The 144,179-nt window shown below is 44.6% G+C and overlaps 1 protein-coding gene across 1 annotated transcript; it reads left to right on the top strand.

The window, feature by feature from the left end:
* The first annotated feature begins 23,120 nt into the window (after positions 1-23,120).
* Positions 23,121-141,555, top strand: LOC124556361. The gene is made up of 6 exons (XM_047130327.1): positions 23,121-23,245; positions 76,687-76,952; positions 120,373-120,490; positions 120,602-120,767; positions 139,871-140,025; positions 140,143-141,555. Exons 1-6 carry the CDS (start codon positions 23,129-23,131, stop codon positions 140,515-140,517), a joined length of 1,197 nt encoding a protein of 398 aa, XP_046986283.1. The 5' UTR covers positions 23,121-23,128; the 3' UTR covers positions 140,518-141,555.
* The last annotated feature ends 2,624 nt before the right edge of the window (positions 141,556-144,179 follow it).

Genomic DNA, 144,179 nt, shown 5'->3' with positions numbered 1-144,179 from the left:
AATAATCATTATCGATGCGCTCGAATCATTTGGTATGATTTTCTTCTAAGATTTAATATAAATGCAATCCTTTTTTGAGTGATTCAGCGTACGTTTCGCAGCTTAGATCGCTTTCCACTTTTGTTGGAAGCAACTTCCACAGGGAGTTATTAGTCGCACTAACCGAAATAATTGATCTGAAGTCAATAAATTGTATGTGAACTGTTTTGTTGGTTAAATTTTACTGTTATACCTAGAATTAGTTGATAGATCCATAACTTTGAAACACGTTGTTTAGGAATTATTGCTTTAGCTTCGATTGATTAAACGAAAACTTCAGACGTTCAAATGCAAAGAGCGAAAAAGTTTCCAATAAAGTCAATAATCGGTCAGCGAAATCTTGACTCTGTTCACAATAGATTTTGTGTATTAGCTGTCAAAGGACTATAACGTCCCGTTGTATTCACTGTAGAATATTCCATTTTATGGTCCTAATATTCCCAATTCAACAGACATGGGTAAATGAAATTTCTTTTTGGGTTGAATTAAGAAGTTCACTGCGGGCTTAAGCATGAGTCATTAACCTACGATGCTGAAACTTCCGTGCGTGCGCTATGAGCCGAAATCATAGTTAAGAAAAATACATATGTAATACTGACTGCTAATTTAACACATACAAATAGCCATATTGTAGGTGGAACTATCTTTTCAACAATCTGGATGATTGACTGATCTCGCTTTGTAACGTTAGGCGCTATTGGTAGCACAGCAAGGCTGAAGGTAACAGGGAAAACTAGAGCTGCTATTCTCCACGATAACATACTGTGCTACCGCTTGTTTAGGGATGATGGCATCCTCTTGAGTAAAATATTTCGGAGTTAAAATAGTTCTCTCATTTGAATCTCTGGGCGGGTACTACACAGGGGAATTTCATTATGAAAAAGACTATTCTTCTACGGATCGGAGGGTGGAATGATATATTCCTCATTCGCACCAGTAGGTTAGTGAACTTTAAAAGAGGAATAGATAGGTCGATGTTTAATTTATTGAGTATTGGCGAAGTGTGGTGGCAGGAAGAACAGAATTTCTGGTCAGGTGAATACAGGTGTTACAAAGAAACAAATATGGGTTATGAAGGACTGAGTCTAATAATGAACAAGGAAATGGGAATCGAGTGAAATTCTACAAACAGCATAGTGAATGGATCGTCATTGCTAATACAGCCACAAAGCAACGGGGCACCACTGTAGTACCAGTATAAAAGCCGTAGATATTGTCACTCAAGGCCATTTAGCTCCCTATATTAGCGAAGTTATTCACCTTAGTTCCGAAGCAACGTACTCTAATGACCAGTGCATCCACTCAGACGGTGACAAGTATACTGGTGTCCAAAATTAAAGCAACAAAGCACTTTTTTATCGTCTTCTGTCTAATAAACGATACAATAATATAATACACTGTCAACAGATGTCCGTACGATCGTGTTCTGCACGGAAGGTAGCATTCCGGTCAACGGACAACCAAGCCAACGATGACGTCAGGGCACCTATCAAAGGGGGTAGTGTTTCCCATATAGTCCCCCCATCCGCAGTTGCTGTGTACACATTCACAGACGATGCAGTATGGCACAGAGAAGGCGCCTCCCGGACTCTCTGCGGTGGAGGGCCACAGGAACAACGTAAGCAATACAGTCGGAAACTGGTGTGGCCCGATGGCTTAATGTGAATCGTTCTGTTGCTTCTAGTATGTGGCGACAGTTTATACAGATCGAAACTGTATTCCGAAGACCAGGGCATGGACGACCATGCGTGGCATCCGAGAGAGAGAACCGTTATTTGGTTGTAAGGGCACGACGGTGCCGCCTCAGCACAGCACGGCAACTGGCATCTGACCTTGCTTCATCCACTGGACGTATTGTATCGAGACAAACAGTGTAAAATTGGAAATTGGAAATTTGTGGTAAGGTCTTATGGGACCAAACTGCTGAGGTCATCGGTCCCTAAGCCTACACACTACTTAATCCAACTCAAACTAACTTACGCTACGGACAACACACACACCCATGCCTGAGGGAGAACTCGTACCTACGACGGGGCGAGCCACACGGAACGTGACAAGGCGTCCTGAGACCGCGCGGCTCAAACGGTGTACAAAAGACTCCGGCCGAGTGCCTTTATTGTCGGAGACCTGCTGTATGTGTACCTCTGACTCTTCTTCAGAGAAGGGAACGTCTAGAACATGCTACCTGGACGGTCGAACAGTGGGCCAACGTTCTTTTCACAGACGAGTCCCGCTTTGGTCTGGTAAATGATTCTCGACGGATTCACGTCTGGAGGGAACGTGGAACAGGATTTCGGAACCCAAACATTCTGGAAAAACACCGGTATCGTGGAGGATCCCTAACGGTGTGGGCAGGGCCCTCTCGAATACCTCTTCATGAAATTGTATGAGTGAATCAGCGAGGTTCAGCTGCTGACAGGTATCTTGAAGAGATCTTGGGGTCACATGTGCGCTTGTTGAGAGGTGCATTTGGCCGAGACTTCGTAACGATGGACGATTAGCTCACCCTCATAGCACGGGTGGTTGATATTTTATTGGAAACGGAAGATATTGCAAGCATGTAGTGGCCTACTCGCTTTCCCAGTGTGAATCCCATAGAGTATGTCAGGGATGCACTAGAGAGACGTGTTGAATCACGTCAACATCTACCAACCACTCTCCATAATTTGCGCGCAGCTCTGAAGGAAGAATGGGAGTTATTGCCTCAACATGAGACTGGTGACATGCTTCACAGCATTCCCCGTCACTGTCAGGCCTGTATTGCTGCCACAGGTGGTCACACCCCATATTGAGCACATTACACAGTTGTCGTAATGTGCGTGCAAAACCCGTTACGTTGGAAAAAATGAACATTTTTGTTTAACGTTATGCATAGTTCAAAATGGCTCTGACCACTATGGGACTTAACTTCTAAGGTCATCAGTCCCCTAGAACTTAGAACTAATTTATCCTAACTAACCTAAGGACATCACACACATCCATACCCGAGGCAGGATTCGAACCTGCGACCGTAGCGGTCACGCGGTTCCACACTGTAGCGCCTAAAACCGCTCGGCCTCCCCGGTCGGCCGTTATGCATGTTGCAGTTGTTTACATCCTGTATCCTTTGCTACGTTACTATCACCTGTCTGTACTCTTTTGTGGCAAAATAAATGCAACCTTGCAAAATTTCCGTTTGTTGCTTTAATTCTGGATACCAGCGTAGTTACGACAAGAAAAAGATCTGCACATACTTTTTCTCATTAATGCAGGTGAATAAACGTATAAGGCTTCATATTGGAACGATCACGTGCATAGACTCTAACGTAGCTCATATTACTGCAGCTTCCCAACGGGAAGAGAGAAGGAAATAGTCACATAAAGCACGCCCGGGTAGCCGCACGATCTAACGCGCTGCTTCCCGTGCGGGAAGGCGTGCTGGTCCCTGGCACGAATCCGCCCGGCGGATTAATTTCGATGTCCGTGGTGCCGGCCAGCCTATGGATGGTTTTAAGGCGGTTTTCCATCTACCTCGGCGAATGCGGGCTGGTATCCCCTATTCCATCTTAGTTACACTGTGTCGCCGATTGCTGCACAAACACCATTTCCACGTACGCGTACACCATAATTATTCTACCACGTTAACATTTGGGGTTACACTCGTCTGGTATGAGACGTTACCGGGGGTCCATTGGGGCCCGAACCGCACAGTAACCCTGGGTTCGGTGTGGGGCGGCGGTAGGGTGGGTGGACTGCTGTGGCCTGTTGTAGGGTTGTGAACCACTGAGGGCTACGGCGGGGTGAAGCCTCTCTGTCGTTTCTAGGTCCCCGGTTTAATACATACATACGTACATAGTCACATAATGAATTGCCATAGTTATTAAAAGATATACACGGGATTGAAGCTGAACGGAGCATAAGAGACATGTCTGAAGCCGCCAGATCTTGTCCGTCTGATAAGCCTGATGGTCGTACTCAGGCTGTGGAACGCAAAGCCCGCCTTAGGGAACCAGAAAGCCCTCGCCTAAATCTTCCAGTGCCGCAGTCTTCCCATCTGCGCATAAAAACAAGGGGAAAAAAGACGAAAACCTCGATATGCTCGAGTAAAATGGTTCAAATGGTTTAGAAAATAGGTGGTGGAACCTTCCAGCACAAGGAAGAATATTGCGTTTATGTTCATTAAGACATTTTTAATCTTCGAACACCCCTACACTAAGGCTTTGTAGTCTCCAAAGAAAGCGCATCCTCGCAGGCGGATGGGCTTAAGTTGAAGTAGTTGTCTTCTATAAACAAATACCAATCATGACCCTTCACTCTTCCTTCAAACTTACAAGCAGTTGTTTTTACAGTGAGAGTGCTTTACAAGTTAAAAATTTCTCTGCACATCTGTGACAGCACGGTGTTCTGTAACGACGTCATTACGCTTCTCGTTGACAATTTCTGATTTGTGAATACTTTAGTATACTCCGTGTGCTGTTAGGCTCTGTTAGCAGCTGTGAAAATTTCGCACAGTTGGGAGCCTCATACTCCAGACTATGTATATCTTCTGAACAAAAAACAGAAAATGCAAATTAGTTCTGTTACTTGGTCGCTCACCGTCATCAAATTCTCATTATGCTCTCTCATGATAGTAGACACTACTCTGTGTTAAGTTGTTAATGTGTCTGCACTTAAACGACGACTTCCTGTCCCGGTTTCATTTGTCAGGTAGAGCAATGTTAGCGTGTAAACCACCAAGATAGCGAGAGTATCAAGTGAAACTGAGCGCTAAGCAGCCAACTGACTATTTACCAATATAACAGCAGTCAGGAATGAGAACACATTACGAACACGATCCACTGTACCTTATAGTATTAATCCCACAGTCTATAGCACGGAAGGCCGAATGTTCCGCGGCAAAGTGCGGGATAGCCGCGCGGTCTGGGCGCCTTGTCACAGTCCGTGCGGCTCCCCCCGTAGGAGGTTCGAGTCCTCCCTCGGGCATGGGTATGTGTGTTGTCCATAGCGTTAGTTAGTTTAAGTTAGATTACGTAGTGTGTAGGCTTAGGAACCGATGACCTCAGGAGTTTGGTCCCGTAAGACCTTACCATAAATTTCCAAAAAAGTGTGGTCAGGGACCTAGGAGGTTCAAACAGAAGACATTCACCGAGAACCTTGTAACCTTAAGCATAATGCAGATGATATTTCTATCAATTATTCAAGACAGCATGTAGGAATGCAGGAGTGGGTCTCTTCTGAATAGCAAAAACATCTCCATTAAATCTTTAGTTTTATTTGGACACTCAGGGGAATGACAGGTAGAAGATTCCCTACAACTGAAGTAACGAGGAGTGGCAGTCTTATGAACATTTCTGGAGACTTCCAGAGAATGACATAACAGTTGGCTAGAATCCTACTTTCTGGCACTTCAGAATTCAGCATTGTGTGTGCCACGTGATAAGATAAATGTAGGGCGTTAACGCCAAACGGAACACCAAGCTGACTGCCTTCCATCTCGTCGAGGCGAAGTGTTTCACAGCATCTACGATCTACTTCCTACCCAAGGTATCAGTAATATTAGCTCACTTCAGTATACACAAACTCAACTTAATGTTTACCACCTAACACACTACTGTCGATGGCTATATCCCTTTATCTTTTGTTTTATAACATTTTGAGTCAGCGACACAAATTTAACATTGTGCAAAAAGGAGGGAAGGATGATTGATGTTTAACGTCCCGTTGACAACGAGGTCATTAGTGACGGAACATAAGCTCAGATTAGGGAAGGATGGGAAAGGATTTCGGCCGTGCCCTTTCAAAGGAACCATCCTATCATTTGGTTTAAGTGATTTAGGAAAATCACGGAAAACCTGAATCTGGCTGGCCAGAAAGGTACTTGAACAGCTATCCTACAAAAAAATGGTTCAAATGGCTCTGAGCACTATGGGACTTAACATCTGTGGTCATCAGTCTCCTAGCACTTAGAACAACTTAAACCTAACTAACCTAAGGACATCACACAACACCCAGTCATCACAAGGCAGAGAAAATCCCTGACCCCGCTGGGAATCGAACCCGGGAACCCGGGCGTGGGAAGCGAGAACGCTACCGCACGACCACGAGCTGCGGACAGCTGTCCTACAGAATGAGAGTCCAGTGTGCTAACAATTGCGTCACCTCGCTAGGTAACATTCTAAACATTTATAGGATAGATCAAAATAGGTGGATTCCCCTGGGTTCATATCATCAAAATTCACCTCAGAAATGAAATATGCGAGGGACGCTCAATAAGTAATGTAACACTTTTTTTTCAGGAAGCAGGCTGGTTTTATCCAGGATTCCAACCGGCCGCTGTGGCCGAGCGGTTTTAGGCGCTTCAGTTCGGAACCGCGCAGCTGCTATGGTCGCAGGTTCGAATCCTGCCTCGGGCATGGATGTGTGTGATGTCCTTAGGTTACTTAGGTTTAAGTAGTTCTAAGTCCAAGGGACTGATGACCTCAGATGCTAAGTCTCATAGTGCTTAGAGTCATTTGAACCACTAAGATTCCAATACATCACGTTATTCCCCACTCTTTTGGGTACAAAACCCAATTTTTCAATGTAATCTTCCTTCAGTGTTCCGGCGTTGTACCATTTTACTGGAAGGGCCTGCATGTCCGCATGGTACCACTCCAGTGGTCGATATTGGAGCCAAAGTAGCCTCTCCATCACGCACGTACTATATTCCACAGTGCATCCTTCGTTGCTCTTTGTGGTCTTCTGTCAGGCAGCGAGGAACCTGGCGCACACCCACCTTTGAGTACCGCAAATGGAGGACGAGTGTGTCAGCACTGCCATCAGAGACGTCCAGCTGAGCAGCGAGATGTTTCCAGAATGAGATTTTCACTCTGCAGCGGAGTGTGCGCTGATATGAAACTTCCTGGCAGATTAAAACTGTGTGCCGTACCGAGACTCTAACTCGGGACCTTTGCCTTTCGCGGGTAAATGCTCTACCAACTGAGCTACCCAAGCACGACTCACGCCCCGTCCTCACTGCTTTACTTCTGCCAGTCGTGAGTCGTGCTTGGGCAGCTCAGTTGGTAGAGCACTTGCCTGCGAAAGGCAAAGGTCCCGAGTTCGAGTCTCGGTCCGGCACACAGTTTTAATCTGCCTGGAAGTTTCAGCGAGATGTTTGTTTGTGATCAATCGATGGCCTCGAATGGGCTGTGTGTGGCCGGCCGGCAAGCGGGAGATCGGACAGGTTTGCGCGACTTGTTGCGATGATTACAGACGCTTCACTCAACGACTCACCGTGCTTCTGTTCACTGGCAGGTCTCCCTAGACATTCTGCATGCGCCTGTGAATGTCTGCGATGCTCTGGTTTTCCGTCGAAAGAAACTAAGTGACAGCTCTCTCCTTGGAACGCTCCTCCGTTACAGACGCCATTTTGAAGGCTACGTATAGCGCTGCCACCTATCGGAACTTCATGAAACTATAGGGACTGAAACGGGAATGTTCCAGCATGTCCCACAACAAATTCCACATGTTTTCCACCTAAACTGGCCGAGAAAAAAAAGGATTGCGTTACATATTAAACGCCTCCCGTATATTATACTGCGATAAGAGGACAACTGTTGATTTAAATGAGTACTAGATTAGTGTGGTGCACTTTTAGAAGTTGTGTGTGGTGTCGTGATTATGATGTGTTGTAGAGTGGCTAGATAATCTATTTTTATATAGTGATTAGCCATCCAGATGAATAAATTGTTATGTTTTAGATGATTCTCTTTATCTTTCTCCTTTCTTTTATTGTATGGTTCATATGGCTCTGAGCGCTATTGGACTTAACGTCTGAGGTCATCAGTCCCCTAGAACTTAGATCTAGTTAAACCTAACTAACCTAAGGACATCACACACATCCATGCCCGAGGCAGGATTCGAACCTGCTACCGTAGCGGTCACGCGGTTCCAGACGGTAGCGTCTAGAACCGGTCGGCCACCCCGGCCGGCTTTATTGTATGTTAGAGAAGCATATTTATATAATGATTTAACTAATTTAGGTGAACTGTGTGGTGTAATTTAGTAGATTCCACTGAATTAAGTCATCGAAATATTTTTCCATTCACAACTTAGTTCGTCTCTGAGAATGTGTCGCGGGGCACTAAATATGCTTTCGTAGTGTGCCACCAAATATGTATCATCATAACCTTCAAATGAACTCTAGTGATGTTCAGTACGTTCTCCTTGGTGATTGGGCGTAAATCAGACAATCATTTAAGTCCTTCCCATTCAGGTCGCAACATATTATAGCTGGCTCCAGAGGTACATGTCTTATTCTAGCTGAGTGAATTCACGAGGACATTAGGGAACTGATATAACTCTATCTGGAGAACGTGACGTCCACGGAATAAAAGTAGAGTACGTCAAATTGGACTGCTAATATGTTCAGTAACTGGCCTCACTGACGTTGTACGTCGACATGAAAATACTTAAAAAAACGTATTACTTAAAAAAAGTCATTTACAGTTTCGAGATACTGTGGAATTGGCCAATAATGTAAAATGTGCAGGAACATTAACTGGTGATAATCCACTCAAACTAAATAACAGAAAAAGAAAACTGACTGCTACATCACTTACAAAATGAAGCACGGAAAACATGAACTTTGACATTCATGTATGTCTACCACAATGAAATAAGTATTTTTGGTGCTTCGATCTACAGGTTTAACATATCATACAAATTAAACTTTGGTTTCGCGCCCAGTACCGATGTTGCTTATATTCGTGTCGAGTCTGCAGCCGGATCAGTCATCTCGACGCAACATTTTAGCGGTCCATCTGGCCGCCACTTACAGGTGAGAATGCTGTTTGCTAAATATCACCTGAAAATCGCGACCAGATGAACTGCTGAAATATTGTGGCAAGATGGCTTATGATCCGGCTGCAGACCCTACAAGACTGTAATCAATTAATACGTGGGGAAAGTGTACGTAGTCACAACAGTGTCAACGCTTTTAACCACAGGAGAATATACCAAGCTGGACTGAGTCAATAAATCAAGCCGGGCTAAGTCGCAACGTACTAAACATGTCAAACCTAAAGATAGCCATTCAGCCCGAATTCATAGCAATAAATCAAATAACGAAAAGAATACTAAATGCAAGATTGAGCATGTACATCATTTATCCACTATTAACTGAAAAACAGCCAGTGCTTCTCTACCCTAAAGTCAAAGAGGGCTCTTATAATTCTGACCCACTGTAGACTCTGGACTTTTTCAGCCACACACCAAATGGCTTCTCTACCCTAAAGCCAAAGAGGGCTCTTGTAATTCTGACGCACTGTAGAATCTGGACCTTTTCAGCCACACACCAAATGACGTTGTAGAAAGGAAGGAAGGAAGATTAGGGTTTAACGTACCATCGACATCTAGATCATTAGTGACGGGGTAATAGGGCGAAGAGAGCCCCAATTGAGAACATTTAGGAATTTGCGTTACAACCAAAGGAAACCTCCCAAAAATCTTGACCAGGACCGGTGATGGGAACAACTTTCGATTTAATTATGGGACAAACTGTCCTAAATAAAAAATTGAAAGCCTTGTATACGTTTATGTGTGTACAGAGTAAAGTCAATAATCAATAAAAGACATCATATTCACGCCAGTGACTGTAACACTTTCTTTATTTCACTATTCCAATTTCGGCCTTAGGCCATTATCAAGTGAAGCTGAAAACTACAGCCAGGCACACGGGATGTTGCTGAACTAACAACGAACGAAACATTCTGTATTTTTCAGCTTCACTTGATAATGGCCTAAGGTCGAAATTGCAATCGTGAAATAAAGAAAGTGTTACAGTCACTGGCGTAAATATGACGTCTTTTATGAAGTTCTACATGACTGTGAATCCCAGGTATAAAGAGTTAATCAATAATTAATGTATACGAATAACAACACACCTCGCAACACTTAAAGAAGACGACCGGTTCGGCCTCAGAAACATTGTTCGTAAAAATGGAGACAACTCAGTTGAACACACACCATACCGAGAAAACCCGAGAGGTCACATTGTATTCTTCGTCCTGAGTACAGCAGAGTGCTCCAGTTTTCAGCCAGCCAGAGTATATGAATAACTGCATCAGTTCCGTTCCTAAGCATAACACGTTACAACGCTGCCCGTCATCGCAAGTCTCTGTCTCCCCACTTGGTAGGACATCACGTCTGGCGCGTACGTCGTCCAAGGAAATAAACCACACCTCAGTATTGTTTCTGATGGAGATAGCGCAGCGCCGAGCATTCGACGAGCATTCCAGAAATTAACGACTATGTTTCTGGGCAGTTCCTAAAGCTCTCGAGAATGACGCTGGGATCAGTCGAGTCACGGCAGATTCTCCCAAAACACTTTACAGAATTTGTGCAGAAATTTTTAACGACCTGTAATACAAAGGCGAGATGAACATGTATCGAGATTCCTCGCTGTTATTAACACGCTGCTACGCGTGCTCGATAAGCAGGCCGGAGGGTAAGTACACAAGGAAGTTTGTCCGTTATGGCCCTCCCGGGCTCTTAACGAGCACGGGCGCCGAGTGCGTGCGAATCTGCAGGAAGGCACGCCCGTGATCCTGTTTCAGCCGAGCAGGCCGGGGAGGCTATAAAAAGCTGGAATTGTGGCCCAGGCAGCGCGATTACGGTTATCCGAAAGAGCCATCTTGATTTAAGCCTTCCGTGCCTCCCATAAACCACTGACGGTGAATTCCGGGGTAGTTCCTTAATTAGGGCCCTGTCGTCCTCCGTTCCTGTTCCCGGAAAAAATTATCAAATAACTTGGTGGGCTAGATCAGATATAGTATGGAAAATAAAACGCTGTTAGCACTTACAGCGTCGCTTTTCTCCTCTGGGCAGCTTCGCTAGGTGTCTGGAAGCACGACGTCCATCATTGGGTGACATGCATAGCTTAAACAGTCTCTCTTCCCCACGCTATACGGCTCATAATTATTCTACTGACTTAATGAGACTGATTTTGTATCTGAATGTCAGATTATATCTGCGACGCTGTTTACGCAGTTGACAGAGACGGACATAACGTGAGGATTCTCCATTAACTTCCGCGTTAACAGCACCCGGTGACGAAATATCGCTTCACAAAAACACTGAAAACTGTATCTTTCACTTTGTACATAATGGAATTAATATTAGACGGAGGAAGAAAAAATAAATGACTAACATGTGCTACACCAAAATGTTGGATTTCGAACGACATTACTCATTGTCAAACACACAACTTAATGACACTCGTGATTCCGATATGCCGCAATCCATAAACTGGCAGACGCCTGTCTACAGGATGTAAACGATAACTGTTTCCAACGCACTACAGTGGTGCAGAAGAAGTCGAGACAAACAATTTTTTCGTATGGAACATTTGTGGTCTGTCAGATGGGGAACTACATCAAATTGGCCTACAAACAGCACCTAAGATACAGAGTATGCGCGTCTTGTAATACTATCAATATCCTCTCGCTTTCTTCAAATGGTTCAAATGGCTCTGAGCACTATGGGACTCAACATCTGTGGTCATCAGTCCCCTAGAACTTAGAGCTACTTAAACCTAACTAACCTAAGGACATCACACACATCCATGCCCGAGGCAGGATTCGAACCTGCGACCGTAGCGGTCACGCGGTTCCAGACTGACGCGCCTAGAACCGCACGGCCACACCGGCCGGCTCGCTTTCTTCGCGCAAGCTATTAGTTCTAGAGAAAAATGAACACGACCTTTCTACACGAAATTTAATCTAGTTCATTTTTGCGCTGAAATACGTTTTCACTAGAAGCGATAGTTTTCGAATTATTCGAGAGAAACCTACAAAAGCGGCCTTCAAACGCACCCCATCTCCACTCTCACTACATCAGTCAGATTTTCAGTATGTTGCTCATAGCACTCTCTACTACCACTGTACAAAAATTGGCGAGTACAAGAATTATTTCCAATATTCGACCTTTTTTCTTCATTTCGTTAACAAAAAAATGTTCAAATGTGTGTGAAATCTTATGGGACTTAACTGCTAAGGTCATCAGTCCCTAAGCTTAACCGAAATTATCCTAAGGACAAAAACACACACACACACACACACACACACACACACACACACACAACCATGCCCGAGGGAGGACTCGAACCTCCGCCGGGACCAGCCGCACAGTGCACGACTGCAGCGCCCAAGACCGCTCGGCCAATCCCGCGCGGCTTTCGTTAACATTATTAATTTAAGCTTTTCCGTTAGAGTAATGGAAGAAAACAGACTTTTGTAGACGTTATACAAAAACTAATTATTTTTACAATTCGACCTAAACTTTTAACCTTACAAGGACAGTAGAATCGTAATGATGATGGTCGTATGGGAGTGATGGCAGTGTGTCCCCACCTGGGAAAGTTCGGCTGCCGAGTTTCAAATCTTTACAGTTGACGCCACACTGGGCGACTTGCGTGTCGCTGATGATGAGCTGCTGATAAGGACAACACAACATCCAGTCCCCGAGCGGAGAGAATCTCCGACCCGGCCGGGAATCGAACCCTGGCCCGTTGCGTGGCACTCGGACAGGCTGATCAGTCAGCTAAGGGGGCGGAGATTTTCTTATTAAGATTTAATTGTTAAATTTATGCTTTGAAAATTCACAAAATGGTGAGGTAAACTTTACACAAAAGTCAGTTTTACAATTTGTAAATGCACGACTAAACCGGTGGCGTAATAGCCTCATCAATGAAGATAAAAAAAGGTCGAATACGGGAAATATTTCGTGTAGTCGCAAATATTTGTACAGTGGTAAGAACGACTGCTATGAGCAATATATCAACAATCCTGAACGGCGGGAGTAACTGGGGGATGGGAGTGCGTTTGAAATTCACTTTCCTACGTTTTCTCGAATAACTCGAAAGCCGCGATGTCCAGCAAAAACGTATTTGTGTATAAAACTAGACTACATTAAATTTCCTACAAAAAAGATTTTCATTTTTCTCTAGGATTAGTAGTAAGCGCGAGGAGAGGGACAGAATATTGAAAATCTCGCGTGACGCGCACGCGCCGTAGCTTAGGTGGATTCCGTAGGCCAATGTGAGGTAGTAACCCGATCTGATAAACCACAAGTGTCCCATACCAAATTTTTCGTCTCGACTTCCTCTGCAACACTGTTCTTTGTTGTACACAGTCACCTTATCACCTTCAATAGACGCCAATTATATGGCGAAAGCCTGTTTACAAAGTTTCAAGAAACAGTATTCACTGAGGAATACAGAAATATACTGCTGCTCGTTGCGTTCTGCTCCTTAGCGACCGCGAAGACATTGTTAGACTAATTACAATGCGCGCAGAGGCATTTAAGCAATAATTCTTCCGCGCTGTGTACGCGTATGGAACTTGAAGAAACCTTAATCCGTGATACAGTAATAAATACCCTGTGTCATGCACTTCACAGTAGTTTGGAAGATAATAGATGCAGATGCGGATTAAAAGCAGAATATAGATAAATCTATGTCTACCTGCGCTACCTAAAACACGTGAGCCGCGCGGGATTAGCCGAGCGGTCTCAGGCGCTGCAGTCATAGACTGTGCGGCTGGTCCCGGCGGAGGTTCGAGTCCTCCCTCGGGCATGGCTGTGTGTGTGTGTGTGTGTGTGTGTGTGTGTGTGTGTGTGTTTGTCCGTAGGATAATTTAGGTTAAGTAGTGTGTAAGCTTAGGGACTGATGACCTTAGCAGTTAAGTCCCCATAAGATTTCACACACATTTGAACATGTTTTCAAGACACGTGTTTTCTGGAGAACATAGCCAGTCACATGTCATTGCAAAATAGTCGCTGCGGCCTATGAGCTTAACATGCGCGCTGGTTTTCTGAAGGATATCGTCATCCAAGATATGATACCGCGTGACGAGTTTCACAGAGCACTGAAAGACCTGAGTCGAAACGTCCTTGCATCGCATATCAGACATGCTCTATGGATGACAAATCGGAGGACCCCCCCTGCGGGTCCGGGGTAAGAATAGGCCCGAGGTATTCCTGCCTGTCGCAAGAGGCGACTAAAAGGAGTTTCAACCGTTTCGGCCTTCCATGTGATAGTCCCCCTTGGGGTTTGACCTCCATTTTTCAAAATTCTGCAGAAGTACGAGCCTTTTGGGGAAGGACGCCTTACGTGGTGTACCACTGGTCCTCAGTGCACTAAGACCTTTGCACTCAGCATTGTACCGGCGTTGTTGCATACCCACTATTCCTCAAACTGGGCCTAAACGCCTGATGGGTTGTACGAGTTACGCCCATAGTGCGTCCCCATCTGCACCTACGATCATGATGGACTTCCCATGGCACCAGAAATCCAGCACGGTAGCCAGCCCGTTGTGGTGGGGTCGTCATGTACCCTCTAGGTTGTAGCCCCCTGACAACACAGGGATCGTACTGCCGATACCTGAGCTGCACCCTCCCCACGTCGGCCAAGGAGTAGATGCCCGTCTCCTTGGGGCATCAGGACTCCCGGCAACGGTCATCCTGCCAGGTGGCCCTTGCTGAGGCTGGGTGGCGCCCGTGGGGAGAGCCCCTGGTCGGAGTGGGTGGTATCGGGGCGGACGTTTCGCAGATGAAACGTCAACACGTATCAGGTCGCTCTGTGGCCGAGTCTTTCAAAAGGAAAGGTACTGTTTGTAGTTCTGGTTCTCCTGCCCTTTCCTCCTTGGCCACTCCCTGGGAGGAGGGACAGGCCCGCCGGCTTGGGGCGAAGTACTTCCCCTGCTATTTGGTCTGTTCTCGAACCGATGGGGGGACGTTCGCCACCTCCAAGCCCATGTTCTTTGTTCAGCACATTGAGGACATCTTTGGGGAAATCGAGGCTCTCAGTAAGATGCGTTCGGGGTCCGTTCTTATAAAGACCACCTCCGCCACACAGTCGGCGGCGCTCCAGGCGTGCGACCGCCTAGGGGCATCCCAGTGTCCATTGTACCGCATCTGGCACTAAATAGGACGCAGGGGGTTATTTTTCATCGTGACCTCCTGCTGCAATCTGATGAGGAGCTCAGGGCCAACCTGGAGCGCCGAGGCGTGCATTTCGTCCGGCGAGTCCAGCGTGGCCCCAAAGACCGTCGCATCGACGCCGGGGCCTTTATCCTCGCCTTCGAGGGGGACGTTCTCCCAGAGAAGGTAAAGGTGATGTGCTACTGGTGCGACGTGCGACCTTACGTCCCGCCTCCTATGCGCTGTTTTCGGTGTTTGCGCTTTGGGCACATGTCGTCACGGTGTGAGGCTGAGCCCCTTTGTGGCGATTGTGGACGTCCTCTTCGTGAGGAACATACATGCACCCCACCACCTCGGTGCGTTAATTGTCCTGGCATCCACTCGCCTAGATCCTCAGACTGCCCCGCATATCAGAAGGAGAAGAAGATACAAGAACTCAAAACTTTGGATCGGCTCTCTTATTCTGAGGCCAGGAAGAAGTATGACTGCCTCCATCCCGTGCCGTTGACCACTTCGTTTGCCTCAGTTGTGTCCACTCCTTCCGCGGTATCCTCACCCCTATCCTGTCCCCCCTTCGCCTCCTCTTCCCATCCGGGGTCTCTGCCTCCGCCTCCCAAATCCCTCCCTTCCAAATCCTCCTCCCCCGTGGCCCCCGCCCCCTCTGCCCCAGGGGCCACCCTTCCTCCTCCTCCTCCCCCCCCCCGCCGACTAAGAAGCGCTCCTCTTCTCAGGCGTCCATCGGGGAAACGTTCCGGACCCCAGCTTCCGAGGTCCAGCGTTCCAAAACGGACCCCGCGCGTGAGGACCTTCTTCGGGTCCAGCCCACCATCCCTGTGCCTCCTCAGACTTCCAAGAAGGCCTCCACGAAGAAGTCTCTATCCCCCTCTCCACCCCGGCGCGTTTCGTCTGACACTCCATCCGTGAGTCGCTGCTCCCGGCCGTCCTCAGTTTCGCCGGGACGCTCTGCTGCCAGGCGCTCAGCTGGCCTCTCGTCGGCAAATGATGCTGCCCCTCCTACACAACCAGGGACAGCGGCCGCAGCTGGCGACGACTCGATGGAACAGGATCCGCCTCCCGCCGGTTGTAGCGTTGTTCCCTCGAAACCTGGCCCTCCGCGGCCGTCGAGGTGACCAGCTCTTCCCCCGTCTCGTTCCCCCTCTTTTTTGACTAGCGATGGCCTTGTTACATTGGAACATAAGAGGTATTCGATCTAATCTGGAGGAATTACAACTGCTCCTCCGCCTGCACTGTCCGGTCGTCCTTGGTCTCCAGGAAACCAAGTTGCGCCCAACTGACCGTATTGCCTTTACCCACTATACCTCGGAGCGGTATGACCTCACCCCTGTGGACGGTATCCCAGCTCATGGTGGGGTCATGTTGCTCGTTCGGGCCGATGTCTATTACCATCCCATCCCATTGACCACCCCACTCCAAGCAATAGCTGTCCATATTACTCTTTCTGCTTTTACTTTTTCAGTTTGTACCATCTACTCTCCATCGTCATCTGCTGTTAGTCAGGCTGACATGATGCACCTGATCGTTCAGCTTCCCCCGCCGTTTTTATTGTTTGGCGACTTCAATGCCCATCATCCCCATGGGGCTCTCCTGCATCCTGTCAAAGAGGCTCACTCTTGGCGGATGTCTTCAACCATCTCAATCTTGTCTGCCTCAATACTGGCGCCCCGACTTTCCTCTCGGACTCTACTCATACCTACTCCCACTTGGACCTCTCGATCTGTTCTACCACTCTTGCCCGTCGGTTCGAGTGGTATGTCCTTTCTGACACCTATTCGAGCGACCACTTCCCCTGTGTCGTTCGTCTCCTGCACCACACCCCATCCCCACGTCCTTCGAACTGGAACATACCAAAAGCTGACTGGGTACTCCTCCCTGGCGACATTTCCAGACCACGATTTTCTCAGTTGTGACAGTCAGGTCGAATCCCTCACGGCTGTTATCATCAATGCTGCCGAACGTTCCATTCCTCGTACTACCTCTTCTTCACGTCGCGTTTCTGTCCCCTGGTGGAACGAGGCTTGTAGAGACGCTATCCGTGCTCGACGACGTGCTTTACGCACCTTTCGCCGCCATCCTACGTTGGCGAATTGTATTGGATACAAACGACTCCGAGCGCAATGCCGTAGAGTCATCAAAGACAGCAATAAAGCTTGTTGGGCCTCTTTCACCAGCTCCTTTAACAGTTTTACTTCCTCTTCTGTCGTATGGGGTGGCCTACGCCGGCTGTCGGGCATTAAGGCCCACTCCTCCGTACCTGGCCTGACCTCAGGTAATGAGGTCCTCGTTGATCCTGTGGCTGTCTCCAACGCCTTCGGCCGGTTTTTCGCGGAGGTTTCAAGCTCCGCCCATTACCACCCTGCCTTCCTTCCCAGGAAAGAGGCAGAAGAGGCTCGGCGACCTTCCTTCCACTCGCTGAATCTGGAAACTTATAATGCCCCCTTTACTATGCGGGAACTCGAACATGCGCTTGCACTGTCCCGGTCCTCTGCTCTGGGGCCAGATGCCATTCACGTTCAGATGCTGGCACACCTTTCTCTGGCGGGCAAAAGCTTCCTTCTTCGTACCTACAATCGCGTCTGGACCGAAGGTCAGGTCCCCATGCGTTGGCGTGACGCCGTCGTTGTTCCTATACCCAAACCCGGGAAGGATAGACACCTTCCTTCTAGTTACCGCCCCATTTCTCTTACAAGCTGTGTCTGTAAGGTGATGGAGTGCATGGTTCATGCTCGGTTAGTTTGGATTCTTGAATCTCGATGGCTGCTTACCAATGTCCAATGCGGCTTTCGTCGCCGCTGCTCCGCTGTTGACCACCTTGTGACCTTGTCGACAGTCATCATGAACAACTTTTTGCGAAGGCGCCAAACGGTAGCCGTGTTCTTCGATTTGGAGAAGGCATATGATACCTGTTGGAGAGGAGGTATCCTCCGCACTATGCACAGGTGGGGCCTACGCGGTCGCCTGTCCCTTTTTATTGATTCCTTTTTAACGGATCGAAAGTTTAGGGTACGTGTGGGTTCCGTATTGTCCGACGTCTTCCTCCAGGAGAACGGAGTGCCTCAGGGCTCCGTCTTGAGCGTAGCTCTTTTTGCCATTGCGATCAATCCAATTATGGATTGCATTCCACCTAATGTCTCAGGCTCTCTCTTTGTCGATGACTTCGCGATCTACTGCAGTGCCCAGAGAACATGCCTCCTGGAGCGCTGCCTTCAGCGTTGTCTAGACAGCCTATACACATGGAGCGTGGCAAATGGCTTCCGGTTCTCTGAAGAGAAGACTGTTTGTATCAACTTTTGGCGATATAAAGCGTTCCTTCCGCCATCCTTACATCTCGGTCCCGTTGTTCTCCCATTCGTGGAAACAACTAAGTTTCTAGGGCTCACGTTGGACAGGAAACTGTGTTGGTCTCCGCATGTCTCTTATTTGGCGGCCCGTTGTACACGTTCCCTTAATGTCCTCAGAGTTCTTAGTGGTTCATCTTGGGGAGCGGATCGCACTGTCCTGCTTCGCTTGTATCGGTCCATAGTCCGATCGAAGCTGGATTATGGGAGCTTCGTCTACTCGCCTGCTCGGCCATCCCTCTTACGCCGTCTCAACTCCATCCACCATCGGGGGTTACGTCTTGCGACCGGAGCCTTCTACACTAGTCCTGTCGAGAGTCTTTATGCTGAAGCTGCTGAATTACCATTGACCTACCGGCGCGACGTACTGCTGTGTCGGTATGCCTGCCGGCTGTTGTCTATGCCCGACCACCCCGCTTACCAGTCCTTCTTCGCCGATTCTCTCGACCGTCAGTACGGGTTGTATGTGTCTGCCCTGCTGCCCCCCGGAGTCCGCTTCCGCCGCCTGCTTCGACAATTGGATTTTGCCCTCCCTACCACCTTCAGAGAGGGTGAGAGCCCGACACCACCTTGGCTCCAGGCTCCGGTTCATATTTATCTCGACCTCAGCTCACTCCCGAAGGAGGGTACTCCGGCTGCAGTGTATTGCTCACGGTTTGTCGAACTTCGTGCTCGACTTGCCGGTCACACCTTTATTTACACCGATGGCTCCAAAACTGACGATGGTGTCGGCTGTGCCTTTGTCGTCGGGGCCGCCACCTTTAAATACCGGCTCCTCGACCAATGTTCGAGCTTTACGGCCGAGCTTTTTGCTCTCCATCAGGCCGTTCAGTATGCCCGCCGCCACCGCCATTCATCGTATGTACTCTGCTCTGACTCACTCAGTGCTCTTCAGAGCCTTGGAGCTCCCTATCCGGTCCATCCCTTGATTCAACGGATACAGCAGTCCCTCCATTCTTTCGCTGATAATGGTTCTCCTGTCAGCTTTCTGTGGGTTCCCGGGCATGTAGGAGTGCCTGGGAATGAGGCTGCGGATGCTGCAGCCAAGGCTGCAGTCCTCCTGCCTCGGCCAGCCTCCAATTGTGTCCCGTCAACTGACGTTCGTGGGGATGTTTGTAAGAGGCTTGTGTCGTTGTGGTGGGATGCTTGGTCATCCCTCCAAGGAAACAAGCTCCGGGCAGTAAAACCGCTCCCAACTGCTTGGACAACCTCCTCCTGACCATCTCGGCGAGAGGAGGTCCTTCTGACCAAGTTGCGGATTGGGCATTGCCGGTTTAGCCACCGCTACATGCTCTCCGGTGACCCAGCCCCGCAGTGCCCTTGTGGTCAGGCATTAACAGTGCGCCATGTTTTATTGTCGTGTCCCCGCTTTAGTCAATCTCGTGTTGTCCTGTCCCTGCCATCTACTTTACCGGATATTTTAGCTGATGACGCTCGAGCAGCTGCTCGTGTTCTGCGTTTTATAACTTTGACTGGCTTGTCCTAAGACATCTAACCTTTTTACTTATTTTATCTGCATCTTTGTCAGGTCTTTCTGGTGTCCCCCCCTCCCCTTGAGTTTAACTAGATTCCATGTGCTCTAACAACGGTGACTGGGCGCTAATGGCCTCAGTAGTTGAGCGCCCTTAAACCACACAAAAAAAAAAAAAAAAAAAAAATATCGGAGGACCGGGCAAGTCAGTCACGGATCTGTAGATTTCTCAAAGTGTTTATGGCATGAACTGCGGTGCAGGGTCATACCTTACCTTCCTGGAACATGCAGATTTGTACCTTGGTCGTGAAGGTTATGACATCAGCGTTTATTATTCTTACCACTTACTGGCGAGCATTCTGCCACATTCGACAATTACCAAATAAGTCCTGATATCTTATCCAATTGTTCCCCACACCATGGTTCCTTGACTTGGAGAGGTATGGGTCTCGACAGCCGCTGCTTCCTGTGACCTTTCACCGTGTCGTCTATGGACACATTGGCGTCGACCTGCCCGTCACAAACAGAGCTGTGACACATCGCTGAACAGTAGAGAATGCTACTCTAGATCTACAGCATCTCTCTTGTCTGTGGTATGATGTCACCGGTAAAGGACAAATGGAAACTAAAGATCTCAATCCAGCATCCACGAATCTGCTCCCGACGATTCGTGGTGCCAGTGCTTGTAATCTTCTGTCCGCATTATAGCTGTTGTCATCAGTCTAGTCTTCAGCGTCGGTCCACCAATCCTACCTTCTCGTGATATAGCCCTCCTGGAAGAATCGCTGTTGTGCTGAGTCCACCTTATTACAACTAGTTCTATAGTCATAACATTGCAGCTACTGTACGAGGCAATACGAGGTTATGATGCTCCTATGTCCCTCATGGCACTGATTCGACCTTCCTCAAAATAGGAAAGAGCCCGATGAGTTGCATGTGCGATTAATCTACATAACCCATAAGCATGGAAATACCGCATTGTCAGTTTCTTAGCGGTCGAGTAAGGTGTGCGTGATGTAACGCTTTTCACGTTTGTCTGTGTATTCAGACTGTCGAGGTGATAAGAGCGTTCTCTTTTCAAAAGACAATTGAGACCCTTTCGCTACAACGTGAAATTCGTACCTAAGACCAAATACTTGTGGCTCAGATGGTTCAACGGAGCCAGTGAAAACACGTAAATAAAATACATCTAATTTAGACACTCTTCTTCTTCTTCAACATATCTCAATCAATGGCTGCAAGTCGCTTCTGTATGTTTCCATTGTCTTCGATTTTGAGTAACGTGGAACCATCGTATTACAATCACCAGCTTCACGTCATCAAGCCATATCTTTTGGCGTCTTCCAGTGCCTCTCTTGTAGTCCCATGATCTGCTGTGAAAAATTCTACCGGTCCACCTGTTGTGATCTTGCAAAGATACGTCTTTGACCCATTGCCACTCCAGGGTGGCAAGTCTCTCTAGGACGTCTGTTACCTTTGTTCTGCTGCTAATGTCCTCTGACAGAATACTATCCCTGAGGCTCAATCCTAGCATATATTGCTCCATGGCTCGTTGTGAGTGCTGTAGTTTACGAACATTTGCCTTAGAGTCACAGTTTCCCCGCCGTAGGCCGGTAGGCTCCATGTATTATAACCCTAGCCTTGAGAATTTCTGTTCTTTGATTATTTTTCCCTAGATTAATTTTGTGGAGAAGGTAAATGTATTCACCAACAACTTCTGTAGTCTGGTTTCCGACTGTAAGTGGTTGGTTGTTCAGGGTTAGTAGTTTCGTTTTATTGATGCTCATTTCCAATCCAGTATTTGTAGAGGCATCATATTCTTTAGTTCTTCCAAGTCTTCACTGGTGACCACAACATCGTCAGCAAAACGCAGGTGGTTCAGATATGACGCATTGATTTTTTATTCCAGCCTGGTGATTTGAAAATATCTCCCAATGCAAGGGCGAATAGTTTCGTAGAGATGGTGTCACTTCGGAGAACTCCTTTGCCGATCTGGGTCAAAGTGGTGATAAGTTCTTCATCCACTCTGACAGGGTTGCTTGTTCATAAATGTATTTCAGGAGCTTTATAAACCTTGTGTGGTGTCACCGCCAGACACCACACTTGCTAGGTGGTAGCCTTTAAATCGGCCGCGGTCCGTTAGTATACGTCGGACCCGCGTGTCGCCACTATCAGTGATTGCAGACCGAGCGCCGCCACACGGCAGGTCTAGAGAGACTTCCTAGCACTCGCCCCAGTTGGACAGCCGACTTTGCTAGCGATGGTTCACTGACAAATTACGCTCTCATTTGCCGAGACGATAGTTAGCTTAGCCTTCAGCTACTTCATTTGCTTCGGCCTAGCAAGGCGCCATTACCAGTTACTATTGATGCTGTAAAACATGTACCGTCAAGAGCGATGTTCACCAATTATGGATTAAAGTTAAGTATTCCAGAAGCTACGTACGCTTTTTACTAGTCTCATTTCCGTGTCCTGTTCCAGACCTCACGCCAGCCTGCGTGAGTTTAAACGCGTGCCTTTCGGCTTCCTGTCATAGTGGATTGGCTGTCTTGCCAGTCCACAATACCTTGAGTTTATCCCGGCATTTCCAAGGACAGTTATGACTGCCAAAATCTCCACGGAGTCGAAAGATTGTCTGTACTCTATACAGGCGAGATGAAAGCTCATTATGTACTTGGTTGCTTTCTCAAGAAGAAGACGAATAGTCTGGATATGATCAATAGCCGAAAAACCTTTTGCAAAATATCGTTCGCCGGCCGGTGTGGCCGAGCGGTTCTAGGTGCTTCAGTCTGTGACCGCGCGACCGCTACGGTCGCAGGTTCGAATCCTGCCTCGGGCATGGATGTGTGTGATGTCCTTAGGTTAGTTAGGTTTAAGTAGCTCTCAGTTCTAGGGGACTGATGACCTCAGATATTAAGTCCCATAGTGCTCAGAGCCATTTGAACCATTTTTTGAAATATCGTTCTCTTAACGGGTTGATACAAATCCAGCTCTCTTGTGAAGCGGTTTGTTATAATTTTAGTCAGGAGTTTGTAAAAACGTGATAACAAATGAACTGTATGGTAGTTCTCCAAGTTTGCCTTACCACTCTGTTTGAAGCGTAATACTACGTAAACCATTTTTCCATTTTTCTGTTTAATGCCAGTTGCTGGTCAGTCATACATGTGGATGTGTTCTGTTGGCCTACAGGCGAGCCGTGATCGGTGGTAGTGCTTTGGAACTGGGCGCCATGTCGGGCCCTGCGGCGCCGGCGGCGTCTACGTCTGCGTCGACGTCGGCGTCGGCGACGGCGGCCATCGAGTTCAGCGTGGACGCGGACGCGGCGATGGTGCCGCAGGGTGCCAAGGACGACCTCACCATCGTCTACCACCCGTGCAAGCGCTACCGCCGCCCGCCCGCGCGCCGCCACAATCCGCTGCTCGACACCATCAGCTGCATACAGGTACGGCGCTTTTTCTCTCATTCTGCTTATACGTTCTTAACGTATCCCTATGTCACATAAGCACACCGAACAAAAAATTTGTCGCCCAGAAGACATCTCGTTAATACCGTGTAACACCCCTCTAGCGGCTGACGCATGGTCATCTGCTGCGTCGAGAGGACCCCCCTTATTGTCGCTGTGGTGCAAACATGACGGTGGCCCATATATTGTTGGAATGTCCTCTTTTAACCGCCCTCAGGCGAACTTTTAATCTCCTGGGTGATTTATCATCTCTTTTAGGTGACAATGTCTCTACGGCAGATCGTGTTTTAAGTTTTATTCGAGCAAGTGGCTTTTATAGGTCCCTCTAATTTTCTTGCGTCACCCTCTTTTGTGCTGTATATTTTACTTAGTTTTGTGTTGTACTTCGACTCCACCCTAATCTTTTAGGCTGGAGGTTTTTAACGTGTTGCAGGGTGGCTGGCTCATCCTATTATTTTCGTGATCAGCCAGCCACAGTCCTCTGCTGTACAGTTTTAATTCCTTCTGCCTTTCTTTTCTGTGTTGTTTTTGTTGCTGTGCTCCGTTTTCCGTGTTGCCTCACCATTGACCTTGAGGCTTTTTCTTCCCCCGGAATTTTTATTTTAGTGCTTCGCCTGACTAGCGGATAGTTTCAATGTACTCTGTGTTTTTATGAAACAAGGGACCGATGACCTTTGTAGTTTGGTCACTTTAATCCTTAACCCAACCAACCAACCCCTCTAGCAATAATGGTGTCCTCAGCTCGGAGCTTCTTTACGTGTGCCATGTCCAGCTAAAGCCACACACTGATGATTGCGTCCGGCAGAGCTACCAAATTGCGGCAAGTTCTCTCCTACTTTCCACCCGCTGGTCCAGATAGTCCCAGACTATCTAGACTATCTCATATGGAAATGGAAATGAGCATTTGGCGTTATAGGCCCAGAGGCCCCTTACGGGGCAGGTCCGGTCACCTTGCTGCAGGTCTTATTACATTCGACGCCACATTGGGTGACCTGCGCCCCGGATGGGGATGAAATGATGATGAAGACAACACAACACCCAGTCCCTGAGCGGAGAAAATCCCCGACCCAGCCGGGAATCGAACCCGGGCCTCTTAGGACGGCAGTCTGTCACACTGACCATTCAGCTATCGGGGCGGAGTTTTCTCAGATGAAAACTGGTGATTTAAATGGCCAGTCGAGGTGACAGAGACCTGGATGTTCGTTACACTAGCAACGTATTCTTGCAGTCCTATTAACACGACTGTTGTCGTCTTAGAAGACAAGAGTATCCGCAACATACTCGTTACGAAGATGTGGGAGAATGTTCGGTCACCAAGAATGTTAAAATAAACACCCTGGTTCATTTTCATTGTAACCTGAATGGTTAGGCCCAAAAAATGGTTCAAATGGCTCGAAGCACTATGGGAATTAACATCCGAGGTCATCAATCCCCTAGACCTAGAACTAACTAACCTAAGGACATCACACACATCCGTGCCCGAGGCAGGATTCGAGCCTGCGACCGTAGAAGCAGCGCGGTTCCGGACGGAAGCGCCTAGAACCACTCGGCCACAGCAGCCGGCTGGGTAGGCCCAAAACATGGTATATGAAATAGAGGAATGGGAAGGGAAGGGCAGGTGTAGATGGGAAACTAGTGACTTCCAGCCCCACAGGGCGTTGTGGAAATGCAATGGCGAAAGTTGAAAATTTGTGCTGGACTGAGACTCGAAGCCAGATTTACCGCCTCTCGTGAGCGGTTGCCTTAACCGCTTCGGCCGTCTGCAACGGTCTCTGGACGACCGAAATTTCATGTACCAAAATGTTGCAGAACCTCCTCTGTCTGGATTTCACCCTCCATGCATTGCTGATTATATGTCTCGTTGGGCCATCGGTCCACTACACGAAAAAGGACAGTATGAAGTTTGAATGATATTGTTCCTGTAACTGCATGAACGGCAAGTTATTATTTTATCCTCGACATGATTCGATGACTGTACTATCGTAATCATGTGGAAGGCCTCCATTCCTAACTGTTCTTAGAGAAAACAAATTATCGATATTCCGCAGATACGTATGATGTAGTCACAAGCTTATGATGTATCTGGTACTGGAACTAACAAATTACATTACACACGTCATTTACAGTTGTGACATAGTCAATAGTTGTACGGACATGAAAGGTACTTAGTTATTTGGTACTGAGCGAGGTGGTGCAGTGGTTAGCACACTGGACTCGCATTGGATGGACTACTCTTCAAACCCGTCTCCGGCCATCCTGATTTAGGTTTTCCGTAATTTCCCTAAATCGTTTCAGGCAAATGTCGGGATGGTTCCTGTGAAAGGGCACGGCCGATTTCCTTCCCCACCCTTCCCTAATCCGAGCTTGTGTTCCGTCTCTACTGACCTCGCTGTTCACGGGACGTTAAACACTACTATCCCCCTCCTCCTTATTTGGTAGTTAATGCTGGCTGGATTTTCTGGGTGAAATATTTATAAAATGCAACTGATAAAGCAATTATTAAAAATCATGAAATTTAGATAAGGATTTGGGATTGCACTGTAATATAAAAGACTGTGTTTCGGATTTATTGGCCAGCCGGGGTGGTTCTAGGCGCTACAGCCTGGAACCGCGCGACCGCTACGGTCGCAGGTTCGAATACTGCCTCGGACATGGATGTGTGTGATGTCCTTAGGCTAGTTAGGTTTAAGTAGTTCTAAGTTCTAGAGGATTGATGACCTTAGAAGTTAAGTCCCATAGTGCTCAGAGCCATTTGAACCATTTTCGGATTTATTAACGCAGCACTACAGATAAAGATAATCAACCTAATGGTCCCCACTTACGATATAAATGACGTAGAGGTTCAGTAACAGAGAGAAACTGATGCACATAAAACTGTCCACTCGTTTAGGACTGCTTTTAATATCCGATGGAATGTGAAAGGTTGGAAAATGCGTGCCTCAGTGCGTGCAGTGGATACACAAAAGATATCATTAACACATCTGTTGTTGCTCTCTGTACCACAGGAAAGATATCTATGTGACTAGTATAGGTTCAGCAGAAAGGGTGATCCTCAACCACGGACAGACATGAAATCAAATAAATATTTTTAATTGGCTCAAATGGCTCTGAGCACTATGCGACTTAACTTCTGGGGTCATCAGTCGCCTAGAACTTAGAACTAATTAAACCTAACTAACCTAAGGACAACACACACATCCATGCCCGAGGCAGGATTCGAACCTGCGACCGTAGCGGTCACGCGGTTCCAGACTGATGCGCCTTTAACCGCACGGCCACACCGGCCGGCCTATTTTTAATTTATTTTGAATGAAATGGGAGGAAATTGCCACTGCATGTAGGTATTCATTCGACTGGCAAAGCCGCGTACTGTGCATGTAGTATATTGCTTCATACGTTAGTTAATGATACAAGAACATGTGCGCTGTGTGAGAGACTAGTGGTTACACATGGTAGACATGTGGACAAAAGAAAACTCATCTTTTCAAAGAAAAGTACTCCTACAACTAATCCACATGTCTGGTAAACAAGCGCTGAAGGCGCAAACATTTAATATCAACTGGAAGAATAGAATGCTCAGTTACTAATACAGACAACGTGATGGGTTACCGAAACAAAAGCACTGGCACAAAACCTGCTGTAAATCAGCAAACCGATGAAACTGAATTAATGCTGTGAGCCAGAAATATTCGCCTTGAATAAAGTTGAAACATTTATGGTCAATTAAGTGTCCTAACAGTTCAGAAAGACTAAGTCGCTTTGTGCTACCACTCCACATGGCACCCAGAAGAAACTTCTTGAGTGCGAGGTCGCAAAAAGGCAATGATGTACGGCGTTCGGCATTCGACGCCCCACATATTGTCTACCATGCAGCCACAATATTGGCTGCTAATAACTAGTGTCGGGCCTGGAGGTATCCAATGGTGAGCACAGCATGTGGGTATGGATCGTAGTTGAACTGCTCAGTCGACTAGTAAAACACAGTAGTGGTACACTGCTAGTGGTGTTTATACAAAGCTAAGCAATGACAATGATAAACAAAGCAAATACTGCATTATATCTACAACAACAGTTTACGAAGTTCACAATTCGTCAAAAAGGACCCCAAGGAATTTTTCAGAGTGACAACGAAGTGGCAGATGAAATATTAGCGTTTCTGCAAGATGAGTCTGTGGAATGTGTGCTGTCGTATACGCTCGACTGTGCGGTCTATGTGCATGAGAAGTTCAATGATGACGTTACGTGTTTAACAAATAAAAGTGATACTGAAACAGATGTCGAGCCATGCAGTTCATCATCCTTGCTAGTAAAAGAGTCTCAAATCACGTCTGCACTGAAACGTAGTAAAGAACCATAGTTGTCCAAGATGTGGGCGCTAAACGTAATTGCGTACGTGAAAGATCTTCCCTAGTATTTCTATCGCTTGAGCCTTGTCCCGCAGTCACAGCCATCGTTACTCGGATTTGGCATGTTAATGTTTAAGGGGTGGCCGGATGCCCTTCCTGCCGCCATCCCGTACCCGCCGGGACGGAATTAGTGCACCCCAACTGTGTGCGTCGAGTGTAATCCATGGAATAGTGCGAAAGTGGTAACTGAGGCGGAACATGGGGACCAGCCCGGTAGTCACCTAGCGGGATGTGGAAAACCGCCTAAAACCACATCCAGGCTGGCCGGCACACCTGCCCCCGTCGTTAATCCGCCGGGCGGATTCGATCCGGGGCCGGCGCGCCTACCCGAGTCCAGGAAGCAGCGCGTTAGCGCTCCCGGCTACCCTGTCGGATCGAAGATCATCCCCAGTACAGTAAAAAAAAGTTATGTACATAAAATTACGCTTGACTAGACTACAGTGATTCCAACTGAAGCAATGGATGGTTGCATAACTTCAAACAGTGGTACAGGATTGGAAGACGTAACATAACGAAATTTCAAACAAAACTTCGACTTGACTATTCACAGCACACTGCAGAATCGACAAGAAAATTTGTAGATGAGATAAACAAACTGATCCCATCGTTCAGTAAGGAATTTGTTTTCAGCTCCAACCAATCGGCATTTCAAGAGGAAATGCGAATGAAAGAAAACCCGGAAATTAAAGATACCAACGCCACGCGGAGTGGCCGCGCGGTTAGAGGCGCCATGTCACTGATTGCGCGGCCCCTCCCGCCGGAGGTTCGAGTCCTCCCTCGGGCATGGGTGTGTGTGTGTGTGTGTGTGTGTGTGTGTGTGTGTGTTGTTCTTAGCATAAGTTAGTTTAAGTAGTGTGTAAGTCTAGCGACCGATGACCTCAGCAGTTTGGTCCCTTAGGAATTCACACACATTTGAACATTTTTAAAGATACCAAGAGAGTTGTATCAAGATCAACTAACATCAATGTCTTAACGCATTCTTGTACAATAATGACGACTGTTAATCTGGATGATAAATTGGTTGGAAAGTCATTTATTGTGCTGCGAGAAGCTGGCGGTGTCCTGCCCCCTGCTATTCCTTCTCGTATGCGTGATCTTGTGAGGCCAGTAAGAAATGTTTACGTCACAGCAAATAAGAGTGGGAAATGGGCATAACAGAACTTTAGCTATGGTATAAGCACTGCTTTTGACCAATAGCTGGTCAAAATAAATTGCTTTTGTTCGATTCCTGGTCTGTGTTCCTTTAGAGCAAAGTATCCCACCGGAGAAATGTGTGAAATTGCACTTCATACGACCTGGAACCACAGCCTCTAGATGTCTGTTTTATCCGTGCCTATAAAACATATTATCGCACTATCTACAGCTACGCCTTAATGGATAGCCAGTTGCACGATAAGCTCCAGGACAACCTGTTTCTCATTCGGTTGCATGCTATCACGTTACATCAGTTCTCACCACCCCGTTACACCAACATCTGTGTATATGCATTTTTTAAGAGTGGGTACCTAGCTGAACGACCTTCACGGTTTATAACTCGCAAGGAGTTGCCCTTCTATCTTGATGGTGCGAACGTTTGTGATCGCTGGACGGCCGGTGTGGCCATGCGGTTCTACGCGTTACAGACTGGAACCGCGCGGCCGCTACGGTCGCAGGTTCGAATCCTGCCTCTGGCATGGGTGTGTGTGATGTCCTTAGGTTAGTTAGGTTTAAGTAGTTCTAAGTTCTAGGGGACTGATGACCTAAGAAGTTGAGTCCCATAATGCTCAGAGCCATTTGAACCATTTTTTTGTGATCGCTGTGGGGGCGCCATTTCTCGTTCGGTGTTCATGGTGAAAGTCAGTGGTTTGTTTTGAACATTTCTCGAATGTCGACGATGTCCATTCTGTGAAGTGTAATACATAGAAGGTTCATCTCTGCATCTCCCGGACACTCGTTTTCTGTCGCCCTCCTGATGCACATGGTGAGTCATTAGCAGCTAATATTTTTCCTTTCATAATTGTTTGCACAGCACTTTGAAATGAGCCATACTAAAGATTGAGCTTGTGATCTTGCACTCAAGTGGTTCCTTGTCAAACATTAACACGCACGAAAAATCAGGTGGGAGTAGTTACAACAAATACCCCTAACATACAAAGGCTGAAATACACTACTGGCCATTAAAACTGCTACACCACGAAGATGACGTGCTAAAGAAGCGAAATTTAACCGACAGGAAGAAGATGCTGTGATGTGCAAATGATTAGCTTTTCGGAGCATTCACGCAAGGTTGGCGCCGGTGGCGACACCTACAACGTGCTGACATGAGGAAAGTTTCCAACCGATTTCTCATACACAAACAACAGTTGATTGGCTTTGCCTGGTGAAACGTTGTTGTGATGCCTCGTGTAAGGAGGAGAAATGCGTACCATCACGTTTCCGAGTTTGATAAAGATCGGATTGTAGCCTACCGCGATTGCGGTTTATCGTATCGCGACATTATTGCTCGCGTTGGTCGAGATCCAATGACTGTTAGCAGAATATGGAATCGGTGGGTTCAGGAGGGTAATACGGAACGCCGTGCTGGATCTCAACGGCCTCGTATCACTAGCAGTCGAGATGACAGGCATCTTATGCACATGGCTGTAACGGATCGTGCAGCCACGTCTCGATCCCTGAGTAAACAGATGGGGACGTTTGCGAGACGACAACCATCTGCACGAATAGTTCGACGACGTTTGCAGCAGCATGGACTATCAGCTCGGAGACCGTGGCTGTTGTTACCCTTGACGCTGCATCACAGACAGGAGCGCCTGCGATGGTGTGCTCGACGACGAACCTGGGTGCACGAATGGAAAAACGTCATTTTTACGGATGAATCCAGATTCTGTTTACAGCATCATGATGGTCGCATCCGTGTTTGGCAACATCGCGGTGAATTCGCATTGGAAGCGTGTATTCGTCATCGTCATACTGGCGTATCACCCGGCGTGATGGTATGGGGTGCCATTGGCTACACGTCTCGGTCACCTTTTGTTCGCATTGACGGCACTTTGAACAGTGGACGTTACATTTCAGATGTGGTGCGACCCTTGGCTCTACCCTTCATTCGATCCCCGCGAAATCCCACATCTCAGCGGGATAATGCACGACCGCATGTTGCAGGTCCTGTACGGGCCTTTGTGGATACAGAAAATGTTCGACTGCTGCCATGGCCAGCACATTCTCTAGATCTCTCACCAATTGAAAACGTCTGCTCAATGGTGGCCGAGCAACTGGCTCGTCGCAATACACCAGTCACTACTCTTGATGAACTGTGGTATCGTGTTGAAGCTGCATGGGCAGCTGTACTTGTACACGGCATCCAAGCTCTGTTTGACTCATTGCCCAGGCGTATCAAGGCCGTTATTACGGTCAGAGGTGGTTGTTCTGGGTACTGATTTCTCAGGATCTATGCACCCAAATTGCGTGAAAATGTACTCACATGTCAGTTCTAGTAGAATATATTTGTTGAATGAATACCAGTTTATTATCTGCATTTCTTCTTGGTGTAGCAATTTTAATGGCCAGTAGTGGAGAAATGTTAAACATGATTATTATTCACACATGAAATATTCAAATACCTGAATCCAGACAAGGAAAGAGCATCTGAAGGACGCGCCTGACCTTACCTACATCTTGGCTGAAAGACGAAACGTCTCTTACATGTCCGGCTGAGTCTGTCTTCCTGCTAATATTATCTCATGGTAGCATGGGACACCATTAATTTTTCTGAGAAACATGCAATTTCCTAGAGTGTTACTCGAAAGTGTATGCTCTTTCTTGTACTAATTACAGATTTCTTATCGAGCGAGATGCTGCGCTGGTTAAGGCAATCCATTCGTTGTTCATAGCAGCGGATGTGAATCGCCGTTTGAATAACCTAATTTGGAACTGTTGATGATTTCTCTAAATGACTTAGCAGAATGTACAATATAGCGCATACATCAGCGGAAAGACCCGGTACTAAACGCAGTGCGTGGCCTAGTTGTTGGCGTACCCCTCTAGAGCGCGGGGGCCTGTGAGGTGCAAGAATGGGTGCGGTTGTGGATTCGTCAGCGGCCGACCGCGCTCTGCAAAACAGGAATTGATCGTATCTTCTCCCGGTGGGATAAATTTGTTGACATGTATGGTGATTACTCTTGAATGGAACCATTCTATGTTCTGGTTGTCCCCTATAGATCGTCTGGGACTGCAGTATTTATATCTGTGGGTTATAGTAACTGTTGGAAGACGATGTGTATCAGGTAGTCCGTCATAACCAGGGCTAATTGCTCTTCTGGGTGAAGCCGCTAAACATTAACAGTTGGTCGTTATTTTTAGTTATTTGACACATTATCCGTCTTAATCCTATATCATTCCTGTTCCTTTTTACTTAAGAAACTATGGCAGATGTTTCTTCAGTTTGCTTCACTCCAGTCGCGATGTCACATCTCTCTGGAATTCTGTCTCTTTGATTACAGCCCAACAATGAATCCTTCTTTCGTGACAAGCCTCTGAAAAGCCTAAGAATGCCATGGAGAAGTGACTCTTACGAGTAGATCTACAAAACTATACTCTTATATCTCTAACGTCGGTCTGTTGTATAATTTAGGAATCTGTAATGTTCTCACATATTACGACATTTCTAGAGGCCGAAAATCTCTTCTGCAGGAGTCAGCATGGATTCCGAGAACAATGACAGTGTGATAGCCAGTTCGCTCTGTTCGCCGACGAGACGCAGAAAGCAGTAGATAGCGGCCCCAAAATTGATGCCGTATTCCTTGACTTCCTAGAGACGTTCGATACAATACACTGCCTCCTGATGAACTAAGTAAAGGCATACGAAATATCAGACCAGCTGGAGGGAATTCTTCAGACGTAGAAGTAACTCCGGGCATACCCCAAAGGAGTACTGTAGGAATACTACTTTTCCCAACATACCTGCTGGATACCTTCGGAAGATCTACGCGGTTGATACTGTTGTATACGGTGCAGTCACAACGTTAGAAAATTGTAGCGAATTGGAAGAAGAACTGTAAAATATTGTTTCTGAGACCCCCTGGGGATCTGCGGCACCTAGCCAGGGGGTCCGAGACGCAAACTGAAATGTGTTGTAATAAAATGGAACCCATAGATGTTATGCAAGAAGTATTTTTTCACTTACTAAAAAGAATGCAATTAGAAATTATACCAACGTTTGTAAATTTAAATGTTTTCTTACTTTACTAAATTTCTCTCCTGAAGCAGGTCAACCGTTATACAGGCGACGTCATGGGAGGAAAGCCTTCTTTGTTAGCGAACTTTTTGAAAAGCACTTGTACATTAACTGCCCAACGCGTCGGAATTTCATGAATTTTATCTTCAAGTGGCGAAAAACTCCCCACCACTACCACCAATGTCAGTTTAAGAAAGTAAAAGTCAGTCATTCCTCTGCTTATTAAGGTCAAGTCTCAACCCCTCCCCTACCCTCCCCAATTGTGGAATTTCTAAAAAAGTCACGAGGAACTCCTCCCAAAATATGTTCCTAGATCCGCCTCTGCAAGTAACTCTTGACTCAAAACCGGTGCGGTTAACGTAAAATTATCTTGAAAGATAGGTCGCAACAGAGAAATAAGAACATTGCTTTGATTCAATCAGTTTGTGAAAAGATTAAAAGTATCAAAACGACATACTGACACAACATATATATAGTTAAGATTCACCGGCCATTTGACCACCTTATTCTGTGCGGATGCACAAACAGTGCCCGAACTCTTCCGGAAGTCGGCAAAAAGCCGCGAGTAATGACTATAATGGGCAGGGGCACTATCAATATAGTGGGACAATAAATTGGGAATGTGAGTCTCACGGGAGGCGTGCCAGAGATACGTCCCTGCAGTCGCACTATCCTCTGTGTCCTCGGTGGCTCAGATGGATCGCCGGCACGGTAGCTCAGCGTGTTTGGTCAGAGGGTTAGCTACCCTCTGTAACAAAAAACTGAGTGAACAGATCAACGGAGAACCTAAATGGGTGTCATCGGACGTCCACTCTGAACAAATTCAACAATATAGAACAAAACTGAGATAAAAAAAAGACTGATAGAGCATCTGCCATGTAGGCAGGAGGTCCTGGGTTCGAGTCCCGGTCGGGGCACGGGGCACACATTTTCAACTGTCCCCATTGACTTATATCAAAGCCTGTATGGAGCTATGGGTATTCATGTCATTATAACAACATTGGTTTTTAACCGCTTCCTTTCCAGCAAAGGGAAGAACAAGTCTAAACAACAATATTGCCCTGCGGTCTTATTATTGTTGAAGCAAAAATTTTCTGCTTCTTCCATTTTCCATGAGTGATCAATTAAAAATAAAATTAAAAATATGTTGTTGTTGTGGTCTTCAGTCCTGAGACTGATTTGATGCAGCTCTCCATGCTACTCTATCCTGTGCAAGCTTCTTCATCTCCCAGTACCTACTGCAACCTACATCCTTCTGAATCTGCTTAGTGTATTCATCTCTTGGTCTCCCTCTACGATTTTTACCCTCCACGCTGCCCTCCAATACTAAATTGGTGATCCCCTGATGCCTCAGAACATGTCCTACCAACCGATCCCTTCTTCTGGTCAAGTTGTGCCACAAACTCGTCTTCTCCCCAATTCTATTCAATACCTCATTATTAGTTATGTGATCTACCCATCTAATCTTCAGCATTCTTCTGTAGCACCACATTTCGAAAGCTTCTATTCTCTTCTTGTCCAAACTATTTATCGTCCATGTTTCACTTCCATACATGGCTACACTCCATACAAATACTTTCAGAAAAGACTTCCTGACACTTAAATCTATACTCGATGTTAACAAATTTCTCTTCTTCAGAAACGCTTTCCTTGCCATTGCCAGTCTACATTTTATATCCTCTCTACTTCGACCATCATCAGTTATTTTACTCCCCAAATAGCAAAACTCCTTTACTACTTTAAGTGTCTCATTTCCTAATCTAATTCTCTCAGCATCACCCGACTTAATTCGACTACATTCCATTATCCTCGTTTTGCTTTTGTTGATGTTTATCTTATATACTCCTCAAAACACTGTCCATTCCATTCAACTGCTCTTCCAAGTCCTTTGCTGTCTCTGACAGAATTACAATGTCATCGGCGAACCTCAAAGTTTTTATTTCTTCTCCATGGATTTTAATACCTACTCCGAATTTTTCTTTTGTTTCCTTTACTGCTTGCTCAATATACAGATTGAATAACATCGGGGAGAGGTTACAACCCTGTCTTACTCCCTTCCCAACCACTGCTTCCCTTTCATGCCCCTCGACTCTTATAACTGCCATATGGTTTCTGTACAAATTGTAAATAGCCTTTCGCTCCCTGTATTTTACCCCTGCCACCTTTAGAATTTGAAAGAGGGTAAAAATATAAATACAATAAAACTTGGGACTTGCTATATTGTTAAGCAACAAAGAGAAACTGACTTGATGTCATTCTTACTGTATTATTGTACTGTTGCTGTAAGTTGCGGTATTTTCATTTGAAAATTCGTTCATCAGGCAACAACCATGTATCTTTAGAATAAATTATTTATTGCATTATTTTTCTTAATCTCCTTCTGGTCAGTGGTAATTCTAATTAGTACAGTATTTTTAATACCGTGTGAAATTTCAGATAGCATTGCAAGGGGTCCGCAGATCACTTTCCGAATAAACCGGGGATCAGCGTTATCGGCAACTTTGAGAACCACTGCTGTAGAGGATTGATTATTGGTGCTGGGATCGGCAGTTGGTCCTCAAAATGAATGAACGTAAAACGTATTGTACATAAATAGGCAGATAAACCCATTGCTGTGTGACCACACGACTGCAAAACAGTCACTGGAAGCCGTCATATCCATATCTAGGAGTATGCGCATGGAGCCATTTAAAGAGGACCGACCATACAAAACTACTCGCAGGTAAGACAAATGCCACACTAAGATTAATCGGAACAACCATCGGGAAGTGTTGTCCACCCGCAAAGGAAGCAGCTTACAAAATCCTCGTTCGACCAATATTTGAATATTGTTCATCAACCTGAGATCCGTAGCAGATAGGATTGATGGAGGAAATTTAGAAGAGCCAAAGGAAAGCAGCGCGTTTCGCCACAGGTTCATTTAGTAAGCGCGAAAGCTTCACGGAGATGCTCAGCCTACTCCATTGGTAGATGCTCAGAGAGGCATTCAGCATCAGTATGTAGTTTACTACTACAAAATACCGTGAGCATGAGTTCCTGCAACAGTCAATCAGTGTGTTACTTCCTCTTATGCATGCCTCGCAGAAGACCATGAGGGTAAAATGAGAGATTCCAGCTCATGCGGAGGTTTACCGACAGTCATTCTTCACCCGAACCATTCTAGACTATGGCAGAAAAAGGGGAAAGTGGCAGTGGTACACAAAGAACCCTCCACCACACGCCGTAAGGTGGCTTGCAGAGTACAGACGTAGATATAGAAGCTACAAAGGAGCAGATGCCCTGTCCTGCAGTATTCCACGGCACTCATTCCAATTATGTCCCGTAAGCACACCCCAACATTCGTAGGGCAAATATACACTTAGATCTAGCGGTGTTTAGGCCTGTACTTGTTGCTCAGTCTTGGCTGAGAGCTGCAGATCCTACTGATAAAACGATGTCTTCATCCGTGAGACCACTGTCTGCGCGTTGGCTGATATCAAGATGTAGTCGCACTTTGTGTTTTTAATTTATTCCTGAAATGCCGCAAAGATTGCACGGACGATATGACAGTCCACGTTCCACGGACTTAACCATTTCAAGCACAGTTGGATGATACTATTTCGTAATAACATACTGAACTGATCTCTACGACATGTGCTCTTTTGAATTATCACTCAGTTGTATGGTATTCCATACCTTGACTAGTTATGGGAAGCGAACTCCATTAGCATAATCGAGCGGCGTTTTGCGGCACCAATTTAATCATTTACAAATCACAACTCCTACTTTATGTGACTTTTCAATTACTCCACATTGAATATTAATGAGTGTCTGTCTGTACGTAAAATATCGCGTTGCAAATGCTGGAGAGTCGGATCTTCCAGGCAAATTTCCTTTCTTCAGAAGTGATGGATAACATCGTATGGGACCCAGAAAGTGCTGAATGGTCTCTGACAGAGCCAGTTGTAGCTGAAGTTGACATTTATTGGCGAGTATCTGCGGTTCTCGCTAGTCCCATATACATCTAACAGTGCTGGTTCGTCTGTTGTCGTACACACAGGTATTTCAATTCCACAAGGAATTCCCAAGAAGGGCTTACTCATGTTAAATCATGCAAGTTAACTCTTGTCATCTGATTTCTTTGGATCGACGAAATTCGCTTTTGTGAATAGAGTTTACATATATTTGCATCCTTCTAATTTTTTTTTCCATCACTTCCGATTATCAATGAACCTCCCCAACTATACGTTGCTTAAGCAACGCCCTTTTCGAGTTGTATTAATGATAAGATTCACACACATGCATGATCAAACGGACTGTCCCAAACATTTTTTTAACGCTGGAACAGACTGACTTGCAACATCCATTCACACTTGAGAATTTCAGGAATCAAGGCTGCAATAAACCTTTCGTAATGCTGCAGAAGTCCGAGTATCATTCTTCAGTCGAGCGTAAAAAATCATCGTATGTAATCCATGCGAGGGAAATCTGCCTCACTTGTATATTAAGTAGTCATTCCTGGCAAATTTTGACAGCTTGATGTGATGGTCACATATGCAGAAATCCCTATCATTACTGATTTCTAATAGACATCGGTCTTCAGCGTAGCGTAAAAATTATTCGACTGCTCCAAGAGTTTTCTTTTTTCCGTAGTACTTACGTCTCTGTGTGTCTCTGAAAAGGGAAGAAAAAGTTCGCAACCCGTTGTTCATTGTAAGTCAACTTAGATATTTTACAAAAGTACAATAAAAAAGGATGGTGATTAAATTTATCATTTGCTTTTATATTCGTAGTCAATTTGCTAGATGCTTAAGATCGAATGAACCAGTTGAGTCTCATATGTAAGACTTTCAGAAGCACCGTAGTAGCGTTCTTATCACAGAGATATGTAACGTAAACCTGGCTATAGAACATCATCATTCTGCATTTGAAGAATTCCTGCCGATTTTGACATACTAATTACAAAGTTAAAACCTACTGACTTCTGTCACGACTTGTCAAGCACATGCCACCAGCGCATATTGGAAAAAAAACGCATCAGCCACAATAGAGAAATATGACGTCGGCCATCCGTCAACGACCAGTGTTACGTCCATTATTACTTTCCTTATTTGTTAATGATTTATCTTCCATACTTTAAAATAGCAACTGCCATACGTGTGCAGACGCTTTTCAATTGAAGTGAATTGACAGTGCCTGAATCGCTTCTACATATTGCTCTAAATAATGAAGAAACCCTTTTCAGTTTCTCAGTTAGAGAAATAGGTGTAATACTGAATAAATGTGTGGACTGGAGTGAAAATAATATCTTTCTGTGCATGAAGGCGTAGGCGTCACGTCATACATTACAAAACCGAAGAAAGGTTTGAACATCTACTTCAAAATAGTTCGGGAGGAGAGGCGCTGTAGTTTTGTCCATCTATGATTACGGTGGCGTCCTACAACAACATCGAAAAAATGACAACTCGCAGCGCCTTGATCTCGCCTTGAATTCTCGTGAAAAATACATTACAGACACAGCACTCTGTGATCACATTGCTCCAATCTGACGAGGGTAAACAAGCGAGTAAATTAAATTAAATAAACACTCAGATCTTAACTAAAATAAACCTGTCGGGTGTCCAACCTAATTGGTTGGTCGAAATGACCTGACGTTCCAGCGAGTGTCATTAGATGCATATCTCCGACACATCAACGTCATCCACGAGAACGTAAAATTCACGATGAAGGTGGAGAAAAATGGCTGGCTCCCATTCGTGGACTTTTGAGTACGGAAGGAACAGGATGGTACGTTAGGTCACGCTATGTAAGGGAAAACGGCGCACGTTGATCTTAATTTGCATGCGTGTAGCTGCATCACCCGACCCAACACTGCGCTATTCTGATTACTCTTTTTCGTGGGTCTCTGGCCATATGCGATAAGAAAAGTCTGCCTGCTGAACTGAAATACCTGAGAGATATCTTCCAGAGGAATGGCTACAGCGATACACAAATTAAGAAGGCAATGCGTACAGCGTGCAGCTACGAAACAACAAACCAGGGGCAAAGCGATTGACTTTTCTGGCATGTATGGGGCCACCAACACTTATTTATTTCATTGCCAAGCGCATAGCCGTGCTTGTTAGCACGCCGCTTCCGGGACTGGGGCAGCGTGCCAGTCCCTGGCCGAATCCGCTTGGTGGTTTAACGAACAGGACCGGTGTTCCGACCAGCCTGTATGTGGTTTTCCGGCAGGTTCCCACTTATGGCTGGGTGAATACTGGGCTGGTACCCACGTGGCGCCTCAGGCTGCCTTGTTGCGTACACTGGAAATTAGTGAAGAGCGATATCAGTGTGATCAGGGTTTTTTAAATTAAATGATTCTGCCATCACTGCTTGGTAGAACTACCAGGTGGTTATAATTAAACTTTCCTTATTCATCACTTTATAACAAAGAAACTACACTACTGGCCATTAAAATTGCTACATCACGAAGATGACGTGCTACAGAAGCGAAATTTAACCGACAGGAAGAAGATGCTGTGTTCTGCAAATGATTAGCTTTTCAGAGCATTCACACGTTGGCGCCGGTGGTGACACCTACAACGTGCTGACACGAGAAAACTTTCCAACCAATTCCCAATACACAAACAGTAGTTGACCGGCGTTGCCTGGTGAAACGTTGTTGTGATGTCTTCTGTAAGGAGGAGAAATGCATACCATCACGTTTCCGACTTTGATAAAAGTCGGATTGTAGCCTATCGCGATTGCGGTTTATCGTATCGCGACATTGCTGCTCGCGTTGGTCGAGGTCCGATGACTGTTAGCAGAATATGGAATCGGTGGGTTCAGGAGAGTAATACGGAAGGGCGGTGCTGGATCCCAACGGCCTCGTATCACCAGCAGTCGAGATGACAGGCATCTTATCCGCACGGCTGTAACGTATCGTGCTGCCACGTCTCGATCTCTGAGTCAACAGATGGGGACGTTTGCAAGACACAAACCATCTGCACGAACAGTCGACGACGTTTGCAGCAGCATGGACTATAAGCTCGGAGACCATGGCTGCGGTTACCCTTGACGCTGCATCACAGACAGGAGCGCCAGCGATGGTGTACTCAACGACGAACGTGGGTGCACGAATGGAAAAACGTCATTTTTCGGATGAATCCAGGTTCTGTTTACAGCATCATGATGGTCGCATCCGTGTTTGGCGACATCGCGGTGAACGCACATTGGAAGCGTGTATTCGTCATCGCCATACCGGCGTATCACCGGGCGTGATGGTATGGGGGACCATTGGTTACACGTCTCGATCACCTCTTGTTCGCACTAACGGCACTCTGAACAGTGGACGTTACATTTCAGATGTGTTATGACCCGTGGCTCTACCTTTCATTCGATCCCTACGAAAACCTACACTTCAGCAGGATAATGCACGACCGCATGTTGCAGGTCTTGTACGGGCCTTTGTGGATACAGAAAATGTTCGACTGCTGCCCTGGCCAGCACATTCTCCAGATCTCTCACCAATTGAAAACGTCTGCTCAATGGTGGCCGAGCAACTGGCTCGTCACAATAGGCCAGTCACTACTCTTGATGAACTGTGGTATCGTGCTGAAGCTGCATGGACAGCTGTACCTGTACTCGCCATCCAAGCTCTGCTTGGCTCATTGCCCAGGCGTATCAAGGCCATTATTACGGTCAGAGGTGGTTTTCTGGGTACTAATTTCTCAGGATCTATGCACTCAAATTGCATGAAAATGTAATCACATGTCAGTTCTAGTATAATATATTAGTCCAATGAATACCCGTTTATCATCTGCATTTCTTCTTGGTGTAGCAATTTTAATGGGCAGTAGTGTAATTACCGTACGAATACCAAACTTGGCAGCATTAATTTCCAGAGTATGAGGTGCATGATTTCCATGCGTCACAGCGCCACTGTCCAGTTCCAACTATGGCCACCAGGTTCCGTGATCAGTCATCGTGACCCATAGCCTCACACACCTGACCAGTCGCAATGCACTTGTTGACGTGTCAACAGTAGCTTGGATAGAGGGAGCAGTGCATTATTGATGAAGCTCTATTATCAAAACAACAGTAATCCTGCAGCTGCACTTCGAAAATATCGCAGCCTGAAAGGATTACGGAAGGATCCTCTTTCTCCACCTGCCATGCGGAGCATGATGAAGAAGTTGGAATCAACTAGAGAACTGGGCGTCGCTCCGCGAAGAGGCTGACGACCGGTCGCACCACAAGCGGTTGATGAAATCGCTGTTGCTATGGCAAACAACGCTGCGCGCAATTCCCCATCGTCAGGCAGTGCGCGTGCTTTGTCACGAAGGTTGAGCATCCCGTGGTCTACTGTACGGAAGATGCTTCGAACCATTCTAAAATGGTATACGTACAAGATCCGTATTGCACATTAGCTTGCACCACAGGACGCACAACGAGTTGTTGACTCCGCTCTCCACTTTCTCGCAAGGACTGAAGTTGACGAGGGTTGGCACTGGCCCATACTTTGGACAGACGGAAATCATTTTTCTCTGACACGTGAGGTGAGCACACAATTGCCAAGTATGGGGATCTTCACCTCCAGTCACTGTGCATGAAGTTCCTCTGCATGGTGAACATGTCACCGTATGGTGTGGCTTGGCGGTTGCGTTCATCATTGACCCATTCTTTTTTGTACAGGTTGGCGCTCAAGAATCAAAGAAGTGCAACGTGAGTGACCACCGTTACTGTAATATGGTTTTCCAGCATGTCATACCTACTGTAAGGACAGTGACTTATTGAACTGAACTGGCCGGTGTGGGCGAGCGGTTCTAGGCGCTTCAGTCTGGAACCGCACGACCGTTACGGTCGCAGGTTCGAATTCTGCCCCGGGCACGGATGTGTGTAATGTCCTTAGGTTAGTTAGGTTTACGTAGTTCTAAGTTCTAGGGGACTGGTGACCTCAGATGTTTAGTCCCATAGTGCTCAGAGCCATTTGAACCACTTTTTCTTAATATTTTCATTTAGGTTTCCTTAACTTTTTTTTTCTGTTTACTTTAAATACACTCCTGGAAATGGAAAAAAGAACACATTGACACCGGTGTGTCAGACCCACCATACTTGCTCCGGACACTGCGAGAGGGCTGTACAAGCAATGATCACACGCACGGCACAGCGGACACACCAGGAACCGCGGTGTTGGCCGTCGAATGGCGCTAGCTGCGCAGCATTTGTGCACCGCCGCCGTCAGTGTCAGCCAGTTTGCCGTGGCATACGGAGCTCCATCGCAGTCTTTAACACTGGTAGCATGCCGCGACAGCGTGGACGTGAACCGTATGTGCAGTTGACGGACTTTGAGCGAGGGCGTATAGTGGGCATGCGGGAGGCCGGGTGGACGTACCGCCGAATTGCTCAACACGTGGGGCGTGAGGTCTCCACAGTACATCGATGTTGTCGCCAGTGGTCGGCGGAAGGTGCACGTGCCCGTCGACCTGGGACCGGACCGCAGCGACGCACGGATGCACGCCAAGACCGTAGGATCCTACGCAGTGCCGTAGGGGACCGCACCGCCACTTCCCAGCAAATTAGGGACACTGTTGCTCCTGGGGTATCGGCGAGGACCATTCGCAACCGTCTCCATGAAGCTGGGCTACGGTCCCGCACACCGTTAGGCCGTCTTCCGCTCACGCCCCAACATCGTGCAGCCCGCCTCCAGTGGTGTCGCGACAGGCGTGAATGGAGGGACGAATGGAGACGTGTCGTCTTCAGCGATGAGAGTCGCTTCTGCCTTGGTGCCAATGATGGTCGTATGCGTGTTTGGCGCCGTGCAGGTGAGCGCCACAATCAGGACTGCATACGACCGAGGCACACAGGGCCAACATCCGGCATCATGGTGTGGGGAGCGATCTCCTACACTGGCCATACACCACTGGTGATCGTCGAGGGGACACTGAATAGTGCACGGTACATCCAAACCGTCATCGAACCCATCGTTCTACCATTCCTAGACCGGCAAGGGAACTTGCTGTTCCAACAGGACAATGCACATCCACATGTATCCCGTGCCACCCAACGTGCTCTAGAAGGTGTAAGTCAACTACCCTGGCCAGCAAGATCTCCGGATCTGTCCCCCATTGAGCATGTTTGGGACTGGATGAAGCGTCTTCTCACGCGGTCTGCACGTCCAGCACGAACGCTGGTCCAACTGAGGCGCCAGGTGGAAATGGCATGGCAAGCCGTTCCACAGGACTACATCCAGCATCTCTACGATCGTCTCCATGGGAGAATAGCAGCCTGCATTGGTGCGAAAGGTGGATATACACTGTACTAGTGCCGACATTGTGCATGCTCTGTTGCCTGTGTCTATGTGCCTGTGGTTCTGTCAGTGTGATCATGTGATGTATCTGACCCCAGGAATGCGTCAATAAAGTTTCCCCTTCCTGGGACAATGAATTCACGGTGTTCTTATTTCAATTTTCAGGAGTGTATTTTCAATTATATTGAGATTCTACTGTCAAAAATGACATTTGCTCCGTTTTTGCATCTCATTCTCCATGTGTAATATATTTCTCAAAGTTGTTTACCAGAACTGAATCCTCTTTAATGACAATAATCATTTATTTTTAACGCTGACTCTGTAAACTGAAACCAAGTTAGTAAATATATTAGTACAAATTAGTACTGTAGAACAGTCACATTTTTGTGCTTCTCGGTTGCGAATAGGATTTCAATCCAAGTGAATGCTCTTAATCAAACATGCGTAACGCAGGAGTAGGACTAATAATCAGCAAGAAGATATGAATGCTGGTAATCTACTGTTAACAGCACTGTGAACGAATTGTTATAGCCCAGATAGATATAATACGCACCACGATCCATTACAGTGGTTCAAGTTTTATACGCGCACTTGCTCCTCAGATGATGAAGAGATCGTGAAACATGTTTCATGAGCTCAAAGAAATTATTCAGTACATTAAAGGAGTTAAAAATATGGCTTTGGTAAGGGACTGGAATTTGATAGTGGAAAAGGGGAGAGAAAGGTGAATAGTAGGAAAATAGAGACTGGGAGAGATCATTGGAAGGGGAAGCCATGTGACAAAATTTTGCGCAGAGCACAATTTAATCATTGGAAACACTTGCTTTAAGGATCATGAAAGAAGTTTAAATACGTGGAAGAGACACCAGGAAGTTTCTATTCCGGCATTTGCCAGAATTAATGCAGCCAAACCATGGAAAGTGTAAATTAGTTTGGAAAGCCTTTCCTCCCGGGTGGAAGGTCATTACTCACCGCTCCATTTCGCTCGATTGGAGTTATTCCGAGATATTAGCGGTACGTAATTGGTACAATGTAATCAGACACCGTGGAATTTCTATAAAGTATACGCACATAACGTCAGCTGATTATTATCATGGCAAGGTGGATGAAACATCCTCATCACAAGGACTTTGTTGTCGGTGACTGATCGTGTGAAGACGCAAAAGAAGACCTGAAGAAGAAGAAGAACGGAATTCTTCTTCCTGATAGTATACGAGCAATTTTTGTAAGTCCATCCAATTGCGGGAAGACTTATGGCCTCATGACGCTGCTAACACATGCGGATGGAGTCGGATATGAACATGTTTGTGTATTCTCAAAAACACTGTTTCAACCCAAGTATCAGCTGTTACAGGAGACACTGTGCGGTGTAGATGGTGTTACATGCACGACATTCAGTGAAAGTGGTGATATCCCTCCACCTGAAAAAGCAAAGCCAAACACTGTCTTCATGTTTGACGATGTCGCTGTGGAAAACCAAACTCGAAAATATTTCTGTTTCGGTCGTTATATGGGTGCAGAAGTATTTTATCTAAGCTAAATTCATTCCAGAATCCCGGAACAGTTGGTTAGTGATAACTCAAACCTCATTATAGCCTTCAAACAAGACAATCTTAATTTAAAACATATTTACGAGAAACGTGTAAGAATTGACATGTCGTTCAATGATTTTGTAAACATATGTGCTGATTGCTGGAATCATTCACAGTATGGGTTTCTCGTTATTGATAAAACGAGAAAACTGAGTGATGGTAGGTACAGGCGAAACTTTCAAGAGTTTCCCCTTTTATTCATCATTCAGTTACAAGTGAGTTGACGGGGAACAGACGGCAGATTTGTGAAGTACGAGAGAAAAAAAATTTTGAATTTTTCGTTGCAGCACAGAAGCATTTGGAGTGGCTTTTGTAAATCTGGTGACAACGAGTGGACTCGAGTTCTGAGTAGCATCGTGATGATGCCGAGAGCGCTGCATTAGCTCATCCGGCCGAAGGCTGTAAAATAGTATGAACTTCATTTATGTTGCCGCTTTACATTAGCAAAGGATTCTTTTATACTCTTCAGGACTGTAAAAACGTTTTTCTGTAGTGAATACTAATGCACCATCTCATTGCGTTCCAGTCTAGTGCTCTCATGTCGTAAAAGAATTATTACCGGCCATTAGACACTTAATCATTTTCTCGGTCAGGTGCACACAAGACCAGCACTTAGTATCACAGAGTCTTCAGAATAAATAATGGCAGCGTTGAAAATCTTCTTGCAACTCGAATAACAGGTTTATTAAGATGAGTGTCAGTCTTGTTGCTCGACTGGCTGGGGTAATTATTTTGCCGTAGTTCATTCAGACTTACTGTTTATGCGCGTTTATCGCACTCAGTATAGCGCAGACGAGCTGCAAAATATAAGTGAAATATTGAAGCATTTATAGACCATGTTGCTTGAGCACCTCATTACCAGATTTTTGCTGTTTCCAACGCAGCACTTTGTACCAGATATTTCGTAACTAATGTGCGGTTGAAAGCAAAAAATTCCTAGCGTTCGATTATCACTCTACATAAAGGAAAAGCAACTGGTACCGTAAGACCTAATGGTCTGAATATCATTGACACTCATGATATTGATCTCTCTAGGGAAACGTACACAATACCTTGATTGACGTTGACGGTGACAGAAGTCTCAAGGACGAAGTAGTAGATTACAAGAGTGGTGCGTGAGTCTACGGCTGGCGATGACTGGCGTTCTAAGGATAAAGCGCTTTAATATCGGCTTAAATCTATGCCAAATTGTCTTGTTGCTCTGTGTGAAACTGAATACCGACGGACAACAAAAGAATGATACGTACTGCAATGTAATACGTACTCTATTGCGAAAATCAGTTTACGTTCAGAGCGAGCAGACTAGGTTAGTCGAATAGCACAACAGTGTCAACATGATACCCTCTCTATTGACTGCTGTTGCTGGCTTTTCCCCGCAAGGCTCGTAACCACATAAAATGGAGACAAAGAACGCGGATATCCGTATCTGCCGTTACATTTCATGTGTGCAATAAATATTAGAAGAGAGGGTCGCGTTTCACCTTATTCGAATAACAAATAACTAGATGGTCATGACTGCCTTTCAGTGAGAAAAGTAAAGAGGAGAATTTTCCAGATATACGCCTGACGGTCTACGCTTGAGCGAAACCCTTATTATAGACCGAGCGAGGTGGCGCAGTGGCTAGCACGCTGGACAAGCATTCGGGAGGACGACGATTCAATCCCGCGTCCGGCCATCCTTATTTAGGTTTTCCGTGAGTTCCCTAAATCGCTCCAGGTAAATGCCGGGATGGGTCCTCTGAAAGGGCACGGCCGACTTCTTTCCCTCTCCTTCCATAATCCAATGGGACCGATGACCTCACTGTTTGATCTCTTCCCCCAAACAACCTAACCCCTTATTGTAGGATGCCCTAGCACGCTGTTTTCCCCACATGTACACTTCCGACAACGATCGGTTGCGTAACTACGATTTTCGATGATGATAGAATGACTAGTAGATATAAGTCTGCTACACAAGCTAATACCAGTAATGCCAGTTGTTCTCATAGTGTACGAGTAGATGGTAGCGAATGAGATCCCTGCTACCATCAGTCGTTTAATTTTTGTGTTTCTCTCTTGTCAGGTACCTGCCTCGAGATAATATGGTGTTTGTGTTGTCCTCAAACGCAGGAGAGCTTCTGTAAAGTTTGGAAGATAGGAGACGAGATACTGGCAGAAGTAAAGCTGTGAGGACGGGGCGTGAGTCGTGCTTCGGTAGCTCAGATGGTAGAGCACTTGCCCGCGAAAGGCAAAGGTCCCGAGTTCGAGTCTCGGTCGGGCACACAGTTTTAATCTGCCGGGAAGTTTCAGCTGTAGTTGGCTACATCTGACTGAAGAACTGTATCGCAAGAATTATTTCATGATCTAAGGGGGAAGATGTGGTAAAAATTGCCCTGGGACAGAGTACAGAATGTATAGAGATGAAACAAAGGGATGATGTGCTGATAATAGGTGCAGTAGCGCTAAAGATTCACGAGAATGAGGAATACAGTGGTGTGTTTGGAGTTAAGTCTACAGAAACTTGGCCAGGCGTACTAGGTGTTTGAGGAGGTGTGAGTATCTTCTCCTGCCTAAAGCCTTAATGGATGTCCTTGACCGCACCATGCGTCTATGAAGTAGCTGATCAGCCCTTGGTAATTCTGTCCACTGCTTTATGTTGTCTAACCTCTTCGCCCATTTCTGCTTTTCCCCTGGATCTTCTACTATCAACTCTAGGTGTATGTATTTGGTTTTCCGTAAAATACTCTATCAGATTAAAAGTATCGGGGCACCTATTAGCGGACATTAATATAGGGTGTGTTCACCGTCCGCCTTTACTACGGCCTGAATTCTGTAGGAGACGCTTTCAATGAGGTATCTGAATCTCTGTGGAGAAATGGCAGTCCACTCTTCCTCAAGAGCAGTAACCAGAGAAGGTTGGACGCTAGGTCTGGAGCGAAGTCGACGTTCTCGCTCACATCAAATGTGTTCCATAGGTTTCAGATCGGGACTCAGGACAGGCCAGTCCATTTCAGGAATGTTATTTTTCACAAACCATTGCCTCACAGATGCCGCTTTACAACTATATGTATTGTCATTCAGATACAGTCTTCACCTCCGAAATTTTTCTCTATTTTACGAAGTCACAATTGTGTAAAATGTGTTCATATTCTCCAGCATTTAGCTTTTCTTTAAGTACCAGGTGATCAAAAAATCAGCATAAATTTGAAAACTGAATACATCACACAAATTGACACACATGCTTGGAATGACATATGGTTTTATTAGAACCAAAAAAAAAAACAAAAGTTCAAAAAATGTCCGACAGATGGCGCTTCATCTGATCAGACTAGCAATAATTAGCATAACAATGCAAGACAAAGCTCGATATGTCCACCATCATTCCTCAACAATAGCTGCAGTCGAGGAATAATGTTGTGAACAGCACTGTAAAGCATGTCCGGAGTTATGGTGAGGCATTGGCGTCGGATGTTGTCTTTCAGCATTCCTAGAGATGTCGGTCGATCACGATACACTTGCAACTTCAGGTAACCCCAAAGCCAATAATCGCACGAACTGAGGTCTGGGGACCTGGGAGGCCAAACATGACGAAAGTGGCGGCTGAGCACACGATCATCACCAAACGAAGCGCACAAGAGATCTTTCACGCGTCTAGCAGTATGGGGTGGAGCGCCATCCTGCATAAACATCGTACGTTCCAGCAGATGTTTATCAGCCAGGCTGGGAATGATGCGATTCTGCAACATACCGGCGTACGTCTCACCCGTCACGGTAGCAGTTTTGCTGTCCAGCGCCATCTGTCGGACATTTTGTGGACTTTGGTTTTTTTTTTGTTCTAATAAAACCACGTGTCATTCCAAGCACGTGTGTCAATTTTTACCTCTCTGTCTACATTATTCCGTGGTTTATTAAGTTTTCAAATTTATACTGACTTTTTGATCGCCCGGTACAATAAGGGGACCGCACCCTAAGCACCCCTATACCGTTACACCACCTCCTCCGTACTTGACTGTTGGCATTACTCATGATGCTAGGAAACGTACTCCAGCATTCGCCAAACTCAAACCCTTCTATCGGATTGCCACAGGTGATTCATCACTCTAAATCACGCATTTCCAGTTACCCATTGTACAGTTGCGTCGCTCTTTACATTATCTCGAACGTCGCTTAGCATTAACTACAGATACGTCTGTCTTGTGAGAAACTGCTGTACCTTTGCACCCCATTCATTTTAACTCACTACGCACAGTCACAGTGCTGGCTGGTAGCACTTTGGAAATCACGAGTGATTCCTTCCGCTGATTTCACGTGATTTTATTAAACCACCCTCAGTTCTCCAATGCTCGAAGGTTCCACTCCGTCAGTACAGACTAATTTTGGTTTAGGTGTAGTAGTTCCTTCACGTTTCCACTTTACAATCACAACACCAGCAGTCGACTTGGGCAACTTTAGAAGGGTTTGAATGTCCCTGATGGACTTGTAACTCAGGTGACATCCGATATCTAGCGCACATTCGAAATCAGTGGGCCCCAGTAACCGAGCCATTGTGCTGTTGCTGCTTCTCTTCTGACAACACAATACTCTCCGCCGCGTTTTATTCTGATAGGTCCTCCTCTCGTGACATCTGCTTGTCATTTCCGCATTACATAGCGGAGTCCGGAGACTTTTGTTCAGATGGTGTATGTCCTAGGTATGCAGTTCTTCTTTTTTTATAACGTTAATAACTTTTATTGCCTTTGGTGTACGCGTCGCAGTAGTCCACAGTTAGTTACTCTTGCTATAAGCATTTTACGATAGATCGATAAATCAGAGGCATTCATCTTCTTTGATGCTGGCAGATTTAGCATCCATCCTTTAGAACCGTATAAAAATACTGACCAGACGCATCTTACAAATCTGACTCTAAGGTTTAGGTCTAGGCCTGTACTTCCTAGAAATTTGTTGCATTTTATAAAAGCGCTAAAGATTTTCTCTATGTGACATTTTATCTCCGTGTTGAATCTACAGTACTCATAGAGCTAGGTTCCAAGATACTTACACTTGTCTACTCTTTAAATTAAGGAGCCATTGAATGGAAGATCTGCATTTGTTAAGTAGTCGGGTTATCGTGTGACATGAAATACGTTTTTTTGATGTCGATATTCAGACCTACACTGAAGCGCCAAAGAAACTGGTATAGGCATGCGTATTCAAATACAGAGACATGTAAACAGGCAAAATACGACACTGCGGTCGGCAACCCTTGTATAAGACAAGTGTCTGGCGCAGTTGTTAGATCGATTACTGCTGCTACAGTGGCAGGTCATCAAGATTTAAGTCAGTTTCAGAGTGATGTCACAGTCGGCGCATGAGCGATGGGACGCAGCACTGAGCACTATGGGACTTAACTACTGAGGTCATCAGTCCCCTAGAACTTAGAACTACTTAAACCTAACTAACCTAAGGACATCACACACATCCATGCCCGAGGCAGGATCCGAACCTGCGACCGTAGCGGTCGCGCGGCTCCAGACTGTAGCGCCTACAACCGCTCGGCCACCCCGGCCGGCCTAACGAAACATCATCGATATGGGCTTTCGGAGCAGAAGGCCCACTCGTGTACTCCTGATGACTGCACGACACAAAGCTTTAAGACTCGCCTGGGCGCGTCAACATCGACATTGGACTGTTTATTACTGGAAACATGTTGCCTGGTCGGACGAGTCACATTTCAGATTGTATCGAGCGGGTGGACGTATACTGGTATGGAGACAACCTCATGAATCCATGGACCCTGCATATCAGCGGGGGACTGTCCAAGCTGGTGGAGGCTCCGTAATGCTGTCGGGCGTGTGCATTTGGAGTGATATGGGACCTCTGATACGTCTAGATACGACTATGACAGGTGACACGTACGTAAGCATCCTGCCTGATCACCTGTATCCATTCCCGTACGACCATTTCACGAGTGTACCGTGAATATCAGGAACCCGGTAAAACATCAAATCTCCGACATCGTCGCGGCCGGAAGAATATCCTGCAAAAACGGGACCAACGACGAACGACGACTGAAGAGCATCGTTCAACGTGACCGAAGTACAACCCTTCCGCAAATTGCTGAAGATTTCAATGCTGGGCCATCAACAAATGTCAGCTTGAGAACCATTTAACTAAACATCAATGGTTCAAATGGCTCTGAGCACTATGGGACTTAACTACTGAGGTCATCAGTCCCCTAGAATTTAGAACTACTTAAACGTAACTAACCTAAGGACATCACACACATCCATGCCCGAGGCAGGATTCGAACCTGCGACCGTAGCGGTCGCGCGGCTCCAGACTGTAGCGCCTATAACCGTTCGGCCACCCCGGCCGGCCTAACGAAACATCATCGATATGGGCTTTCGGAGCAGAAGGCCCACTCATGTACTCCTGATGACTGCACGACACAAAGCTTTAAGACTCGCCTGGGCGCGTCAACATCGACATTGGACTGTTGATTATTGGAAACATGTTGCCTGGTCGGACGAGTCTCGTTTCAGATTTTATCGAGCGGGTGGACGTATACTGGTGTGGAGACAACCTCATGAATCCATGGACCCTGCATATCAGCGGGGGACTGTCCAAGCTGGTGGAGGCTCCGTAATGCTGTCGGGCGTGTGCATTTGGAGTGATATGGGACCTCTGATACGTCTAGATACGACTATGACAGGTGACACGTACGTAAGCATCCTGCCTGATCACCTGTATCCATTCATGTCCACTGTGCCTTCCGACGGACTCGTGTAATTCCAGCAGGACAATGCGACACTCCACATATCCAGAACTGCGGCACTTCTGCGTGCCCGCGGGGCCCCTACACGATATTAGGCAGATGTACCAGTTTCTTTGGCTCTTCAGTGTAGATTACCGCTGTAATCTCCTACTATGTTGACAACTTTTTGAAGATCGTCTAAATTATCATCAATCAACACTGTATGATCAGCAAAGCGAATACTGTTGATGAAAACTCCATTGATCTTTAGGCTTTCTGTCTTACCAAGTGATTCCTGAAACATACTCTCTTGAGTACAAAATTGAATAACGGAGGTGACAGGACGTACGTTGTCGAACCCTTCTACAGATATCAACCAAGTCGATGACCTCATTACTAAGCTTAACCAGTGCTGTGTGATTTAAATATAAATTCTCTACACATCGAATGTGTCTCTGATCTACAAGGTGAACCAGAACTCCACCGACAAACTCTGAGAGGGGATACCTTCTGAGTATTTTGGTACAAAGGACCGACGGTCTCCTTCGGTTGATTACACAGTTATTGCATTGAGTTTCCTATGTTACCCCGGTTAGCTTTGTATTTGTACTGCACCGAAAAAAAGTGCACAGCAGTGCAACTGTTGACGGTATGTGCTGTGTGTTTCGTCTCTATTCGCTTACAGTAACTACTGTTGACATCAATAATGCCCTCCTTATCTCGTTGTCCTCAAGTTTTCATTCAGTAATTCTCGGTTTTGTCTAGGGTTTTGTTGTCCGGCAGTGTTAGTAGTGCATTGATAGTGATACACAGCACTATTATGAACAGGTTTACTGACGAAGAATTGGCCGATATGCACCTCGTGCATAGCTTCATTAAGTGCAATGGAAGAATTGCACAACGACTCTTACTGAGCTGTTCCCACGCCGACGGCGGTCGCATCACACAACTTTTGCGTATGAGGGTTCTTCAATTACTCTGCTTTGTGTGTTGAGCGTTTCTATTATTGCATATTGCAGGTTTCTTCACTGCTGTGAAGATATTTTCACATTTTCACAGAAACAAGGGTGATTGTCGTAACAAACCGAATAAATCGTAATTGCATTATTACTCCGTTACGAACCGCCATAGGGTCTCATACACCGAAATACTCAGAAGGTATTCCTGAACAACCTCTGAAAGATTGTCGGTGGAGTTTTGCTCACCTTGCAAATTTTTTTTTTTTTTTTGCGAATTTCGATGAGCTTATGATGCTGTATTCTGTAAAAGGCTTTTTCATAATCAGTAATGCAAAAGCTTACATTTCTATCCCGATCATAGCATTTTTGAACCAGAACTTGTAGTGCAACTATTGCTTTTCTGGTATCTAAAGCTTTCGTAAAACCAACCTGTGTCTCACCAATGAATTTCTCACATTTTTCATATAAACGTTGATGGACGACATTCAGAGATAATGTCAAGGAATGACTCGTAAGACTCCTGTATCTGTAATCTTCATACTTCCTCACATCGTTCTTTTTTTGGTAAGGAAAAGGAAGATGATAATAGCCATCGGACAGGGTAATGACCTGTGCCTTGAATCTTGTTAAAAAGTTTATGTAAGACTCTGATACACATTCTGATACCTTCCTCATATCTGAGTTCCACTGGAATTTCATAAGGTTCAGTTCCTTTATTAGTTTTGAGTTTCGTACAGCTTTCTCTGTTTCTTATTCCGTAACTGGACGTCGTGTCATATTATCATTCCTAGAAATCTCAACATTTGGTCTATCATCTCAAAAGAGGTTCCTAATGTTGTCTTCCATTATTTCGTTCATCTCTGTGACATCAAGGGTTATTTTATTATCTATTGTCAAGGAGATGTGTTTTCTTCAAAATCTCCCGTGGTTTCTTTCAACTTTTTATGTAAGTTAAAATAATCATGTGAAGTTCGCAAGCTTTCAGTTTTTTCACATTCGCGTTGTAACCATTCATTTGGTGCTGCTGTAATCTTTGACCTTGAAAGTTTCTGAATATTGTTGTAATTACTTACATCTGTCTGGGACCCATGATTTCGGCGTTTATCCACCAGTTAAAGAATTTCGTCAATCATCCATTTTTTTAATCTCTTGTTTTATATCCTAGATTATCTTGAGCAGAGATTGTCACAATGTTTTCCCATACTTTGGTACAGATTTCTCGATCAGTCAGAGGTGTCATTGTCAAAAAAAAAAAAAAAAAAAAATGGCTCTGAGCGCTATGGGACTCAACTGCTGTGGTCATAAGTCCCCTAGAACTTAGAACTACTTAAACCTAACTAACCTAAGGACAGCACACAACACCCAGCCATCACGAGGCAGAGAAAATCCCTGACCCCGCCGGGAATCGAACCCGGGAACCCGGGCGTGGGAAGCGAGAACGCTACCGCACGACCACGAGATGCGGTGTCATTGTCGTCAGTATTTTACTGTTGATATTCATACATTACTCAATTCAGGCTGTTTGAGTTTTTCCTAAGCCATCTTTTTTATAGAGATGGTTTTCTTTTGTGTTTTACGAGTTTTTGTTTTAGAAAAGCGACGAGCAGTGTACGGTTAGATGGTACATCTCCTCCTGGATACGTGGATGCTCTTCTGCCTGGAGTTTCAAAGCGCTTGTTGATTAAAATATAATTCATCTGTCAGTGTTTGGTCGGTGTGGCGTGCGGAAGTCCCCAGCGGCTATGTGCAGAGGATCGCTTCTTTGCTGCAGAATGTTGTTTTTGCTGGAATGTCTGATGAACTTTAAGTAACATGTCTTCCTCGAGGAAAGAAACCTTGAAATTTAGTTTTGAATGGCACACTGCAAAACTACCCCTCTCGCTTTTCGGAAATTGATGGTTAATGATGCATAGTTGCTTGAGTAGGAGGTGATAGACGTTCGCCGGCCGCTGTGACCGAGCGGTTCTAGGCGCTTCAGTCCAGAAACGCGCTGCTGCTACGGGGGAAGGTTCGAATCCTGCCTCGGGCATGGATGTGTCTGATGTCCTTAGGTTAGTTAGGTTTAAGTAGTTCTAAGTCTAGGGGACTGATGACCTCAGATGTTAAGTCCCATAGTGCTTCGAGCCATTTGAATCATTTTTTTTATATCGGTTCATACTGACATAATGTGAATAGTGTATATGCAAAATGTGTGACTAACTACGTTTGTAAGCGAATAGGCAGACACACCAATGGCAGAGTAAAATTTAAGCATAATGATGGTTCTGCCACACAGTATCAACGACATACGCATGTCTTGGTTTGTAATTTACCGTTCTAAGTGCCACTCGAAGAGATCAGAGAAGTGCTTAGTTCATACGGGACAATTTACAGTATCAGAGAACAAGTGTGGCTAGAAAATTTTTGACATGGCAATCTCAATGGCAATCGAATAGCTGAAGTAAAATTATCAGGTGTAGAAGTATGAAACCGGAATTTCCCTATAGATGTTGCTAGCCGTCAGTGTAGGGCCCGTGAGACCGCGTCTGCAGCGCCATCTGCTTCCTGTAAGGGCTGATGATGAATGTCAACACACAATAACCCAAGTTCCATACATCGGTATCTGTTTCAAACCCGTCAACATGTCGAGTTTTGTACCTACGAACTACGATTTGCGGACAGCATTGGTTTTCTATTATCATTTGAAGAAAACTGCTGTAGAATCCCATCGAATACTTATCGAAGCTTTCGTCGAACATACTCGTGGGAAAACAGTGTTTCAAGTGGTTTAAAAAAATTCAAAAGTGGTGATTATGACGTGAAGAACGACGAGCGCAGTAAACCACCGACAAAGTTCGGAGACAACGAATTGCGGGCCTTATTGTATGAAGATGAAACTCAGACTCAACAGGAAGTCACGGAACAATTGAATGTGACGCACAAAGCCGTTTCTCTGCGGTTGAACGATATGGGAAAGGTGCAGAAAAGTGGGAAAATGGGTTTCGCATGAACTGAATGAAAGACAGCAAGCAAATCGAAAGACCACTTGTGAAATGCTGCTCGCCAGATACAAAAGAAACTGGTTTTTCCATTGAATCGTGACAGGTGATGAAAAATGGATCCTAAGCGTCGTAAATTATGGTTGAATCCAGGCATACCATCGACATCCACGGCAAGAACAAATCGCTTTGGAAAGAAGACAATGCTCTGTGTTTGGTGGGATCAGAAGAGTGTCATCTGCTATGAGGTCCTAAAACCTGGTGGAAACAGTTAACACGGATCGCTATGTGATCGATTTATATCGAGGATTACGTGAGAAACGACAGGAATATGGAAAAATGCAACATAAAGTCATATTACTCCATGATAACGCCCCATCACATACAGCAAAACGGGTCAGGGAAACGATCGAGGCGTTCAGTTGGGAAATACTAGGGCATGCGGTTTATTCTCCAGACTCCGTCCGATTATCATCTGTTTGCATCACTCGGACACGCTGACGCTGAACAACGCTTCAATTCGTATGAAAATGTACGAAAATGGCTCGCTGACTGGTCCGCTTCTAAAGAAGAATTGTTTTTTTTTTTTTTTGGCGTGGCATTCACAGCCTGCCCGAGGGGTGGGAGAAATGTATAAATAGCAATGGAGATTATTTTGAATAAAGTATTGTTTATCAATTTCAAACAACAGACGTGTAATTATTGCAACCAAATTCCGGTTTCATACTTCTACAATTGGTTCAAAGCACATTCTTCTTATGTGACTGTATGTGGTCATGAGGCGTATGTTGTGTATGAAAACCAGCCCCGCAAGTGCTCCATATGAAATTCGACAGAACACCTGAGGATAAATTGTGGCCATAGAGGCCCTATACAATTGCGTATTGAGAAAAGTCCACCTGGAGCAATGAGAAATGCAACTGTTCCGTCGAGGCGGACTGACCCCACTATGGGTACGTCAAGACCTGACAGTAGGAGAAATGTGAATAAGGAAGTTACAGAATCCATCTCCGACCAGCAAGAGAACCGAACGGACAACAATAAAGCTGGTCATACGCGTAACTCAACCGAGAAGGGTGGCTTCAGCGTCACTGCTGACACACATGGTGAGAAACACGAAGACTCGCTTATTGAAGTGGAAGAGGCTGTGGCGTGGCAACAAACGTTAGTGAAACTACCGCTACAGAGTAAGGGAACCGAATGCATAGCGGAATAGTAAACAATCAAGCTAAATTAATAGGCGAAGCTGCTACCATCTTCACAGCCAACGTACAGGATCACGAACGTCAGTGTGCGCCGCTGGAAGTGGAAGAGGATGTCGAGACGGAAGCAAGCATTAGTGACTGTAAAGAACAACTCAAACACAGTGAAACTACATATTCAGAATACACAGAAAACAAATGTGACGACGAATCTATGACCGATTGAGGTATCATACTGGAAAAGTCCGTGGACGACCATGCATGCAATGCCAAACGCTCTTCTACATTGCGACAGTCATCAAAATATTCATTCTGCAGGTACAAACCAAGAACAGTATCTTGTTCAAAACATATACGGCAAACAGCGAAGAAGCAGAGAAGAGAAAAAATTGCTCTAAGCACTATGGGACTTAACATCTGAGGTCATCAGTCCCCTAGACTTAGTACTCCTTAAACCTAACTAACCTAAGGACATCACACACATCTATGCCCGAGGCAGGATTCGAACCTGCGACCGTAGCAGCAGCGCAGTTCCGGACTGAAGCGCCTAGAACCGCTCGGCCACAACGGCCGGCCAGAGAAGAGAAATCCAAACTCCAGTTTATTATATCACGAAACGTAAAAGGGAAAAGGAAGAACAATGAAATTGTGCCAATCTCTGTGTTGCATGCCAAGGAATTTCATCAGTTGCAAGAAAACTCTGGCGAGCAACATGACGTATCCTGGGTGACGAACCACCGGACCCACCGGATGAAACCTAACTGCCATTTTGCAATAGACAGTACTGATACTCTAACACAGAATGACGTGGATGATATTGAAATGACTTGGGTTGTGCAAAGGAAGAAATGAAACTAAATTGCATATGTGAAACACAGGCGCACTTGTTCTAATTAATGTGGCTACTTCAGTGGTGAACGTAAGTGTGGATAATGAATTGTTTCAAAAAATCATATTGAATTTAAAGAGCTTCTTGTGATTGAGCGGAAGTAAAATTTGTTTTATCGTTGTCTTTGACCGTTACACCTGAGCCCACCCCCTTTAAAAAAAAAGCAAGGAAATGACTGCTCTCCTGTCAATATTTTGCTTGTAGTAGTTTACAACTTAGGCGTCCCCAATTGTTTAAATGTTCTTACAAATAATGGCACGAACATTTAAAGAATAAGATACGCCATTAATAACTTCCATTCAAATGGTTCAAATGGCTCTGAGCACTATGGGACTCAACATCTTAGGTCATAAGTCCCCTAGAACTTAGAACTACTTAAACCTAACTAACCTAAGGACATCACACACACCCATGCCCGAGGCAGGATTCGAACCTGCGACCGTAGCAGTCCCGCGGTTCCGGACTGCAGCGCCAGAACCGCTAGACCACCGCGGCCGGCTAACTTCCATTAACAAAATATTTATTTGCTTAGTGGCCAAAGAATTACGTTGCGTGAGGTGCATATGTTTGACCATAGACCTACGAAAAAAATGGTTCAAATGGCTCTGAGCATTATGGGACTTAACATCTGAGGTCATCAGTCCCCTAGAACTTAAAACTACTTAAACCTAACTAACCTAAGGTCATCACACACATCCATGCCCGAGGCAGCGGTCGCGCGGTTCCAGACGGTAGCGCCTAGAAAAGCTCGGTCACAGCGGCCGGCCATAGACCTACGATATCTTTTTGTGGTTCTGATTCCACAAGAGGCCTAAACGTAAGCACGTGATCGTGGCTGCATGGTTTTCTTATGTCTGTAGACGTTACATGCTGTAGGAGCTGTATGTCTATCCTTAAATGTTAATAACTATTTTTTAACATTTTTAAAAACAAAAGAAAAGAAAAATTATATTGGATGATGTTGCATTGGGTTTGTGTTATGCACTGAGATGAACGGAACACGAGTGAATATATGAAATACAGGCACATCTTTTCTATTCAGTGTGACAAATTCAATAGTGAATGTAAATGTTGGGTGATGGAACGTTTCAAAAATATCATTTTCCAACTGGAGAGCCCTTTCGTGACTGAGATGGGACAAAACGTGTAATCCATCTTGGAAACGCATTCCGACACTATAACGCCCACTAACCTTCTATGATTTCAATCCTGAGTCCCAGAACAAAAGAATGTACCTCCAGCAGTAGAACATGCTCCACTATCAGGTCACCATTCTTCTGTTATACTTAGTATATCAAAACTGAATGTTCAATTGTATGTGAATTCCTAAGCGACCAAACTGCTGAGGTCATCCGTCCCTAGACTTACACACTACTTAAACTAACTTATGCTAAGAACAACACACACACCCATGCCCGAGGGAGGACTCGAACCTCCAGCGGGAGGGCCCGCGCAGTCACTGGCATGGCGCCTCTAACCGCGCGGCATCAAAACTGAGACGTGTCATTTCTTGGATCACATTTTCTGGTTTTCCTGCTTTATATATACTTCGAACATGCAGGGTGATTATCATTAAAGTTCCAGTTTCAAGACGCTGTAAAAAAAAATTAAAAAAAGCGCTGCTCAAAACGACGTCAGATTTGAACGTAATACTGTAGAAGACAGCAAAGGACTTAGAAGGTCAGTTGAACGGACTGGACAGTGTCTTGAAAGGAGGGTATAAGATGGACATCAACAAAAGGAAAACGAGGATAATGGAATGTAGTCGAGTTAACTCGGGTGATGCTGAGGGAATTAAATTAGGAAATGAGACACTTAAAGTAGTAATGAAGTTTTGCTATTTGGTGAGCAAAATAACTGATGATGGTCGAAGTAGAGAGGATATAATATGTAGACTGGCAATGGCAAGGAAAGCGTTTCTGAAAAAGAAAAATTTGTTAACGTCAAGTATAAAAAAATGGTTCAAATCGCTCTGAGCACTATGGGACTCAACTGCTGTGGTCATCAGTCCCCTAGAACTTAGAACTACGTAAACCTAACTAACCTAAGGACATCACACACATCCATGCCCGAGGCAGGATTCGAACCTGCGACCGTAGCAGTCGCACGGTTCCAGACTGCGCGCCGAGAACCGCGAGACCACCGCGGCCGGCCGTCAAGTATAGATTTAAATGTCAGGAAGTCGTTTCTGAAAGTATTTGTATGGAGTGTAGCCATGTATGGAAGTGAAACGTGGACGATAAATAGTTTAGGCAAAAAGAGAATAGAAGCTTTCGAAATGTGGTGCTACAGAAGAATGCTGAAGATTAGATGGGTAGATCACATAACTAATGAGGAGGTATTGATTAGAATTGGGGAGAAGAGGGGTTTGTGGCACAACTTGACTAGAAGAAGGGATCAGTTGGTAGGACATGTTCCGAGACATCGAGGGATCACCCATTTAGTATTGGAGGGCAGCGTGGAGGGTAAAAATCGTAGAGGGAGACCAAGAGATGAATACACTAAGCAGATTCAGAAGGATATAGGCTGCAGTAGGTACTGGGAGATGAGGAAGATTGCACAGGATAGAGTAGCATGGAGAGCTGCATCAAACCAGTCTCAGGACTGAAGACCACAACAACAACAACATTGTAGAAGAAGGGGAAAACGTCGTAACGTACATGTGTATAACTACAAATGACAGATGAATCCCAATACGACGGTAATAGTGAGATGCACATTAAACCAAACTTACTATTCTATGTTTAATACCGCACAAGTTCGGCATTTAACAGTTGGGGCGCTGTTAGTTAGGTAAGCACTTCCACCTAGGCAGGGCCGTATCACATCGGAAGGTAAAAATGTTATTAACTGTGCTGGGGCCAAAAACCGCATATAGAGCAGCAATGAAATCGGGTTTTATCGGCAGTGAGGCCAAAACCGCAAAAAAGCAACGATAAAATCGGTTTTTAACTGTCGTGAGACTGGCGCAAGACATGTTCAACATGATGTCCAGCGTTTCCTCCCACCAGCTGATTTCAGGAAACAGCATTTTCCACAATAGATCGGAGTGTCTCAGGGGTCACGTTCAGAAGGTATTGCTCAATGTTTGCCTTCCATTCAGCTAGTTCGTAATCGGAGCGCTCAACACAGCTTCTTTCAAACACACAACTATCGTCCACACGGATTATAAATAGGATCAGGTGATCTGGACGGCCAGGCTTTAGGGAAATGATGGCTGATAATTCTGGTATTTCCAAAAAGTCTCTGCAGAAGCGGCTTCATTAGTTGTGCAATGTATGGAGGAGCAACATCTTACTTAAAAATTATCCTACCTACACATCCCCTCTGTTGAAGGGTTGGAATGACGTTTCTACGCAGAAATTCTCTCACAGCATTTACCAGTGGTGGTGTACGGCCCATCTCCTCGAAAAAATGTGACCCTTTGGTAAACGCCGGCCGGAGTGGCCGAGCGGTTCTAGGCGCTGCAGTCTGGAACCGCGCGACCGCTACGGTCGCAGGTTCGAATCCTGCCTCGGGCATGGATGTGTGTGATGTCCTTAGGTTAGTTAGATTTAACTAGATCTAAGTTCTAGGGGGCTGATGACCTCAGAAGTTAAGTCCCATTGTGCTCAGAGCCATTTGAACCTTTGGTAAACGATGCCGTCAACCCGTACCACCCTGTTACCTTTGCAGAATGAAGCGCTACCGTTTCATGTGCGAGCAGATTTCCGTTACTCATATTCTGCACTTCTGTGTATCGACATATCCTTGGAGATGGAAAATGGGCTTCGTCTGTCCACAAAATGTTCCATGGCCATTCATTGTCCACTTCCATGCGAGCAAGAAATTCCAGAGCAATTCTTACTAGTACGTCAGCTCGAAGCAACTCCTGAACGTGGGTGATTTTGCACGGATAACAATGCAGGACGTTTCATAGAATTTTATGCACCATGTTCACAGGCACATCCAGAGTTCGTGCACTGCATGTTCGCACACTACCGCCCGGCCCCCACATGCAATGCTGCAACCACATCATCTACTGACGTCGGATCAATTATTTTCCTCCCTCTGCCACACTGCACTTCAAAAGAACTTGTTTTTCGAATTTCATAATTATTTTCTCCAGGCACTTGGCACTCATAGGGCCAACGCCCTTTTTCATGTCCTTGAGTGTCCGGAACTTCTGCGGAGTTGCTGGCGCACCAAAGTCACCTATCCTGTAAAAGAGCTTTACCAGCAGCGCGCGATCCTGCATTGAGTTAGCCACAGGCTCAGAGGTAATCTGAGGAACAACCGTGTACCCTGCGTCTTTTACTTTGCGTATTCTGCCACTTACACTGCCATATAGTGGTAATTTTTTTTTGTTGTTTGCGAAACATTTCCCCGTCCTTCGACAATGTTTCGTTCAAATTTAACGTCATTCTGAGCAGTGTCTTTTTTTTACAGCGTTTTGAAACCGGAACTTTAATTATAATCACCCTGTATAATAAGGAGCTTTATGAGCTCCTACAAAATACAGCTGAAAGGCCCACCCCCCGATGTTTTAAATTAGAAAATATATGAAGTTATGATTAAAACTTACTGGAAGTCACTAAGCGCTCTCGTTGTCAAATACTAGATGAGTATGGTGTGGGTAGTACGCGCGCCATTTTAAGCAAAAGCTAACTTTTCACGCATCTCAATGTTTTTGACATAATATCTGCTAAACTGTGTGTCGAACAACGATATAATATTGTTAGTACATTCAGTAGTATATGTGGATACTGTCTGCAGATGTGTTGCTAGTAGAGTTAGTAGTGAAGAAGTAATAAAACAAAATACCATGCCTCATGCTGTAGTTTCACTGCATGAAAAGCGAAAATGTAGTAAGCAATAAAAATTTTCCTTTCATTATTTTTCTAGAGTGTCAGAGGAAACAAGTTTCTTAAGGATTTGAAATCATGTGTAAAGTTTGTTGAGAGTCTTTAGGCGCACTCATTCTTGAATACTGGGTGTCTGGGTAATTTACGTGCCGTGAGTTAAGCTGCCTCAGGGCTTACTTGTATATACGGTTTCTAACTATGATCCTTGTTTCACTGCCGGCCGGGGTGGCCGAGCGGTTCTAGGCGCTACAGTCTGGAACCGCGCAACCGCTACGGTCGCAGGTTCGAATCCCGCCTCGGGCATGGATGTGTGTGATGTCCTTAGGTTAGTTAGGTTTAAGTAGTTCTAAGTTCTATGGGACTGATGACCTTAGAAGTTAAGTCCCATGGTGCTCACTGTGTCAAAATGTTCAAATGCGTGTGAATTCCTAAGGGACCAAACTGCTGAGGCCATCAGTCCCTAGACTTACACACTACTTGAACTAACTTATGCTAAGAACAACACACACACCTATGCTCGAGGGAGGACTCGAACCTCCGGCGGGAGGAGCCGCGCAATCCGAGACATGGCGCCTCAAACCGCGCGGCCACTCCGCGCGGCTTCACTGTGTCAAACCTTTAAAATATTATTCCTCTTTATGAGTAATTACGACATCATTTCACATTTTTAAATACCGTTAATAATTATACGAAACATTGAAAATAAGATTTTTGTTGCCCCAATATGAAATGGTACTCGCATTCGAGAGGATGACGGATCAAATCCGCTTCCGAACATCCAGATTTAAGTTTTCAGTGATTCCCGTAAATCACTCCAGACAAATTCCGGGATTTTTCCTTGGAAAAGACACGGCCTATTTGCTTCCCCATCCTTAAAAACAAACACTCCGAGCTTGTGTTCCGTCCATAATGATCTCGTTGTCGACGGACGTTAACCTTAATCTTCTTCCTTTTTTTCCCTATAAGTTGTTAGATAATTAATCTGCAACTGGGACTGTGCACCCAGAACCGGGAGAGCCGTTTGCTAATACAGATATGCATGAGAGTCACATGTTGGTGGTCTGCACAAACATGTCAGCAATGTAATTAATAGCTGCTAGGGCTCCTATTTCAACTATTACAGCATCTAATCTTTGAGAAAGAATTTCCTTGATTTCTGAAATACTAAAGATGCAATTTCTTTACTATTGTTCGTCTCAACCATGTTAATATCCACATTCAGCAGACCTACAGTACGTCCAACGTTCCAGACACTAACAGTTCGTATCCAGTGTAGGACCTTCAACATTTAGTATATGTATAGTGCTTCATCTTCACCTTTCAGTCTCTTCTTTTACCTGTATTTTTTGTATTTAATTGAAAACAAAGAAAGTTAAGTTTAATTTGCTTTTAATACCACGAATGAATTTCCTCTGTAAATGTTTTACCTTTTTCACTATACTGTTTCGACATTATGTGTTTTTAAACCCATTATCTGAAAAGTGTGGGTTTTTTGTGCCACTGGTAATCTATCCCCGCCCATTTGGGGTGAGGGGGATAAAACAATAACAGAGAAAAATAGAACTCAATCATACTGGATACCTTTTGCTAAATTTCTGGGCGAACTGACCTGACACGCAACCGTTCATGCTAAAGAAGTATCAAGGAATTCCTTTGTGTATTTTGAGCAAGACAGTGCAGTTAGTCCGTCAAACTGCCTTCGAAACATTATGCTATAGCCCTTGGCTTCTGAAATAAATTGTATCACGCTGATAAAAGAAACATCCCTTTTCAAACTGTTGTCAAACTTTGAGAGGGTTGCTCCTGTGTAAAATATTTCCATGACCACCATCGTTGATTTTGCCATCATTACAACACACTGACATAAGTTCAGTTAGCTAGGCATCTCCCAGCGCCACATACATCCACCTGAGTTTCATATCATGCAGCGTGACTTACCACATCTTGAAATCATCTTCCACTATTTCACGTACATGTGAAGATACTGTTGCGTAATTCCAAGCAACGTCGTGAATTCGTTCTTCTAATCGGTGGCTTCAGAGCTACAGCATACGATAATAACCTAGTTTTATCGTCTCACGATTAATCGTTTCGTCACAAACCCCTGTACTCGAGTATCAACGGTAGTCCTCTGCTGAAGATGAAATCTGTCTGACAACCGCTCCACACAGCACGTGCTAAAACCAGTGAGCGTCGAAACACACACACACACACACACACACACACACACACACACACACTACAGTACACTCTCTCTATCTTTCTCCAGAGAAGTACCTCTGACCGAATTACCGAAACTGCAGGTCCCTACAAATCTCTCCGTTGACTCATTCTCAAAAAAGACAGCTGTCTGGACAATCGTCGCAATACTCTTTACAACAGCTAATATACCGAAGAAGCTACTGTTGAGATAGGCATGAGGATTGTTACCCTGTTTCTATTGCTATAATCCATATCTAGTTCGAGAAATTTATCGCGGGATAGACTATAGATCGCGTGCGAATTACGTAAATCATATCTCGAGTTAATTTATTCTACGATGTGTTGTAATTACTGTTAATCTTTCCTCTGCAGCTGCTTTTGGCGTTCTTTTCTTGAAATCTCAGCTCGTAATTTACGACAACTTGTGTTCACTTTTTGTCTGGGAAGTTATTAATGGCGCTTTCATATTCGACATGTAAATCAGTTGGCAAGTGATGTACTGCAGTTCATTTTTTCCGTTGCCCGATGCAGGCAATTATAGGGTATGTCATCATGTGGTGTACAAGAAGTTATATAGCTAGGAACCTGCAGAGACTTACATAAATCTGGTGGTTGTTTTCGTGCTAATGAAACTGCATTTGTTCACCGCTAAAATAAATATTACTACTATAGTTTATTATATTTCTAGCTCTAGGCCTGTGAAGCTGATAATTAATTAAAAAACTGTCACCTTCAGGTCATCTGAAAATTATGAGACACGCAACAGTTTGCACTTTGTAATCGATTTCGCTGTCACTTTGGTGGCTACACTGTTTGCTGCAGCATTTATAATAAAATATCGCGTACTCTTTCTTTCGATCTGTTCCTTTTGACCTGTAATTAGTACATTGTCGCAGATTGGTTATTGTAAAATACGGCATCGACTCATACTTATTACGACTCAAATCAGTTGTTTAACAAAGTCCCATGGCGTAATTTTATTTAATAATTACCGACTTAAAATGCCCAGTATCTTTAACAAAAGGCAGTATGATAGATATCGTAACATCGAAAGAAATCCAAAGTTACATTTAATGCCCAATGTCATATTTAATTTTTTTTACCTTGTATCCGTACACGTATGCATCCAGTTATGCTCTGTAGAAACCTTACCGCTGAGGCTTTCGCAACAACGACCAGCACTGCTTGTAAATGTATCTGAACAGATAATAACCACGTTTTATTTATTTATTGTTCAGCTAATTCATTCTATACAAGATGTAGCATCTTTAAGTTATTACATACATTTAAGAGGTTTTTCCATGCATCTCTGTCCGCTGCTGTCTTCTGCCAGTTGAAGTCCGCAACTTTCCTGAGTTCCTTATCCCAGCGATCAGGTGGTCTCCCTGGTGGTCTTCGTTTTTCTCTGGGACTCCACTCTAAAACTGATTCTGTCTATCTTCCATCCTTCGTTCGTGCAATATGTCCTGCCCACTGCCATTTTAGAGTCTTAACCCGTTCTATAATATATTTCACTCCTGTTATTGCTCGAATATCTTCACTTTTTTGTCGATCTTTCTTAGTGAGACCTAACATTGACCTTTCCATAGCTCTCTGAGCAGTTCTAAGTCTCCTTTTGTAAAATTCATTTAAAGACCAAGTTTCAAACCCGTACGTTAAAACCGGTAGGACACACTGATCAAAAACTGTCTTCTTTACGTAGACTGGCAAGTTAGATTTGAAAACTGTTGCATTCCTTCCGTAAGCCCTCCAACCCTGTTTAATTAGACGAATAATTTCAGGTTTCAAATCCCCTTTTGCATCAATTAAAAAAATGGTTCAAATGGCTCGGAGCACTATGGGACTTACCATCTGTGGTCATCAGTCCCCTAGAACTTAGAACTACTTAAACCTAACTAACCTGAGGACATCACACACATCCATGCCCGAGGCAGGATTCGAACCTGCGACCGTAGCTGTCGCACGGTTCCGGACTGAGCGCCTAGAACCGCTAGACCACCGCGGCCGGCTGTATCAATTAATTGCCCCAGATAAACGTATTCTGTAACATTGTTTACGATGTTATCGTTCAGTGTTACTTGTCCTGCAGCTACACACTTATTATGCATAACCTTAGTTTTAGAGTGATTTATTTTAATTCCAACTTCCTGACAACGATCTGTTCAGTCTTTTATAGAGGACTGCATTTCCGTCTTACTGTTAGCTAGGACCACTCTATCGTGCAAATCTCAGGTTAGTGAGCCTTTTACCATTTATCCTTATTCCTCTGTTGTTCCAAATAATTTTGGACGTAGCCATCTCGAGAACTGGTATAAATAACTTCGGCGATATAGGATCGCCCTGCTTTACTCCTTTCCCAATGGGAAATTCGCACTTGTTTTTTCCTATGTTGATAGATGCTACAGACGTGTCATAAATGTTGCACAATATGTTTATATATTTTGTTTCCACTCCTTGCTCGGCCAGTGCTTGTATGACTGCAATGTGGCTGACAGAATCAAAGGATTTTTCGAAGTCAATGAAGGCTATGCATGGTGGCATTTCATACTCATTTGCTCGACTAATTACCTCACGCAGTGTGTTTATATGGTCAATTGTACTGAAAAACTGCGGAATCCTGCTTGTTCTATGGGCTGTGCAGTCTCCACTACCATTTTAATGCGACTTATCATGACTTTAGTGAACACGTTATACATAACAGAAAGTAAGCTAATGGAGCGGTAGTTCTTCAGATCGTGAATACTTCCCTTTTTATGTAGCAAGATTATGTTTGCTTTGTTCGAGCAGGGGCCAGCCGGGGTGGCCGAGCGGTTCTAGGCGCTACGGTCTGGAACCGCGCGACCGCTACGGTCGCAGGTCCGAATCCTGCCTCGGGCATGGATGTGTGTGATGTCCTTAGGTTAGTTAGGTTTAAGTAGTTCTAAGTTCTAGGGGACTGATGACCTCAGAAGTTAAGTCCCATAGTGCTCAGAGCCATCTGTTCCAGCAGGTTGGGGTGCTGCCATTCTGTATACTAGAAGTAAAGACTTTAGCCAGATGTTTTTCTGTTTCCTCCCCTGTAAGCTTCAGTATGTCAATTGTCAGACCATCATGGCCCCCTGCTTTGTCATTCTGCATCTCGTTTATAGCTTTTCGTATTTCTTCGGGGAGGATTTTGGGGACTTCATCATCATCTGCGTAAGGTTTTCCTAGTGGTTCATGTGTTCTTTCATACAATTTACTATAGAAATTCTTTACATGCTTTAGAATTACTTCCTTTTCCATTATGCGCCCATTAACATCGTCAATTGCAATGATTTCGTTTTTACCAATCATAAGCTTTTGTTTAGCTTTCTTGCAGCTCCTTTTATTCTCTAACGCTAATTTTGTGGTGTTTTCATTGTATTTTTGTATGTTGGCTTTCATATTCTTCCTCAAACACTTACGCAGTTCTGAATATTCTATCTTGTCACAAGAAGTTTTAATTTTCATCTCTCGTCTTTTTATCACGTACGAGTGACGAAACACACAAAACGTCACAGAGAAACAAATATATTTTGTAAATGATACGAGACATTTGAAGAAGTTTGATTCCCCTGTTGATTACATGTTAAACATTGTAGTAAGTTTTCGTTGCCTAAATCATCATATAATAATTTTTTTGTACATTTGGATAATTATAACTAAGGAAAATTTCCGCTAGTTAGACATGCCAGCTCCGGGAAGATCATGATGACCTCTTTCTTTGACTGCAAGTGCCCGTTGACCATTGACTTTCTGGAACACGGCGCCACAATTAACGCACAGCGGTACGTGGACACTTTGCGGAAATTGATGGGCGCCCTCAAGTCGAAACCCCCAGGAATGTTGGCAGACGGCAACATTTCTTGCAGGATAAAGCCCCACATATTGGCAAGGTTGTTTCGACTGCGCTACAGAAGTTTCGCTGGGAGGTCCTTACACGTCCTCCATACAGTCCCGATCCCTCCGCATGCGGCTTCCACCCTTGAAGAAACACGTTCGTGGCCGTCGCTTGGCTTCAGATAAAGAGGTGGGCGCCTGGGTACAATTATGGTTCAGTAGGAAACTACAGTCATTTTTCCATGAAGGCATTGACCGTCTTGTCTCACAGTCGGATAAATGTATTAACAGTTTTGACAATTACTTTTGAAATAATAAACACCTAATCTACTTTTGTCCATTTGTCTCGTTCTCACTCGTCTTGCCCTAGAGACCCGCCCGTACATACATACATTTTACCGATATTACTCATCTATTGCAGATTTTCGTTGGGAAATGCAGAATGGCAAATGGGTAACTTTCTATTAGAGCATCTGACTTTTTTTAAAAATTACTTTGATGGCATTTGCCATGTAGCCGAGGAAATAAATTTCATGGGAATGATCTGAAGTCAGCACTTACACTGATCTTTTCTTTTAGCAAAAATCATACAGGCTGCCCTCATCTATCGTCCCTTAATGTCCCCGGATCGAATGCCCCCTGCGGATTAACGACGAGGGGTCGGTGTGTCGGCCCCCCTGGATGTGTCTTTTAGGCGATTTCTCACATTCCACTAGGTGAATACCGGGCTGGTTCCCACGTTCCGTCTCAGACACAGGCTACGTAATCATTTAGAGCACTTTCGCACTGACCTTATACGAAGACAGACTGGGTACATTGCTTCTGTCCCGGGGCGGTGACTGATGACCTTAGCTGCCTGGTCTCCTGTTTAAACTTACGCAGCATCAGCGTCTTTGATGTAATCAATTTAAATATTTTATAATGACATACATCCGCTACCAATAACATTTATTAGCTTATTAGAAGTTGATTTAAAGCTCTCAGTACATGTCATGGTTCATTATATTTGTAAAATTTCAACAAACACCTGCAGTATTTACAAATTTCGTTATTGCAATGGTTTTTTGACATGATGCCATAAACGGTAGCATGAGAAGTACATAAATATACTCTGCTTGGTATCTGATGCAGCAAAATAAAAGCCAGCGTTGTAACAAATAGTGAAATGAGTATTCGCCATTATACCTTGCACCAGCAGCGCCAGAGGCTGCACTATATTTTCTCACATCTTTAGTTTGCTTTTACTACTGAAAACCTGACACTTCCTTAAAAATTAACAAGCACTGCAAAACTATAGACTGGCTTTTATCATGTGTACCTCACCAGTCATTCGAGTTAACATACTGAAATAATCTATGACACAAATTCGCTATCGCAAAAAAACTCAGATTGTTCCTGTCAATACGGTATTAAATCGACAAACTCTGGGAGGTTGTAGGGGACATCAAAACAAATATTTTTCCCTAATGTCATTTTTTCCTATGAGGATTATTTAAACCGGTGGAGGCCGTATTACGCTCGTCAGTTGTTAGAGGCCGTATTACGATCTTCAGTTGTAGGCAACTGATGTCCACCAGTGTGGTAGTGCATTCTCTCTGTTTACTAATGGAGCGATACACCTGGAGTGAGTACACTGATATGGTTGGTGCGTACTACGTAGCGCACCACAACGGACGAGCTGCACAGCCGGTTTATAAACAACAATATCCTAATCGCCGTATCCCGCATCGTACGACCGTTGCTGCTGTGTACCAACGTCTGCGTGAGACCGGGTCGTTTAACATATTACCTGGACAGGGACGCCGTCGCACGGTAAGAACGCTGCAATTTGAGGAAGTTGTCTTGCAGCATGTTGAGCGGGATCCTTCAATCCGTGCAGTTCTTCGTTAATGTGTGGGTCGGTGTTGTCGGAGACTGTTTAATTGGGCCGTATCTGCTACCTAGGCCATTAAATGGCAGGCACTATTACAATTTTCTCGCCAGAGCATTGCCAGAATTGCTGGAAGACGTCCCGCTCCCAACAAGACAACGCATGTGGTTACAACATAACGGGGCGCCGGCACATTTCGGTCGTCGTATGCGTCGATTCCTGGACCGACGGTTCCCAGAAACGTGGATTGGCAGAGGTGGTCCTGTACCATGGCCTGCTCAATCCCCAGATATGTCCCCTCTGGACTTTTTTTGTGCGGGGCTAGATGTGCAATCCTGTGTACGCAACTCCTGTTGCATCAGAAGAGGATCTGGTTGCCCGGATAGTAGCAGCAGCAGCAGGAACAATTCAGGATACTCCTGGGGTTTTTGCCAGTGTCAGACAGAACATGATACGACGGTGTAACCTTTGTTTACGTGTCAATGGAGGCATTTTTGAAAATCTAATGTAATTGATATTGAGTTGCGTTAATGTGTTGTCTCTTGGTCATAAAAAATGGAAAAGTGTTTGTTGGTTTAATTAATTTGCGACCAGAGAAATCTTCCTCTACGGTTTAAATACTCCTCATAGGAAAGAATGACATTAGGGAAAAATATTTGTTTTGATGTCCCCTACAACCTCCCAGAGTTTGTCGGTTTAAATACACTCCTGGAAATGGAAAAAAGAACACATTGACACCGGTGTGTCAGACCCACCATACTTGCTCCGGACACTGCGAGAGGGCTGTGCAAGCAATGATCACACGCACGGCACAGCGGACACACCAGGAACCGCGGTGTTGGCCGTCGAATGGCGCTAGCTGCGCAGCATTTGTGCACCGCCGCCGTCAGTGTCAGCCAGTTTGCCGTGGCATACGGAGCTCCATCGCAGTCTTTAACACTGGTAGCATGCCCCGACAGCGTGGACGTGAACCGTATGTGCAGTTGACGGACTTTGAGCGAGGGCTTATAGTGGGCATGCGGGAGGCCGGGTGGACGTACCGCCGAATTGCTCAACACGTGGGGCGTGAGGTCTCCACAGTACATCGATGTTGTCGCCAGTGGTCGGCGGAAGGTGCACGTGCCCGTCGACCTGGGACCGGACCGCAGCGACGCACGGATGTACGCCAAGACCGTAGGATCCTACGCAGTGCCGTAGCGGACCGCACCGCCACTTCCCAGCAAATTAGGGACACTGTTGCACCTGGGGTATCGGCGAGGACCATTCGCAACCGTCTCCATGAAGCTGGGCTACGGTCCCGCACACCGTTAGGCCGTCTTCCGCTCACGCCCCAACATCGTGCAGCCCGCCACCAGTGGTGTCGCGACAGGCGTGAATGGAGGGACGAATGGAGACGTGCCGTCTTCAGCGATGAGAGTCGCTTCTGCCTTGGTGCCAATGATGGTCGTATGCGTGTTTGGCGCCGTGCAGGTGAGCGCCACAATCAGGACTGCATACGACCGAGGCACACAGGGCCAACACCCGGCATCATGGTGTGGGGAGCGATCTCCTACACTGGCCGTACACCACTGGTGATCGTCGAGGGGACACTGAATAGTGCACGGTACATCCAAACCGTCATCGAACCCATCGTTCTACCATTCCTAGACCGGCAAGGGAACTTGCTGTTCCAACAGGACAATGCACGTCCGCATGTATCCCGTGCCACCCAACGTGCTCTAGAAGGTGTAAGTGAACTACCCTGGCCAGCAAGATCTCCGGATCTGTCCCCCATTGAGCATGTTTGGGACTGGATGAAGCGTCGTCTCACGCGGTCTGCACGTCCAGCACGAACGCTGGTCCAACTGAGGCGCCAGGTGGAAATGGCATGGCAAGCCGGTCCACAGGACTACATCCAGCATCTCTACGATCGTCTCCATGGGAGAATAGCAGCCTGCATTGCTGCGAAAGGTGGATATACACTGTACTAGTGCCGACATTGTGCATGCTCTGTTGCCTGTGTCTATGTGCCTGTGGTTCTGTCAGTGTGATCATGTGATGTATCTGACCCCAGGAATGTGTCAATAAAGTTTCCCCTTCCTGGGACAATGAATTCACGGTGTTCTTATTTCAATTTCCAGGAGTGTACTTTTCGCCCTGTATAACTGTGTCTACTCTGGATCATGTGAGTGAATGGAACGCCGAAATTACTTGATGATGAAATACACAAAGTGAGCAAAAGAACCCGAATAGATACTTGAAATCGTAGTTGATGTTTGCACATGATACAGACGTCTGGTGGTAGATTAGCAAGGTCTTTTCCTTTATGTTAGCGACCAGACGCTGCATGTACCCAATATTGCAAGCACCCTCAATTTCAGCAGCATCGTTCCGGACCTCTAACTGATTTAAGTCAGATCGACTTAAAAGGAATTAATAAACTAATTCTGTGATATTATATAGGGTGTATCAAAATGAATCATCCGCTTTAAAAAAATCATAGCTATTATGTTATTTGAGACATGTGCGTGAACAACGTACTATTGGAAAGAGCAAACTCTCAGTTTTCCATGCTTCCCGCTAAGTAGCAGCAGTGTGCGCTCTCTTCAGTTCCAGCAAAAATGGTGTCGAGACAACAGAAAGCGTTTTGGGTGCTACGTTTTGCGCAGTGCGGGACAGTAATAACTGTTCAGCGTGACTTTCGTACTAGGTTTAGTGTTGATCCTCCTACAGCATAGAGGATTTGACGATGGCATGAACAATTCCGAGAAACCGGTTGTTTGTGTAAAGGCAAATCGCCGGGACGTCCCCGAGTGTCTGACACAGTCGTCGAACGCATCCGCCATAGTTTTGCAAGGAGCCCGCAGAAATCCGTTCGCCGTGCAACCCGACAGCTCAACATGCCCCCGTTGTCCGTCTGGCGTGTGTTGCGTCGATGTTTACATATGAAACCTTACAAAATTCAGCTACTGCTAGCGCTTTGTGAAGGTGACAAACAGCACCTTGTTGAGTTCTGTAATTTCGTCTTGGCAAGCAGAAGGATGACAGTTTTCTTCCACGCTTAGTGTTTAGTGACGAGACAACATTCCATTGAAATGGAAGGGTGAACTGTCATAACGTGAGAATATGGGGTACGGAACAACGACATGAAGTTGTACAACATGAGAGGGACTCTCCATAATTTAATGTGTTTTGTGCAGTTTCACAGGAATAGGTGTATGATCCATTTTTCTTTGCCGAGAACACTATTACAGAAAGCACATATCTCGCTATGCTTTACAACTTTCTTTTCCCACAGTTGGAGACTGATTCGAACGATTTCATTTACGAACAGGATGGGGCACCGCCACATTGACATCTGGAAGTTAAAATGGCTCTGAGCACTATGGGACTTAACATCTGAGGTCGTCAGTCCCCTAGAGCTTAAAACTACTTAAACCTAACTAACCTAAGGACATGACACACATCCATGCCCGAGGCAGGATTCGAACCTGCGACCGTAGCGGTCGCTCGGTTCCAGACTGAAGCGCCTAGAACCGCTCGGCCACACCGGCCGGCGACATCCGGAAGTGCGGGAATTTTTAAACCAAAGGATTACTGCACGATGGATCGGTCGTACTGAATCAGATAAGTCAGCCTCACATTACTGGCCTCCAAGGTCACTGGACCTGACTGTATGTGATTATTTCTTGGGGGGGGGGGGGGGGAGAGTGTTTATAAAAAAGTTTATGTGCCTCCGTTACCAGCAACAGTGAATGAACTGAGATGTCGCATAACAGCAGCCGTGGAAGGTGTAACTCAAGACATGCTTGCCGCATGCAATTTGAATACTGCATTGACATATGACGTGTATCTCAAGGGGGAAACATTGAACACCTATGCGTAGGTAGGAGAAAAAAACTTTTTGAGTTTCCCGTTCATCGAAAAACGAAATTCATTGTATACGTTTTTTGGTTTGAGAAATACATATGTGCCAAATCGGACGATTGTTTTTGATACATCGTGTATTTTGCACTGTTAATCTGACACAAGAAATACACTTTGTCACACTGCTGCACGATATAGACATGCTAAAGGTTTAATACGGCTGCTAAAAGATAAACGTTGACAGCCATTAAGGTCATTTCTAAATTACTCATTTGTTACCGAGTGAGGTGGCGCTGTGGTTAGCACATTGGACTCGCATTCGGGAGGACGGCGGTTCAAACCCGCGTCCGACCATCTTGATTTAAGTTTTCCGTGATTTCACTAAATCGCTTCAGGCAAGTGCGGGGATGGTTCTTCGAAAGAGCACGACCGAATTCCTTCCCCATCCTACCGTAATCCGATGGGACCGATGACCTCGCTGTTTCGTCCCCTCCTCCAAACCAACCAACCAACATAATGTATCATAATTAACGTAATTTAAAATATGTAGAATGACTAGTTAAATGCCGGCCGGTGTGGCCGAGCGGTTCTAGGCGCTTCAGTCCGGAACCGCGCTGTTGCTACGGTTGCAGGTTCGAATGCTGCCTTGGGCATGGATGTGTGTGATGTCCTTAGGTTAGTTAGGTTTAAGTAGTTCTACAGGGTGTTTCAAAAATGACTGGTATATTTGAAACGGCAATAAAAACTAAACGAGCAGCGATAAAAATACACAGTTTGTTGCAATATGCTTGGGACAACAGTACATTTTCAGGCAGACAAACTTTCGAAACTATAGTAGTTACAATTTTCAACAACAGATGGCGCTGCAAGTGATGTGAAAGATATAGAAGACAACGCAGTCTGTGGGTGCGCCATTCTGTACGTCGTCTTTCTGCTGTAAGCGTGTGCTGTTCACAACGTGCAAGTGTGCTGTAGACAACATGGTTTATTCCTTAGAACAGAGGATTTTTCTGGTGTTGGAATTCCACCGCCTAGAACACAGTGTTGTTGCAACAAGACGAAGTTTTCAACGGAGGTTTAATGTAACCAAAGGACCGAAAAGCGATACAATAAAGGGTCTGTTTGAAAAATTTCAACGGACTGGGAACGTGACGGATGAACGTGCTGGAAAGGTAGGGCGACCGTGTACGGCAACCACAGAGGGCAACGCGCAGCTAGTGCAGCAGGTGATCCAACAGCGGCCTCGGGTTTCCGTTCGCCGTGTTGCAGCTGCGGTCCAAATGACGCCAACGTCCACGTATCGTCTCATGCGCCAGAGTTTACACCTCTATCCATACAAAATTCAAACGCGGCAACCCCTCAGCGCCGCTACCATTGCTGCACGAGAGACATTCGCTAACGATATAGTGCACAGGATTGATGACGGCGATATGCATGTGGGCAGCATTTGGTTTACTGACGAAGCTTATTTTTACCTGGACGGCTTCGTCAATAAACAGAACTGGCGCATATGGGGAACCGAAAAGCCCCATGTTGCAGTCCCATCGTCCCTGCATCCTCAAAAAGTACTGGTCTGAACCGCCATTTCTTCCAAAGGAATCATTGGCCCATTTTTCAGATCCGAAACGATTACTGCATCACGCTATCTGGACATTCTTCGTGAATTTGTGGCGGTACAAACTGCCTTAGACGACACTGCGAACACCTCGTGGTTTATGCAAGATGGTGCCCGGCCGCATCGCACGGCCGACGTCTTTAATTTCCTGAATGAATATTTCGATGATCGTGTGATTGCTTTGGGCTATCCGAAACATACAGGAGGCGGCGTGGTTTGGCCTCCCTATTCGCCAGACATGAACCCCTGTGACTTCTTTCTGTGGGGACACTTGAAAGACCAGGTGTATGGTTCAAATGGCTCTGAGCACTATGGGACTCAACTGCTGAGGTCATTAGTCCCCTAGAACTTAGAACTAGTTAAACCTAACTTACCTAAGGACATCACAAACATCCATGCCCGAGGCAGGATTCGAACCTGCGACCGTAGCGGACTTGCGGTTCCAGACTGCAGCGCCTTTAACCGCACGGCCACTTCGGCCGGCAGACCAGGTGTACCGCCAGAATCGAGAAACAATTGAACAGCTGAAGCAGTACATCTCATCTGCATGTGAAGCCATTCCGCCAGACACGTTGTCAAAGGTTTCGGGTAATTTCATTCAGAGACTACGCCATATTATTGCTACGCATGGTGGATATGTGGAAAATATCGTACTATAGAGTTTCCCAGACCGCAGCGCCATCTGTTGTTGACAATTGTAACCACTGTAATTTCGAAAGTTTGTCTGCCTGAAAATGTACTGTTGTCCCAAGCATATTGCAAAAAACGGTGTATTTCTATCGCTGCTCATTTAGTTTTTATTGCCGTTTCAAATATACGGGTCATTTTTGAAACACCCTGTAAGTTCTAGGGGACTGATGACCTCAGATGTTAAGTCCCATAGTGCTCAGAGCCATTTGAACCATTTAAATGTGAAGAGAGAGCCCTATGATCCTTCCCCTCTTTGGTCAAAGAAGTATTACCGAGAAGTAAATTATTTGCAGGACGCGTGTGATTCGGATCAAGAGTTGGGGCCGCCGGTCGGCGCACCGCCGGGCCGCTCGACGGCGCAGAGGCTGGACAACGCAGACAAGGACTCCATCGGCTACGCGGGCTCCAACTCGATCGACTCGGGCTACAAGAGCTCGTGTCCCACGCCGGAGCCCGGCGATGCGGGCCTGCTGCTGTACGCCGGCGACAGCAAGCGCTCCTCCATCGCCGCGTCGGCGCAGAAGCCGCGCATTGCCATGGGCACCAAGGTCATCAACAGGTCAGACACTAAACACGCTCTTCTTGTGTTAAAATGCTGCCAGTCTCGTCCTCAATGTCGTAGAGTCGCCCGAGGTCTCCACCCGCGACCGGGATCCCAGGGCTATTCTACGTCTGCAACTACATCTGTGTCCAGAATGAGATTTTCACTCTGCAGCGGAGTGTGCGCTGATATGAAACTTCCTGGCAGATTAAAACTGTGTGCCCGACCGAGACTCGAACTCGGGACCTTTGCCTTTCGCGGGCAAGTGCTCTACCAACTGAGCTACCGAAGCACGACTCACGCCCGGTACCCACAGCTTCACTTCTGCCAGTATCTCGTCTCCTACCTTCCAAACTTTACAGAAGCTCTCCTGCGAAACTTGCAGAACTAGCACTCCTGAAAGAAAGGAGAGCTTCTGTAAAGTTTGGAAGGTAGGAGACGAAATACTGGCAGAAGTAAAGCTGTGGGTACCGGGCGTGAGTCGTGCTTCGGTAGCTCAGTTGGTAGAGCACTTGCCCGCGAAAGGCAAAGGTCCCGAGTTCGAGTCTCGGTCGGGCACACAGTTTTAATCTGCCAGGAAGTTTCAACTACATCTGTGTTCTGCAAACCACTGTCAAATGGGTCGCCACGTTGTACTATAACTTATTCACTTTACTACCTGATTTTAGCTCAATTCATGAACTCTTCCAGAAAGACTGAGCACTAAAAAGAGGCCTATTGAATATTATATGTGTGTTTTGATGTGGCGTTTCGGTTTTGTTTTGTGGGAAATGCTGAGTTGCTCATCGTCTGCTGGGAGCAGCTTATGTTTCCATTACCTGGACAGAGAGGTTTACCCATCTTAGTCGAAGGCTGTTTCCGTCTGTGAGGTTGGTGATGGAGGGCTACCCCTCTGGTAGCTTTCGCTGCACCGGGAGCTAGGTAATCTCGAAAGAGAAAGCGGCACTCTTCGGTGAACGCTTGGTGAGTACGGATCGTAGCTCTTAAGGGGGGTTTCAGGTGATAGGAAGCAGGTTGTGTTAGGACTTCGTTATGTTTAACTGTTGAAATACTTAAGAACTTTAGCGTGTGAAGCGAGTTATTTTTATGAATGTGCCATAATTATATTGCTTTAAACAGGCGATTTTTGGGTGTTTGAGTTAAAAGTGTGTAAGTTACTTTGTTCATTTTGAACAACGATGAAGTAGAATTTCAAACGGTAAATCTGATTAGGAAAAGCTGCCGGCCGCGGTGGCCGAGCGGTTTTAGGCGGTTGAGTCCGGAACCGCGCTGCTACTATGGTCGCAGGTTCGAATCCTGCCTCTGGCGTGGATGTGTGTGATGTCCTTACGTTAGTTAGGTTTAAGTAGTTCTAAGTTCTAGGGGACTGATGACCTCAGAAGTTAAGTCCCATAGTGCTCAGAGCCATTTGAACCATAGGAAAAGCTGGTTAGGATCACTTCAATAGTACGTGAGTGTAATACTGTGTCGAAGCGAGTACGATTTTTAATGATTTTTAATCTTATATTTTGTGGAAGTTGCTTTTGTCTTTGTGTGTCGATTTTGTGCCACGCGTTTGGTAATCAATGACCCTTCTGGTCCACCACTGCACCGCAATAGGCTTCATTTTAACAGTTTGCTTGTTTAATGAGCGATAATTTCTGCAAGCATATCTGTTCTTTCGTGCGCTTTCTACAAAGCAGCACAACAGTTTGATTCGGAATGCACCACGTGCTCTAGTTCGGCCGTTTACAAGCAGCAGCCGCAGTTAGTATGCTGAATAATTATCGCACAACCTCTTGCATTGGTTAAACCTCTGTCCAGAATAGAGCATGCGTCGAATCGTAATGCGAATCTCACTGAGATATTTTTATGGTATGAATGCAACGCAGATGATAGTATCATTGTCTCCCACCCCGTTTTCTGTGTTTCTTCTTGCTGTAGTTAAATTGTGCTCTGTTACTTTCTCACCTAATTCTTACTTAAATTTTTCCAGTCAGGCACCAGTTATGTGTAGTTAGGATGTGCAACCAAATACTTAGATACAATAAATAATCTACGTGAAAGATAAATTCTGTGGTGTTGATCTTACCCACTTACTCAGACTTCGAAAAGGGTACAAATGGCTCTGAGCACTATGCGACTTAACTTCTGAGGTCATCAGTCGCCTAGAACTTAGAACTAATTAAACCTAACTAACCTAAGGACATCACACACATCCATGCCCGAGGCAGGATTCGAACCTGCGACCGCAGCGGTCACGCGGTTCCAGACTGAAGCGCCTTTAACCGCACGGCCACAACGGCCGGCTACTCCGACTTCCAATCGTGAATTAATCAAGTTGCTTCATGCACGACGTGGAGTGCTATTTATCTGGCTACTTAAAGAGATTTGCATACTTGTAATTAAATTATTAAAGTAATTAAACTAATAATTTTCCAGCTACGTTTTTTTATAAAGGGTTAGGAAGGGCTTGGGGTGGTGGTGACCCTGAAATTCTGAATTTTTATCATTTTTTTGCGAGAGAAGCAGCTAGAAATGCGAGACAACGTACATGGCTCGATGAGGACCGTCGTAAAGATAGTAATACGTTACACATGGCGTCTACAACTACATCTGTGTTCTGCAAACCACTGTCAAATGGGCCGTCATGTTGTACCACTCATTGGGGCTTCTTCACGTTCCATTCGAGTATTTAGTGCGCGAACAATCAGGGTCGTATTTACGCAGGCTATTTGGACTGCAGCACAAAAATTTAAAACAAGGAAATGTTTGTGTTTCAGTATTGTAGGGCAGACACTCTTACAATCGTGAGAGAACTAGACGTAATTATTTTGTTTACGTTTATTCGGACGTATTTTTCAGTTGACAGTTAATGCGAATGAAGTCTGCATTCATCTTTCAAACCTAGCGTTCCCTCGTGTCAAATTCCCAGTGGCACCCAGTCAAACGCGTGGCACTTCATTTGGCAAAATCGTTTGGACTTTTAAATTAAAAAATTATAACGTGCCTACTGCTGCAGTTTTGTGGTTTTTCGAACTTTTGTGGTCAATGTTAGTTTTTAAATTTTTATTTGCCCAACCGATTTTTATATCTGTTCATATAACTTGACTGCAATGAACTGTTAATGATACGAGCACCTATGACCTACAAACTTAACCTTCATCTATTGTTCTTTGGGGCTCGCAGTCCATAATATGTCTTTTAATGACATGATAATTACGAGTACCAGCCAGCCACATTGCTCTGGAATTTTTTCTTTCATATAAATCATTCACGATTAGTCAATTTTGACTCATCGCCATCATCATGGAATTCCAGATAAAACATAATTATAAATAATAAAAAGCAACTGAATTACCACACATCACTTATTTATAATGGTAACTGTGTAAACATACAATATTGCTGATCCACTGTTATCCAAGCCGTCAGAAAAATAGCATACATGGAAATCAACTAAAAAAAAAAAAAAAAAAAAAAGACATAGACATGACAGCAGCGATATTACGAAGGTAAAAACACCTAACGATGTATTATACCTTTTCTAATCGTGGTTACAGACCATTATATTAACACCATTGCTTACTTACGTAATTACAGAGCGTTAGTGACTGATGATGGCAATATGCCGAAATGAACTCATCGTAAGTGATTTATAAAATATATAATAAAAACAATTACAGAACAGTAAAGGTGGCTGATATTCGTAATGTAAACGCCGTCGGGTAGACCGTCCGCCTGGTGCAAGTCTTTAGAGTTGACGCCACTTCGGCGACTTGCGTGTCGATGAGGATGAAATGATGATAATAAGGACAACACAACACCCACTCTCTGGGCGGAGAAAATCTCCGACCCAGCCGGGAATCGAACCCGTGCCGCTAGGTATGACATTCCGTCGCGCTGACCACTCCGCTAACATGGGCGGACATATATTCGTAATAATCATGTCATTAATCTTGATCACTGAAATTCACGAATCTTTAGCATGAAACAGTGTTTCATGATGTATCTACTACTCTGAAGTAGTGTTCTGCTATACACGCGTGTACTCTGTTCCGTGTTAAGTTTAAAATGGTGGCGATCTCCGCTTGAGCACGTCTATCTGTTCCTGGAATTGATTTGCAGCTAAATGATTAAGTGAAATAATAGACCTACACTTATTCCTTTTGAGTTATACCGTATGTTTTACTGCACCAACTGTTATAATATAACATTACCATTGATTGAAGCACATTATTGCACTCTGTTCACCGCCTTGTTAAAGCAAAACTTCTTCGATAATTTTCTTGTTCGATAATCATGCCGATTTTATGCCTTCAGTATTCTGTTAGAAACTGTTAATTACTTCAACATTTCTACAACATTCCCAACTCTATTACCATCATTCGACCTCACGTCTACCACTGTCGCCATTCTAAGCCGTTCTTGTATTGTGACGTTACTGATGCTGCTCCGGCATCCTCTCCAGCGGTTTTTAGCGTCCCTGCGTCGCGCACTATAGTTTCCACCGATTGCACCACACGGTTTCACGTAATTTGCCAATGAGCACAACGTTCTTCATGACAGTTTCCTTTTATTATCGGCGACTCTTTTTTTTCATTAAAATGCTGCGTGAAATGGGGCTCATTTCAGAACTGCTTTAAATACTCATTTACCTACGAAAAAGTTTTAATTGTTTATGAATTATAAAATGTGAGGTGCCGGCCGAAGTGGCCGTGCGGTTAAAGGCGCTGCAGTCTGGAACCGCAGGACCGCTACGGTCGCAGGTTCGAATCCTGCCTCGGGCATGGATGTTTGTGATGTCCTTAGGTTAGTTAGGTTTAACTAGTTCTAAGTTCTAGGGGACTAATGACCTCAGCAGTTGAGTCCCATAGTGCTCAGAGCCATTTGAACCAAAATGTGAGGTGATATCAGAGGTTTCCGAAGATGTGTCCACCTTACAAGGTATTTGTGAACGAGATATTGCGGAACATGTACAACATGCCTTAACGTCCATTGTGTCTGACAAGACAGCTTTCTGACACGTTACGTCTTAGATATTCTACACGGCCGCCACGAGTATTTTACTGGAGAATTCAAAAATCAAATAAACATACACGTTCTTCAATTGTAAATCCATTCTTACATAAATATGTCTTTGTTAAAATAGTTTTACCTCTACCAACACGAAATACCTCCAAAAATTTATCAACATCCCAATAACAGCCCTGTGATGGCTGTACCCAACATTGTAGCGAAATACACAGAAGAGCTGTGGCAGCTGTACCCATCACCGCAGGCGAATATCAACACTATGTTGCGACCCGGGAGGCTGGGATCACGCTGTGTGTAAGAGGCCAGGCACAAAGTGAGGGAGAGTGGTCCAGTTTACGCCCGGAGGCGTTAGTGACATAGCCGTATCGGTGATAACATTTACTTTCCGGAATGAATTTACACAGTGTCTCAGTACATCAGACAGTGGCCACGCATAAGCACGAGCCGTGAAGAAGTGATGACACACGCCAGCGAGTCGTTACATCAGAGCCACAGTTCAGTAGGCTGCGGCTGTGTGTTGTACCAACGGCCTCATGCCAACAGTTAGGCATCGTCCGTCCAGATGTTTTGCAGTATAGTACGGCTCAAAAAAAAAAAAAAAAATGGTTCAAATGGCTCTGAGCACTATGGGACTTAACATCTGTGGCCATCAGTCCCCTAGAACTTAGAACTACTTAAACCTAACTAACCTAAGGACATCACACACATCCATGCCCGAGGCAGGATTCGAACCTGCGACCGTAGCAGTCGCGCGGTTCCGGACTGAGCGCCTACAACCGCTAGACCACCGCGGCCGGCAGTACGGCTCACATTTCAGTGCTCTCGTAGACAGCCCATCGCATGTTCAGGTCAGGACATCTACCTGTGTAGTCCAGAACGTCAGCTGTCGTCAAGACTAGGCGCTGTTCATGCGCCAAGACTGCAGTCGATGTTTACGACTCTTCCAGGGGGCTGTGCAAACGTACCACGCCTGGGCGGTGTGGAACGACAGCTTGCAAATCATCCACAATTGACCCTCAGTGGAGGAGGACTGGCCACACACCATTCCTCATCCACAATTACCCAGTAGGCAACAACGGCAGACCACGGGTGTGGTTTGAATCTGGTTGGCTGCGTATCGGTGTTGAAGTCAGCAAGTGGGTAGCAGGTAGGCAATCACCGATCAGTCCGTCGTGGTTTCACGGCAACTCGACAGACCGTCACTCTGTCTGGTTCTAGCGACACAGAGGGAAAGGCGGCACTACTAGATGTGACGTTGAGCTCCAAAAGCCTCGTTATTTATAGAGTCAAAGCTGAGCTTATGACGAGGTGGCTTTGGGTGCATGATCGACTTTTGGCCTCATTTATTGGTCTCGACGGCGCTCCTTGCCTCACTGTCTCAATTCACTAATTACTGTGGGCCGCCAAGTTCGAGGCTTTCTGCAACCTTTGACTATTGCAGTGTTGGCCGGTTTACCAAGTGTTACTTCATACTAACCTGTTATGCAGCGCTGTGGCGTTTGCTCTTCAGCTTCCCCCACGTGGCAACGCTCGCCTGGTGGTCTGCCTTCCACTTCATCTGCAGTACGCGTTATTGACCTTACAATTGGTACACCGGCCCCGAGCTAGCCTCCTCGGCTCTGAGCTTGTCGCGTAGAACTTCATACAAGGTGTACAACTTTGCTTCCGCCGTTTGCCGATAGGTGGCGACAATGTCAAGTAGCGGTCGAAGGAAACAGATCGCAGACGTCAGGCAGTTAGCCTGGACCTCGGTCAACATAACCTCATTCAAACATTAGTCGATTTGTGTCTGCATCATAAAGTTGTTCTTGACTGAAAATGTCGGTTTACGAGCCTAATTCTCGTCATTTGCGGGAGGTGTAACTGTTTTGTTTCAGTATGAAGAAAACAGCTGCTGAGTCTCATCGAATGCTCTCAAGTACGTATGGTAAGGACGCTATTAGCGAAAGAACGTGTCGTGAGTGGTTTCAACGCTTCAAGAACGGTGATTTTAACGTCGTAGACCGGCATAGTGGTGGAAGAAATAATGTTTTCGAAGATTCAGAATTGGAGACATTGCTGTGTGAAGACTCGCGTCAAACTCAAGAAGAATTGGCACGTTTAGTGGGAGTGACACAGTAAGCCATTTCTAAACTTCTCAAGGCCATGGGCATGATTCGGAAAGAAGGAACTTGGGTCCCGTGTCAGCTGAAACAAAGGGACGTTGAACGGCGTTCGTGTGTTTGTGAACAGTTGCTTCAGAGGCAAAAACGGAAGGGATTTCTGCATTGCATTGTAACCGGGGAAGAAAAATTGGTTCATTACGATAACCCTAAACGCAAAAAATCATGGGGATATCCCGTCCATGCCTCCACGTCGACGGCCAGACCGAATATTCAAGGCTCCAAGATCACGCTCTGCGTTTGGTGGGACCAGCTCGGCGTCGTGTACTATGAGGCGTTAAAACCAAGTGAAACAGTCACAGGTGCTCGTTATCGAACGCAATTAAGGCGTTTGAGCAGAGCATTAAAAGACAAACGGCCGCAATATAGCGAGAGGCACGATAAAGTGATTTTGCAGCACGTCAACGCTCGATCCCACGTTGCAAAAGAGATCAAAACGTACTTGGAAACGTTAAAAGGGGAGTTCTACCCCATCCGCCGTATTCTCCAGACATTGCTCCCTTCGACTATCACCTGTTTAGATCAATGACGCATAGCCTCGCTGACCAAGACTTCCGATCTCATGAAGTCATAAATTGTGTCGATTCGTGGATCGCTTCAAAAGATGAACAATTTTTTCGACGCGGGATTCGCACACTGCCCGAAATATGGGAGAAAGTAGTGGCCAGCGATGGAAAATACACTGAATGACACATGTGTAACCAATTTGTTCCATTAAAGCCTCAAATGTTGGGGAAAAAAACGGTGGAAGCAAAGTTGTACACCTTGTAAAATTTGAGCATGTACAACGAAATTATTCAGGGGCGTAAAAAATGTAACAGCAAAGTAAAGCCAACACTGTAATAATACTATTTAATATTTTCTGCGTAATCTATTATTACGGACTTCTATAAAACGAATGATTTGGTTGGTTTTGGGGAGGGACCAAACAGCGAGGTTATCGGTCCCACCGGATTAGGGAAGGATGGGGTAGGAAGTCGGCTAACCACTGCGCCACCTCACTTGGTAACAAATGTTCCAATTGTTTTCATTTTAGGGCTCCGTACCTCAATCGGTAGAAATGGAATCCTTGTAGAATCACTTTGTTATCCATCCATCTGTCTGTCTATCAGCCCGTGCGACTGTTAAGACCCCTGTTTCTCAGGAACAGGTAGCGGTATCAAATAGAAATTAATGTCAGACCTTGGCGGTGTGCGAAATTTAAGTTTCTAAGTCAGTGTAGTTAAAAGATATGGTCATTTATGTCGCATATTTTGCTATTTGCAAGCTCATTCATCAATACCTATAGTGTACTTCCCGTTGACCTATAATCACAAAATTTGACAAGAAGAAAGGTTTCAGACCATAAGTACAAGAAAAAAGTCCGAAAATTGTTAATCTGTAATTATATCACTTCAAAAATATATCTTGTTTTTGGTCGTTTGTTGATCGTCTATCTATCCATCTGTGAAGACCAGTTTTTCTCAAGAACGGATGGAGGTATCAACTTGAAATTTATGTGAAACACTAAGATATGCGGTCCCTTGGCGGTGTAAATAAAACAAGCTTGTAAGTCAATAGATACGGTCATATTTGCCACATATTTTCATAATCGCAAACTCATCCAGCAAAACTTATAGATGAGCCATCTAAGAGTATACGAGTATATATGCCTGGTATGGTGGTCTAATGGTTTAGCGTGTGCGTGGAAATTGAGACGTCGTGGGATCGTATCTCGGTCAGACCACGAATTTTTCAACGTTTGGCACTATAACTGGAAGCTATTCTTTAGAACTACGAAGAGAATAAGATGGACGGAAGAACTAAGACACAAAAATAAACTCCAGTAAGGTAAGGGAAGAGGCCAGGATTAGAAAAGTAGCTAGACAAGGATGACCCTATCTCTGTATTTATTTAATGTCTTCAAGGAGAAAGGTAATCTGATCATGAAGGATAAGACAAATGGAATAAAAGCTAATGATGAAAAGAGATACTGAATCAGATTCGCTGATTACATCGAAATAGTTGAAAACTCCGAAAAAGAAATCAATATGATGCTGCAGGTGCTATCAGACACTCATAAAATATGGAAATTAAAAGTGAACAAACGGAATACGAAATTAACAGCAGAACTGCAAAAAAAAAAAATGAAAAAAGTAAAACCAATGTAAAACTGACGACATCAAAATTGGTCAGGTGAAAAAACTTTGTTAACTAGGTAGTATAATCACAGAGGAAACAGATGCATAGTGGAAGCGAAGAGAACTGCTTTGGAAAAACAGGCAATTACACTGAAACGCCAAAGAAACTGGTATAGCAATGCGTATTCAAATACAGAAATGGTTCAAATGGCTCTGAGTACTATGGGACTTAACATCGGAGGTCAACAGTCCCCTAGAACTTACAATTACTTAAACCCAACTAACCTAAGGACATCACACACATTCACGCCCGAGGCAGGATTCGAACCTGCGACCGTAGCGGTCGTGCGGTTCCAGACTGAGGCTCCCAGAACCGCTCGGCCACACCGGCCGGCCTCAAATACAGGGGTATGTAAACAGGCAGGATAAGGAGCTGCGGTTGGCTACGCCTATATAAGACAACAAGTGTCTACCGCAGTTGTTAGAACGGTTACTGCTGCTATATGGCGCCCGCCGGAGTGGCCGAGCGGTTACAGGAGCTACAATCTGGAACCGCACGACCACTACGGTCGCAGGTTCGAATCCTGCCTCGGGCATGGATGTGTTTGATGTCCTTAGGTTAGTTAGGTTTAAGTAGTTCTAAGTCTAGGGGTCTGATGACCTCAGATGTTAAGTCCCATAGTGCTTAGAGCAATTTGAATTTGAACAAGTGTCAGCGTGCGAACCATTCAACCAAACATCATCGATATGGGCTTTCGGAGCCGAAGGCCCACTCATGTACCCTTGATTACTGCACGACACAAAGCTTTACGCCTCGCCTGGACCCGACAACACCGCCATTGGACTGTTGATGACTGGAAACATGTTTCCTGATAGGAGGAGTCTCGTTTCAAATTGTATCAAATGGATGGACGTGTGCGGGTGTGGAGACAACCTCATGAACCTTTGGACCTTGCATGTCAGCAGGGGAATGTTCAAGCTGGTGGAAGCTCTGTAATGGTTGGAGTTATATGGGGCCCTTGATATTTCTAGATACAACTCTGACAGGTGACACGTACATAACATCTTGTCTGATCACCTGCATCCATCCATGTCCATAGTGCACTTTGACGGACTTGGGCAATTTCAGCAGGACAATGCGACACTTCACACGTCCAGAATTGCTGCAGAGTGGCTCCAGGAACACTCTTCTGAGGTTTTACACTTCCGCTGGCCACCAAACTCCTCAGACATGAACATAATTCAGCATATCTGGGATGCCTTGCAACATGCTGTTCAGAAGTGATCTCCACCCCCTAGTACTCTTATGGATTTATGAATACCCCTGCCGAGCGGTCTGAGGCGCTGCAGTCATGGACTGTGCGGCTGGTCCCGTCCGAGGTTCGAGTCCTCCTTCGGGCATGGGTGTGTGTGTTTGTCCTTAGGATAATTTAGGTTAAGTAGTGTGTAAGCTTAGGGACTGATGACCTTAGCAGTTAAGTCCCATAATATTTCACACACATTTGAACATTTGATAGCCCTGCAGGATTCATGGTGTCAGGAATTCAGACATTAGTCGAGTCCATGCCACGTCGTGTTACGACACTTCTGCGTGGTCGTGGGGACCCTACACGATATTAGGCAGGTGTACCAGTTTCTTTGGCTCTTCAGTGTATGACCAAGAAAAGCAAATTAACCTGCAAACATGTAAATATAAATTTCAGTCTTGCAGCCGGTCGTCGTTCAATACCTCGCACGATATTTCAGCTGCACACCTGCCAGTCATCTTCAGGTGTGCAGTTGAAATATCGTGCGAGGTATTGAACAACGGCCGGCTGCAATCCCGAAATTTCTTTGAACAGTCAATTCGCCGGGAAATTTTAAAAATTCACACGTAAATGTAGATTTCAGAAAATCATTTGTATGGAGTAAACTGCTGCACGGAAATGAAAGTTGGACTCTTGGTAAACTGTGAAAGAATCGACTTGAAGCTGCTGAAATGTGTATATGACGGGAAAGAAAGTGCTGGATGGAAGGAAAAAGCAACATGCAAGTCTTACGGGAATTAAACGTAGAGTGTGGATTATTAAAGGAAATGGAAAAGACAGAAGTGTATTTATTGGCCATTTCATCAGACACAACATTCTCATCATTATCATTTTTGAACAGAAAATGCTCAGAAACGAAGAAATAGTGCGGCCTAGAAAAAAGTATTTGTAAGACATTGAGAAGAGGACAGGATGTGACACTTACGTGGAACTGAAAGAAACAACCACTGACAGAGCAGAGTGGTGGCATCGACAAGACATTAGCCTGTGAAATATGTATGTACGGAAAAACAAACCCATCACATCGACGCCGGACGAAGCCACCTGCCGTCGAATGTGAACTTGGTCCGGTGTTCCCAGCAGCGAAGAGGATAATTCCACAGCGTGGCTGCAAGTGGTATTTTAGTGTTGGTAGGAAACGCGACTTTCCGATTGCATATTTTGGCAAATAATTCTTCTTCTTTCCATAATGAGATTTTCATTCTGCAGCGGAGTGTGCGCTGATATGAAACTTCCTGGCAGATTAAAACTGTGTGCCGGACCGAGACTGCCAGGAAGTTTCATATCAGCGCACACTCCGCTGCAGAATGAAAATATCATTCTGGAAACATTCCCCAGGCTGTGGCTAAGTCATGTCTCCGGAATATCCTTTCTTCCATGACTGCTAGTCCTGCAAGGTTCGCAGAAGAGCCTCTGTGAAGTTTGGAAGGTAGGAGTCGAGGTACTGGCAGAATTGAAGCTGTGAGGGTAGGTCGTGAGTCGTACTTGGATAGCTCAGGTGGTCGCCGGTACGGTAGCTCAAGGGTGGTAGAGCACTTGCTCGCGAAAGGCAAAGGTCCCGAGTTCGAGTCTCGGTCTGGCACACAGTTTTAATCTGCCAGGAAGTTTCAATTCTTCTCCTACTTATTTCCGGCTTTCAGACGTCCTAGTCGCTGTGAACAGTTCACCGTTCGCGAGTTTTCTGTGTTTCACGTATTTGTTATACTGGTTGTTAGAAGCAGCTGTGTTCTCCGAAGTGGGCATCAAGAGACAAATACAGAAACAAGTCATCAGCCAGTGCTCAGAAATATGTTCAAGTAGGCACCATTAAATTTAGTGTATTATGTATGCTGCAAGTCTGACACTATCCTCTTGCGAAGTCAAGGTCATGAACGAACAACTCATTCGGTTTGCTCCAAGGGATTGAATAGTGTAGACATGACACCAGAAAGCCCATCGAGTAAGTTACCTTGTTCAGCGCAGTGTAACATGTAGCCTCTAGCAATGTCTTGAATTACATATTAAAATGAGTGACTCAGTGTAATTAGACGAAGACCCAATGTCGAAGGAGACCCTGAGGATGGCGAGCTGCCACAAGCATAACTGCCACATTCTTCGACCGATACTGTCTCAGTGAGTTCTGTGAATTTACTGTCTCTTACCACATTAATGACGAATATGTTAAATCAAACTTCAGCTACAATTCAACCAGTTCCCACTGAAGAATTGGAAATTTCAGTCACCTGTTCTTTAGCAGTTACTAAATCCTTAAAATGATGTAATGCAGCGATGGATAAATTTAAAAACATCGCTCAAGTTTTGGAAACTGCTCGCCAGAAGCACAAGAAAAGATCCAAGAGAAGGTAAGACAAGAACCGAGAGGAGCGAAGGACCGCCACACTCCTGCCGATCTGGACACTACTCCGGTACATGGTGAACACACCATCTTCAATCACGAGAGAAGTGCGACGCAGTGATCATTATGACCAGGCTCGTTTGAGGCTATTGCAAAGTCAACCAAAATCTTGGACGTTTACGTGGACCGCTTTTTGGACTTAAGTTACTTACTTTAGTCCGAAAAAGGACCAACTATTCCGTCACATCCAGTTTCAATAACTTTCCAGAAACCATAAAAAGTTTCACTGCAAATGAAGTTCATTGACGAATTTCTAAGTAGATCCAGGTGATGAATTGTTTATTATTATTATTATTAATATTATTATTATTATTAATATTATTATTACTAGCTGAGTTCCTGGCATTGCCTAGGTATGTATTTATTCTAGTCTTCTATTGGCTAGTCTCCTCCTGCCCCTCTCCCTGTCCATCTGCTCCTCCCCCCCCCCTCTGTCCATCTGCTCCCCCTCCCCTCTGCCCATCTGCTCCTACCCCCTCTGCCCATCTGCTCCTCCCCCCTCTGTCCAATCGCTCCTCCCCCCTTTGTCGCCGGCCGCGGTGGTCGTGCGGTTCTAGGCGCTCCAGTCCGGAGCCGCGCTGCTGCTACGGTCGCAGGTTCGAATCCTGCCTCGGGCATGGATGTGTGTGATGTCCTTAGGTTAGTTAGGTTTAATTAGTTCTAAGTTCTAGGGGACTGATGACCACAGCAGTTGAGTCCCATAGTGCTCAGAGCCATTTTGAACCCCCTTTGTCAATCTCCCCCTCCCTCCTCTAATTCCAACTCCTCTTCCCCCACCCCCCTCTCCCTGTCCATTTATTTCCCCCTTCCCATTCAATGTCCATTTTCTCCTCTGCCCTATCTGCTTCCATCTCCTTCTTCCCCGTCTCTGTTTGTCCATCTCCTCCTCCTCCTCCTCCTCTCCTGTCACTCCACGTCATCACTACCAACCCCTTCAGGAGGTCGATGGTTCTTACCCTCATAGTATTTCATTTCAGATCATAACCAGTATATGTACCAAATTTGATTGAAATCGTTCCACAGGTTTAGGATGAGCTTTTTACCCATGCTTTTGCCCAGGTACGTACATGTCAAATATACACTATGTGATCAAAAGTATCTGGACACCTGGCTGACAATGACTTACGAGTTTGTGGCGCCCTCCATCGGTAAAGCTGGAATTCAGTATGGTGTTGACCCACCCTTAGCCTTAATGACAGCTTCCACTCTCGAAGGCATGCGTTCGGTCAGGTGCTGGAAGGTTTCTTGGGGAATGGGAGCCCATTCTTCACGGAGTGCTGCACTGAGGAGAGGTGTCGATGTCAGTTGGTGAGGTCTGGCACGAAGTCGGCATTCCAAAACATTTCAAAGGTGTTTTATAGGATTCAGGTTAGGACTCTGTGCAGGTCAGTCCATTACAGGGATATTATTAGCGTGTAACCACTCCGCCAGACGCCGTGCATTATGAACAGATCCTCGATCGTGTTGAAAGATGTAATCGCCATCCCCAAATTGCTCTTCAACAGTGGGAAGCAAGAAGGTGCTTAAAACATCAATGTAGGCCTGTGCTGTGATAGTGCTAGGCAAAAAAACAACGAGTGCAAGCTCCCTCCATGGAAAACACGACCACACCATAACACTGCAGCCTCCGAATTTTACTGTTGGCACTACACGCGCTAGCAGATGACGTTCACCGGGCACTCGCCATACCCACACCCTGCTATCGGATTGCCACATTGTGTACCGTCATTCCTCACTCCACACAACGTTTTTCCACTGCTCAATCGTCCAATGGTTACGCTCCTTACACCAAGCGAGGCGTCGTTTGGCATTTATTGGGGTGATGTGTGGCTTATGAGCAGCCGCTCGATCATGAAATCCAAGTTTTCTCACCTCCCGCCTAACTGTCATAGTACTTGCAGTGGATCCTGATGCAGTTTGGAATACCTATGTGATTGTCTAGATAGATGTCTGCCTATTACACATTATGACCCTCTTCAACTGTCGGCTCTGTCAGTCAACAGACAAGGTCGGCCAGTACGCTTTTGTGCTGTACGTGTCCTTTCACGTTTCCACTTCACTATCACATTGGAAGCAGTGGACCTAGTGATGCTGAGGAGTGTGGAAATCTCGCGTACAGACGTATGACACAAGTGACACACAATCACCTGACCATGTTCGACGTCCGTGAGTTCTGCGGAGCGCCCCATTCTGCTGTCTCACGATGTCTAATGACTACTGAGGTCGCTGATATGGAGTATCTGGCAGTAGGTTGCAAGACAAAACCCCTGATATTAAAAACGTATGTTTTGGGAGTGTCCGGATACTTTTGATCACATAGTGTATTTCACATATATTTAAAATATTTCACAAGTAATTTTTCCACATAATTCACCTGTATCTCCAGCGAATTTCACCTTGCAGTTTAATTTTCGCGCAGGTCAATGTTCATGACGTCGTGGTTCGTGGACTATGTATCGCACACTGATATAATTTTGTAGGTACATTTATTGGCATACGTGAATACTGTTTGCGAAATGTGTTACGAATAGAGTTGTCAGCAAAGAAGAAATAAATTTGAAACGTCATGCATCATGTAGCCGTTTTTCACACATCTCAATATCTCCTGAACTATGTCTCGTAATATTATATAATTTTTCTGGTACTTTCATTGGTATATGTGGATACTGTCTGCCAAATCTTTCGCGAATACAGTTAGTAGTAAGGAAGTAATAAATTAAAACGTCATGCTTCCTGCAGTAGTTTTATTGCATGAACAGCGAAAATGTAGTAAGTCATAAACTTTTTTACTTTCATACTTTTGTGTGGGGTATCAGCGAGAAAAAGTTTCGTACAAGTTCGAAATTACGTGTAATGTTTGTTGCAAGTCACTAAGCACTCTCGTTCTCCAGTAATGGGCGAATAAAATATGGATAATCGCGCGCCACGGGTTACACTATTTTTTCATCCGACACCCCTTTTGATAGGTAGGTGGTTCTTACTCTCGCAGAGATTCTTTCCAGTCACTAAGTGATATGTGTACCAAGTTTGGTTGAAAACGTTCCAGTGGTTTAGGAGGAGACACAGAATACTCATACAGACATCTATACATCCATTTTTATAATGTCGCGGATTATTATTATTACTGTATTCTTTTAATTAGTATCAAACACCATAAAAGATCTGACATATTCCACATCCTCGAGGATCTTCTCAATAGGAACCCCTGGAACGAAGAGTTCATCTAATCCAATCCGACAATAGGAACTGGAAGCCTTATACGTACGTTGGGGTCCAGATAAGCTAATGGGTAATCTACATCGCAGTGATAACTCGTAGGTGATCTCACCCATTATTACAGAAATTAAATAAAATCTTTCCTTTCCCTTATCCTTGCCAAATATAACATATTAAACAAAGAAAAATAATCAATTAGCCTATTGCATCAGCCACATGGGAGATACTCTGCATGAGCGTTGACCTTGGTGATTACGCAACCGGTTATCTCTCCGTGTTTACAAACATGACAAGCCAAATGAGACGCATCTGTTGCTAATAATGTAGCTAATAACATAATTTTGAAGGAAAAATTTTGTTGATTAATGCATATAGTCGAACATCGTATACAACCCAGCATTAAAAACGTAATTACATTTGTACTAAGGTAAGATGCTGGCAGTCACACAGAGTATCACGTAATAAATGTTAAAATATTTATACGTAAATTGAACACAGATGAACGAGTTGCAATACTGCCACTGCCCGCGCGCTTGGCCACATTCGTAATACATCGGTGGCCGGCAGCTGTGTACATTATATGTCGTAAGTACGACCAGTCCTCCGGTGATATAGTTGCTTACGCTATCGGGCAGTGCCCCAGCCACAAACGTAGCCCGTAATGTGCTGCTGGATAGCAAGACTTTCACGAAGGCGAGAAACAAACACTTCCAATCTGTTGTCGAGAACAGAGACAACAGATCTGAAACGACAGCTGCTGTGAGGAGTATGTCTCCCAAACACCTGTCAGACAATTACCTTCACAGATTTGAGCTTTCAAGAGGCAGAAAATGAGATACTGTGCATGCCAGAACATACACAAACGTAGCGTCAGGAGCTGTTTGGATTCCTCCACTAAAGGCGCATTGGTGCTTGTCCAAGAATTACAATCAGCACTGCTCGTCACGTCTTTCGCCACAACACGAGGCAAATCTGACTTCTAGCTCACCCGCTATTCAGCAGATTAAATCATAAAGAGCACGAATGGTTCATATTAGTAAAAATCAAATAGGTAAACACACTAGCACCTGAGAGAATATAAATAGCACCGGACTCGGTTCCATAAGAACCGCATCCCGCACTCGATAGCAGTTACAAAAGCTTGTGGGTCTCATGCAGGCTCCAGCCTCCGTTGATGCCACAGCAGGAGAGTAGCAAGTTACCTGCTTACTTTCCTCCGTGTGCTTTTATAGTTAATTCTTAAGTCAGCATTACTGGGATGGATAGGATTTGTCCATGGCGTGTGCAGACGCAACATATGGCAGCAGGTCGCGAACAGAAGACGCTTTTGGCCGCGGTCAGCAGACTTCAGGCCCTGCCCCGGGTTGTAACAGCTGGTCGCATGGGACACCTCAAGTGTCGTTTGTTTCGCCCACAGGCTCTGTTTTCGAGGCAAGTTGCACCATACCCGACGCGGGGGTTCTGCCTCCAGCGAAGGGTGAGTGGAGACCATCTGGCGTCGCCCATTCACCCTATGAGTGGACAGATGGCCGCTCCTTCAGCGGCGTCCGAACAGACTGACGTGGCGGGGCGGGAGGGGGGGGGGGGGGCTGGATTGCTAGTTACAGGGAGCTCCAATGTTAAGCGTCTTATGGAGCCCCTTTGGGAAATAGCGTCGAGGGCTGGAAAGAACTCCACTGTGCGCTCCATATGTCTGCCAAGAAGTCTCATCCAGGATGTACAAAAGGTCCGGCCTGCGACTGTCGAAGGTTCAGGGCGAAGTCGTCTGCAAGTTGTGGCTCACACTAGTACCACAGACGTATGTTGCTTGGTTTCTGAGGCCATCCCCAGTCCGTACAGCCGAATGGCGGATGTGGTCAAGATTGCTGGCCTTTCTCCCGAGGTGCAAGCAGACCTCACAATTTACGGCATCATACCCAATGTTTGATCTGCTTCCTTTAGTCTGGAGCCGAGTGGAAGCGCCCAACCGAAAGCTCCGTCGATTCTGTGCCTTGGCTGCAAAAATCTGGACCTGCATAGTAGGATGCAGAATTGTGCGACTCTTCTCGATAGATCAGGGGTGCACTACACAAAAGAAGGAGCTACTCGAGGAGAAGAGCACTTGTGGAGTACACACGGTGGTTTCTTCGGCTAGATGGTAGTTTGAGGTTCTCTGATGAATGCTCGCAAGTCGATACGCAGAGAGCAAAATCAGGCTGCGTACGTAGTAAAAGATATCCCGACTGTCAAGATGTTAACAGTAAATTGTCGAAGTATTCTTAACAAAGTTCCTGAATTTACTACCTTTCAGGAAAGCTGTCGCAATCAAACTGTTTTCGGAATCGAGTGCTGTCAGAAAACCGAAGTAGAAAGTTTCGAAATATTTAGAGAGCCATAGAACATACGTTGAAAAGACAGATTAATGCCATAGCAGCGACAGTGGAAGTATAAAGACAGGGGTTAGTGATCATGATGTCACAATAGCAACGATGGTTACTGAAGTTAATAAGACTATCAAGAACTCTGGAAGAGTATTTTTGCTAGAAGGAATAGATAAGCAGTTTTAGCATAGAACTTAGACAATGAATGGACATCATTTCGTTCCAATATGATGGACTTGGAGGAATTATGGACAATGTTAAAACGACTTGTAAATCGCGCTTTGAAGGTGTATGTGCAAAGTAAGTGGATTAAGGACGAAAAGATCCACCGTGATTAACTAACAAAATTGGGAAAATGCTGATGAAGCAAAGACTGTTGCACTCTCGGCTCAAAAGAGAGAGTGCAAATGACGAGGGGCAAAAGTTAGTAGAGATTCATACTTGTGTAAAAAGATCAATGCGCGAAGTATACAATTACCACCGTCACACCTTAGCAAAAGATCTTGCCGAGAACGCGAGAAAATTCTTGTCCTAAGTAAAATCGCTAAGCGGGTCGAAGGCTTTAATCGTTAACTAGTGTGGCGTGGCAGTAGATTGAAAGCTGAAGTTTTAAATATCGCATTTAAGAAATCATTCATGCAGAAGGATAGTACAAACATAGCGACGGTTGACCATCGCACGGACTCTAGTATGGAGGACGTAGTAATAGGAATCCCTGACGTAGAGAAGAACATGAAAGAGTTGAAAACAAGTTATTCGTCAGGTCCGGATGGAATCCCAGTTCGGTTTTAAAAAGAGTACTCTATGGCACTGGCCCTTTAATAAGCTTGCATTAATCGTGAATCTTTCGCCCAGCGAAAAGTCCCAAGCGTGCGCAAAAAAAGCGCAGGCAACTGTTGTATATAAGAATGGTAAAAGAACAGACCCAAAAAGTTACAAACCAATATCTGTATCATCGGTTTCCTGCAGAATTCCGCAGGGCAACAGGCAGATTCCATATTTCTTCCGAAAATCTTTTGACACGATGCTCTGATGCAGACTGTTAACGAAGGTCCGAACGTACGGATTAGGTTCACACATATGTGAATGGTTCAAATACTTCTTACGAAATAGAACCCACTATGTTGTCCTTGACGACGACTATTAATCAGGGACAAGGGTATCGTCAGGAGTGCCACAGGGAAGTGTGATAGAACCTCGGTTCCAAGAGTTCCGGAAACTGTATAGAAAATTGGAGTATAGTTCAACATAAACATAATTTCCGCCGTTTTTATAGCTCAATAAAACCACACATTTCGTGTTGTACCACCATGCAGAGAGACCATCAGAGGTAGTGGTCCAGATTGCTGTACACGCCGGTACCTCTAATACCCTGTAGCACGTCCTCTTCCATTTATGCATTCCTGTATTCGTCGTGGCATACTATCCACAAGTTCATCAAGGTACTGTTGGTCCAGATTGTCCCACTCCTCAACGGCGATTCGGCTTGGATCCCTCAGAGTAGTTGGTGGGTGACGTCGTCCATAAACAGCCTTTTTCAATCCATCCCAGGCATGTTCGACAGAGTTCATGGCTGGAGAACATGCTGGCCACTCTAGTCGAGCGATGTCGTTATCCCGAAGGAAGTCATTGACAACATGTGCACGATGGGGGCGCGAATTGTCGTCTATGAAGACGAATGCCTGGCCAAATGCTGCCGATACGTTGCACTATCGATCAGAGGATGGCATTCACGTATCGTACAGCCATTATGGCGCCTTCGCTGACCACCATCGGCGTACGTCGGCCCCACATAATGCCATCTCAAAACAACAGGGAACCTCCACCTTGCTGCACTCGCTGGACAGTGTGTCTAAAGCGCTCAGCCTGACTGGGTTGCCTCCAAACACGTCTCTGACGATTGTCTGGTTGAAGGCATATGCGACACTCTTCGATGAAGAGAACGTGATGCCAATCCTGAGTGGTCCAATCGGCATGTTGTTGGGACCATCTGTACCGCGCTGCATGGTGTCGTGGTTGCAGCAAAGATGGACGTCGCCATGGACCTCGGGAGTGCAGCTGCGCATCATGCAGCCTATTGCGCACAGTTTGAGTCGTAACACGACGTCCTGTGGCTGCACGAAAAGCGTTATTCAACATGGTGGCCTTGCTGTCAGGGTTCCTCCGAGCCGTAATCCATAGCTAGCGGTCATCCACTGCAGTAGTAGCCCTTGGGCGGCCTGAGCGAGGCATGTCATCGACAGTTCCTGTCTCTCCGTATCTCCTCCATGTGCGAACAACATCGCTTTGGTTTACTCCGAGACTCCTGGACACTTCCCTTGTTGAGAGACTTTCCTGGCACAAAGTAACAATGCGGGCATAATCGAACCTCGGTACTGACCGTCTAGGCATGGTTGAACAATAGACAACACGAGCCGTGTTCCTCTTTCCTTGTGGAATGACTGGAAGTGATCGGCTGTCGGACCTCCTCCGTCTAATAGGCGCTGCTCATGCATAGTTGTTTACATCTTTGGTCGGGTATAGTGACATACCTGAACAGTCGAAGGGAATTTATCTGTGATATAGTATCCACAGTCAACGTCTATCTTCAGGAGGTTTGGGAACTGGGCTGATGCAACACTTTTTTTGATGTGTGTACATTAGTGATACGATGGATAGGGTAAGCAGCACTCTGCGGCTGTTCGTTGATGACGTTATGGTGTACGGGAAGATGTAGTCGACGAGTGACTGTAGGACGGTACAAGATGACTTAGACAAATATAAATTAATGGAGCTGAGTAAGAAAAACAGTCTCGTAATTTTCGAATACAGCGTTGGTAGTGTGCTGCGTGAGACAATCACACATTTAAATATCCAGGCTTAATGTTGCAAAACGATATGAAATGGATCGAGCACGTACGGCCGGTAGTAGGAAAGACGAATAGTCGACTTGGGTGTATTGGAAGAAACTGGGGAAAGTGTAGCTCATCTATTAAAGAAGACCATGAACAAAACACCAATGCGAACCATCCTTGGCAATTGTTAGAGCTCTTGGGATCCCCACCAGGTCGGATTAAGGGAAGACATCGAAGCAATTCAGAGGTGGGCTGCTAGAGCTGTTCTACAGCCGCCAATGTACAATTCGCGAAATGACCACGAGGATATAATAAGAGAAATTAGGGCAGTAGTTTTCCCGCTCTGTTTGCAAGTGGAACAGGAAAGGAAATGACTAGTAGTGAAACTTCCTGGCAGATTAAAACTGTGTGCCGGACCGAGACTCGAACTCGGGACATTTGCCTTTCGCGGGCAAGTGCTCTACCATCTGAGCTACCCAAGCACGACTCACGCCCCGTCCTCACAGCTTCTCTTCTGCCAGCTGTGAGGACGAGGCGTGAGTCTTTCTTGGGTAGCTCAGATGGTAGAGCACTTGCCCGCGGAAAGCAAAAGATCTCGAGTTCGAGTCTCGGTCCGGCACACAGTTTTAATCTGCGAGGAAGTTTCATATCAGCGAACACTCCGCTGCAGAGTGAAAATCTCGTTCTGCGTGTGTGTGTGTGTGTGTGTGTGTGTGTGTGTGTGTGTGTGTATGTGTGTAGATGCAGATATAGTAGGCAGAGCATACCTAAATAGGTACCCTTACCCATCAATACTAGACATTTGTGGCGGTTAAGGACAGTTATATTATTGAAGCGCTTAGAAAATGCGTATGTGGTTCAGTAAGTCTCTCTTTGGCAGACTGCCAGATAGCAAGTCTATATAACATCCTGCAGTAGTATCAATGGATCAAAGCGACCTATGTAATGCCAGAAACACCTGAGAATATAATGAGCGGAAAACACGCTCCACTAAGAGTAATAGCCTCGGGATTTTCCACTTTCTACGCACGTATCAAATACGTGGAAGAACAATGTCGGAGATACAGGTCAAACCTGATGAATACTTCACATTGCTGGCCGCGGTGGTCTCGCGGTTCTAGGCGCGCAGTCCGGAACCGTGCGACTGCTACGGTCGCAGGTTCGAATCCTGCCTCGGGCATAGATGTGTGTGATGTCGTTAGGTTAGTTAGGTTTAAGTAGTTCTAAGTTCTAGGGGACTGATGACCACATCAGTTGAGTCCCATAGTGCTAAGAGCCAGCCACTTCACATCCCGTAGGTACGATACCATTCGTGAGACAGGATAACGTTTTCGGTTGATGCTCACTTTCGATCAGCAGCGTCAAGTGTTCCACAGCCCACTTCTTATCGCATGTCGATTTATCAGCGCAGAAATCGGCGTAACCTTGCACATGACGGACAATTGTTGGAACGTAATTCCGGTTTACAGATTGGAACTGTCACGAAAAATCAGTTAAGGAGCACTAAGAATGCGCTGGAACATCCTACATTAATCTTAGAGTACAACGAACTCGCACAGCCCTGAATCTACAGGGTGAAAAGTATTTAAACCGACAAACTCTGGGAGGTTGCAGGGGACATAAAAACAAATATTTTTCCCTAATGTCATTTTTTCCTATGAGGATTATTTAAACCGGTGAAGGGCGTATTACGCTCTTCAGTTGTTGGAGGGAGTATTACGCTCTTCAGTTGTAGGCAACTGCTGTCCACCAATGTAGTAGTGCATTGTCTCACACCTGGAGTGAGTACACTGATATGGTTGGTGCGTACTGCGTAGCGCACCACAACGGACGAGCTGCACAGCGGGTTTATCAACAACAATATCCTAATCGCCGTATCCCGGATCATACGACATTTGCTGCTGTGTACCAACGTCTGCTTGAGACCGGGTCATTTAGATGATTATCTGGACAGGGACATCGTCGCACGGTAAGAACGCTGAAATTTGAGGAAGCTGTCTTGCAGCATGTGGAGCGAGATCTTTCAATCAGCACTCGTGCAATTGCATGTAACATGGGGACGAATCAGATGAATGTAGGAACAGTCCTTCGAGAGCAATTGTTACGTCCATTTCACTTACAGTGTGTCCACAACCTGGAACCAGTTGTTATCCACCCAGAGCACAGTTCCTCTACCGGTTTAAATACTCCTCATGGGAAAAATATTTGTTTTGATGTCCCCTACAACCTCCCAGAGTTTGTCGGTTTAAATACTTTTCACCTTGTATATCAGATTTAGATAACAGGACCGGAAAATTACCTGGCGAAGTCGAATGTGAGGACATCATGACAGTATGGCGCTTAATCTACTCCTTTACCTATTCATGCTAAGTGCTAGATGAATTTTACGAACTACATCGAAGAGGCATCAGAGGAAGCCTTTTCAAAAGATGAACCCTTTCACCTAAACCTGACGCCTCTCCAGCACACTGGGATGATGCTTGTCGTGAGATAGTGGAGGAGTGTACTAGGCGCTGAGGTCCTATAGCAGGACAGCAGAGCAAGCAAATAGCTTCAATTTAAATAACGGTTGATTCAGAAACCAACAGCTATTGAAACACAAGAGTATGGGTGCCTGGGTTAACTTCTATCAACATTAGACACTGACACACCTCATTTACTTATTTTATTTCTAGCCTTCTCCCGATCTCTACGGGGTCGGCATTGTTATGTGGAATGTGGCAATGTCACGAATCCGCCCGGCGGGTTAGTGTCGAGGACCGGTGTGCCTCACTGACGTTGTACGTCGACGTGAAAATACTTTTAAAAATATATTACTTAAAAAAAGTCATCGACAGTTTCGAGATACTGTGGAATTGGCTAATACTGCAAAATGTGCTGGAACATTAACTACTGATAATCCACTCAAACTAAATAACAGGAAAAGAAAAATCACTGCAACATCACTTACAAAAAGAAGCATGAACAACATGAACTTATGAACTTTGACATTCATGTATGTCTACTACAATGAAATAAGTATTTTTGGTGCTTCGATCTACAGGTTTAACATGTCATACAAATTAAACTTTGGTTTCGCGACCAGTACCGATGTTGCTTATATTCGTGTCGAGTCTGCAGCCGGTGTGCCGGCCAGTCTGTGGATTGTTTTTAAGGCGGTTTTTCATCTACCTCGGCGAATGCAGGCTGGTTTCCCTTATTCCTCCTCAGTTACACTATGTCGGCGATTGCTGCGCAAACACTTTCTCCACGTACGCGTACTCTATAATTATTCTACCACGCAAACATTTGGGGTTTCACTCGTCTGGTATGAAATGTTCCCGGGGGGGGGGGGGGGGGGGGGGGGGGTCCACTGGGGGCCGAACCGCACAATAACCCTGGGTTAGGTCCCCAGTTTAAATACACAATACATACAATGTTCTATTTACCGAAACTGGGCTTATTACTGAGTGACACAGAGAAGCCTTATCAGATGTGTCAGTTTTGTTCTTCGCAACCGGTAAGTCAAGGGACCGATGACCTCAGCAGTTTGGTCCCTTAGGAATTCACAGACATTTGAACAGACATTTTGTTGTTCGCAAAATGAAAGTATATTGACAAGTTGGCAAGACACATTGGAAAGAGAAGAGATAATGACTAATTCCAAATGACGAAACCATTTTAAAAACCAGCGTAGCCTATCAGTTTTATTATGCAAAATGCCTTTAGTGCGCCATGTATATAAATAACATTAGTGACCAGGCTCAATCTGCGAATACAATACCAAAAGAAAAGTACACAGGTAACGCAGATTAGTGAAAACCATTATGTTTGCATATTACAATCCTTGTTGAATTACTTACATAGCGCTGGTGATGTGAGTGTCACATTTAAATCCGTTTGCTGCTATGCAAGGGTAGACACTTGTTCGCACATACACACACATCAAAAGTTTGCATATATGGTTTTGCGCATCACAACCCGCTTCCAAGCACTCATCAAACAACATCTAACGTATGTAAAAGCACTGGTGACAGCAAGGCTTCCTGGTCCTTGCAAATTCGCTTAGCGCTACAATGGGTATGTTTGTTTCATCGTACGTACACATGCCTGTTACAACACTGTGGGAAACATACACCATCCAAGGACTTTACTTATACAAGCCATTCTGCAGAGAGTCAAAGTTTATCGCAGAGGGAGATATAGTTACGTGACGACAGATTTGGGTACTTGTTGTTAATACATAATAAAATTCTTACATAACGGACTCTGAAATTGCTTACCACCATTATTATTACAATCAGTTGCTTTTTACTGCTACATGGATGCTCTGAGGTGCTATTAAATATCTTGTTAAAAGTTTTTTTTTAATTTTCTGTTCTATATTCCACTGCTAAAAAAAGATTCTATACTAATTTCCACCAAACAAACCGTAAACCGGCATACCATCACTGTATTTCGCCATTGCACTTACATTAGACCATAAACCCTACGCCACAAAAATCTGCGAACCGTTAAAATTATTTGTCGCAACGCTAAAATTGTTTACAGTACTGTCAGATACGAAAATCATTTACATTCATTATAGCTGTATAAAAATAAATAGTCATCTGATAAGACTCTTTTAAAATGGTTTTGTGTGTTCGTTTTCCCTAAAGTAATGTATTGAAATTAACAGTACATGTCGCCATTAAAAATACAAAAACCACTCCTACTCAGAAACACAGTGCTAGTCCGTAACCACTGTTAGATTTCGTGACGATAAAACTGTCCCTTTTGTTAGTTAATTCGCACAGAACTCAAAACACGAATAAAATTGCATAAAAATCATATATTTCGCAAGCATATCTGCTGATTTGCATTTGTTCTGGCTTCTTTATCAGATTTTCGTACATCTTTCTCTTCCAAGGTATCCATGATTTTACCCTTATCTTCTCTGTGTAAAATTTTTAATGTTTTGTTTATGTTTAGTGCGGAGTGGCTTTTTCTGTCAGATGCTTACTAAACATGGACTAAATATTTCCACTGTGTCTGAAGTGTTCTTTAAACCGTGTGTTAAAATTTCGCCCCGCTTGGCCAATGTAAAATTTATAGCAATCTCGGCAATTTATTTAGTAAATTCTGCATTGATTGAAACGCAGCTCTTGATGCTTTTTGTGACGGATGATGTTATTCAGCGTGTGGTCGGTATGGAAACTCACTAAATTCGTTAGTGATACGAAACATATGTGCAAGTATAAATGAAATCGTTCCGTCGTTTGACATCACAGCCTATTTTATATTTCCTTTTTTTACTTCAGCAGCTACCGTAGTTTCATTATTCCTTACTAACTGTTTCACTTTCAGCCTCTACTGGCACATTCCGTATTTGAAGCAATGGCTTCTAATATTCTTAGTTTTTTTTATCAGTTTCGTCTTTTTGGATTGGAAGAATCCTTTTTTATGACCAGCACGGTGATTATGTAAGATTTTCATGAAGAATTAACGACGAGTATGCAAGGCTGACGTCACGTAACTATAGCCTCCGTCACTCGATGAAGTTTGGCTCTCTGAAAAATGGCATGTCTAAGTCTAATTTGTACAGAAACCAGATGGCAGTTATAAGAGTCGAGGGACATGAAAGGGAAGCAGTGGTTGGGAAGGGAGTAAGACAGGGTTGTAGCCTCTCCCCGATGTTGTTCAATCTGTATATTGAGCAAGCAGTAAAGGAAACAAAAGAATAATTCGGAGTAGGTATTAAAATTCATGGAGAAGAAATAAAAACTTTGAGGTTCGCCGATGACATTGTAATTCTGTCAGAGACAGCAAAGGACTTGGAAGAGCAGTTGAATGGAATGGACAGTGTCTTGAAAGGAGGATATAAGATGAACATCAACAAAACCAAAACAAGGATAATGGAATGTAGTCTAATTAAGTCGGGTGATGCTGAGGGAATTAGATTAGGAAATGAGGCACTTAAAGTAGTAAAGGAGTTTTGCTATTTGGGGAGTAAAATAACTGATGATGGTCGAAGTAGAGAGGATATAAAATGTAGACTGGCAATGGCAAGGAAAGCGTTTCTGAAGAAGAGAAATTTGTTAACATCCAGTATAGATTTAAGTGTCAGGAAGTCTTTTCTGAAAGTATTTGTATGGAGTGTAGCCATGTATGGAAGTGAAACATGGACGATAAATAGTTTGGACAAGAAGAGAATAGAAGCTTTCGAAATGTGGTGCTACAGAAGAATGCTGAAGATTAGATGGGTAGATCACATAACTAATGAGGAAGTATTGAATAGGATTGGGGAGAAGAGAAGTTTGTGGCACAACTTGACCAGAAGAAGGGATCGGTTGGTAGGACATGTTCTGAGGCATCAAGGGATCACCAATTTAGTATTGGAGAGCAGCGTGGAGGGTAAAAATCGTAGAGGGAGACCAAGAGATGAATACACTAAGCAGATTCAGAAGGATGTAGGTTGCAGTAGGTACTGGAAGATGAAAAAGCTTGCACAGGATAGAGTAGCATGGAGAGCTGCATCAAACCAGTCTCAGGACTGAAGACCACAACAACAACAAGTGTAACTTCAGATAATGCTGTTTTGTAACAGATATGTTTATGTGTGGGAACAATTGTCTGCCCTCACATAGCAAGAAACATGTTTTAAACGTGACACACAGTTAACCAAATCTATGTAAGTAATTCAACAACAAATTTAATATTAAAGCTTAATGATACTCACTTGTGTGTCCCACCTTTTTCCTGATCTTTTTCTATTTTGCTACTGTATTCGCAGACATTCGAAAAAGGTCAAAGGCTGAAACTGGCCAGTTATGTGATATATATACTGTAAACGGCGCAATAAAGGCATCTTGCATAATAAAACTGACTGCCCACGGTGGTTTTTAAAATGGTTTCATCATTTAGAAGTTACAATGAGGCTGTGGACCTATATATGAAAGAAAAACTAGATATTGACAATGTTGTCGTGTGACGAATATACGTTTTATAGGACTGTTAATCTACGACAAATATATCTAACCGGTTTGGTTACAGGTCTGTCAGCTAATATCACGTTAGCACCAGAACAGAACAGTTTCTAACACAGACTACATTATCTACAGATGGTTCCAACAAACGTAGTCAGGCTTTCTTACAGTAATTAGACGTATTGACTTGTTGTTACACATCTGCTTCCTACTTCACCTTGTTCTCCATTTTCGTAATTATTTTTAAAAAGTCGATTTTCTGTTAATGGTACACCAAACACAGTGTGCAGGACTTCTCTTATCTTAGCCATAGCAATAGCTTTCTTCCTTTTCGATTCCGACGGTTGCATTTTGTTTTAAATGCCACCGTGATATTCTAAAAGTTCCACAAAGAGCGTTTAAAAGTGAGCTGTCATTTCGGGACGCGAACTAACAACGCATATGAAGTCCTTCCTAGAGCAAAATGTTGGACTCATCACTCGCCCTCTGTCACATATACATACAGGGCGACAATTATTGAACTATATGAAAAGAATGTAAATTAGCTACAAACTATGGGCGTGTACACACTTTTTTCAATATGTAAACATCACTGCAGATATTCAGATTTACGTTATAACATGTTCGATATACCTGCCGTCATTGGCGATGATGTGGCGCAGACGAATAGCGAAATTCTGCATAACCCGCTGAACTGTCGGAACATTCGGGAGAATATGGCGGCTAATCGAGGCTCATGCGGTGGCCTTTGGGTGCCCCAGGGCCAAAATGAGGTCCCCAAAGTGCTCCTCCAGGACATCAAACGCTCTCCTGCTTCGATGGGGTCGACCTCCGTCTTACATGACCACATCTTGTCGAAATCATAGTCACTTTGGAAAATGGGGATGAAATTATCCGCCCGCATCTCGTGGTCGTGCGGTAGCGTTCTCGCTTCCCACGCCCGGGTTCCCGGGTTCGATTCCCGGCGGGGTCAGGGATTTTCTCTGCCTCGTGATGGCTGGGTGTTGTGTGATGTCCTTAGGTTAGGTAGGTTTAAGTAGTTCTAAGTTCTAGGGGACTGATGACCTAAGATGTTAAGTCCCATAGTGCTCAGAGCCATTTGAACCATTTTTTGAAATTATCCCCAAAACGGTCAGACACCCTTCGGTAGTCACCGTGCCATCAAGGAATATCGCACCGATTATTCCGTGACTGGGCATTGCACACCACACAGTCACCCTTTGAGGATGAAGAGACTTCTCGATAGCGAAATTGGGATTCTCAGTCCCCCAAATGCGCCAATTTTTCTTATTGACGAACACATCCAAATGAAAGTGTGCTTCGTTGCTGAACCGAACCATACATGCGTATACTAATTCCCGTCATGGCCCGCGGCCTGCAGTGCAGTTTGAACATCCTAACGGAAAACCGTTCATAAATATGGCGATTTTATTTCACATAGTTCAATAATTATCACCCTGTGAGAGCAGCAGGCCGTGTCGCGTCTCTGATTTCTGAATACACCGCTCCGTCGGCAGCGAAAGTTGTTATTGATACGAAACTGACGAGACGCGGATCACGAAACATGGCGTTTCAGTTTTCCGATCAGCCACGATTATTGGGAGACACCCCTACGTTATTGGTAATACTCCACGAAATACAGAAGTGAGACATAATTCACTTTACAATCACTTGGCAACGGCTAACTTCACGAAAAACTGTGACATTAACGAAAATTCGAAAAATTCGTTACCAGACCCCTAACCCGCAAACACATGAGCGAAAACCAGAGTGTAAGGATTTGTTGTTGAAGCCTGGTCCGAGTTATTTTCTGACAGTTTCCGCTTAGGTCAAGTGAGGTATTTTGAAACTTTTCTCAACTTTTTAAGTTGACGTAAAGGACAAATTTTGAAATTTCCTGCGAGAATTTGAATTTATCCTAATTTTACCGTAGCACAAGAGCGCTAGTTCTGCCAACTTCCGATTTTGCCTTCCATAACACTAACAAGACTTACAGTGCTGGTGGGAGGGAGGGTAAAAATTTTGTAGAAATTGTAGACTGTCAAAATCAGGCCTCCTTCACTATTTATGTTCACTCATGCACGATGATTATTTTTCCGCGAGATTTTTCAACAAGATAATACCGCATGTAATTTGTTTAATAGTGTCTGAAACTTAGATGGAATGATCGTGGCTTCACAGTACTTCTTATGCTCACAAATTTCAGGAAAGAAAGAAAGAATATTGTAACTGTCCACGACGACAAGCTCGTTACAGACAGGGCACACGCTCAGATTATGTAAGAAGGGGAAGGAAACAGCCGCGTCCTTTCCAAAGGCAACTGCCTCACTTTTAATTACGGAAACCACGGAAAACCTAAATCAGCGTGCAGCTAGCTTCATTGGGAACAAGGTATTTTGTTCTCCCTAATTGACAAACAGTGAAGAAGTCCACCAGACATTTCCTGTTATAGAAAATGGTTGGCAAAAGAGAAAATTATGTGTAAATGTAAGCGGACGTCTCCAAGACACCACAAGGAATGTTACATGCTTTCTACTGTCCATTAACAAACTCTACAGGGAGGTATGCTGTATCTAATGAAGCGTCCATTTACATTCGCTGAAATATTGACAATTCGAGAAGCATTACTGCCTTTCACTCAGTGATACATCACCGAATATCCATCCCCGTGAGTGATGACAACTTCTAAAGTCAGTTAAATACAATCAAAAAAATAACATCAGACATTTACACTGCTGCCACAGTGGACTCCATAATACATTAAAAAACAAAAGAGGTCTCCTCCAATCTTTACCGTGTGTTCGACCCACGGTCTGAATATTTTATTAATTGGTGAACAGTTACATATTTAGGAAAATTCTCCCTGAGTGTGGCCACAAAGCTTAAATCCAGGAACTTTAAAGCATCAGTTTATGTGTAAAACACTGTTGGGCACTTCATGACGAATGATGAAGATAGCACATCAGCTTTGGGAAAGAGTGGAATATCCGAAGTCATTTGTAACTGTGGCAAATTTTCTACAATGTGATTCAACTACCCCTACCGATGTCGTTTTATGTAACCCGCACTATGACTGTGTCAGGAACGGTAGGTGGACAGACTAAAGCCACGTGATCGATACAGGATCCTTCTCTGAGCTTTGGGCGGCTGTTTGCAATCATGCTGTAAAAAAGACGAATGAGGATTGGCCACAAGTTACGCAGTATTTTTTGGACCAAGATATACCTTACTTCAGTCATACTTATCGCTGTGTCTCCAATCATACTTTGTGTAATTATCAATTTAGTCATACAGGTTTGAGATGTCTCTGTAAGTTTATTCCATTTATAGTACTTAATCTTTCGTAAACCGTTCAGAAACGTTGCCTTATGAAGTGCGTTTCTCCACCAGAAACGACGAAATTAACTGGAGATATCAAGATGGGAAGTGTTGGAGTAACAACTTTCCTATATATGACCCAATGAAAAGATTAATATATGATTCACAATGTTAATGTGCTAAAGTAGGTTCATAAACAAAATTTGCACAATAAGTCTAAGATGTCGTCATATACTTCACCAGTTATTCTGCAACATTATGTCAATTTGCTTCACATCTCCAGAATAAACTGTTGAACAACATTATTTTTGTTTGTGGGGTTGCATAAAACGACATTGCTAAGCGCAGCTCAATCGCCCTGTGTATTTGCTAAGAGTGATTCAGTTTCCAGTTGCCCCTACAGAAATTGTCTGAAGTAGCCCAACAAATGTGTGAAGTCGCTATAAGGCAGACATTCCTTTACTGGCTTACTGTATGGTACTAATGTTCAGTACATCTTGAAAACGATTCTGAACACATTTGACAGGAGGTACAGTCTGTTCAAAAAACATCAATTCTTTGAATCATTTCTCTCTGTTTGTCTACCATGTAACTGTGTTAATATGTTATGCCTAGTGACCAGATGTAACAGAGTGCTTTAATGCTTAAAACAACGTAACAGTAAAGTAAATAATGTATTAAATGCCGAACTGACAGAGTATGTACTCTAATCTATTCGCAATAGAAGCATACCCCTAGAAGTGTTGCATGGCACATATGACTAGGCGTTGTGGGTTGCATAAAACGACATCGGTAGGGGCAGCTGAGTCACTCTGTGTACGCCAGTTCGGCAGGGCAATAGCCACCTGCTCGAAGAACACCAAAGGGTATAGAAGTAGGAGACTTAGAAAAGGAGACTCTAGTTCTGCAGACAACCTGCTTCAAGAAGGCCTCAGCTACAAGGCGCAATATTAAGTCTTACTTAAAATCCACAAAGAGAGGAAGATGAATTACCTGGAAAGTCGAGGCATATTCCAAGGAATGACATTCCTATCTAATGACTTTATACGGAAAATACGTCAGCAATTACGGGAGAAATCGAATAAGGAGTGGACAATATCGCAAAGAAACAAAGGAAGGTCTTATGCTAGTATTCAGCCATAACTGGCGAGGAAGCCGTGGTTTGAGAGGGTCAGAATGAGTAAACGGCACCAGAGCTCTATAAAAGAATGCGTTTATGTCATGGGTGTTACCTACCCGTAGTCATCTCTAGAAAGTGAAAGTTAAAGGCTCCTCACTGTAGTAACGTAGTGAAGAAGAAGCAGATTTCAATAACGTAATATCACCGTGCACCAAGTAACGAACACAGCAAAGAAAATCATACTGCAAATTGAACCAGCTGAAGATTCCATTACCTCCAACCATTACTGTATTCTTATGTGCGCATGATATTAAGAAAAAAATGGTTCAAATGGCTCTGAGTATTATTGGACTTAACATCTGAGGTCATCAGTCCACTAGAACTTAGAACTACTTAAACCTAACTAACCTAAGGACATCATACACATCCATGCCCGAGGCAGGATTCGAACCTGCGACCGTAGCGGTCGCGCGCTTCCGGACTGAAGCGCCTAGAACCGCTCGGCCACCGCTGATATTAAGATCTATCACATCATAGGAATCTACCTACTAGACTTAGACATCAATATTTAATTTCATTTTGTTTTGAATGTTTATATATGTAAACGTAACCGTCTACATATTTTTATGTAAAATGTAAGTAAATTTCAAAAGTGCATCAAACGTAGATGTATAAATCATATGTAGCTGGTGAATTTTTGGATACTACCTAAAACCAAACAAATAAATAACCTAAATGAAGATGGCTGAATGTCGAATTGAATCGCCGTCCTCCCGAATGGGGTTACACCTGGCTCAGTTGCTTGCAGGATTTTGCCAACGATTTTGTTCAATGTGGAGACACTTTGCCGTAGCTATGGAAGCAATGCAGACTATAGGTTTCAAGATAACTGTGAAGACCTACTTCCATCTGCATGAATCACTTTCAACTTGTCTATGTGCTGTGTAAGGTGCAAATGCCATTACTCTGGGTATTATCAGAGGCTTATAACAATGCGAGTCGACAGTGTCAGCGTTGTTGAGGTTGCGTCGTTTTTATTCCAGTCGATAGGGAGTTCCCTTTCTGTAAAGAGAGTGCTAATGCTATTCATAAGCAAAAGAATTAGAGACACCTATTCAGCTGTGAATAGCATTAAATTCGTCCTGATAAAGGCGCTGATGCATGATGACATGTCGTCAGGAGATACAGAAAGCTGCTCCATGAGCCATTAATCGCCACCCACAAATTACAAAGATTTGTTGGAGATGGATTTAAGGCACGAAATTTCCCCCGGTGACGTCTCCAATGTGCTCACCAGGGCTGAGGTCAGGAGCTTTCTTGGCCGCACATGTTCCATCGTGTCTGCAGAGAGTCTCTCAAAGCATTCTGACACATTTCTAGAGCCAGGAGTGCCCCAGGGAAGTGTGATAGGACCACTGTTATTTACTATACACCTAAATTATCTGGCGGACAGGGTGGGCAGCAATCTGATGCTGAGGTACACGGGAAGATGACTTAGACAAAATTTCTAGTTGGTCTGATGAATGGGAGCTAACTATAAATGTAGAAGAATAATAAGTTAATTCGAATGAGTAGGAAAAACAAATCCGTTATGTTCGGATACAGCTTTAGTATGTCCTGCTTGACACACTCACTTCGTTTAGATAACTAGACGTAACGTTGCAAAGCCATATGAGACGGATCGAGCGTGTGGGGATTCTGGTACGGAAATCAGATGGTCGACTTCGGTTTATAGGGAAAATTTTGGAAAAGTGTGGTTCATCTGTATAGGAGATCGCATAAAGGACCCTAGTGCACCCTGTTCTTGAGTACTGCTCGAGTGTTTGGGATCCGTACCAGGATGTATTAAAGGAAGACATCGAAGCAGTTCAGAGGCGAGCTGCTAGATTTGTTACCGGTAGGTTCGAACAACCCGCAAGTGTTACGTAGATGCTACGAGAACTCAAATGGGAATCCCCGGAGGGAAGGCGAAGTTCTTTTCTACGAACACTATTGAGAAAATTTAGAGAACTGGCATTTGAAGTTGACAACAGAATGATTCTACTGCTGTCAACATACATTGCGCGTAAGGACCACGAAGATAAGATACGAGAAATTAGGGCTTAATAGGAGGCATACAGTCAGTCGTTTTTCCATCGCTCTATTTGGAGTGGAACAGGAAAACTAGTAGTAGTACAGGGTACCCTCCGCCACGCACCGTTGGGTGGCTTGCGGAGTATGTATGTAGACGTACTGGTTATCTGATACATTGTCTTGCTGAGAGTATAGCTTACTTCCAGAGTGCTGTTGGCAAACAAAGGAATGCACATTATCAGGTAGTGGATTTCTGAATTGTTTGTCTAAGACGATAGAAGACATAAGGGACCCCGTTTCATTCTGTGTGATCCCTCGCATCAGAATACCTCCAGCACCTGACCAAACTACCCCTGCTAGAAAGCAGGATGCATCGCTTCGTGTGGTTTTCAACACACTCATACCCTGCCATCGGTGTGTACTAATGTGTGCCTTATATGCAGGCGATTTTTTCATGTTTAAAGCGTACAATAGCGGTATTCCTGCGCCACGCTAGTTTCTGCATCTAATGAATTGCCATGAGTGGTTGTATACGTGTAGAGAAGTGGTTTCTGTACCCCATTATGATAAGGTAATTCTGGATGACGTGGCTACTCAACGATTATCGGTCTAACTTTCTGGCGTGTGATTTGAATCACTGTGGTCTGTCTATCCGCTGCTGTTGTCCGCAATAGTCGGCGACAAACCCTGTCACCTACGCGGTACTTCCCGTTCCATTAGGCTCTGGCAGCAATTGTTTCCTCCGAGTTGAGGTACTTTACTTGAGGTAATTTACCTCTGTATCTACGCTTCACAAACTACCTTACGGTGTGTGGCGGATGGTACACTCACCTTGCCGACTTTCTGTTGCAGTCGTGAATTGTGCGCAAAAGAACAGCTGATAGTAAGAGTTTGCGTGAGCTCGAATTTCTCTACATTTATATTAATGTTCTTTTCGCGAAATAGAAACAGAAGGTAGTAATACAGGGTGTTTATAAATGAATATCGAGGTATTAACGCTTTTGCCGGCCGGTGTGGCCGTGCGGTCATAGGCGCTTCTGTCTGGAACCGCGTGACCGCTACGGCCGCAGGTTCGAATCCTGCCTCAGGCATGGATGTGTGTGATGTCCTTAGGTTAGTTAGGTTTAAGTAATTATAAGTTCCAGGGGACTGATCACCACAGATGTTACGTCCCATAGTGCTCAGAGCCATTTGAACCATTTATTAACGCTTTATAATATTTATTCCATTAAACTTACAGTTATAAATGATATGTCAAATGAAAGAGCAACTCAAACAGTTTTACCAAGAACCTTATAAATGTTCACTGGCATAGCGAAGCACGCGATTGGTTGAACTTCACTGTACCCAAGCGCTGGATAGGCCGCAAGGGGCCCAATGACAGGGCTTGCTTTGCATGGCCACCACGTTCACCCGACTTGAAGCCATGAGATTTTTTCCTTTGGGGCTTCATCAAGGATCGTGTGTACGTGCCTCCGCTACCAGCAGACGTCCCTGAATTAAGAAACCGGATTGAAGCAGCTGTTGCTACAATCGCTGAAGACACACTTATCAACGTTTGGGAAGAACTCGGCTATAGACTTGATGTGTGCGTGTGACAAATGGTGCTCCCACTGAACATTTATAAGGTTCTTGGTAAAACTGTTTGAGTTGCTCTTTCATTTGACATATCACTTATAACTGTAAGTTTAATATAATAAATATTATAAAGCATTAAAACCCCGATATTCATTTATAAACATCCTGTATATTGGTTCTCTCTTCTAGAAAACTACGTTCATGGAATCTTAACACGAAATCGAAACTTGATGTTCAATGACTCTCTTGTAACGTTTACGATTGGAGTTGGATAAGTACGCCCGTGACAGATTCGCGCTTACTAAACAACCCTGTGACAAAACGCGATGCTCTTCTATGGATGTTCTCTATTTCTTGTCTCAATTCTTTCTGGTAAGGGTCCTAGACTAATGAGAAACATTCAAGCAAAGGCAGAACGACGGTTTTGTAAACTACCTCCTGTGTGGATGGACTGCTCTCGCTGAGGTAGGAATGGGATGGCGAGGCTCGGCGATTTGAGTGCAGTGAGAATTCCTCGCGCTTTAACTTCTCAAGCAGTTCTCGCGAAGCGGCTTGTGTCGCTGCGCCCTAGCTGACTGAAACAACATGCGCCGGGGTTGTTCAAATCGTTGAAATGGCTCTGAGCACTATGGGACTTAATATCTGAAGTCATCAGTCCCCTAGACCTTAGAACTACTTAAACGTAAGTAAGCTAAGGACATCACAGACATCCACGCCGAGGCAGGGTTCGAACCTGCGACCGTAGCGGTTGCGCGGCTCCAGACTGAAGTGCCTAGAACCGCTCGGCCACTGCGGCCGGCCCGGGGTTATTACTTGAAGTGAATACTCACAAAAGACCGGAGCTGTCCACGGCGTGCCAAACTTCACGCGCGCAGCGTGTGCAGGCCCGGCCTGTCATTCGGCTTTCTTCGGTCCTTCTCGGAAGTTCCCGGAACAGCGCGACATTTCATTTAGGATCGCGGTGCGGCATTTTGTGGTTGGCAAAACTCTATGATTTCGGCAGAATCGTGGTGTCAGAGCTGTTGACCCTTCGCTGTTTGTTTGTGGTATGAAGGACGTTTACAGATCCAGTAGCTGTTTGCACAAAAAGAGACAGTCTAGCGATCTGTCGTCACAATCCCTTAAAATGGATGACCGAGCGAGGTGGCGCAGTGGTTAGACACGGGACTCGCATTCGGGAGGACGACGGTTCAATCCCGCGTCCGGCCATCCTGATTTAGGTTTTCCGTGATTTCCCTAAATCGCTCCAGGCAAATGCCGGGATGGTTCCTTTCAAAGGGCACGGCCAACTTCCTTCCCAGTCCTTCCCTAATCCGATGAGACCGATGACCTCGCTGTCTGGTCTCCTTCCCCCCAAAACCAACCAACCAACCTTAAAATGGATGGGAATGACAGAAGAGAGGGATGAGAATTCTTAATTCGCATAAGCGCTGGGTACTGCTTATCTGCTACGAAACGGTATTATACTACCATGCAAAAAGAATTAAAACTTTTACATGACAATGAACGAGCAAAAAATTACAACGATCGACAGACAGGATTCATTGTTCTTTACATCAAGAAGCAATTTGAGCTAAATTTGCAAGCATGGAATACTTGAACAAACTGATGGTACGAGTCGTAAAATTTCTGAAGACGCACCCGTTCTTCTACTTTCAGTTGCAACAGGTTTCAATGGAAGCAATTACGGCAAAGTACGTTGGTTAAGTCAAGGGACACACCTGGAACGATTTTTCGATTTAAATCTCGCTATTGTCGAATTTATGAAGGAAAAAGGAGTGCAGGAACGAAAATTAGAACAGTGTGAAAGGATTGCAGACTTCGAATTTTGAGTGGACTTGCCCGTTCACTGCCCACAGTACGGCACTGCAAGGTAACGTCTACCTCATTTGATGGAGATGCATTTAAAAAGAAAATCTGACAAAGACAATCCAGTTTCCTAAGCTCATTGGCGTTAAAGAAAGCGCGAGGTTTGAAGAATTCATTGTGGCCTCGCAAGAATTACACCAACAGTTTTATAAAGGCTTTGAGGACACTGTCAGTTTTACATCTGTTTTCGTGTTACTTTGGAGACCGTTTTCGGTTTCAGTTGAAAGTGCCCCTGTGCATGTGCTGGTGTAAGTTTTAATTACAAATCTTTTTATGTGAAAACTGTCCAAGACGTCTACATTGCTTCTCTCAGGTAGATTTACCAAGTCTCCATAATGATGTTGCAAAAGTGCTACAATATTTCGAATGGTTCAAATGGCTCTAAGCATTGTGGGACTTAACATCTAAGGTCATCAGTCCCCTAGAACTTAGAACTACTTAAACCTAACTAACCTAAGGACATCACACACATCCATGCCCGAGGCAGGATCGAACCTGCGAGCGAAGCAGCAGCGCGGTTCCGGACTGAAGCGCTTAGAACCGCTCGGTCACAGCTGCCGGCTTCAAATGTTGTGATTGGTAAAGTTTGGCGTCGTTTTCTAGGTCGGGGGATTGCCATACGAGATCAGTCGACAGAAAGTGGTGTGCGCGTTACGTGCCTACGACGTCAATAATTATTCTCCATAATTCTTATAAGCATTCTGTTGTTACTGACAAGATGCCTACCATGGCAAAACGAAATAAAGAGATGTTTGATTGGCTTAAGCGTTGCAGCGTCAACATAAGTGATAATCTCGAAAAGTTTGAGCGTGTACGTAAACTACTGTTCTTCAGATGCGAAATCGAAGATTTGGTGAAACGATTTGAGAGTACAGCCAGTGGGCTGCCACCGTATCACCGTCATTTAGACCCAACAGAACTGATATGGACCCAAATTAAAGTTTACATTGCTGCCAATAATTAAGAATGAGATTTTCACTCTGCAGCGGAGTGTGCGCTGGAAAAATCTCCCAGGCTGTGGCTAACCCATGTCTCCGCAATATCCTTTCTTCCAGGAGTGCTAGTTCTGCATGGTTCCCAGAAGAGCTTCTTGGAGTTTGGAAGACAGGAGACGAGGGAGGTACTGGCAGAATTGAAGCTCTGAGGACGGTTCGTGAGTCGTGCTTGGGTAGCTCAGTCGGTAGAGCACTTTCCCGTGAAAGGCAAAGATCCCGAGTTCGACTCTCGGTACGGCACACAATATTTAAGAAAATTTTTCGCCTGTAGTCAAAGTACCCACCGCCTGAATTTTTAGAAAAGTCATCTCTCGATATAAGAATAAAGCCGTTAATAATACGCAGCGCATCTTGCAAAAAGCATGGACGAATGAAGCACTTTTAGGAATATCTGTAAAGGAAATTTATCACATTATTAAGTAATGACGTTGTTAGCTCCGCTTCAAGTATCTGTGTCAGCGACTAGAGTAGAGTAAATAGTAGTTGGTATGTGATAAATAAATAGAACGTTTTATCAGAAAAGTAAAAACGGTTCGATTGCAAATCTAGGGACCTGTGTCTTGTAATGAAACCGAACAGCTGACGGTCTAGATTCCGACGCACGAGCAGAGAGTTATACTTCATATTTAGCCCTAGATTACAGAGCCCTTGTAAATATTAAGATTGAAGTAGGGTGTAAAACCGGACATTTTCTACTTAATTTGGTATGTAACATACAATTGGAGATGTAATAATGGTAATTAGCTAATACATCACTTATAAATTATGACTTCCTTTGAATAAAATGAGCCGCGCGGAGTGGCCGCACGGTGTGAAGCGTCATGACACGGACCGCGTTGCCCCTCCCGCCGGAGCTTCGAGTCCTCCCTCGGGCATGGGTGTGTCTGTTGTTCTTAGCATAATTTAGTTTAAGTTAGTTTAAGTAGTGTGTGAGTCTAGGGACCGATGACCTAAGCAGTTTGGTCCCTTAGAAATTCGCACACATTTGAACATTTGAATAAAATGTGGAGTAGGAATCTTTATGATGGTTAAGTAGATATGTAATATTTTCCCCCCTTTTAGTGTTCTAGGGTTAACTCAGATAACTCGTGTTAGAGATCTCTGACAGTGTTGTGATTCATAGCACATGAATATGTGATGTATTCTAAAGATTTCGTCCGCATAGAGCGTTCACCTAAATTCAATAACAGAAAACATTTCCAAACTCGGTAAGTAGTCAGGAATGCATTTTCGTGAACTTCCTGTACATTGTCTTAGTAACCTGTTACGAAACAGATTCGCATTCTACGACTACACATTGACATCAGCTGTTTGCGACACATGAAAATTTGTGCCAAACCGGCACTCGAACGTGGATTTCCCGCTCGTCGCGAGCGGCCGCCTTAGCCACTTCGGCTATCCGAGCACCGGCCCAAACTTCCATATTTCACATAGTCACAACCCTTAAGCTAGCACAATTCGTGATTCCAACACCGGGAGACAAATATTGCATTGCTTCCAAGGTTTCACAAGCTGCGACATGGTCGCGAATTGAACAGTGACCATTTATTCACGTCTATGGTCACAGTTTTTTTGTGCATCAGATTACCGGTTTCGGTGTATAATTACCATCTTCAGATCTGTTTTACAAAAACAAGTCCTAACATACTGGAGCCATAGTGGCATCGTCAAACGCTAAACACAAACTCAACGACAGCATCGTCAAATATATATAAATAATAGTATATACAAGAATCAACTTGTCAGCAGCACTACTGTTCAAAACAGACTGCTGAGTCTGTGTTTAGCATTTGACGATGCCATTATGGTTCCAGTATGTTAGGAGATGCTTCCAAGGCTCTAGCGGATGTACTGCCCGATCCAGTCGTCGAGAATTCCATCAGCACCACCTGCTGATGGTGGAACTATTATTCCCCGAAATATCGAAGACTGGATCCGGCAGTATATCCGAGAACCCTGTAAGCACCATATACGCCGGGAAAACCTCAGATCATGTAAATATTATATGGTCATTTTAGCCCGTCGAGCTACTGATACATCGTTGACGGTTATAGTGTGTCAGTTTCTTCACAATACAATGCCCTTCAGATATCGATGCGTGTCGTACTGTATAAATCATATATGACGATAGTAATTTGTACGGTAAATATGACTGATACCAGTACCATCTTTGTACACCGAATAGTTTGCTAGTTAGGGAGAATGAAATGTAAGAACACGAGTGAATTCATTCAATTTCAGAGTACACTACTGGCCATTAAAATTGCTACACCAAGAAGAAATTCAGATGATAAACGGGTATTCGTTGGACAAATATATTATACTACATCTGACATGTGATTACATTTTCACGCAATTTGGGTGCATAGATCCTGAGAAATCAGTACCCAGAACAACCACCTCTGACCGTAATAACCGCCTTGATACGCCTGGGCATTGACTCAAACAGAGCTTGGATAGTGTGTACAGGTACAGCTGCTCATGCAGCTTAAACGCTATACCACAGTTCATCAAGAGCAGTGACTGGCGTATTGTGACGAGCCAGTTGCTCGGCCACCATTGACCAGACGTTTTTAATTGATGAGAGATCTGGAGAATGTGCTAGCCAGGCCAGCAGTCGAACATTTTCTGTATCCAGACAGGCCCGTACAGGACCTGCAATATGCGGTTGTGCATTATCCTGCTGAAATGGTTTCACAGGGATCGAATGAAGGGTAGAACCACGGGTCGTAACACATCTGAAATGTAACGTCCACTGTTCAAAGTGCCGTTAACGCGAACAAGAGGTGAGCGTGACGTGTAACCAATGGCATCCCATACCATCACGCCGGGTGATACGCCATTATGGCTATGAGGAATACACACTTCCAATGTGCGTTCACCGCGATGTCGCCAAACACGGATGCGACCATCATGATGCTGTAAACAGAACCCGGATTCATCCGAAAAAATGACGTTTTCGCATTCGTGCTCCCAGGCTCGTGGTTGAGTACACCATCGCAGGAGCTTCAAAAAAAAATGGCTCTGAGCACTATGGGACTAAACATCTGTGGTCATGAGTTCCCTAGAACTTAGAACTACTTAAATCTAACTAACCTAAGGACATCACACACATCCATGCCCGAGGCAGGATTCGAACCTGCGACCGTAGCAGTCGCGCGGTTCCGGACTGAGCGCCTAGAACCGCGAGACCACAACGGCCGGCGCAGGCGCTCCTCTGTGTGATGCGGTGTCAAGGGTAACCGTAGGCATGGTGTCCGAGCTGATAGTCCATGCTGCTGCAAACGTCGTCGAACTGTTCGTGCGGATGGTTGTTGTCTTGCAAACGTCCCCATCTGTTGACTCAGGGATCGAGATGTGGCTGCACGATCCGTTACAGCCATGCGGATAAGGTGTCTGTTATCTCGACTGCTAGTGATACGACGCCGTTGGGATCCAGCACGGCGTTCCGTATTACCCTCCCGAACCCACCGATTCCATATTCTGCTAACAGTCATTGGATCTCGACCAACGCCGGCCGCGGTGGCCTTGCGGTTCTAGGCACTTCAGTCCGGAACCGCGTGACTGCTACGGTCGCAGGTTCGAATCCTGCCTCGGGCATGGATGTGTGTGATGTCCTTAGGTTAGTTAGGTTTAAGTAGTTCTAAGTTCTAGGGGACTGATGGGCTCAGATGTTGAGTCCCATAGTGCTCAGAGCCATTTGAACCATCTCGACCAACGCGAGCAGCTATGTCGCGATACGATAAACCGCAATCGCGATAGGCTACAATCCGACCTTTATCAAAGTCGGAAACGCGACGGTACGCATTTATCCTTTTTACACGAGGCATCACAACAACGTTTCACCAGGCAACGCCGGACAGCTGCTGTTTGTGAATGAGAAATCGGTTGAAAACTTTCCTCATGTCAGCACGTTGTAGGTGTCGCCACCGGCGCCAACCTTGTGTGAATGCTCTGAAAAGCTAATCATTTGCATATCACGGCAACTTCTTCCTGTCGGTTATATTTCGCGTCTGTAGCACATCTTCGTGGTGTAGCAGTTTTAATGGCCAGTAGTGTAACTCTGAACAGAGTACAGAGCGTCACATCGGAGGGTGGAATGTTTGTTAGAAGTGTGTGTGACTTTTGCAGGCACTCGCACCCGCAGTACGCGGGGCGGGACTTGGACCACCTCATGTACCTGCGGCAGTCGATCCTGAGCGCGATGCAGCGGTACGAGCGCCAGGGCAGCGGAGGCGGCGGCGGCGGCGCGGGGGCGGCGGGGCCGTCCTCTGGCGGCGCGGCGTCGGCGTCCGCGTCTTCGTCGGCGGCAGACGTGTCGCGCAGCCCGCGGCGCGGCGCGCTGTCGTCGTGCCCGCAGTCGCGCACGCACTCGCCGTCGCCCAGCGCGTCGCCGGCCGCCTGCCGCCTCGCCACGGCCGAGGAGGACATCGACACGCTCCTGTACGGCCAGCCGTGCAGCTACGTCACCATGATCGAGGACAAGTACCGCCGCTCCAGCGTCGCCAGGGTCAAGAAGCTCAGAGGTAGCTACCCGCCAGCTTCTACACTCTTCAATTTAATGCCGTATTGACTGTAAATCGACCTCCTCCTTCTTCTTTCTTCTTTCACTGGTGCCGTGTCCCGCGCTGACGCAGGGTCGGGATTGTTAGGAACGGATTTGGCAAGGTTAGTACAAAGGGGTGGCCGGAGGCCCTTCCTGCCGCCACGCCGTACCCCCCGGGACGGAATTAGTGTACCCCTGCTGTCTGCGTCTAGTGCACGGCCGGCCAAACGCTGCACAGTGCGACAGCGACATCTGTTATTAGACATGTGTCCTAAATGAACGGCGGCGGCTCCACTTCCCTGTGGTACGAGGGCTATCCACAAAGTACATTACGTTTTGGAATTAAAAATAAATAAAGTATTGGAATTTTTTTTATTATATACAGATGAAAGCCACACTTAAATACTACTTTTCTACATAGTTGCCATTTAAATTGAGGCACTTATCGTAGCGATGGACGAGCTTGGAAATTCCTTCGTCGTAAAATTCGGCCGCCTGCGCCTTCAACCACGTGGTTACCTTTTCTCGAAGCTGTGCGTCGTCATCAAAACGCTGCGTAGCCAACCAGTTCTTCATTGCTGGGAATAAGTGGAAGTCGCTCGGTGCCAGGTCGGGACTGTACGGCGGATGAGGAAACAACTCCCACTTAAAAGATTCGAGAACTTCACGAGTGGCATTTGCCCTGTGGGCCCGGGCGTTGTCGTGAATCAGCAAGATCTTTGAGCCCAACTTTCCCCTGCGCCTGTTTTGTATTGCTCTTCTGAGGTTGTGCAGAGTTTGGCAATACCTTTGAGAGTTTATTGTAGTGCCTCTTTCCAGGAAATCCACAAAAATCACACAAGACAGTTGGCAAGGAAGGTGATGGCGACTGTCTTTTGGGATAGAAAAGGTGTGATCAAGGAATATCGCACCGATTATTCCGTGACCGTACATTGCACACCACACAGTCACCCGCTGAAAGTGAAAAGGCCTCTCGATTGCGAAATGGGAATTCGAAGTCCTCCAAACGCGCCAATTTTGCTTATTGCCGAATCCATCCAAATGAAAGTGGGCTTCATCGCTAAACCAAACCAACCATGAGCATACTAATTCCTATCATGCCCCGTCACCAACCGTGCAGTTTGAACTCCTAACGCAAACCGTTCAGAACTAATGACGCTTTCATTTCATATGGTTCAATAATTGTCACCCTGTTATTGATATGGATGTTTTTGGGACATGTAGTCAAGCGAATGGATGGCCAATGGACGAAGGAAATTACTTGCTTGATCGCACGAGATGGTAAGAGCCATAGGATGGCCTACTGAGAGACGAGCACACGGCATTACAGGTGCAATATCTAGCTTGTTACCGAACGAGGTGGTGCAGTGGTTAGCACACTGGACTTGTATTCGTGAGGACGATAGTTCAAGCCCTCGTCCGGCCATCCAGATTTAGGTTTTCCGGTATTTCCATAAATCGCTCCAGGCAAATGCCGGGATGGTTGCTTTGAAAAGGCACGGCCCATTTCCTTCCTTGTCCTTGACACAATCCGAGCTTGTGCTCCTTGTCTAATGACCTCAGTGTCGACAGGACGGTAAACCCAATGTTCCTTCCTTCCTCCTACACTGGTTCCTCAGCACCATAAATAAATGTTTCATAATAAGGTTATAAAATATATCCTCCTCGTTGAACTATTTTTTTGGATTCAGATAGTCTAAGTAAATATACAGCAGAAGCGCGTATATGAAGCTAAATTTACGATTTTTCCTCGATATCGAAGTATGGCATCGATAAACAGTGTACCTGGCAATCTTTACCCAATCTAACCAACACCTCTCAGCAGCAATACACATAATATCCTATATATCACGGCTCATAAATAACTGGAACTTCTCTCCAAACTGTAGCGCTAAGTAGTCACCTCTGTATGCGTTTTTAATGTGACCGTGACGTATTGTTCATTAAATCCTCCTGCATCGTTTTTGACATAACTCTTTAATGCCTTTCTTTAGTGTTGATTCACTGTTGTATAATATAGTCTTTGGTAAACTTCTCTGTGATTTGTACGTTGCACTATAATCTGCACACGTCTTCCTTTTACGATTGGGTGAGTTATCACAAAACGTTCTGTTACAAAAGGAAGAGTATCAGCCGACTGCCGATTATGGATCCATCCAGTCACAACGCTTGACAGTATAGTTTTCAATTACACTTATGATGTGGCATGACGCAGTAATTCAGACATTCGATTCACATTTGGGAGACTCGAGGCTCGGTTCCCTGTCAGACCATTAAGATTTACGTTTCTTGTATTTTCGCAAAATTGCTTTACGCAAATGTTGGGATTTTGCGAGGTTCAGTCCTCCGTGAGGCCATGCAGGTGTAGGTTTTTCGTAGTTTCCCAAAATCATTTTAGGCAAATGTCGGATTGTTCCTTTAAAAAAATGGCATTTCCATTTTTATTCGACAGTTTTCCGCAATCCATGTTTGTGCTACGTCTCTAATGACGTCATCTTCGACGGGATGTTAAACCCTAATTTTCATATTTAAGTCATCATCCGTAAAACAAGCACAAATTTGTTTACAGATTACTCTCACATAAGAGTAATGCATCTAACCGCGCCCTAAATGTACAAATGAAATGTCAAACGCAAGTTCAGATTAGTGCAAACTTATTAAAGAGATATTTAACAGCTATTTTATTTAAGTGAGGTCGCTCTAAAAACAGGAAATTAAAAAGCTAGATTGTAGCTAATCACAAGATATTCGTCTACGACATTAGTAAGGTGCGGAAAACTGGCATCAAATAATGATAACTTGTTCAGCAATGCGTGATGCGGCAACTTATTTCACATCATTTAGTCGATATATAAACTTTTTTAGTATTAAAGAGTTTCATTATGGCAAGAGTTCCATATATTACGTCGTTAACTTACGTTGGAATGCAACAGAAAACACTGGACGTATTGAACGAAGTCAGTCACAATATTTTTCCAATAAAAGGACACGAACAAACGAAATTTGTTTTCCAGAGCTTTGGATTAACAATTTCCTCGAAATATATACAATTTTAATATATTTTTTCGCGCTCACCAGCTTTCTGAAAATGTTGACATTCAGGGATCGTAACAAATAACAAGTAACTAAACATATTTTTTCTTATGCGCTATACTGATTTCTCACTTTATACAGTTTTGTTAATATTCTGTTCTTCCTTCAGCGTTACAGTAAATTATAGTAAATGCTTCGTGCTACGTATGTTTGAAACTAAATATTGACGAACTTTGTTGAGCGATAATAAACAATATTTTCTGCCAACAACGGCAATTGGCAGTAAGCAAAAAAAGAACTTCGCTGTCTAGTTACTACTTGTGACTTCTTTATATTCTGAGGTATTGATAAAATAACAGTTTCTCTTAAACGAATGGTGTAGGCCTACTATTATTAAAACCATTAGATCGATCTGAGGATGGATATTACCGCGTTAAAGCACATTTCGCAGAGAAGCGGTTCACAAAAATATTCAGAAAATATTTAAAATTTGTACTCATAATAATGTATAAAATCTGAGGTCGAAGTCGGTCAAAACAATGCAGTCTAAACACAACGTGTCGAGGTTTAAATTTATCTGTTCCACTCGATTTTTCCTTCACATTTACAACACTTCCGAAATACTTTTTCCTAAATCTTCTGTGCGGATATAAACATATACTCCATTTTTTGGAAGTTAGTGAAATACCATTAAAATCACATCGATAATTTTTTGTTTTTGTCCTTGTCTCTAAATCTCGATAGATAACAAGGTTGCTGTCATTAAATTTTCAGTAAAATAATCATCACTTCGAATACTGCCACCTGCTGGAAACAATGTTTCGATACTTGTACCAATGAAGAATTGAAAGGTGCAACGAAAACAGTGGTCCAGCTTAGACAACATATCCAAGTATCAAGAATTGCAGCTATACAGTATTAGAGTACACTGTTCCAAAGATAACTTCATACCATTCATTACATACGTCGCGTCTTGTGAATGATGTCATACAGGTATCCAACTTTATCGACAATACTGCGTACGGCAAGAGCACACACACGCCATTAGTTCACAAAGTGTGTCACTTGACCTCCACTTCGGTATGAATGCTGTTTTTCAAGTCCAGAATAGTAGCAGGCCTATTAGCATGCACTTTAGATTTCAGGAACCTCCAGAGGAAAAAATCAAATGCCGATAAATCGGACGAACAGGGTGGCCAGTTGACATGACCAAACCGGGAAACAAGGTGCTCTGGAAACATTCTGCGTAAGGCTGTCATGGACTTTCTGGCTGTGCACCGGCCCGTTGGAAACGTAACGGTAGCATACGCCTTATTTGCCGCGTCACGAGTTGTTGTAACGTTACTTCTTTGCTGTTCTTAATCCATTTAAACGATTTAGGAGACAATATGAACAGCCCTCTTAAACCGTCTGTTGATAGTGGTGTTGTTTAACGTTCATTAAATTCATCATCAAAACGAATTACAAAATGATTCAGACAAGATATTTTCATGGTACGAAAATGTCCTCAACAATAAAAAGTGTGAGTTCCTCCACATGTGTACAAAGAAACCATCGTTAAATTTCGGTTATGCAATAACTCACGTAAAATTAAAGGCCGTCGAGTCAACTAAATACCTAAGGATTATAAGCATGTACACCGTATATTCGAACCATCACACAGAAAATTTTGTGGAGAAGGCGAACCAAAGACGGATTTTTACTTCGAAGTCTGCCTACAATAAGCTTATCTGTCCTATTCTGAAGCACTTGTACGTGGTATGGGATCCTTACCAGACTGGATTGACGCTTACATAGAAAAAGTTCGAAGAAGAGTAGCTCGTTTTAACTACCAAGAAGAAGAGAGCATCACGGATATGATACGTCAGATGGGGTGACAGTGATTGAAACAACGGTGTTTCTCGTTGAGGCGACACTTTCTGATGAAATTACAATCACCAAGTTCGTCCACCGAATGCCAAAACATCTTGTTGACTCCCGTTTACGCAGAGATACATGTCTAGCATAAGAAAATAAGAAAAATCAGAGCTCGCACTGAAAGAGTCTGATGTTCATTTTCGCACGTCCTACTCGTGAATGGAACGGTAGAGAAATTTAAAGTGGCTCTACAGTGGGGCGCGAAACTTGAGGTCGAAAGTAACTTTCGCGTGAGGTATCACTTCCAAGTAGCACAGCGCAATAAAACTTTTACCATTCATAGAGAGAAATTCCACAATATAGTATAGGAGTTACCTGAAAGAAAAACGAGCCCGCATCTCGTGGTCGTGCGGTAGCGTTCTCGCTTACCACGCCCGGGTTCCCGGGTTCCCGGGTTCGATTCCCGGCGGGGTCAGGGATTTTCTCTGCCTCGTGATGGCTGGGTGTTGTGTGATGTCCGTAGGTTAGTTAGGTTTAAGTAGTTCTAAGTTCTAGGGGACTGATGACCTAAGATGTTAAGTCCCATAGTGCTGAGAGCCATTTGAACAATTTTTTTGAAAGAAAAACGCAATGAAGCGAACAGAAATGACACTTTTGTTCAAAGACAATAATTGCACTGAAGTCACCGCAATTTATCACGGTCCCCTAGACATTATAAAAGGTGGAGCATGGTTCTTACATCTACATAAACATACATACATCGAAAGCCAAGTTGAAGGGCGTGGCAGAGAGTACCTTTTACCACAACTAGCATTTCATGTTCTAACGTTACTCCTAGATGATAACATAAAAAAGAAATAAATATATATATATATATATATATATATATATATATATATATATATATATATATATAACACCATAATACAGACACACACACACACACACACACACACACACACACAGCACAAAAAAATATATATCACACCAAAACACACACACACACACATACACAGGACAAAAACAAAAATAAATAAATAAATACAATAAAATTAAATTAATACGACACCAAAACACACACACACACACACACACACACACACACACACACACACACACACACACACACGAATGCATACACGAACAGACCACAGATACTTCAATAGTTACACTCATAAGTTTGGCAGTAATATTCGATCTTTGGCAAAAACATTTGACAGTCGGCAACAGAAACCAAAACATTGCATTAAAACAAGCGTTCAGTGCATAGTGTTGTGGAATGCGGAAAAAACAGCAAATTGACGCTCATAGGAAGAAGAACAACACCAAAAATGCAACAGGAGCGTAATATGTAAGAAACTGTCTACGCAACCTGTAAGTACAGTTCAAAACATTACTACTTAATAGGAAATACCAACCACCAGAACTGTTTATAACCTACAGGCACAGTGACAAAAATGTAAATAAAATAGCTAACATATGTACATATTCCAGGCCACTGATGATGCCTTGCAGAAAATAAAGGCGAAACGCGTATGGCACTAAAATTGTGTTTTATTCAGTTACTGTCAGATGGTCCATAAGTGAAAATTATCAATATACCGTAGTATTACTCCTAGATATTTAACTGACGTGACTGTCTCAGCACTCCAATGATGCTGTATTCGAACAATATGAGACTTTTTCTCCTACTCATCTGCATTAACTCACATTTTTCTACGTTTAGAGCTAGCTGCCATTCATCACACCAACTAGAAATTTTGTCTAATTCATCCTGTATCCTCCTACAGGCAATCAAAGATGACATCTTCGCTTACACCACAGTATCATCAGCAAACAGCCGCAGACTGTTGCTCGCCCTGTTCGGCAGACCATTTATGTATACAGAAAATAACAGCGGTCCTATTCCCGGCGGGGTCAGGGATTTTCGCCTGCCTCGAGATGACTGGGTGTTTGTGTTGTCCTCCTCATTTCATCATCATTCATGGAAGTGGCGATATTGGACTGAGCAAAGGTTGTGAATTTGTACGGGCGGTGATAACCGCGCAGTTGAGCGCACCACAAACAAACAAACATCATCATCTATTCCCGGGACACCCCTGACGATACCCTTATCTCTGATAATCACTTGCCGTCGGGTACAACACACCGGTTTCTATTACTTAAGAAGTCTTCGAGCTACTCAGGTGTGTGGTAACCTATTCCGGATGCTCGTACCTTCGTTAACAGTCTGCAGTGGCGCCCCGAGTCAAACACTCTTCGGAAATCTAGGAATGGGGAATCTGTCTGTTGTTCTGAAGAATTCTGCAGCAAACTAATGTTAAGGATATTGATCTGTAATTTTTCGGATCCGTTCTTTTATCCTTCTTGTATACAGTAGTCGCCTGCGCTTTTTTCAAGTCGCTTGGGACTTTGCGCTGGACGAGAAATTCTCGATAAATGAAAGGTAAGTAAGGGGCCGACGCCGTAGAGTACTTTTTGTAAACTAGAATTGGGATTCCACTTGAACCTGGCGACTTATTGGTTTTCAATTCATTGGTTCAAATGGCCCTGAGGTCATCAGTCGCCTAGAACTTAGAACTACTTAAACCTAACTAACCTAAGGACATCACACACATCCATGCCCGAGGCAGGATTCTAACCTGCGACCGTAGCGGTCGCGCGATTCCAGACTGAAGCGCCTAGAACCGCTCGGCCACCCCGATTCAACTGCTTCTTTACGCCAAGACTGCCTGTTGCTATGTCGTCCATACGGGAGTCTGTGTGATGGTCACACGGCGTTATGTTTGTACGATCCTTCTTCGTGAATGATTTCTTAAATGCGAAATTTAAAACTTCAGATTTCCTTCTATAGCCACACCAAACACGTCAATGAGTGACTGGACAGAAGCCTTGAAACCGTTTAGCGATTTTGCGTATGACCGTAAATTTCTCGGGTTTTCGGTAAGATCTCCTGCTAAGGTATGACGGTGGTAATTGTTATGTGCTTCATGCACTGATTTTTTTTTTTTTTTTACGTCGGCGCGAATCTCTACTAACTGTTGGCTGTCGTTAAGTTGCGCTTTCTCTTGTGATCTAAGAGTGCAACAGTCTTTGTTCCCTCAACATTTTCCATTTTTATTGTTAAGCTACGGTGGGTCTTTCCCGTCCTTAATCCAACTTACATGGTGCATACGTCTCCAGAGCGCGGTATATAATCAGTTTAAACTTTGCCCATAATTCCTCTACGTCCATCATATTGGAACTAAATGATGGTCATTCATTGTCTAAGTGCGATGCTAAAAACTCCTTATCTGCTCTGTATATCAGAAAGCACTCATAGCCTTCTTGGTTGATTTGCTAACTTCAGTAAAAATCTTCGCTATGACGACTTCATGATCACTAATTCCTGTATCTGTACGCGCATAGTCAATAAGGTCATGTCTACTGGTAGCTACAAGCTCTAAAATACACTCTAAGACAAAAAAACAAATAACGCACCACAAAGAAATTATCCGAATGGGACGGAAATCGATAGATGTGATGTATATGTACAGAAAAACAAATGATGATAATTTCAGAAAAATTGGATGATTTGTTCACGAGAAAGAACTTCACAAATTAAGAACGTCAGTGACTTGTTGGCCCACATCTGGCACTTAAGCATGAAGATATTTGGCTTGGCATTGAGTGTCGGATGTCCTCCTGAGTGATATCGTGCGAGTTTCTGCCCGATTAGCGCATTAGATCGTCAAAATCCCGAGATGGTTGGAGGGACACGCCCGGAATGTTCCAAACGTTCTTAGTTGTGGAGATATCTGACGACCTTGCTAGCCAAGGTACGGTTTTGCGAGCCCGAATATAAGCGACAGAACTCTCGATGTGTGCAGGCGGGCATTATCTTGCTGAAATATAAGCCCAGGATGGCTTACCATGGAGGGCAACAAAACGGGGCGTAGAATATCGTCGATGCGTCACTGTGCTGTAACAGTGCCGCGGAAAACAACCAAAAGGGACCTGCTCCGGAAAAAACAACCACCAGACCATCCTGGTTGTCGTGCCGTATGGCGGGTAACAGTCAGGCTGGTATCCCAGCGCTGTCTGGGGCGTCGGCAGACACACCTTCGGCCTGGATCTCCTTGACTGGAGTAGAATTGTCTTCAGTGATGAGTCCAATTTCGAACTGACCCCCGATACGAACGATGCCAAACCGAATTACTGTCTGCCTAAGTACCAGAGGTAGACGGACGTGTTATTGATTCGCTCTCTTTGTGAAGCTCTTTCTCTTGAATAAATCATCCACTTTTTCTGAAATTGTACCCCTTTTTTTGTCTGTTCATGTACATTACATCTACCGATTTCCGTCCCACTCGAATAATTCCTTAATGGTGCACTGTTTCCTCATTTTTAATTTTTCTTATTTTTAGAGTACTTCCATTGTGTGCGGGCTCTCGAACTAGCGGCTCAAGGCGGCATTTTAATAGGGTATGTGATCACTACGGACGGTAATGCATGCTCTGCAACGTGCTCCTATGCTGCCACAGAGATGGTAAGGGGTTCTTGTGGTAGAGCGTACCACTGCTCCACCAGTGTGGTTGATAACTTCTGGACGGTCTTTGGTATATGTGGAAGTGCTGCGTTACGTCTCCCCACAGCCTTCCAAACGTGCTCGATGGCGTTTTAGTACAGGGAACGTGCAGGCCAGTCCATTCACTGAATATCTTCTCGTTCCAAGAGGTCCTCCACCTGTGCTGTTCGATGCGCTCGCTCATTGTCATCCATAAAAATAAAGTTAGGGTCGAATGAACCCTAGAAAAGACGCACATAGAAAAAGAATAAAGTGTCACAATAACGTTGAACGGTGAGTGTCCAGTGTTCAAAGATTTGGAGGTCAGTAACCCCATGCAACATTTTGCCTCCCACACCATAATAGGTGGACAATCAAAACTATCACTGGATGCATTATACACTGAAGAGCCAAAGAAACCGATACACCTGCGTAATATCGCGTAGGGCCCCCTTGAGCAAGCAGTAGTGCCGCAACATGACGTAGCATGGACTCGATTAAGGTCTGAAGTAATGCTGGAGGGAACTGACACCATGAGTCCTACCGGGCTGCCAAAAATCCGTAAGAGTACGACGGGGTGGAGATCTCTTCTGAACAGCACGTTGCAAGGCATCGCTGATATGCTCAATAATATTCATGTCTGGGGAGTTTGGTAGCCAGCGGAAGCGTTTAAACTCAGAAGAGTGTACCTGGAGCGACTCTTTAGCAATGCTGGACATGTAGGGTAACGCATTGTCCTGCTGGAATTGCCCAAATCCGTCGGAATGCACACTGGACATGAACGGATGCAGGTGATCAGACAGGATGCTTACGTATGTGTCACCTGTCAGGGTCGTATCTAGACGTATCGGGGGTCCCATACACACGAACTGCACACACCCCATACCATTACAGAGCCACCATCAGCTTGAACAGTCCTCTGATGCCATGCAAGGTCCATAGATTCATGAAGTTGTCTCCATACCCGTATACGTCCATCCGCTCGATACAATTTGCACCGAGACTCGTCCAACAAGGTTTTGTGGCGGCGTTCGTAGCGACAAACAATTCGCTGTGGAAACGGCTTACGAAGTCACCGCCACACTTTTAATAGCGGGCCGACCGGTCCGCTGGAACAGTGAACAGAAAGATGAAAACCCAAACACTCTGAATAAATAAAAGTCGGTACTTATCTTTATTAACGAAGATACAGAAACACAGTAGTGAACTCCGTGTCTACAGAAATCTGTCTAGTTCAAGTCGGAGCGGCCAGGTCAGCGTCGGCTGACGACAAACAACTACTCTGCTGCGATGAACACACAACTGACTAGCAAGTACACAATTCGGTGGCGAGTATACAACTGAGCGGCGAATCCAGAACTGTCCTAGCGCTCGCGACTCCAGCGCTTAAGAAACCAGAAGCCAGCGGTGGCGCGCGCAGACTTGCGGCGATTTCCTGTCTCGCTGGCGCTGCTTATGCGGACGGCGTCCGGACTTTGATGCTGCCAACCTTTTGGCAGCGGGCTCGGGTGGCATTACTGGCTAGGATATAACACAAGGCAACATTTTTCCAGTCATCAGCAGTCCAGTGCCGGTATTGACGGTATCAGGCGAGGCTTAGGGCTTTGTGTCATGCAGTCATCAAGGGTACACGAGTGGCCCTCACCCTCCGAAAGCCCATATCGATGAAGTTTTGTTGAATGGTTCGCACACTGACACTTGTTGATGGCCCAGCACTGAAATCTGCAGCAATCTGCGGAAGGGTTGCACTTCTGTTACGTTGAACGATTCTCTTCAGTCGTCGTTTGTCCCGTTCTTGCGTGATCTTTTTCCGGCAGCGGCGATGTTGGAGATTTGATGTTTTACCAGATTCCTGATATTCACGGTACACTCGTGGAACGGTCGAACGGGAAAATCCTCACTTTATCGCTACCTCGGAGACACTTTGTCCCATCGCTAATGCGCCGATTGTAACACCACGTTCAAACTCACTTAAATCTTGATAACCTGTCATTGTAGCAGTAGCAACCGATTTAACAACTGCGCCAGACACTTGTTGCCTTATGTAGGCACTGCCGACCGCATCGCTGTATTCTGCCTATTTATATATATTTGTATTTGAATATGCACGCCTATACCAGTTTCTTTGGATCTGCAGTGTGTATCACCATCTGGGGTACGTCCAGAATCGTTACTCAGACTGAATCTGCTTTCATCCGAGAAAAACATGCGACCCCATTCCTCGTTGGTCCAGTCTTTGGGATGTTGGCACTTTCGCAAACTGTGCTGCCGATCTGCGAGTGTCAACGAAACACAACGTACTAGTCGTCGGTCAAGGGCATGTAGTCCACTGGGGGCCGAACCGCACAATAACCCTGGGTTCGGTGTGGGGCGGCTGTGGGGTGAGTGTACTGCTGTAACCTGTTGGGATGTGTACACTGCGGGCTACGGCGGGGACGAAGCCTCTCCGTCGTTTGTAGGTCCCCAGTTCAACACAATAGAATATAATACAATACAATACAAATACTAATTTATGTATATTACCAATTAATGGCAAGATCGGTAGGGGAAGGTGTGGTAAAATACCGAAGACGGGAAAAGTGGCCATTGGCTGTGTTTTTAACTTGAACAGCGTTACTGCTTGCCAAGAAGTAGTCAGGCGAGTTCTAAAATACATCGCCATTGTTTTAAGTGAGAATGGCAGAAGAAGCTTCTCTCACTATTTTTTTGTAAAATCATTTTTGTTTTTGAGTTCTCTGACGTAAGATAAGTCTCTTAAATTATTCTTGTCATGTCCCTTGTATGAAGTGTAGTAATTTGTACAATATCAATGTTTAAACAGCGTCTTTTGGCCTACAAATGTAGTTCCTTGTTATTTATTTCAATTTGATGGTTTCTTCTGTGGATCACTACTGCCGACAGGGCGTCCGATCTGTAAAAGTGGCCACACTACTCGTCAGGAAAAGTGGCCAAGGTGTTCACCCCTAATAAGAGCCAGTTACTTCCTCATATCACGCAAAATATTACAGATCAGACTGACTTTTACACCCTTTTATGCAGGGTGAACATTAATAAAATCGACAAACTGCAAGAACGGATTCCTGACTCGAAATGGAGGAAAAAAGGTCCTGTGAACATGCGTCCGGTAATGGACGGTATGCGTGCAATGAGAACAAAGGCCGGCCTGTGTGGCCGAGCGGTTCTAGGCGCTTCAGTCTGGAACCGGGCGACCGCTACGGTCGCAGGTTCGAATCCTGCCTCGGGCATGGATGTGTGTGATGTCCTTAGGTTAGTTAGGTTTAAGTATTTCTAAGTTCTAAGGGACTGATGACCTCAGATGTTAAGTCCCGTAGTGCTCAGAGCCATTTGAACCATTTTTTTTTTAGAACAAATCGTTCTGGAACGTAGTACAGAGCTGCATCGCATCCACGTCACGATAGTGTTCAAAATGGCCTTCATAGCATTGCAAATGATAGGGAGTTTAGCGATTGTCATGCAGGGTACAAATAATTGTACTTAGGCTTACACCAAGTTATCGGGTCACTTGCCTGGAGCTTGTACTAGAGTTCGTCTCAATATCGTGTAGAACCTGGTCCTTCAAATCTGGGGTACGCACAGTCCGCCACCTCCCTGCACTTTCGTCTGCCTGAAAGGACCCATGATCACATAAACGCTCAAAAAGAGCTTGAAATGTTGAGTGGTGTGGTTGACGTCTATGAGGATTCATGGTTTTGATGCATCCGTGCTGCCTCTCAAGCATTTCCATCTGCTTGGCCGTACACAAACACCATCTCGACTTGTTATCGACGTGAATACTGGACCATTCTACCGGTTACAGTACGCTGCGTCAATCATACAGCCTGCAACACACGAGGAACACACGGCACGTCATCAGGGAAACTGTCATTAATCAGCGCCATCTGCCGTGGCAACGATGCATTTCCAGACACTTGTTGATAGGACCTTTCTCCTCCATTTTCAGTCAGGAATCCGACCCTGCAGTTTGCCGGTTATATTAATGTTCAACCTGTATATGCAAAGTTGTCATCCGCCATTCTATGCCTTTTTGACAACTTTGAATTATTAAAGTTTTATTATAGTCTCTGTTCTGATATATTTGGCCTTATACGAAAGTCCGATTCAAAACGGTGAGCTGTAATCGCTTTGTATTCTCTCAGATAGTAGGGCGCGAAGGTGCCAAGAAAATGCACCCGGAAATCATACAACAAACATGGGATCTGTTGCGACAGCACTGGCCACATTACCGGCTTAGGTACATAAAGCTGGTCACTACGTGAGCCTTCAGAAAAATGCATATAGTACCAATATATTTGCCGGCCGCGGTGGTCTAGCGGTTCTGGCGCTGCAGTCCGGAACCGCGGGACTGCTACGGTCGCAGGTTCGAATCCTGCCTCGGGCATGGGTGTATGTGATGTCCTTGGGTTAGTTAGGTTTAAGTAGTTCTAAGTTCTAGGGGACTTATGACCTAAGATGTTGAGTCCCATAGTGCTCAGAGCCATTTTTGAACCAATATATTATTTACTTTTTTACTTAAAATATTTGGTGCGATATCTTAAAATGTGTAGATTCGAAACGTTTGAACGGCGAGGTTCTAACAGTAAACATGGTCTGATGAAAATTGAGTTTTTCTTTGAGTGGCTATTACCCTCCCCCCAAAACCTCCACCTTTCGTGGTGGCCCGAGTTGTCACCCTCCAGTGTCACTACTGGCTCTTAAGCCAAAAATGTTTGACAACCATTGGGCTGGAGGCTTTAAAATCAGAAATAACTAATCATAAATCCGTGCACAGGAGCGCACTCACAAATTCTTTGAACCTTTCATTACCGGCAGAATATCTTCGTGGATCAGTGAGGACAACTCACTACCGAGCTGCAGTATGTAATTCTTTTGAACGTCACCTCTGCCCTGGCGAGCCTGCGAGTTCCCCCCTACATTCCCTGATACCAGATTTCCTGAGCTCGCAAGAACTCCTGGAATTTCGATAATGATATAAGCTTAAGGAATGAATTAAAATTTGTGCCACAGGCGGGATTTGAATCCAGGTGTCCTTCTTACGAGGCAGATGTGCTAGCCTTTACACCATCTTTTTTTTTATCTCTTTATTTTGTTCTGTGTAGCTGGTTGCGTTTGGTCTGGGCGGACGTCACATGACATCCGTTCAAGTTGATCGTTGATTCCTTTACTCAGTTTTCTTATTGCAGAGGGCCACCGCCTCTCTGGCCAAACAGTGCGGGCGTCATAGAGTATGGCTAACGGAATGGTAAGCAGGAGACCCAGGTTCAGGTCCCAGCTGTGGCACAAATTTTAATTCATTTCTTTAAATTCCATCACTATTACGATAAATTTGAGACTGATATATCTCACTGAAATTGTAATTCCATCAGATCAATAGATCACCTACGCCTGAGGTACTGGCAGTATTTCCCCATTATGTACAAACCTGTGGTGCTGTTCTAATACCAGAGAGCCCCAGCAATACTGACGTATTAAGAAGGGGAAAAGTGGGCTGAAGGCGTGAAGTTCTTGCTAGAGAGGGCATCGGATTAGGCGTTTAACATACTGCTAGAGTAATGTTTTGCTCAGAACATCTGCCCCATAAGCAGGAGACCCTTGTTCAAGTCCTGGTGGTGGCAAAAATTTTAATTGATTTTTTCAGTTTCTGTAATTATCGAAGGCAAAGTTGAGACTCATATGTCTCAAGGAAATTGTAATTCCATCAGATCAGTAAAGCCTGAAACTGTTTTAATATCCGAGCCCTTCGCACAATCAGCCGAAGGAGTTGAATTCACACGTTCCCATTGGTCACCACTGAGCGAGGTTACCATACTGGACTCACATTCAGGAGGACGACGGTTCCAACCCGCGTCCAGCCATCCTGATTTAGGTTTTCCGTGATTTCCCTAAATCGATCCAGGCAAATGCCGGGACTGTTCCTCTGAAAGGGCACGGCCGATTTCCTTCCCCATCGTTCCCTCATCCGATGGAACTCATGACCTCGCTGTTCGGTCCCCTTCCCTAAATCAGCCAACCAACCAACCAAAAAATAGATGAACTCCATTCGGAAATAAACAAAGCTCATCAGAACATTAAATTCACACTTGAAAAAGAAAATCAAATAAATTTTCTTGACATTACAATAACAAAAGAAAATGGCGGACATACATTTAACATCTTTAGAAAACCAACAGCCACAGACACAATAATAGATTCCACTTCCAACCACCGCCACAGCCAGATAATTGAAGCACTAAGACACATGTTACATAGATTAAACAGAATCCCACTCAACACGAGAAACTATGAACAAAGGAAATGAGTAAAAACATACAAATAGCTAGGAACAACGGGTATGACACACATGTGGTACACAGGCTCAATCGCCCGCATCTCGTGGTCGTGCGGTAGCGTTTTCGCTTCCTACGCCCGGGTTCCCGGGTTCGATTCCCGGCGGGGTCAGGAATTTTCTCTGCCTCGTGATGGCTGGGTGTCGTGTGATGTCCTTAGTTAGTTAGGTTTAAGTAGTTCTCAGTTCTAGGGGACTAATGACCATAGATGTTAAGTCCCATAGTGCTCAGAGTCATTTGAACCACAGGCTCAATCAAAAAATAAAAACACAAATACAAAACAAACACAACATTTCCAGAATACAAGAGAACTTACAAACACACACAACGACAACACCACACAGAAAAGAACCAGATGGTACACCATGACCTACACACATAAACCAACGCACAGTTACAAACATCCTAAAGAGACAGGGCTTCAAAATAGCATATAAGCCTGGGCAAACCCTCCAATCACACCTAAGCCAGCCAGCTACCAAGAGGGACAAATTCCAACAATCAGGAATATATAAACTTGAATGTCAAAGTTGTGATGCTGCATACATAGGCATGACATGCAGGAATTTTGAAACACGATACAAAGAACATATCAGCTGTTGGAAGTATGAAACAAACCATTCCACATTTGCAGAACATTTAAAACACCATAACCATCATCCTACAAACATGGAACAAGAAATGAAAATAATGAGAATAAGCAACCATGACAAACATCTTACACAAACGCAAGAAAACTTTCACATCCGGAAAGCCATAGCAGAAAACAAACATGTGATAAATGAACAAACCCAAATCAGCATAGGCTCCGTACTACACTTAATAAAGGAAATAATAAGATAAAACAAAAAAAAACTCTTCCCCCTTCGCCCTCTGGACACACACACACACACACACACACACACACACACACACACACACACACACACACACAGAGACGCAGACACAAATACATACACGAACAGATCACAGATACTTCAATAATTACACTCGAAAGTTTGGCAATAACATTCGATCTTTGGCAAAAACATTTGACAGTCGGCAACAGAAACCAAAAAATTGCATTGAAACAAGCTTTCAGTTCATGGTGCTGTGGAATGTGGGGAAAAAACCGCAAATTGGCATTCATAAGAAGAAGGACAATACCAAAAATGCAACAGGAGCGTAATATGTAATAAACTGTCCACGCATCCTGTAAGTACAGCTCAAAACATTACTACTTAATAGGAAATATCAACTACCAGAACTGTTTGTAACCTACAGGTACAGTGACAAAAATGTAAATTAAATAGCAAACATATGTACATACTCCAGGCCACTGATGATGCCTTGCAGAAAATTAAGGCGAAACGCGTATGACACTAAAATTGTGTTTTATTCAGTTGCTGTCAGACGGTCCATAAGTAAAAATTATCAGTCTTGTTGTTGTTGTTGTGGTCTTCTGTCCAGAGACTGGTTTCATGCAGCTCTCCATGATACTCTATCCTGTGCAAGCTTCTTCATCTCCCAGTACCTACTGCAACCTACATCCTTCTGAATCTGTTTAGTGTATTCATCCCCTGGTATCCCTCTATGATTTTTATCCTCCACGCTGCCCTCCAATACTAAATTGGTGATCCCTTGATGCCTCAGAATATGCCCTACCAACCGATCCCTTCTTCTAGTCAAGTTGTGCCACAAATTTCTCTTCTCTCCAATTCTATTCCATACCTCCTCATTAGTTATGTTATATACCCATCTAATCTTAAGCATTCTTCTGTAGCACCAGATTTCTAAAGCTTCTATTCTCTTCTTGTCTAAACTATTTATCGTCCATGTTTCACTTCCATACATGGCTACAATCCATACAAATACTTTCAGAAACGACTTCCTGACATTTAAATCTAAACTCGATGTTAACAAATTTCTCTTCTTCAGAAACGCTTTCCTTGCCATTGCCAGTCTACATTTTATATCCTCTCTACTTCGACCACATGAGTTATTTTGCTCCCCAAATAGCAAAACTCCTTTACTACTTTAAGTGTCTCATTTCCTAATCTAATTCCGGCAGCATCACCCGATATAATTCGACTAATTCCATTATCCTCGTTTTGCTTTTGTTGATGTTCATCTTATATCCTCCTTTCAAGACATTGTCCATTTCGCTCAACTGTTCTTCCAGGTCCTGTGCTGTCTCTGAGCGAATTACAACGTCATCGGCGAACCTCAAAGTTTTTATTTCTTCTCCATGGATTTTAATACCTTCTCCGTATATTTTTTTTTTTTTTTGTTTCTTTTATTGCTTGCTCAATATACAGATTGAATAACATCGGGGATAGGCTACAACCCTGTCTCACTCCCTTCCCAACAACTGCTTCCCCTTCATGCCCCTCGACTCTTATAACTGCCATCTGGTTTCTGTACAAATTGTAAATAGCCTTTCGCTCCCTGTATTTTACCCCTGCCACCTTCAGAATTTGAAAGAGAGTATTCCACTCAACATTGTCAAAAGCTTTCTCTAAGTCTACAAATGCTAGAAACGTAGGTTTGCCTTTCCATAATCTATTTTCTAAGATAAGTCGTAGGGTCAGTCTCGCATCACGTGTTCCAACATTTCTGCGGAACTAAAACTGATCTTCCCCGAGGTAGGCTTCTACAGTTTTTCCATTCGTCTGTAAAGAATTCGCGTTAGTATTTTGCAGCTGTGACTTATTAAACTGATAGTTCGGTAATTTTCACATCTGTCAACACCTGCTGTCTCTGGGATAGGAATTATTATATTCTTCTTGAAGCCTGAGGGTATTTCGCCTGTCTCATGCATCATGCTCACTAAATGGTAGAGTTTTGTTAGGCCTGGCTCTCCCAAGGCTGTCATTAGTTCTAATGGGATGTTGTCTGCTCCCGGGGCCTTGTTTCGACTTAGATCTTTCAGTGCTCTGTTAAACTCTCCAGGCAGTATTATATCTCTCGTTTCGTCTTCATCTACATTCTCTTCCATTTCTATAATATTGTCCTCAAGAACATCGCCCTTCCACCTTCCACCTATCTGCTTTCCCTTCTTTGCTTAGAACTGGGTTTCCATCTGTGCTCTTGATATTCATGCAAGTCGTCCTCTTTTCTCCAAAGGTCTCTTTAATTTTCCTGTAGGCAGTATCTGTCTTACCCTTAGTGATATGCGCCTCTACATAGTTACATTTGTTCTCTAGCCATCCCTATACCGTAATATTACACGCAACTGAGGAAGACATGACTACAAAAGTTGAAACCAACCAACGATTGGTCACCACGTCTTGCAGCTAAAAGAACACGTGCGTTGTGTTGCAGAGAAGAGCCGCAGTGGCGGCCCGGCGGGCGCCGCGTCATCGTCGAGCAGCGACAGTAGCTGCGCGGCCAGCCCAAGCGCCAGCGCCAGCGCCAGTCCGACTCGGCTGCCGGCGCTGAACGCGGTGAATATGCCGCTGCCGCTGCCGCTGTCGCTGGCGCCACCCGTGCTGCCGGTGGCGCAGCCGTCCTGCTCCTCCTCCGCCGCCGCTGCCGCCGCCGCCGCGGCCGCCTCCGCCTCTGGCGCCGGCGCGCGCTCGGGCCGCTTCTCCGAGGTGGCCAAGTGCATGCTGGAGATCATCGAGGACCTGCAGAACCAGACGCAGTCGCCCCCCGAGCCGGCCCCGTTGCCGCCGTCGCAGCAGCCGGCCACCGAGTACCACGTGTACGAGGAGATAATGTACGAGATGACGACGAGGCCGCGCGACGACCCGAAGCGCGTGCCGCCGCCGCTGCCGGCTCGGCCGCGCAGTTTCAAGCCGGCGGCCAGCCGCCCCAAGCAGCGCAGCAACCTCTACTCGCTGTTCCGCGAGCAGAGCGCTCGCCGCAACATCTCGCAGTCGCTCGAGAAAGAGTTCCGCCGCGCGCGCCGCCAGTACTCGTCCTCCTCCTCCGACGAGGAGTACGGTTTCCGTGTGCACACGCAGTAGATCACCCTACCGCATATATATTCATATTTGTGTAGAACCCCTGTCCGTAAAAGTCGTTAGCTATGATTTGTATAATACCTAAATTTCACGTACGACGGCCTGGGTAGTGTTACAGGCGGAGGAACATTCCCGCTGTAACACGAACGCGACAATATTTTAAGACTCCTTATACGTCTGTAATTGGAAAATGGCAAAACCGTACCGTGTGTCATCTGACAGTGTACGACGAATACAGAAAACTGGATGTGAGTACCAAACGCGAACACATTTTCAGTGTGCAGGGACAGACACTACTGATGTTGTTCTCTCGCCTAGGCACTGTTGCCCGACTCTTTTAGTTCCTGAATATGTTTATAATCCTTTTTATTCTATTCTTCTCTTCGTGCAAATTATGCCGAGAAAGAACGTGGCAGAAGCTTGTGTACAACGAAAAGTGTTAAAAGGTAGTCCTACAGTCTCAGCCTCATTATTCACGGTGCTGGGTGCCGGTTTACAACGAAGACTGTGTACGTGACACTCTACAATGAAAGGGGCTATGATGATAAATTTGAAACTAGTGAAACTTTGAATCTAAATGTCTTATCCGAACTGAGGTCGAGGTTTCGCTAGCAGACTCTCAAACTAATATAAAGTGTGTAAATAGTACAACTTCTGTGACTATTCAAACATTATTAAGTATCTGTCATAATTTCCGAGCTACTCCTGAACGCAGCTGTTGAACTTGATACACGCTCAAAAACGTCTCTGATGAACATAGAATGATTATGGTTAAATCATTATTTTACGAAAATTTTCATGAAATTGTGAATTATTTAGGTTAAAGTTCGAATGACTAATTCAGTGAATAAATGTGCATGTACGTGTCATTTTTTCCTCGAAAAAGCTATTAACATCACAGCCTCATGTTGTCTGAGTGTCATTAGCTCAAAACTGTCTCAATTCAAAATTCTACGAAGCTGTAGTATACCTTCTAGTTCCTCCCACAACGACCTAAACTAATGCCGATGTCTTGTAAATAAAATGTTATATGTGTTTATTTCAGCTGAGTAATTATAATCTTGTAGATCCTTTATCCGATCAGCAAGATGCAAAAGAATTTCTTGCCAAATTTGGTTTAGAAATAGTTTTACAGCTGAACAAATTTTCGTTGTGAACTCAAGGCATGAGTACATATCCATATGCGAAACAGTGCATGTAAATAATTCCATGCCAGTTTGAAGTGTCATCAACAAGATAAACTGTTTGGCTGTGCTTCCACAATACTAGCGTGTCTGAAAAGCAAAACAGAATTATCAGTTTCACAAGTATATCTTCATTGTTGGAGGTACGTGAACTGAACAATCTTTTATTCTTGCTTATGAAAAGGTTTTGTAATTCCAGGAGGAGGTAATAACTAAAATTCAAGTGTCAAATAATAAAACAGTTTCAGTCATAACTGTGTGCTCTCTACAGGTACTGGCTTTCACACTTGTACAAGACAGTAAAGACTGTAGTATTACGCCATTGCCGATCTACAATAATTTTTCCAGCTGCAGTTGCACTTAGTTGAATTGTGTAATTATAACCATCCTCCTCACTTTTAAAACCTTTGCAGGAAAAAGTACTGATCCTGAAAAACGATATGGGCAAGTTTTTTTTTTTTTGTAGTCTAATGTGAATTTGTAGGTATAAGTTAGCTCATGCATGAGAGCTCTTCCAGGCAGGTGACGTTCCTATACCAATTTCAATGTCACCAAATAGATAAAATCATTAGTGCTGGCATGCTGTATGAAAATATCTGATCATATTGATTTGGATGTATCAGTTTCACGTACTTTGGCATCAGTATTCATTAGATAATTTTAGTTGTGCACATTTTTATCAAAGTAACACTGGGTGCTTGACATATTTATAGTTTTGCCCATAAAGACCTTCTATTGAAAAGAATAGTCCTCACACCAAATAATTAATTAGAAATTAAATGTCACTAAATTTGCTAGCTGCTATTCATTTCTTTAAATGAGATTTACAATGTGAACACATTTCATTAGGCTTTGTTTTCAGTTGAACAGTAATTCAAAAATCAACAATGTCATTTCCTGTGACACTACCATCCCAACGTGGGTCTCATATGTCTAAGCATTTGTACCTCCGCTTAGTGGCTAGCGGAGTGTATATGTAGATGTAGATGTAGATTGATACAATGATTTCATTTCAATTTATATTTTGAGATGAATTTCTTTTATGAGATATATAAGAAAAATTCATATAACTTTCTAACATTATACTGCCTAAATCATCACTGGGAAGTACAATTCTCGCTGCTTGGAAATTTTAATGCAACTGGGAGGAGAAGTTTCAGTTCATTGGAATGCACCAAGTGAGGTGGTTCAGTGGTCTGACATTGGACACACACTGGCAAATAAAATTCTAGTCCAGACATCCAGATTTAGCTTTCCCGTGGTTTCCCTAAATCTCTTAATGCAAATGGCAGGATGGTTCCTTTGACCAGGACATAGTCAATTTCCTTCCTCATTCTACTGCAGTCAAGATTATGCTGCAACTCTAATGACCCCATCATCAATAGGATGTTCTGCCCTAATGTTCCTTCCTTCCTTACACTCAAACAAATGCAGTCCCTGTGCTGTTTTAGGTATAAGAATGTAGACACTCCACTTTATGTATACAGTGGAAAATGAATGCTCACAAATTACATTTTTTAAGCGTATTTTTCAACTGACAATTAACCAGCCAATGAGTACTGGAATTTCGGCGAGTACATGCTTTGTGGAGATCCTTGCTATGGAATGCTTCATGCATTTAGAAATCAATATAAAAAATTTGCACAGATACTGGCAACTGATATGGGAATGCTCAGTACAGTCATGATGAATGGCAAATTGTTATCACTTACTGTTCTGCCATTGATATTCAGAAAACAAACCCATGTGCTCATTTGTACATCACATAGTGATACATAACTTCTTCCCTGTATCTGTATAGTGTGATATTAAAATCACAGAAACTATAACATGGTTATTTTTCGATCTTCTTGCTGTTATCAGTAATGGTCTGTCCTAAAGAACAGTGGTAATTTGTAGCGAGCAATTCGTCTGCTATACCACACATTTTAAAGCATTCTTTTGTATTTCTTTCATACTAATAAATACATAGATACAAAGAGTTTTCCTCCAAGAATATAAAATAATAAATTAGGAATGGAGACCATGTATTACTCTAAGATAATGTATCAGCTTGGACAAACAGTAGTTTGGATACCTACATGGATAGAAATTACATGATAAATGAAGTATTACAAGAAATAATGTTCTTTCAGTGTGTTCCAGTTAATAGAAGCAAGTCGTTTTAAAATTCATATATATTTACTATTATTAAGATCATCATTATTATTATTAAATGTTCTCATGAGCATAAAGAGCTTAATATTTTCTTCACTCTGAAGAGATTACAAAATAAATTCTGCTAGTATCATCTGTGACCTCACACAACAGAAAAAAGGTGTCCAGTACTGTAAAGTACTGTAAAGAGAAGTACTTTCTAAATTTTTGGTAAAAATCCATAAACTTAATTACCATGTTAACACGAAGGTGAGAATTAGGTGAGACTGTGTGGTACATACTTTCAATAAGACACAAGTGTGCCATATCCTAAGTTAGCTTTTT

This window comes from Schistocerca americana, chromosome X (assembly GCF_021461395.2).
Source record: "Schistocerca americana isolate TAMUIC-IGC-003095 chromosome X, iqSchAmer2.1, whole genome shotgun sequence".
Taxonomy (NCBI): Eukaryota; Metazoa; Arthropoda; class Insecta; order Orthoptera; family Acrididae; genus Schistocerca; species Schistocerca americana.
The sequence above is the reverse complement of the archived record's forward strand: the minus strand, read 5'-3'. Positions and strand labels throughout refer to the sequence as shown.

What these genes read in the sequence shown, in the direction of transcription:
- LOC124556361 (XM_047130327.1), top strand. Translation starts at nt 23,129, where the DNA reads ATGGTGCCGCAGGGTGCCAAGGACGACCTCACCATCGTCTACCACCCG. An exon ending in ACACCATCAGCTGCATACAG is followed by an intron (nt 23,246 to 76,686) that starts GTACGGCGCTTT and finishes AATTATTTGCAG; the next exon opens with GACGCGTGTGATTCGGATCA. An exon ending in GCGGAGGCGGCGGCGGCGGC is followed by an intron (nt 120,491 to 120,601) that starts GCGGGGGCGGCG and finishes TCGTGCCCGCAG; the next exon opens with TCGCGCACGCACTCGCCGTC.